The sequence below is a fragment of the Phyllostomus discolor genome, chromosome 1, assembly GCF_004126475.2.
Source record: "Phyllostomus discolor isolate MPI-MPIP mPhyDis1 chromosome 1, mPhyDis1.pri.v3, whole genome shotgun sequence".
NCBI lineage: Eukaryota > Metazoa > Chordata > Mammalia > Chiroptera > Phyllostomidae > Phyllostomus > Phyllostomus discolor.
In genome coordinates, this window is record NC_040903.2 from 143,232,929 (window position 1) to 143,372,435 (window position 139,507).

The 139,507-nt window shown below is 48.5% G+C and overlaps 6 protein-coding genes across 14 annotated transcripts in view; 4 read left to right on the forward strand and 2 right to left on the reverse strand.

The window, feature by feature from the left end:
• The first annotated feature begins 19,276 nt into the window (after positions 1 to 19,276).
• JPH4 (junctophilin 4) lies at positions 19,277 to 29,120 on the forward strand. Of its 2 annotated transcripts, none has more exons than XM_036030176.1 (6): positions 19,277 to 19,902; positions 20,455 to 21,004; positions 21,733 to 22,504; positions 25,550 to 25,668; positions 26,318 to 26,520; positions 27,472 to 29,120. In XM_036030176.1, exons 2-6 carry the CDS (start codon positions 20,626 to 20,628, stop codon positions 27,553 to 27,555), a joined length of 1,557 nt encoding a protein of 518 aa, XP_035886069.1. In that variant the 5' UTR covers positions 19,277 to 19,902; positions 20,455 to 20,625; the 3' UTR covers positions 27,556 to 29,120. The 2 variants fall into 2 exon arrangements, with proteins under 2 accessions (XP_035886069.1, XP_028364131.1); XM_028508330.2 differs by having other exon boundaries at positions 19,281 to 19,902; positions 25,988 to 26,520; positions 27,472 to 29,117.
• Positions 29,121 to 29,244: 124 nt separating this feature from the next.
• Positions 29,245 to 37,060, forward strand: AP1G2 (adaptor related protein complex 1 subunit gamma 2). Of its 3 annotated transcripts, XM_028506749.2 has the most exons (22): positions 29,245 to 29,444; positions 29,868 to 30,072; positions 30,490 to 30,614; positions 30,762 to 30,903; positions 31,006 to 31,102; positions 31,268 to 31,344; positions 31,463 to 31,558; positions 31,968 to 32,048; positions 32,333 to 32,431; positions 32,567 to 32,622; positions 32,791 to 32,904; positions 33,048 to 33,188; positions 33,271 to 33,325; positions 33,406 to 33,528; positions 34,212 to 34,301; positions 34,398 to 34,525; positions 34,780 to 34,884; positions 35,219 to 35,324; positions 35,403 to 35,538; positions 36,219 to 36,382; positions 36,586 to 36,684; positions 36,772 to 37,060. In XM_028506749.2, exons 2-22 carry the CDS (start codon positions 29,869 to 29,871, stop codon positions 36,871 to 36,873), a joined length of 2,340 nt encoding a protein of 779 aa, XP_028362550.1. In that variant the 5' UTR covers positions 29,245 to 29,444; position 29,868; the 3' UTR covers positions 36,874 to 37,060. The 3 variants fall into 3 exon arrangements, 2 of the variants coding, with proteins under 2 accessions (XP_028362550.1, XP_035886056.1); XR_004904115.1 differs by lacking the exons at positions 36,586 to 36,684; positions 36,772 to 37,060 and having other exon boundaries at positions 35,377 to 35,538; positions 36,219 to 36,357; XM_036030163.1 differs by lacking the exons at positions 29,245 to 29,444; positions 29,868 to 30,072; positions 30,490 to 30,614; ... (2 more) ...; positions 31,268 to 31,344; positions 31,463 to 31,558 and adding an exon at positions 31,589 to 31,713.
• Positions 37,057 to 40,682, reverse strand: THTPA (thiamine triphosphatase). 3 transcript variants are annotated; one of them, XM_028507811.2, is made up of 3 exons: positions 40,344 to 40,682; positions 39,378 to 39,929; positions 37,057 to 37,890 (listed from the first exon to the last, which is right to left on the reverse strand). In XM_028507811.2, the coding sequence occupies exons 2-3, from the start codon at positions 39,922 to 39,924 to the stop codon at positions 37,748 to 37,750; spliced, it is 690 nt and encodes a 229-aa protein (XP_028363612.1). In that variant the 5' UTR covers positions 39,925 to 39,929; positions 40,344 to 40,682; the 3' UTR covers positions 37,057 to 37,747. The 3 variants fall into 3 exon arrangements, with proteins under 3 accessions (XP_028363612.1, XP_035886088.1, XP_035886084.1); XM_036030195.1 differs by lacking the exon at positions 40,344 to 40,682 and adding an exon at positions 40,043 to 40,317; XM_036030191.1 differs by lacking the exon at positions 40,344 to 40,682 and adding an exon at positions 40,018 to 40,317.
• A 1,831-nt stretch (positions 40,683 to 42,513) lies between these two features.
• On the forward strand, positions 42,514 to 70,730 carry ZFHX2 (zinc finger homeobox 2). Of its 2 annotated transcripts, none has more exons than XM_028506665.2 (10): positions 42,514 to 43,236; positions 57,082 to 59,162; positions 59,363 to 59,880; positions 60,395 to 60,635; positions 61,940 to 62,014; positions 62,438 to 62,496; positions 64,146 to 64,346; positions 64,774 to 64,900; positions 65,069 to 68,566; positions 68,816 to 70,730. In XM_028506665.2, exons 2-10 carry the CDS (start codon positions 57,131 to 57,133, stop codon positions 69,793 to 69,795), a joined length of 7,731 nt encoding a protein of 2,576 aa, XP_028362466.1. In that variant the 5' UTR covers positions 42,514 to 43,236; positions 57,082 to 57,130; the 3' UTR covers positions 69,796 to 70,730. The 2 variants fall into 2 exon arrangements, with proteins under 2 accessions (XP_028362466.1, XP_035886035.1); XM_036030142.1 differs by having other exon boundaries at positions 65,072 to 68,566.
• A 38,343-nt stretch (positions 70,731 to 109,073) lies between these two features.
• On the reverse strand, positions 109,074 to 117,726 carry NGDN (neuroguidin). Of its 3 annotated transcripts, none has more exons than XM_028507885.2 (11): positions 117,661 to 117,725; positions 117,312 to 117,371; positions 116,618 to 116,689; positions 111,894 to 112,031; positions 111,560 to 111,644; positions 111,418 to 111,470; positions 111,062 to 111,182; positions 110,800 to 110,968; positions 109,893 to 110,049; positions 109,695 to 109,752; positions 109,074 to 109,244 (listed from the first exon to the last, which is right to left on the reverse strand). In XM_028507885.2, the coding sequence occupies exons 1-11, from the start codon at positions 117,679 to 117,681 to the stop codon at positions 109,225 to 109,227; spliced, it is 954 nt and encodes a 317-aa protein (XP_028363686.1). In that variant the 5' UTR covers positions 117,682 to 117,725; the 3' UTR covers positions 109,074 to 109,224. The 3 variants fall into 3 exon arrangements, with proteins under 3 accessions (XP_028363686.1, XP_035886096.1, XP_028363685.1); XM_036030203.1 differs by lacking the exon at positions 117,661 to 117,725 and adding an exon at positions 117,523 to 117,627; XM_028507884.2 differs by having other exon boundaries at positions 109,083 to 109,244; positions 117,670 to 117,726.
• A 19,461-nt stretch (positions 117,727 to 137,187) lies between these two features.
• Positions 137,188 to 139,507, forward strand: part of MYH7 (myosin heavy chain 7) — a 21,612-nt gene continuing 19,292 nt past the window's right edge. Inside the window, exons 1-3 of the mRNA XM_028505365.2 lie at positions 137,188 to 137,227; positions 138,562 to 138,613; positions 139,024 to 139,232. Coding sequence (XP_028361166.1) covers positions 139,032 to 139,232 — 201 coding nt within the window. The 5' untranslated portion in view covers positions 137,188 to 137,227; positions 138,562 to 138,613; positions 139,024 to 139,031. The remainder of the gene's footprint in view (positions 137,228 to 138,561; positions 138,614 to 139,023; positions 139,233 to 139,507) is intronic.

Below are 139,507 nucleotides of genomic sequence, written 5' to 3' on the forward strand. Positions count from 1 at the left end.
TGTTACAAAATCATACATGGATGAAAGATCCACTCAAAGTGCAAGATAGACCAAAAGAATTCTAATATAACAGAGCACAAAAAAGAATTACTGATATGGTTTCAGATTCTACAGTGCAACTTCATTTTAAGAAAGCACCATTTTGCAGGCATGCAAAGTACAGCATAGGGAATATAGTCAGCAATATTGTAACAGCTCTGTGTGGTGTCAGATGGGTACTAGACTTACTGGGGGCTCACTTTGTAAGTTATATTAACCACTGTGCTATACACAGGAAACTGCTCTAATATTGTATGTCAACTATAATTGAAAAAAATTTATTTTTTAAAGAAACTGCCCTTTTGCTTTGGCAGGGTAGCTCAGCTAGTTAGAGCACTGTTCTGATGTTCCAAGGGTGGGAGTTTGATCCCTGGTCAGGGCACATACAGGAATCAACCAATGATTACGTGGAGAAGTGGAACAACAAATCGATGTTTCCCTCTTTCTCTCTCTCTCCCTGCTAAAAATCAATAAATTAAAAAATGCTTTTTTAAAACAAAAAACTACCATTTTGTTGTCAAAAATATTCACAATCATCTGAAAAAGCTAATATTCCTCTATTTTCTAATTACATATCTGTACCAGGCCAGACATTCTTCCTATATATACTTCCATTCAAACAGCATATTATAACAGATTAAATGCAGAAGCATGCATGAGATTCCAGCTATCTTCCATTAAGCCTGACATTAAAGAGAATTTTTGAATATACAACAATGTCCCTTTTCTCATTAATATTTTTATTTTAGGAAATATGATTATTTTTATTTAAATGGTATTTATGTAGAAATGTAAACTGGTACAGCCACTATGAAAAACAGCATGGAGTTTCCTCAAGAAATTAAAAATAGAACTACCATATGATCCAGCAATTCCACTTCTGGTAAATATCTAAATGAAGCAAAACCATTATTTTGAAGAGATACCTGCTCTTCCAAGTTCATTGCAGCATTATTCACAATAGTTGAAATATGGAAATTACCTGAGTGTTAGTCAATGGATGAATGGATCAAGAAAATGAGATATAGCCCTGCATGGTATAGCTCAGTGGGTTGGGCATCTTCCCAGAAACCTAAAGGTCACCAGTTCGATTCCTGGTTAGGGCACATGCCTGGGTTTTGGGCTAGGTCCCCAGTTGAGGGTATGTGAGAGGCAACTAATTGATGTTTCTCTCCTTCTCTGTCTCCCTCCCTTCTTCTCTCTCTAAAAATAAATAAATAAATAAATAAATAAATAAAATTTTTAAAAAAGAAAAAGGGATATAAATGTGTATATGTGCTACATACACACAGAGACACACACACAATATTTCATCCTTAAAAAAGGCACTACTGTCATTTGCTACAACATGGGTAAACCAGGAGGGCAGTATGACAGATGAAATAAGGCAGACAGAGAAAGATAAATACTGTATGGTATCACTTATATGTGGAATCTAAAGGGGGAGAACATTGAACTCATAGACACAGAGAAGAAAAAAGGTGGTTTCCAGAGGCTGGGAGTGGGGGGTTGGAAATGGGGAGAGGTAGGTAAAAGGTACAAACTCTCAGTTATAAGGCAAACAAGTTCTGAGGGTCTAACATATGTAAAACAAGGTGACTGTAGCTGATAACACTGTATGGAATAATTGAAATTTGCTGAGAGAGTAAAACCTAGATGTTCTCACCAAGTAAGATTTAAAAAGTAAATATGTGAGATGATGAATATGTTAATAAACTCAATGAAAGGAATCCTTTCACAATGTATAAATATATCAAATCATCACCTTGTACACTTTAAATATCATACAATTCCACTTGTCAATTACACCTCAATAAAGTGGGAAAATGTTATTTATGTGAGCATATAATGGGTTTATTATTTTTAATAAGTAAATCATATTTTTTCATTTCTAGTTTTAATTTCTATTATAGTAAATATTGACAGATATAACTCCCATTTTAAAAAGAAAATCTCTTTGGAGTCTTCAATAACTTTTAGGAACCTGTGAGGCCCTGAGACAAGAAAGTTTGAGAATTTTTTTTTATTTAGCTGTCCCCCTATCAGTGGGCATTTAGATTATTCCTTTTTTCCTGATAAGCAATCCTGTAATAAGCATCTCTGTATGTATCTCTTTGTGCACAGTATAAGAAAATCTTTTTAACCAAAGGAAACATTCTAAATCGGGGGAGACAGTGGTTACCACAGATGGCTCTGATTCAGGATAAAGGACAAAGGACAGGGTGACAGCCCCTGACACTGGGTGCAGGCAAATCTGGAAATCCCTGGGTTTGTCACTTTCAGTAGAAAACCTGGTCAGAAAGGCTGTGCCAGACACACTATGGCAAGTCCTGCAGAATCAGACACAGAGATGCTGGCAGCACAAGCGAACAGAACACTTGACAGAATGAACACTCAGGCTCTCAGCAGTACATCAATTTCCTCTTCTGTCAAAAGGAGGCGATGACACCGCCCGGCATTATTGCAGGGCTCCAGTCAGGTAACATCCAGGAAGCACAAGCAAGCATGCCAGGTGCACACCAAGCGCTGATCAGAGGGCAACTCCCTTTCCCCTTTCTCTTCCCCTTCATCACATGGCAGGACGCTGCACTTCTGGAAACCCCACGCTGGAGCACAGAGAGAGCGCAGTCCCGGTCTCACCCCCTGGGCCACAGGGGATGCCGGGAAGATGCGGTCTCTTGCCCCCCAAAAGGTCAGGGAAGAGAATCTGGTGCCATTGCCCCAAACTGCTTGGAGGCCTTTGTAGGAAGGGGTTTCCTTTCCACTCAAGTTTTAAGCCCAGCCTGTATCTGTCTGAGAATTCCTGAAGCCACTCCCCACCGGCCTTCCTGCCCTCGGCCTCTCAGATCGGAGAAGCCCACTCTGCAACCTACAAGTCAGAGCAGTAAACTTTCGATGGCTCCAAAGGACAGCCAGGACAGATGGCCAGGCCCTTTGACACAGCTCCCCTCAGATTCCCATCACCCAGTTCCTGCCCCGGGGGAAATTACTCAAGAGAGCAATGCTCCCCACACAGCTACCACTTCTTGCCATCCCCACCAGGGGCGAAAAGCTCCGACTTTCTCCTCTAGCAATCCCTATCTACACCCAAGTCCTCCCGAGTTGAGTACAAGTCAGGCTCCTGGAAATTAGAAGTTGTTAATGGAAAGATTGAGGGCATGTCCTCCAAAGCTGCATACTGATCAGCCTGTACCCCCATCCTCCTCTTTCGTAAGCATACATTCTATTGATCCTAGATATTGACTCAACAAACTGTGGCTGAGTCATAAATTGTTTTTCTAGACACCAGAAAGGTGTGTATTTCACAATATAATATACAGTCATTCCCAGGACTCTGCTCACCCTCGATGCTCCCTCCCTCTCAGTATCCCTGGCTGCTTCCGGAGTTTCCAGGCCTGGGTGCAAGGATTAAGTTAGCCTGCCCCTGAACTTCACACATATACAAAAATTAACTCAAAATGGAGCACAGATTTAAAGGTAAAACATAAAATTATAAAACTTATAGAAGAAAACATTAAAGAATTTTTCTCAGTCTATTAATATGGTAAATTACACGGATTGAGTTTTTAATATTGAATGAGCCTTGACTCCTTGGTTGATGATGATAACAATTTTTATATATTGCTGAATTCTGTGAGAGGAGACCCCAAAAATCTGGAATCATCTTCTGGAGGGTGGGCCCCTTGTAATACAGGCCTCCCCACTTGGTGAGTGTTCTAGAAACCCGTCTGTATCAGTGTACCAGCTGGCATTGTTGTGAGAGGCTGCATTTGGCTTTAGTGAATTTTTTTTTAGGAGCATTCGCTCACTTCATGACGGGTGATTTACGAGCACACCTGCCCACACCACGCCGAGTGTTCAGCAGTTTTTGACCAAAAACAGCCTGACCCTTGTGCCCCACCTCCCTATTCACCCTCTCTTGCCCCCAGAGACTTTTTGTTTGTTTTCCCAATAAAAAAAAAAAGTACTCACAGGGAAAAGCTTTGCCCATAAGGAAGAGATGAAACAAAAAATGGAAGAAACACTAAAAGGCATCAAAATCAACAAGTTCAAAACCTGTTTTGAGCGGTGGGAAAAAGGTCTCAATAGATGTACGCCATCAAATGGAGAGTACTTTGAAGGTTACTGAAGTTTAGACATGTAAGAATAAATACAAATTTTTTTAAATAAATAAATTCTGGGTTTTGGGTCCCCCCTCATATTTGCTAATATTTTGTTAAGTTTTAAAAATATTTTTAAGATTTTATTTATTTCTAGAGAGAGGGGAAGGGAAACATCAACGTGTGGTTGCCTCTTGCACGTCCACAACCCAGGCATGTATCCTGACTGGGCATCGAACCAGCAACCCTCTGATTCACAGGCCCATGCTCAATACACTGAGCTACACCAGCCAGAATTTTGTTAAGTTTTTTGTGACTATATTTATGAAGCATATTGGGCAGTTGTGGATTCCTTTTTTATTTTCCTTTTTGTACTCTTTTTCTGTGTTTAGTATCAGGGAAATATTAGCTTCATAAGATGAATTGGAAAATTTCCCTCCTTTTCCTTTTTTTTTTAATAGGTTATGTAGAATTGGTCAAATCTACTTAGGATACTCCAGGGGGGACAGGTCTTGATTTCCTTTCTTCCCCTCTTTCCTTTCCTTTCCTTTTTTCCCTTCCCTTCCCTTCCCTTCCCTTCCTGCCTTCCTTTCACAATGGTTAATGATTAGGGAGGTAAACCACTTATCTAATGTAAAGTTCAATGTTGCCTTATTTGATTTTTTAATTTTTAAAAATTGATTTCAAAGAGAAAGAGAAACATCAATTTGTTCTTTCACATCATTCATTCATTGGTTGCTTCTTACATGTGCCCTGAATGAGGACTGAACCTGCAACCTTGGCGTACTGGGATGATACTCTAACCAACTGAAATACCGGGCCAGGGCTTTCCTACTTGTTTGTATATTTCTATAATACTAGTAATTACTTTTACTGTGTGCTATCAACTATTCTAAGCACTCTGTAAATGTTAATTCTTTTAATCCTATATGACCATTTTAGGTAAATGCTGTGTTTAGGCAAGAGGTAATGATGGCCCAACCCCAAGCAGTGCTTCTGGGAAGGGAAGGGAGGGAACAGTTGCAAAATCTTGCAAAGCAAGATTCGCTCTTTCTAATTGTTTTGATGTGGGAAGCCAGAAAGAGAGAGGGAGGTCAGTGCTGGGTTCCAGCCTATTCTTTGGGTGTCAGCAACCAAAATGGGGAACAGGAAGGAGTTTGAAAGGAAGTATAAATTCCACCTACTGGACATAGTGGTTTAGAGATGAAGGGAAAGAAGGCTTCTAATTGGACTTACCAGCAAGCAGTTAGAAATGCAAAACTGCAAAGTCCCACGTGGGGCTATGGATCTGGGTGTTGTCCACAGATGCAGATAGCATTGCTAAGGGTTGGGGTGGGACCCACAGGCAGAAGAGAAGACTGAAGTAAAATGCTTGAACATTGTGCTGTTATTTACCTATTGTCTCTTAGGGCCTTGGCCACACTGTTCTGTGATGCTGGGGTTGAAAGTCTGCAAACAACCTTTCCCAGATTCTTGCCAGCTGGCTTCTTATTAAATTCTACTAGTGAAAGGCACTGATGTGATTGGTAGGAAGTCAGGTAAAAGAAGAAACTGCCGTCCTGTTTATTGCTCCCGTCAATGTCCATCCAGGGTGGTTCTAGCCCAGGGCTCAGCAAACTATTTCTGTAAAGGGCCAGATATTAACTAGTTTAGGCTACAGACTATATGATCTCTGTTACAACTAATCAGCTCTGCCACTGTGGAACGAAAGCGGCCACAAATAATACACAAGGAACAAGTGTGACTGTGTGCCAATAAAACTTTATTTATAAACACTGAAGTCTGGATTTTTAAAAATAATTTTTATATGTCATAACATTTTTTTCAACCATTTAAAAATGTAAAAATAACATTGTTAGCTCACGGTCTATACAGAAGGCCAAGCTGGACATGGCCTTTGGGCTGCAGTTGGCCAGGCTCTGGTTCTTTAGGCTGGCCTTCCCCTCTTCGGAGACCCCAGCACCAGTCATACAGTGCCCACCCCAGAGGCCCCAGTACCAGCCACAGTGCACCCCCACACAGAGGTCTGAGCAGGAGCCATGGGAGGTTGCTCCTGAGCCCAGAGGCTCCGGTGACACTTTATTCCTCCAGGCTCGGGGTAGCAGTGTTTCATGCAGTTACCATATCTGGTGCCCTATTTCCTGCATGCACCCACTCTGTTTGGAATGCCTCACATTGACTCCTTCTGCTGCCTGGACCCAGACTGACAGGAAAATCCTTCCATTTTAAGGGTAAAAAGAGGGAAAGGAAACTGAAAGAAGAAGGCAGAGAGGTGGAAGGCAAACCAGGAACATCTTGAAACTGAAGGGGAAAGAGGTTGGAGAAGGAGCATGCGGTGAGCAGCAGTCGCTGCTGGGACAGGAGGCAGCCTGAGAAGAAGCTAAGGATTAGAGGGCCAGGAAGAACCCTGTGACCTTCCAGAGGCAGCCTCCAGGAATGGCGAGGTTAGGAGTGAGCTGGAGCCAGATGCAGCCTCCTCTTGCAAGAGTAGCTCATGGGTGGGCAGCTCATGGGTGGGGAGCTCATGGGCAGGGTCTGATATGGTGCCTCTTGGGCCCCTTACCCCAGTGGTGCCCATTCAGGACTGTTGATCACTTCCCCTATGGCAAATGCATGAAACAGCCACCTTCCCTCCTCCAATAACCCCACCTACACTGCATCCTCACAGCCCTGTCTCTGATGACAGAACACATCTGGGCATCCGGCTGAGGGTCCCTGCTCCTGCAGATAACCTCATGATGGACTCGACCCTCACAGGTAGGCAAGCACAAGAGGATTACTGCCAGAGGCCTCCTCAACCCCTGCAGAGGGCTGACCACAGCACACCAACCAGGGACACCTCTGCAAGGGCTGTCACTACAGGTGCAGAGGGCTGTAGGTGTTTTCAAAGTCTTCATGACTTTTAATTCAGCCAATGTTTATTCAACACCTTTTATGTGCCAGGCACTGCTCTAGGTGTTAGAGATACAGAAGTGAGTAAAACAAAAGTCTGTGCCTTCTAGGAACTTACCATACATTGCTGGGGGTTGGTGGTGGGGGGCAGGTAATCAATAAGGAACACATAAAAGGGCAGGTGCTGACAGGTGCTCCAAAGAAAAATACAGCCAGGTGAGGGGGCCAGGGAGTGTGTGATGGGGGCCCTGTTTCATACAAAGGGCCAGGTTAGAAAGGCAGAGAGGCCTGAAGAAAGTGGGGAAATGAAGAATGTTCCCGGAGGCGGGAAAAGTAAGGTAGGAGGCTGTTTAGTGTAGCTCAGACAACAGCAAGGAGGCCGGTGTAGCTAGAGTGGACAGACCAAGGGGGAAGGTAGGAACTGAGTAAGAGAGGGCCGGGCTCCCAGACCACGATGTGGACTTGAGCTGTTGCTCTGAGGATGGAGCAGAGAAGTGACACATTTGACTTTCACTATGAAAGGTTTACTGTGACTGCTGCATGAGGAAGAAACTGCAGAGGGGTCAAGGTGATCTTTCCATTCTTTGAACAATAGTGCTATAAATCGGGATGGAAGGTCAAACCCCACAAATACAGGCCGGTGTTCAACTGGCTGGGTACAAGAATTAAAGAAGAAAAGCTGTAGGTCAGTCAGCCACACCCTAAGCATGAATTACTAGTATAATGCCATGGGGCAAACCCAAAAGCCAGATAATCCTGGATCATGTGCATGTACAACTGACCCACAAAGACCAGAACACTGACTCTGTGCATATACGGGGCCTCCTGCCACCCAGCTGCCTGGGGTTTACAGAGCTTTCCACCTGCCCTGCCGCCAGGGCTGCACGTGGGCCTGTTCCCTGCACAGGTGCTTTCTCCCAGTGATTTCCCTTTTCCTCTGGCTGTGCCTTTTACGCTATCATTAGCTCAGCAACTACCATGTGTAAAACTTAATGAAGAATGCCATAGGAGAGAATCTGATAAAAACTTGAAGCTCGAATCTTTTGTTAATTTGCCAGGAGAGCTATGTCTGCTTTTGGCACAAATCTATCTTGTTAGGTCCTTCTGGTTTATCCTCTAGCTGAGGGCTTTTCTCCATCTCCCACAGAGAAACCCACCTCTCTTGGTGAGTTTCCTATATATGAAGCTCAATGGGACACATACCCCACCAGACAAAAGGTCTTCCCAATAGCCAAGAATCCCTGGATTCGCTCTGGCTCAGGACTGACAACCTAGTCTTGGTCTGCACAAGAGTACAGGCTATCAGGGCCAGAGTTGAGCAAAACTGTGCAGGGAGTCACGAGGTCTTCTTTAGCTCCTCCTCCATCACCTTCAAAAAACAAGCCCTTCTTTTTTTTCCAGCAATCTCAGTCCCTGCCTTGTCAAAGCCAGGACAAAGCTTGAGGGCCCCAGAGCACTCCCCGTGCCCCCTCTGTATGGCCCTGGGTCTAGAAAGAATGTAACCTTGAAGCAGGAGGCACTAGCTGGCTGAATCAAGACAGAGTCCTGAGCCAGTTCCTACCCTGCAGAGAGGCAGAAGCAGGTCCCTTCTCCCTCTTTCCAGTCTGGGAGATGTTAACCTTGAGCATTCCCAAGGAGTCTATGGCTCAGTGTCCAGCCTCCTGCTCGAGAGCCCCGGGGAGAAACCTGAGGACTAGATACAACCAGCCAAAGGCTGAGAGAGGCCACCGTGGCTAGGAACGAGGCCCCTGGCCCTGAAGCTATGGCAGACAGCCCCATGGAGCAACCTGACCTCTAACTACCTGGAGCTGGACAAAAGAGAGGAGGAGGAGGCCAGGCCCAAGAAGTAGCAGTCAAGTCCTGGTGGCACACACTCTGCCAGGTCCTTTCCCACTGTGCAGTTTCGTTCTCTTAACCTGTGAGGCATGACTACACCCAACTCCGCAGAAAAGAAAATGAGTCTCAGAGCGGTTACACAACTTTCCCAAAGACACACAAAGTGCAGGTTCCAGCCTGCTCAGACTGCTGGGAAAGGGGCCCCTGCAGCCTTGTCAGGACGAACTGGGGCCCACGTCCAATCTGTGGTGAGGAGAGGATGGTCACTGGAGAGTTGAATGTCAAATGACTTCACCCCCCACCTCTTCAGGGGCCCCAGACCTTCTGCCCTTCCCACCCTCAGGCCTATCAGATCCCAAACCCATCCGATAATGGTATCTATTAGCATGAATTTATTCCAAAGGGAGAGTGGGCCCAGCCCAGATGAGGCTACCAGAGGCCTCTTCCCCTCAACTGCTGGAGCCTCCAGGGCTTCCAGCGTCTTTGTCCTCCTCCCACCACGTTTCCTCCTCTTTCTGCACCTCTGGAGCCTGGCGTAAGGAACAGTCCTCAGCCCCCACCACAATTCTGCAGCGCCCCGCACACCACCTCCCCTCTCCCTGCCTGCCTCCTCCTCTCCAGGGTTGAGGTTTGGCTGGCATAGCTTAAGATTTTAATTTCAGAACAAATGCAGAAAACCAGGGCTCCAGTCACCCAGGGGGACCTGGAAAGGCACTGGCAGCCCCCAGGATCATGTGGCAGCCTTTGACTTCTTATTGCTCCCCGTCAGACTGTACCAGAGCTGCCCTAGGCCCTGCGTCCATGCGCTGCTCAAAAAGTGGCCCAGCAAATGGAGAGAATTTGTGGGTGGGGTGGTGGGGGGATGGTGTTCAACGAAGACAAGAGCTCAGAAATCAAATCCGAATTGAGGGCAAGGACCAGAGGACTTGGTGTGTCACCAGTCAAGGTGAAACTGTCAGTCTTTCCAAAGTTTTTCAGGCGTCCCCTGAATTGAGGCCTATCCCCCTGCCACCAGTCCCTAAAACCACCCTTCCTGTCAGCAGTCTGAGGTCACCACTATTACTGGTGTCTGAAGACCAGAAAGAAAAATGAGTGACTTGAATATTAGACAGAGGAAGGGACCACATAACGGGCTGAAGGTAGTTTATTCAGTAAACGGTATTGGGAAAATTGGACAGATACATGCTGAAAAAGGAAACTAGTCCACCTTCTTACACCACACACAGGAGTCAATTCAAAAAGATCAGAGACTGAAATGTTAGACCCCAAACCATAACAATTATAGAAGAAAACGTGGGCAGCAAAATCCCAGGCATTGCTCTTAGCAATATTTTATCAGATATTTCTCCCCAGGCAAGGGAAACAAAAGAAAAAATAAACAAATGGGACTACATCAAACTAAAAAGGTTTTGCACAGCAAAGGAAATCATCAACAAAATAAAAAGACAACCCATGGAATGGGTGAACATATTCACCGATACATCTAATAAGGGGTTAATATTCAAAAGTTAGAAAGAACTTACAAAACTCGACACCACAAAAACAAGCAACCCAATTAAAAAATGGGCAAAGGACCTGAATAGACACTTCTCCAAAGAGGACATACAGGTGGCCCATAGACATATGAAAAGATGCTCAACATCACTAATCGTCAGAGAAATGCAAATTAAAAACACAATGAGATACCATCTCACACCTGTCAGAATGGCTATCATCAATAATTACAAACAACTAGTGCTGGCGAGAATGTGAAGAAAGGGAAACCCTTTTGCACGGTTGGTGGGAATGCAGACTGGTACAGCCACTGTGGAAAGCAGTATGGAGTTACCTCAAAAAATTACAAAAGAATCTACCTTTTGACCCAGTGATCCTGCTTCCGGAAATATATCCGAAGGAACCCAAAACACTAATTTGAAAGAACATAAGCATCCCTATGTTTGTTGCAGCATTACTTACAATCATCAAGATACAGAAGCAGCCCAAGTGTCCATCACTAGATGAGTGGATAAAATAGCTATGGAACATTTACATGATGGAATACTACTCAGCTGTGAAGAAAAAGAAACTTTTACAGTATGGATGGACCTGGAGAACACTATGCTAGGTGAAATAAGCCAGTCAGAGAAAGACAAGTACTATATGATTTCACTCACATGTGGAATCTAATGGACAAACTAAAATAACAAGGAAAATGGGGACAGACTCATAGATGGAGAGCAGGATGACAGTTTGTTGGGGGGGATGGATTGAGCAAAAAGGAAAAGGACTCATGGACATGAACAACAGTGTGGTGATTGCTCCGGGAGGAGGGTATAAGGGGACTAAATGGTAATGGAAAAATATAATATAGATTAAATTTTTAAAAAATGAAGAAATTAGTCACTTGGCCTTCCAATATGCTTCATCTAATGCTTGAGTTATTACAGATGAAACAGTAGTCTTTTTGGTGGCACTGGAGGGACAATAGGAATGTGTCGTTCCTACACAGTGCTTTCTGCTGTACAACAGGATCACGCTGCCCCCAATCCCACCCCAAGACTTTGCTCTGGTGGGGAGGAGGCACTGGGATCACCACTAAATACTTATGCGATACAAGTCACCTTTTTCCTGCAGCCTACCAGCCCAGGGACCCAATGGAGACTGTGGTGAAGGGAAGCCTGTCTCCAAGGATGGGATTCTGACCTTAGACATATACCCTAGGAGATGAATGTCAGATGCGTGAACATGTCCAGGGCAGTTCCGGCCTTAGCATAACAGGGTGCTGCCCAAGCAGGCAGGGACCCACCAAAATTCCAGTGATCAGGAAATCAGCACAAGAGCGGTCTCTCCATAGGGAACCCCAGGGCAGGATTCTCAATCACTATTTGGTCAGGAGCACGAAGCCAAGGCCAGACCTGGAAGTGTGAAGGAGCCTCCCTCTTCCTCCTCCCCCAGCAACAGGATCACAGCAAGGCCAGCAGCCACACTGCCCTGAAGCCAAGCAAGGAAATGGCAGCCATTGCTCCTCCCACCCTCTAGGTAGGACCAGGACAGCTCCAGAATTGAGGGTGAAGGGGAAGTTGGAATGGTGTTGTTAGGAAGAGATCTCTGACGGGGTGACAGAGCCACAGGAAAAAGAGCTGGGAGGCTGGGACAAGTCTTTCCAGGTGAGGGGAAAGCTATGGGTGTGTTAGGGTGCACAGAGAGAGCTAGCTGCCCACCTCACCCAGTTCATCTTCTTCAAGGGCAGGGTTCAGGGAATCTCCACGGAAAAGTTTATATTGAGGCAATAGGTGCAGTGGTTTTAAAATTCAGGCTTTAGAAACCAAGGGGATTGCTCTAAAGGCATAACACTGCCCTTGGTAGCAGTATGGCCTCAGGCAGAGGTTCTCGAAGTGTAGTTCTTGGTCCAGCATCATCAGCCTTGCCTGGGAACTTACAGAAATGCAACTTCCTGGGCCCCCTCCCAGATTTCTAAGTCGCATTCTGAAGGTGAGGTCCTATACACTGTGCTGGATCAAGCTCTCCAGGTGCTTCTGCAGCATGCTAAAGTGTGAGAACCACTAATCTAGGACATAGTCACCAAACATTCCGGTGCACAGTGTTCTCATCTCTAAAATGCAGATGATGGTGCCTACCTCATAGGGTTATTGAGAGAATTAAAAGAGACACTGTGAATGTATATGTTAGCACAGGGCTTGGTGCACAGTAAGCCTTCAGTGTCAGTTATTATTAGTGTTAGCTCCCACCCAATCTGTAAAGCAAAAAGAATCCAGGGCCTAATGTTGCCCTCTTCCTGGGCCACCTAGTCAGTGTCATTTGTGAAGCGCTCCAGTGCTGACAGGGAAATAAGGGTATGCCACCCCCTGAGGAGGGGTTGGGAGGGGCAGAGGGTGGGGGGGGGGTTCTCTGTGTAGCCTGGGAGGGAGAGGTGCCAGGAGGTGGTTCAGGCCCCAGCTGGGAAGTATCAGCTGTGTGAAGGTGTTAGGTATGAAGCTTCCCTCTGCATCTCCCACACCACAAACAGAGACATGCTAGATGCTCAGTCTTCACTGAAAGAGGAAATCAACCTCAGGTTCTCTGTGTCTCACCACGACTACCTATTCTAGGGTTGGTGCAAAGATATGAATTGAATAACAGATTGGACGGGTAAATGTGCTTGTGCAGAGACTTGTGCAGACACAGAGCCCAGGAGGGTCTAACCTCATGCTGCGAAAGCCCGTCTTCCTCCACTTAACATTCTGCAGGAACACATTCTGGTCTCTATGGTTACCAGGAGCAGCCTTGCCCAGGAGGACGTGGAGCTTAAACAGCCGCGAGTCTGTGGTTGCCACATCCAGAAGGCGGCATTGCACAAGCCGGAGAGAAGAGAGGGTGGAGCACCTACCGGCTCCCTGGGGCACGTGGAGAAGCCTCTTTACCTGAAAATGAATTTCACAGATACAGAAACTCCCCTGCACTTATTCTTGGCACACAGAATTTTAAATAGTCATTCCCATTTTTCCTCAAGGATGTCACTTTTAAAGTATATTTTTAATTTTTCTATTTTCATCAGAGTCGACTTGTTAATGTCTTTAACACGTGCTAATTTCCCCTTTAATAAGGAAGTTCTGTGATAATTAGCAACTGCAGCTGCAAGAGGTGAAACTCCTACCTGGGAAACAAGATGGGTGAACTGCTACGTCCAAAGTGAGCATCAGAAATGAAGAAGCTTAAAGCCAAATGTCCTGTATTCACATACATCTAACAATTGTAGTTAACCACTAGGTCCCAGCAGCTGCCTCCTTCCCTTCACGAAGCTTCCAAACAGGGATGTGGGTGATGATCACAATTTGCTGTATCCTCAGGTTGTCATTTTTACAAATATAAACCATTATTATGGGATAAAACAGAACACTAGTGTGCCATTTAGAAATGATCAGGTTTCTTTCTTTATATCTGATGTTCCGGATGACTCTGGCCTTGACTCTCAGCCTCGTGCAGCTGGAACTCCATTTCTGCTGTCGGGCCAGCCTGCACTGCTGGGAGAATCTCCCGCCTCCCACCCACACGTGCACAGGGGCTATGACACAGAGCAAACTGTGATGCAGACTTAGAGCAGTGCCCTAGTCCAAAGTAACCTGGCTGGGGTCTCTACCTTTTGGGCATCTTACCCCTGCCTCCACCCATGGTCAGAGGTACATGCTCCCAGACCACTGGCCTGGGGTCAGCCTCTTTCCCCCGATCCCTTGATCTTCTGCTCCCTGTGCCAGGCGTGTTCGTCTCAGTGTGAGGCAGCGTGCCTCAGTGTGTACCCACATCTAGTGCAGCTGCATGACCGCCCAGGTGGTTAGAGCACTTCCTCGCCCCATCCTACCCCAAGGAACATCCAGGCTCTTTCTCTCAGCTGCACTGGACGATGCAGAAGGCCCAGAGCCTTAGTCTAACTCCCAAGTCCACCCCTGCTTCGATCACCAAGCAGCTCCCTTCACAGCCACCATAGGACACAAATGGGTTTAGGAGAGAGGAGGGGTATCAGAAGATGTTGGGAGAGGGGAGAAGATGCTGGACTTTAAGGGTCACGGATACCCCTTTCAGAATCTCACTAAAGCTATTGTCCTTTCCCCGGGGGGAGGGGAAGAGTGGACATCCATGCCCCGTTTTCAGAGGATTCATAGTCCCTAAGGCCCATCTTTGAGTCTCTTCAGAAAAGGGTGGTGATCATCAGGTAAGGGAGGATAGCCATACAGAACATTCTGGAACCATGATCTGAGAAGCAGAGGGAAGCTGTGTGTCCAGTTGGCAGTGGCCAGGCAGAGGAAATGCAGTGTCTGGCTGTTGGCCATTTTTACCTTCTCTCCCACCTTCTGGATCTCTGGCCCCATCCTGACACCTGGTGGCTGCCGGTGGGATGATATTCCCCTTCCTCCCTGCCCTGGGGGCAAGGAGAAGGTAGCTGGCCAATGCCAGCACTACAGGAAGGTGAATTCCCAACCCCACAGGACCCAGCTGGGGTCCCCCACCCCCGAAGTAGGAGTGTGTTTCCCAGGGGTCCTTCAGGAGGGTTCATTCCACCGCAGTCACCAGATGCCTTTTCAGTGTGAGTGTGGCAAGCAATCAAACACAGGTGCATAAAGAAAGCGCGTTTTCCCTGTCAGGTTGGCAAAGGTGTGTGTGTGTGTGTGTTCACAACTAAAGACCAATGCAGGCCAGGGTGATAAAAGTCACCAGGATGTGAAGTACAGCACAGGGGATGTAGTAAATAACACTGTAATAACTATGTGTGATGTCAGATGGGTACTAGACTTATGGGGGTATCACTTCATAAATTATATAAATATCTAACCACTGTGCTGCATACCTGAACTAATACTGTATGTCAACTGTAATTAATTTTTTTAAGTTTTAAATAAAAATTAAAAAGACAGGTCAGAGCACAATAAGACCAGACTTTCATGCACATTGTTGAGAATATAAATTTGTACAGCCATTCCAGAAGTGATTCCAGCAAAGTAAATCCAAACTCTTACAAAGTGTTTCTTTTTTTTAATATTTTACTTATTTACTTATTTTTAGAGAAAGGGGGAAAGGAGGGAGGGAGAGAGGGAGAGAAACATCAGTCGGTTGCCTCTCAAACACCTCCAAACAGGGACCCAGCCTGCAACCCAGGCATGTGCCCTGACTGGGGATCAAACCAGTGGCCCTTTGGTTTGCAGGCTGGCACTCAATCCACTGAGCCACAGCAGCCAGGGCACAAAGTGTTTCTATCCTCTGATCCAGTGATTCCACTGTTAAGAATCCAGCTTCACGAAATCGAAAGACTGAAAGAACATGATACTTGGAATTGACATAAATGGCAGAAGAGAAAAAAAGATTAGCTGAAAGCGATCATGGCTGAAGCTAGAGGATGGCAACATAGGAGTTCTCTGTTCTAGTGTTTTGTCTACTTTGGCATATGTTTGAAATTTCCATGATAAAACATTGTTAAAGAAAAGCATCAGAGAGGCAAAAATTTGTATAAAAGATACCAGTTTTTAATAGCAAGAACAGTGCGGGTGGCATGACAGTGCTGTGCTAGAATGGTAAACGAATCGTGCTGCTCAAACAGTAGAACACTGTGAAGTCATTACAAACGCACACATGTTTTAATGACATGGAAAAATGCGTACAGTGTAACGCAACATGAACCCATAGGATACAAAATTGTACATGCAACATTTAACTAATCATGTTAAATAAAAACTCATAAAAAGGAAGACTATATGAAAACACACTAGAGTGTTTGTTACACACCAAGACTTAGGGTGATTTTTATTTTTTTTTAAGATTTTATTTATTTATAGAGAGAGGGAAAGGGAGGAAGAGAAACATCAATAGTGGTTGCCTCTTGAGCGCCCCCCTACGGGGCACCTGACCCAAAACCCAGGCATGTGCCCTGACTGGGAATGGAACCGGCTATTCTTTGGTTCACAGGCCAGTGCTCAATCCACTGAGCCACACCAGCCAGGGCCTGATTTTTATTCTTGATATTGTGCTCTATCTCCCCAATTCCGCAGTGAGATTTTTACTTTCATAAATAGGCCCAATAAGTTGCATTTGTTAAAGTAATACTAACATGGGAATCTGATACATATCCGAAACCAATGGCTGCCATAGATTAGCTGTGCAACATTGAGCAAATTAATTAATTTCTTGGTCTCAGACTCCTCAACTCTAAAACTGGCATAATGCCATCCTATTTTTCAAGCCACCATTTACTGGACATTTACTATGAATGAGACAGGCACTATGCCAAGTGCCCCCCCGACACACACACATATTACCACACATACTACTCATACATGATCATTTCAGTATTCACAATAAGCTCTGGAGTAGGTTCTGGTATTCCCATCTTCAAGGTACACAAACTGCAGCTCCGAAAAGTTAGGGAATATGCTCAGGCTTACCTGGCTAGTCAGCAGTACAGTCAGGGTTCAGACATCGGTGAGGCCATGTTGGAAAGTCCAGCTCTTGGGCTGCGGCCTGGGCTGCTCACAGTCACAGCTCCGTGGCGAGGACTGAGCAGAGGAATGCAGGTGCAGTGCCACACACAGCGCCTGGCTCCGAGCACAGAGCTGCTCCCTTGAATGTTGCCTCCCTTTTCTGTGACCCCCAGACACTGGTAAATTGTGGCAAAACAAAGCTGTATACCCTCAGGAAAAAAGAGGATTCTGCCCCAAAAGAATAGATTATCTAGGACCTGTAGGAACAGACCAGAGGGATGCTGAAAGACTGCCTCACTCGGGGAGCCATGGCGGGGCCGGGACTGCACGCCCCACATGTCCTAACACAGTTCTGTCAGTGACTTCTTCAGGGCTTCATCAGGCCCCACACACCTTCTTCACGTGCAGCTGAGAATTCAATATAGAGACCCTCTACCAACAAGGTGTCACTCTCACCCTCCACTCACCTTGCCACCCTTCCTCCCTAAAGAACAGGGCACAGGGCTCACCAGGCCCATAGGCTGACTGGCGTTTGTTTTTTTTTTCTTAGAGAAAAGGAGAATATTAAGGCCTGAGCAGGGAAAGGCAATGTGTGGAGAAGGAAGGCTTGAATATCTAGAAGTGAACCATGCGATATAGCTGGGCCTGCCCCCAGAAAGCCCTTCTGGATTCATCTGAAATGCCTCTTGCCCCTGGGAGCCAGCCTAAGTTAGGTCCCATCCCTATCCCTGTTTCCACCCCGTGGACCTCTCAGAGCACTGAAGTGCTTGTTGGTTGTCTCTCTTCTCTGCTAGACAGTAAGCTCCCCGACAGCAGACACCGCAGTGTGCACCACTGTATCTCTGGCCCCTGGCAATGTGCCTAGTGCCCAGTAAACTATGTAAATGTTTGATGAAGGGAGGGAGGGAAGGAGGGAGGGAGGAAGGTCTTCACCACAGATCTTGTCCCAAATGGACCCACAGCTGCCCTGTTCCATACTAAGCACTGAAACGTGGTCCCTGCCCTAGAGGCTTCTCATGTTTCTACAACCTCATATCCACCTTCAGGAAATCAAAGTGCAAGGGAAAGTCCTATTGATTCCAAATCTCATGCTCTTTATTTCACCAAAGTATTCAAAATGGAGCTCCTGAATCTAAGGGAGGTTCTCAAGTACATGGAATCCTGGGAGGAATTACAGGGCTCAAAAGGACCGAGGTCTAGTGTTCCCATCCTAGCTCTGCCTCTTCTGTTGTGTGACCTCCAGGAGTGACTTCCCCTTTGGAGCCTCAGCTCTCATCTCTGTAAAATGATGGGGTGAACTAAACCTTGTATGAAAAGGAGAGAAATTGAGTGTACGTGATTATTTATGCCGTCGAAGGTAATTGGATAGTGTCTTCTTCCTAAATGCTTAGGGCAACACAGATGCAGCATGTAAGTCAGCTGAGGGGGCAGGGAAGATAGTATGTGCCTATTTCCAGCAGTAAACAGTAAGGCCCAGGATGTGCCACCTCTCTGGTAAGCAGCCCAGGGGGGTGGTAGGCTCCAGGGGAGCTTGCCTCAGTAAGGGCACATCCAAACATGCTTATGTGTCTTTGCCTCTAGGTTTGCAAAAGAGAAGACTCTGAAGCCCCAGGACCTTCAAGGCACCACCAAGCATGACCTCCTGCTTTGCTCCCAAAACAATACCCCCTCATACCAGAGGAACTACCCAGGGAAAAATAGTTGGTGGGGGGTGGAGGATGGCCAGGCCTGGAAAAGCACAGTTGGTGTCAGGCTTCCTGGCAGGGCCCCATTTCAAGTTTCCTCAGGGAAGTGCAGGTGGGGGAGCCTCCTGGGTCCCCTTGCAGTGGCTTCTTAGGGAGGACGGTGGACTAGGTGGACACAGATATCAAAGCTGTGTGCTGGTGGCCGGCAGGTTCATCCTTCCCCCCCAAAGCCCCACAAGCACCACTCCCAGCCCTCCAGCCTCTGTCTGGTCTCTTCCCGCCTGGATTTCTACGCCCATGTCTGCCCTTCCCCATGCAGAGCTTTCTTTCTCCCTTCACAAGCCTCTCTCTCTCCCTCTCTCTCCCTCTCCCTCTCTCTCTCTCCCTCTCTCTCTCTCTCTCTCTCCCTCTCTCTCCCTCCCTCTCTCTCTCTCTCCCCCCCATATGTGTATATATTTCTCCCTTTTTCTCCTCCTCCCCTGCTTCTCTCCTCCTTGCCATCCTTCACGAGTCTCAGAATGGGTCTCCCTCCCTTCCTCCCTGCCCGCCAGTATCTACCTCCTCCGCTCTCACCCCTGCACCTCTTTCTTTGTGTTCCTCTCGCCCTCTCCCGGCCTCGCCAGCATCTTTCTTCCTCCGCCTGGCTTTGGCCTCCCCCAGCCTCCCCATCTTCAGCTCAGTCTCCTCCCCTTACTCCTCTCCCCTCCCCTCAGCCTCACCCCACGCCTCAGCCTCACCCCACGCCCTGCCAGAAAATCCCAGGGGCTTTTTTTTTCTTCCACCGTGGGGGTCTCTGCACCTCTCATTTTCCCATCTACCTGCCTCCTCCCTCACGGCGGGATTATCAGGCATCCATCCTCTTCTGCCTGGGCACTGCCCCCACCACCGCTATCAACGCCACTGTCTCTTCTTCTGTCTCCTCTCCCCACCCTCTCTTCTCTCTTCTCCCTGCCCCTTTAAATCTGCCTGGCCCAGCCTACCCCGTGATGCTGGGATGGAGCAAACATTGATTTGTGCTGGGATGGAATCGGAATTTTGATATTTTTTTCTCTCCCAACCATAAGAAGAAAAAATATAATAAAAACACCCCCTCTTGGTAGTCCCCTCTCCCTTCCCACCCAGCTCCCTGCTCGTCTTCCCTCTCTCTAGCCAAGGCAGAATTTTTTCCCTACACTATTCTCATCTTCCCCCACCCCTGCCACTACCTCGCCCCCCCCCCCCACACCACCTGGTCCTCCAGCTGGGGCGAGGGGGGACTCTCTCCTGCAGCTCCCCCATCTTCGCTCTCTGGGTTGGAGCAGTCTCTCCGGAAGGGGAGGGGGCTTGGCTTGTCGAGGCGAGGTGGGAGTGGAGGTATCCTGCCATGGACGCCGTGCCTGGGAGGCAGCCTGCGCCCCAGCCCACATGGTGAGTAACCTACCCACTCCCTCCTGCCTGTCTGCCCATCCCTACCCTCGCGTTTGCCCTGCAGAGCCTCCCCGCATCCCCATCCTTTCCCCCACCAAACCCTCTGCCCACCTTGCTCAGATATCCCCGCTACATTTTCAAACCCGCCCCCCCCCCTTTGCCTGGGAAGCCAAAGAATCGGGACAGAGGGGTCCCGACAGCAGACAGCGGCCAGGGAAGCGGGTGGCCTAAGGCTCTGCCCAGCCCCCTCTCGCGATTCTGACCACCCCCCCCCGCCCCCAAAACTGCCATCTACACTCGACACTTTGGGGTTGGTTCTAGATTGGAGAAGTGGGACTCCCGCTTGGGGTTGGGAACCTCAAGTCATGGGAGGAGCCCTCAACAAGAATGGAGTGGAGGAGCCCCCGTGCCTCCAAAGCTTAGGAGCTGCTGTAAGATGCTGCCGAAGGTGGGGGGTTGGGGGCGGTGCTGATGCCCCGGAGCCACTGGGCCAAGGAGCCGCGGGCAAAGAGGAGGGGCCTCGCTCACCACTTCCCCCCTCTTTCTCCGCAGCCACTCAGGATGAGGGTCCGGCCCTGCCAGCCCGCGCTGGGGCCCCCCCGCCCGGCCCCGGTCTAACTGCCCCCGCCCCCAGGCCTCGCCGGGCTCCCAGGCCCCCAGCCGGCTCTCCAGCCCCAGGATGCGCTGAGCCGCCGGGGGGCTGAGGCCGCGCCAACTACATGCATGTCCCCCGGGGGCAAGTTCGACTTTGACGACGGGGGCTGCTACGTGGGGGGCTGGGAGGCGGGGCGGGCACATGGCTACGGCGTGTGCTCGGGGCCCGGCGCCCAGGGCGAGTACAGCGGCTGCTGGGCACACGGCTTCGAGTCACTGGGCGTCTTCACGGGGCCCGGCGGACACAGCTACCAGGGCCACTGGCAGCAGGGCAAGCGCGAAGGGCTGGGCGTGGAGCGCAAGAGCCGCTGGACGTATCGCGGCGAGTGGCTGGGCGGGCTGAAGGGGCGCAGCGGCGTGTGGGAGAGCGTGTCCGGCCTGCGCTACGCCGGGCTCTGGAAGGACGGCTTCCAGGACGGCTACGGCACCGAGACCTACTCCGACGGAGGTGCGGGGCCCGGCCCACTACTGTCTGTCTGCTCGTCCGCGTACGCCTCCCAGTCGGTCTGGCCCGCGTCTGCCTTTCCCCGCCATAGCCCACCCCCACCCCACGCCCCGCTCTCTTCCCTGACGCCATCCCCACCCGTAGCACCCCAAGCCCGTCTTTCTGCCCTCCCCTCCCACCATCGCACACGCCTTGCTCATTTGTCTGCCCCCCGCTGCTTTTACCTCTCCCCATCTACCTGCCTCTCACCGCCCCCCGCCCCGCCTGACGCTCCCACACCCCGTCTGCCAGCCCCCTGCACCCCTCCGCTCTGCTGGCCGCACACCCCTGCCCTGCCTGTCCCTAACGCCTCTCTGCCCTGCCTGTCCCCTCACATTTCCTCAGCCGGCTCGCCCCATCCTGGTCCTGCTTGTTTGTCACATGGCTGTCTTATACACCCCATCAGCCTGCCCCCCCCCCCCCAGCACCCTCCGGACTGTCTGTCCTCCGCACACCCCAGCCTGCCTGCCCCTCCCCTTTCTCTCGTCCACCTGCACTGCCCAAATCCACAGATCTCCTGCTACTTGGCTTTCTTCGCTCCGCTTTTCCACACCTTCCGACCCGCCCTGGCCTGTCGCCAGCCCTACTGCCCTTCCCCGACCTCCACGCTAAGGCTTCCAGGGGTGCTTGGAGCCTGGGGTGCGAGGAGCAGCAGGTCCTAACTCTTCCTCCCCCTCTTACCCTGTCCGCAGGCACCTACCAGGGCCAGTGGCAGGCGGGGAAGCGCCACGGCTACGGGGTGCGCCAGAGCGTGCCCTACCATCAGGCGGCGCTGCTCCGCTCTCCCCGCCGCACCTCTCTGGACTCCGGCCACAGCGACCCCCCAACGCCGCCCCCGCCCCTGCCCCTGCCGGGGGACGAAGGGGGCAGCCCGGCCTCTGGCTCGCGGGGAGGCTTCGTGCTGGCCGGGCCCGGAGACGCTGACGGGGCGTCCTCCCGCAAGCGCGCCCCCGCGGCCGGCGGCTTCTTTCGCCGTTCGCTGCTGCTTAGCGGGCTCCGCGCCGGCGGGCGCCGCAGCTCCTTGGGCAGCAAGCGGGGCTCCCTGCGTAGCGAGGTGAGCAGCGAGGTGGGCAGTACAGGGCCCCCGGGCTCCGAAGCCAGCGGGACCCCGGCCCCAGCGCCGCCCGCCCTCATCGAGGGCTCAGCCACTGAGGTGTATGCCGGCGAATGGCGCGCCGACCGGCGCAGCGGCTACGGTGTGAGCCAACGCTCCAACGGGCTTCGCTACGAGGGCGAGTGGCTGGGCAACCGGAGGCACGGCTACGGGCGCACCACCCGCCCCGACGGCTCCCGTGAAGAGGGCAAGTACAAGCGCAACAGGCTGGTGCACGGCGGGCGTGTGCGCAGCCTCCTGCCGCTGGCCCTTCGGCGGGGCAAAGTCAAGGAGAAGGTGGACAGGGCTGTCGAGGGCGCCCGTCGAGCAGTGAGCGCTGCCCGCCAGCGCCAGGAGATCGCCGCTGCCAGGTGGGCTTCGGGTGCAGGGGCCACAGCTGAGCTAAGGGGAGAAGGTACCCTCGAGACAGGGAAGGAGGTTGGTGCCTAAAAGAGCACCAGGACACACGGCCTAGGGCCTAGTGGGGAAGAGCAGGCCTAAGGCCAGGCAGTAGTAGCCTTGGGTGTATATCTGAGGCTACAGGTGAATATGGGTGTGACTGTGGGTGGACGGGTATTTGAGGGAAGCCATGTTAGATTTCAAGTGTGTCAGTGTCCTTTATGGGGACGTGTGTCATTGTAAGTGGGATTCAATGAGCACTGCCTTTTGCAGGCCCAGAAACCTCCTAGAACTCAGACATGTTCCTAGTCTTCCTCTTCTTGCAGCTGGTCCAGCCTCCAGGCCCCAGGCAGAGAGCAGCAGCCCTGGGGAGGGAGATGGAGTGTGTATTCCTAACGACAGCCCAGCCTGCCCACAGCCGGGCATCATTAAAACCTGGAGTCTTGGCGAGGTCTAGTTTGTACAGCTGACCTCTGCACCTAAAAAGAGAGCCCCCTCTTAGTTGTACCTCCTCTACCTCCTAGTCTTTACCCAATGATAAAGGTTTGTGGGGGAAGAGGTTTTGCCGGTAAATGAAAATTTTTTTTCTGTAAGTCAGATTACATTTCCATGCATCGGGAACCTTGTCATTTAAAGCAGGGCTGTCCAGTAGGAACATAATGTAAGCCAAATACATAATTTTAAATCTTCTAGTAGCCATAAAAAAATTAAAAGAAATAGATGAAATGAATTTAAATAATATATTTTATTTAAACCAATATATCCAAAATACTATCATTTCAACCTATAGTCAATATAAAATTATAAATGAGATCTTTTACACCCCCCCTTTTCACTAAGTCTTTGAAATCTAGTATATATTTTATACTCACAGCAGATGATTTCAATTCAGTCTAGCCACATCTTAAGTGATTAATAGCTACATATGGCTCATGACTACTGGAGTAGATCGCCCAAACCCAAAGAAAGCCAAAAGCCCATTTGTAATGGCATTCACAGGTCCCTGAGTTATGCAGTTCACCTATATCAAGTTTTATATATTAGATTTTATTTAGAGGGGAGGGCATAGTTCAAGGACTTTGTTTAATTTTAAGACTGTTTCAGAGGATAAGAGTTCAAGATATATCTAAATACGCTTCAGTGGGTTTGTATGATGGGTGACAAGGGGTGTGTGTGTGTGTGTGTGTGTGTGTCCATGTCACATCCAGAGTAGGTGCCTGAGCCAGAGGATGTCTATGTGTACACGTATCTGAGCGTCTGGAGGGTGAGAGTTCAGGGCCTTAGGCCAGGGATGGGGGAGGCAGAGCTCTAGGGAGCACTTTCCACTAGATGGAGAAGGGGGCATGTGCAGGAAAAACTGTTTTCAGTAGCTAGAGGATCAGGCAGTGGGAGGAGTCTGGTTAGTCTCCCCAGCAACAGGCCTGGCAAATCTGATTGGCTATGAGCTGCCATGGAAACAGCAGAGCCTCAGCAGCAGGTGCTTCTGCCAGGTAGCCTGAGCCCGGCCTGATGCCTAAGTACAGACTGGATCTACTGCCTAAGATTTGATCATCCATCCCCTCCCAGTTCAAAAACACAGGCTCTTGTCAGTGTTGCAATTTCTTTACCACCAATAGAACTCAATGTAACATGAGACTGTGATCTTCATCCCCTGCCCTAAACCAAGACCAGCTCAGTTTTAGGACAGAGTTAGTTGTGTTCATATAGAGTCTGAAAGCCCTAAGATGGAAGAGCAGCTTTATCTGAGGTTCCTCCAAGCAAGCTCTAGAGGTCCTTGACCCACCAAGTTTGATGGGAGGAGACTGATCCTATCTTTCAAGGTACATACAGAGCAGGTGGACCTGAGTCTGCAGTGGACGCTACCACTCTCCTCCCTACTACCCCCACACCCAGACTTCCTCCTAGGCCAGAGTAAACAGGTCTGGGGCCAGAGGAAGCCATGAATCTTGATCCATTCAATCCCATTGCAAGTATTTCGGTCAGGATTACAGACGTCATTTAATGATTACAGGGCATCTACCATTAACAGCAGGAGGTGAAAGGGAAGGGAACATTGAGAAAGTGCCTGGCCTCAGAGGGAGAACTTGGAAACAACAGCAGGGAAAGGATTGGATAATGCTTTGAGGTACCCTGTACCTAAGGAGCAGAGTAGAGTAGGAGGGGGCTGTAGAAGGGGATTAGGAGCTTACCCAACAGGTATAATCACAATGGTGAGAAAGCATGCAGGTTGGCAGGGGGGAGGAATAGATAATAGCAGAAAGGGGGGCCCACCCTTACTCCAGTTCCAGAGTTCAGAAGGATGAGGTGGGACCGGGGGGGCAGTCACAGTGAGGAAGGGAAGAGAATGGTGTAATAACAGAAGAGGTTAAGAAAAAGCAATATGTGAGATTCTCATGTCAGGAAATCTTCAGAGAGAGGCAGGATTCAATAACAGGTAGCAGTGGTGAGGGGAAGGGAGGCAAAGGCCCCTCGCATAGGGAGAGAGTGGCTAAGAGCAAGGGCAGGGGATGAAGCTGTTACAAAGGCAGGACTGAAGGTCAGGAAAACACCCAGGACCCCACAGACAGCTGTGTGACCCCAGGGAGCATGAGAGGAGTGGTTAATGACAGGAGGTGCCAATGGCAAAGAGGGCAGGCAGGCATAGCTTATAAGCACCAAGCAGGTATGTCTGCAGACAGCTGTGCTAAGAGAGTGAGGGCTCACTTGTCTGTGGGACAGGAGAAGGCAGGAACGGCATAACAGAGTTGACAGCAGCTGAGGAGGGCCTGGCCCTGTGGCTTAAAGAAGAGAAGTGTTACTGCACAGCGAGATGGTGGGAGGGTGTGAGAGGACTGGGAGGGTGTGATGACAACAGGCACAGGCCAAGTCTAGGAGAGGAAACTAGAGGCCAGCTGCCCTGCTGGGCTGGGGATGTGTTGTGTCGGGGCGGGAGGGGGGGGGCGGCGGCAGTGCAGATTGGCCAAGGGGCTGGAGCATCTGTGCAGGTCTGCTAAGTCCCTGTCTCTGGAACCTGACAGGGCAGCAGACGCCCTTCTAAAGGCAGTAGCAGCCAGCAGTGTTGCTGAGAAGGCTGTGGAGGCTGCTCGAATGGCCAAACTGATAGCCCAGGATCTGCAACCCATGTTAGAGGCCCCAGGTGAGGCATGGACAGCCTGGGGTGGGGATTGGGCCTGCTGGGGAGCTGGAGGGGAAGGGGGGAGGGAATCTCCACAGGAGGCTAGGGATGGGAAAGCCAAGGTATGACGGTCTGAGGGGACAGAGGGTGGCAGGGTAGGGAGCAGAACTGGGAATTGATAATAGGGTACTGAGGACAAGGGGCTAGGATCTTGCAGTGAGAGGCTATAAGCCTAGAAATACCAAAGTCCTGGGAGGTGCCCAGTCAGGGGGATAAAGCTGGAGCTTTTGCAGTCCCAGGCCAGTTAGGCCCCTCTGATTCTTAGCTATCCCTGCCCCAGGCCGCAGACCCAGGCAGGACTCAGAAGGTTCTGACACAGAGCCCTTGGATGAAGACAGCCCTGGGGTGTACGAAAATGGACTTACCCCCTCAGAGGGCTCTCCCGAACTGCCCAGCAGTCCTGCCTGCTCCCGCCAACCCTGGCAACCCCCTGCCTGCCGGAACCCACTGCCTCCTGGAGGGGACCGGGGTCCCTTCTCCAGCCCCAAAGCTTGGCCTGGGGAGTGGGGGTGCCCAGGTGAGCAGGCAGAGGAACTAGCTGGCTATGAGGCCGAGGATGAGGCTGGGATCCAGGGCCCAGGACCCAGAGATGGTTCCCCACTCCTTGGAGGCTGCAGTGACAGTTCCGGAAGTCTTCGAGAGGAGGAAGGGGAAGATGAAGAGCCCTCGTCCCCCATGAGGACCCCAGGGGCCTTGGCACCTGAGTCTGTGGCCGCACCAGTCCTAAGGGGCCCATCCTCAAGGGGTCCCGAAGCTGGGTGCCTGGTGGAAGAGCCTGAGGAGCCAGCTGCAACGGAGAGGCCCGCACAGCCGGTGAGACAGACACCTTCCATGTGCTTTGTGCCCTCTGAGTCTCAGCCCCTTCTGGCCCCTCCTCTCCTCAAAGCCTCGCCTCTCATCCTTTCCAGGCCTCTCTCTGATCCCCTGAGGGACTTTAATTTGGATTCCACTTTCTCTCTGTCTGCCCAGTCTTAATCCATATCCTACCTCATTTTAAAAAAAAAAAATTGAGAGCTGGAAGAAACCTTAAAGATCTTCATGTCCAACTCCCTCTCATGACAGAAAAGGAAGCTGAGGCCCAGAGCACCTAAAGTAACTTGCCCAAGGTTACAGACTAATAATGAACAATACGGCCAGAACTTTTTTTCCTGTTCTCCTTCCATATCATTTCTGGCTCCCAGTTTCCTACTCCACCCCCGCCCCCACCTCCACACTTTCTCTCTTTGGTGCCCAGAAATAAAAAAGGAAAAGCTTGTACCCTCCCTACTCTGACTCTCCCTCCCTCTCCTGGGAAGAAGAGAAATAGGAAAAAAAAAAAAAATAGTCAGAAAACCAGGAGGGGTGGAGTTTCCCCAAAACCCTCTATTTTGATTGGACTCCAGGCCTCTGTTTCCTAGCAACCACATCCTCACCCCTTCATCCCTTTCTGCTTTACTGCAGTACCGGCTGCTGCTGCCAATCAATGTATGCTACTAAGGCCAGGCACCTTCTGCCTGGGCCATGTGACATGCTGGTGGGAGTGGAGCGGAGTGGAGGGAGGAAGGGCTGTTTCTGATTTGAGGGAGCCAGAGGGAACATGCGGACCTGGCTGGGAAAAGAGGGGTATTTTTGCAACCCAAAACAAAGGCTGATGCTCTGCTCTGGCCTCTGAGGAGAGGTGCCTGGGACCCTCCAGCTTTGCCACTTTGGCCAGGGCAAGAAGATGGGATCTGTCGCTGGGCTTGGCCCTCAGGGACTGAGACTGCATTTCTCCTTCCTCTCTAGGGAGCTGCCAACCCCCTGGTGGTGGGAGCCGTGGCCCTCCTGGACCTCAGCCTGGCATTCCTGTTCTCCCAACTCCTTACCTAAGGCTCCTGCCTGGCCTAATTCTGGCTTTGGTTGCTGCCTCTTCACTCCTTTGACCTGCCTTTTTCTCTTTCCTCTTTCTGCTTGTTTTTTCTCCTTTCTTTCTCTTCTCCCTTTCCTTTCTGTCTCCCTTTGTTTTTATCTCTTGCTTTTTCTTCCTGCTCTCCTTTCAGATTCTGTCATTTATTCTGGATCTGTCTCTGTCTTCCTCACTCCATTCCCCAACCCAACCCCTCCTTTCTCTAGATTGTTTACATATGAAGGGCTTTTCTTGCTCAGAGTTGCTCTCTTCTCTGAGACACACAAATCTAAGTCAGACCATTGCTCCACACCCTCCCCACCTTTTCTTTAGACCTGAACTTGGATGAGGGTTGGGGTTTGGTATCCTGAGGAGTCTCCTGGAAGCTGTGTAGAAAGGAGGAAGAAAATGAGGAGTGACCATACTAGGCAAGGCACTGGTCGAGCTGCCGTGGCTCCCTAACCCAGGGACCTGGTGTCCCTCTGAGGCCTAGTAAAAAAGCTGGAGGAGGTACAGCCACCATCTCTGACTTTGGAGGATCGTATCTCCCCTCCAAGCACTGAGATAGGTTCTTGCCTAATTCCAACCTTCCCTGAAAAAGATATGAAAAGAAACGAAAGCTAGAATGACTCCCTAGCATCTCCCACTTTTTCCCCTCAACAGCCAGCCCCTCATCCAACCCCCTAGGGTGGCATGCCATGTTAAGAGCGATGTATAAAGGAAAAAAAAAACAGGCCAGGGCAGCCACGTCTACCCAGTGATCCCTCCCTCTCTTCCCTCTCCCCTCCAAGTTTATTTGGGTGGTCTGGACTCGCTTGTGGCCTTTGATTAAATTCTATGGGGCCTGAAGAAGATATTACTACTACAGAGGGTTCAAGGCACTTGAGCAAGGACCCCACTCCCCAACTCTGGCAGTTGTGGTAGGGGAGGCAGTTTTGGGGAATGGAACCAGACCAGTTAACAGGAACTCACAGGGCAGCAAAGTTGTGACAAGCTTGATCTCTATGAAGGTTATATTTTTTTCCCACATCATATCAGAATATTGTGAAATGGATAAACAGAAGGAGGGGATCACAGGAAGCCAATATATCACACACTTTCCAGGTAGGGCAGAGGTGGGAGTCAAAATGGGCTGTGAGGTGGGTGGAGAGGAGAGCCCTGTTTGAGGTTGTGGCTGATCCCTGGCACTAACTTCTCCCCTGGGGGCAGGAAGCCCTAGGAAGAGGGGACTGTAAGGTCCCCAGGGGATCTTTCCTCCCTCCCCTTGCATGAGGCAGAGGCAAGCTGCCTGTCAAACCCCTCCCTCAAGGAATGGCCTTGCCTGGGAATGCCCACCACACACACCCTCTTCTTTTTTCTAGTCAAACTCTGTTTACTCCTTGGACTGCCTCCCTCCCTCCTTCCTTCTCAACCTTTACTTGATTTCTATTTCATGGAATTTGGGACTGAAGTTAAACTACAACAGTGCCGCCAACACCAAGTCTTGCAGGAAAAAAATACAAAGAAATTTAACAAAAAAAATATATTAATAAAAAAGTTCTAAAAAGGGGGGGATTGTCATTTCCTGTGGGGTGCGATGGCTTCAAACCCAAGCTCTCTGAGGATGCACGGGTGGTGAGAAGGTACGAGAAGCCCTCTTGGAGAACCGCAGGCCTGTCAGGCAGTCTCAAGGCTCCTATGTAGTCCAAGAGTCTTTCAAAAGTCCAAAGCCGGAGGCCAGACGACTTAAGACGGCTCCGCTGGGAGGCCCAGGAGGGGCGGGGGTCCCGTGATGGGGGCGGGGAGAGGGAAGGACCAGACCAACACCAACCCCCGCCCCGCCAAGTACCAGGAAACGCCGGGGGGAGAGGAACGGAGTAGAGCCAGAAGCCAGGTGAGGCTGGCGTCATGTTGTGGGGGAGCTGGGGCGCCTAAAATGTGAGCCTGGAGAGGAAACCCGCGGAGGAACTAGCGAAGGGCCCTGAAAGGAAAGGAATGGCTGAGCCAGAGATGAAAAACCAGGTGGGGTGGAGAAGAGCAAATAGGCGGGGTCCCGGCGCAGGCTCAGTGGGAAAGGGTGCAGGGTTGGGCGGAGACGCATGCGTAGTGGGGATCGCCTCCAGCGGGGGAGAAGGGGGCGGAGCTTGGGGACACGCGGGGAAAGGTGAATGTGTGTTCAGTTCTAGGGTAGCCGTGAGACCCCGGCCTTCAGGATCTTGGTACAGGCCAAGCCTGGGCAGAAAGGCCAGACACTCCCGGCCAGAGAGGGTTAAAGTCCTCTCCATTCTCGGGCTCTATTCCCCGCCTCCCCGCTCAGGATGGTGGTGCCTTCGCTGAAGCTTCAAGATCTAATCGAAGAGATTCGTGGGGCCAAGACCCAGGCCCAGGAGCGAGAAGTCATCCAAAGGGAGTGTGCCCACATCCGGGCGTCATTCCGCGACGGGGACCCTCTGCAGAGGCACCGCCAGCTAGCCAAACTGCTCTATGTCCACATGTTGGGCTATCCTGCCCACTTTGGACAGGTATTGGTCTGGGATGCTTGCCTTCAGGGATGAGAAAGGCTAATGGGGCAGGGCCTTGGACCTGCTCACCTATGTGTGCTCCTGGTTTTTAATACTGCTATGTTCTGAGCCCTCACAGAATGCACTGCAGACCTCCTTTCCCATTACATTCCCTATTGGTCGGTGGCTGTACTGAGCCCTTCCTTCCCTGGCCAACCCCTCCCAGGCACCTCCTTCTCTCCTCTCGTATTCTCCTCAACTCCTATCACCTTGAAACTACCCACTAGCTCTGACTAAGCCTCTCCTTTTGTTGTATGGAAAGTGATGGGATATGGTGCCCCCACAAGTTACCCTGGTGTTAAGGAGGAAGATAGACAACAGATGTTAGTGTCTCTGGCTTCACTCCTCTCCCTTCCTGGTCTGCCCCTTCTCCTATAGATGGAGTGCCTGAAACTGATTGCCTCCCCCAGGTTCATAGACAAGAGGGTGGGCTACCTGGGTGCCATGCTTCTACTGGATGAGAGACAGGATGCCCATCTGCTTATTACCAACAGCATCAAGAAGTAAGAGGGTTCTGGGAAGCACTTGGAATCAGGGCAATGGGAGAGTGAGGAGCTGGGAAATCCCAGGGGACTGCCTGCTGTAGGCACTGAAAGGACTGAGAAATTCATCTCAGAGGCTTGACAGACTGTCCTCCCAAAACTGTGCAGTGATCTGAGCCAGGGCATCCAGGCAGTACAAGGCCTGGCCCTGTGCACTCTGAGTGCCATGGGCTCTGCTGAGATGTGCCGGGACCTGGCCACTGAGGTGGAGAGACTGCTCCTGGGTCCCAGCCCCTACGTGCGCAAGAAGGTGAGATGGTGAGACTGTAGGCACTTGCCCCTCCAGAAGCTGTCCCTTTGGCCACATGGCTGAGGTGGGGGGTGGTCCATCCTGAGCCCCTGACTTCTGCAGGCCGTTCTGACTGCAGTGCACATGATCCGAAAGGTCCCTGAGCTCTCTGACATCTTCCTCCCAGTTTGTGCCAAACTGCTTCACGAACGCCACCACGGTAAGGCCCCAGGGCTCCCCATTTCCTGCCTCAGCTCTGGCTATGGCCAAAGGTAGAAACTGGGACAGGAAACTTAGCTCACTGGAGAAGGATAGTATGTGCACACACACAGTGGAATCCCCTGTGCCCCTTGCCCACCATTCACTTCCCCTGCCCTGACCCCAGGCGTCCTGCTGGGCACCATCACGCTGATCACAGAGCTCTGCGAACGAAGCCCTGCAGCCCTCGAGCATTTTCGAAAGGTGGGCTGGTGAAGGGACAGACCCTGGGCCAGGAAAAAAGGGGCAGTGGTGTTGGGATGGGGCTGAAGGTTGAGGAGATGAGGAAGAGTGCCCAGATAAGGCTGTGACCTCCCTCCAGGTGGTGCCCCAGCTGGTACGGATCTTCCGGACTCTGGTGACAACGGGACATACCACAGAACACAGCATATCGGGAGTCAGTGACCCCTTCCTACAGGTGGGCTGATCCTTCTCTGCTGTATCCCTGGAACAAGAGCTTGGCTGTAAGCCCATGGCCAGTCATCACCTCCCAGAGAAGACTCTGACTCAGTGTCTTGGGCAGGGTGGCAGACACAGGACTGCCCAGGTCATCCCAGGACCAGTGCAGGGAAGGTATACCTGAAGGTCAGAAAATCCAGTGTAGTAACAATAAAAAAACAGCCTGACCCCCAGTCCCTAGCCTCACATACTCTGATCCCCTCCCAGGGCTCAAGGGACCTGTAGAGGGGAGGCAGAGGGGCAGGGAGGCTCTAGGAAACCAGCCAGACCCTTCCCAATGCTCTCCTCAATGTCAGATTTTTGTCTTCATCCCCATGACTCCGTACCCTAAGAACCCCTCTCCCTCTCAACCTTTAACCCAACCTCAGGTCCAGATACTTCGTCTGCTTCGGATTCTGGGCCGGAACCACGAGGAGAGCAGTGAAAGCATGAATGACTTGCTGGCCCAGGTGGGGAACTGGGGAGGGGTGCTGGTTGTGTGCTGCTCTGAGATCCCACCAGCCCTGAGCATCCCTAATGTGATAACCCACCATGAGAAGGCCATATAATCTGTTTCCCCTCTAGACTGTGATCTCCATGAGAACAGGGACACAGTCAGTATGGTAGATAGTGGGTGTGGGCTCAGGGAACTTAGTTAGGTGATTGAGTATTGAAGGACATTGTGGGGAACTTCCAGAGACCTAAGGAGAGGGCAGACCCCCATTTACATGCATCTTCTCTCGCATCCAATCAGGTGGCCACTAATACAGATACCAGCCGAAATTCAGGCAGTGCGGTCCTGTTTGAGACTGTGCTCACCATCATGGACATCCGCTCTGCAGCTGGCCTGCGGGTATCATATGCCTCTCCCACTGCGGCCCCACCCACCTACCCCAGCCAGGGAGACAGGTCCTGTGCCAGGCTGTCCCCACTCCTGAGTGAGCAGATTGCTCCTTCCCTAACTATCCCTGACCTCTGTCTCCCATAGGTTCTAGCTGTCAACATTCTTGGCCGCTTCCTGCTCAACAGTGACAAGAATATTAGGTATTATATTCCAGGTGTCTGTCTGGGCTGTGCCACTGAGTCCCTGGCCCTCTGCCCTCCTTCTTCCAGAGTCTCCCAATTCATGCCTTTCCCTGTACCCAGGGCAGAATGGTGCAGGGAGGGGGGCTGCTGGCTATGATGTGATGGGGCCTCTCCCATGCTGTCCAGGTACGTAGCCCTGACATCACTGCTGCGACTGGTGCAGTCTGATCACAGCGCTGTGCAGCGACACCGGCCCACTGTGGTGGAATGTCTTCGGGAGCCTGATGCCTCCCTGAGCAGGTGAGCAAGACAGAGGGCCCAGTTCCTGGTGGCCAAGACCCAAACCAGCTCTGCAGCTGGAGCAAGGGAACTAGGAGACAAATGCTTGGGGAAGGGCAGGGCCAGGCTACCCCATACAGACACACAGCTCCTTCTCCTGCTAGGCGGGCCCTGGAACTGAGCCTGGCTCTGGTGAACAATTCCAACGTGCGAGCCATGATACAAGAGCTTCAAGGCTTTCTGGAGTTCTGCCCCCTTGATTTACGGGCAGACTGTGCCTCAGGCATCCTGCTGGCAGCAGAGAGGTGAGGTGACAGGTGCCCAGGAGGCAAAAGATAGAATCTGGGGAGGGTCAGTGCCGGGGCTGAAATGCTATATGTCCCCTAGGTTTGCCCCAACCAAGCGATGGCACATAGACACCATCCTGCGAGTGCTGACAATGGTGAGGCTGGGGCTGGTTTGAGGCCCAGGTGGGAGTGGACAGGGCTCACCACACTGACTTGGCCATATACACTGCTCCAGGCAGGTGCCTACGTTCGTGATGACGCAGTGGCCAACCTGACCCAGCTGATAGGCGGGGCCCAGGAACTACACGCCTACTCTGTGCGCCGCCTCTACAGTGCCCTAGCACAGGACATCTCCCAGGTGATGTTCCCACCACCCAGGTTCAGGGTCACCCAACCCTCCCAGCCCTTCTTGGGCCCACCACTCCTTACACCTGGTTCCCAACAGTTTTCCCTCAAAGTCACAACTGTCTACTTAGTGGAGGAGACACTCAAGGACAGAGCCCTGTTTTTAGTGAGAACTCTTGGACTTCTGTCCTGATGTTGTTGCCTACTGGCTGCATAACCAGGTGTTTAAGTTAACTTTCTTTATGTTCAGCGCCTCCAGCTTTGTACCCTGCCCATTCCCTGGAGCTGTTTGGTGGATCAAATGAGATCAGTAAAAGCTCTTTCTGCATGTTTTAGACTTTATTATTACCTAAATGCTGAGTGAATTAACAAATGCAGCCAGTATCTATAGCCCCACTGTCCATGTTACTTAAGTAGAATGGGCAGAAACCATCCACCCGTTCTCAAGGGAGGGACCCTCATTTTATTCGCAGTGCACCCACTGTGGTTAGGACATAATAGTTCTGATGCTTGGCCACCAGAGGGCAGAGGAAGCCCAGGAGCCAGGACAGTGGGTGAACAAGTTATAACTGCTCCTTGTGCCAAGACCCTTCCCTTTCCCCACCTCTGCAAAACCCACCATCTCTGCACTGCCTAAAGGGATGTCACAGGGTCTGGAAGTGAGGAGGGGACCCAGCATGTTTCTTATCCATGCAGCAACCACTGGTGCAAGTGGCAGCCTGGTGCATTGGGGAGTATGGGGATCTTCTGCTGGAGGGGAGCTGTGAGGAAACTGAGCCGCTTCAGGTGAGATCTGCGTTGAGGGTAAACTGCAGAGGGATTTGTCAGGGGAGGCAGGACTGGCCCCAGGGTCACTACCTGTGCCCCCCACCCCCGGCAAAGGTGGAGGAAGAAGAGGTGTTGGCATTACTGGAAAGGGTGCTGCAGTCCCATATGTCCCTGCCAGCCACCCGAGGATACGCCCTCACAGCCCTCATGAAGCTTAGCACCCGACTGCGTGGGGACAACAAGTAAGAAGGGGTCCCAGCCCCTCTCACAGACCTTCTTCTTGGTGCCTTCAGTGAGAGATGTCTCTTCACTGTGGCCACCACTTCTGAGTTTCTCTCCAAGCACACACCCCAATACCCCAATGCTTAGGTTCTTCCTTTGAGCCAACTGTCATGGGTACCTCCCTGCTCTGTGGGGCCTCTTCCTTCTCTGCCACATCATGGAGGTGAAGGGCAAGGCAGACTGCCATTCCCACTCACACCATCCTGTGGCCCAGCCGCATCCGCCAGGTGGTGTCCATCTATGGGAGCTGCCTGGACGTAGAGCTGCAACAGCGGGCCGTGGAGTACAACACACTCTTCCAGAAGTACGACCACATGAGGTGCGGCTGGCACTCTGCCACAGCAGAGGCCCCAACCCCTGCCCTCTCCAAATGTGCTCTTCCCAAAGTCCCCTTCTGGGTATAAGGGTCTCAGCTTCACTTGTGCACTCCTCATCCAGTCAGATCCTCTCACCTACAGTTCATGGGAAGTTAAGCTGGCTTCCAGACCTTGATCATCTGAAAACCAGCAACAGGGTGCCATCTTAGCAATGAGAGGGCACTTCCAGCCCACCATGTGCTCAGGGCTCTCATGCTCTTACCCCTCCTCCCACATACCTCTTGTAAAAAGCACAGGCTTCACCCAGAGGGACACACCTACATTCCATCCTCTCAGGGCTGCCATCCTGGAAAAGATGCCTCTTGTGGAACGAGGTGGCCCTCAGGTTGATGAGGAAGCAAAGGAAAGCAAAGAGGCAGCCCCTGCCTCCACAGATCCCCAGGTAAGACCAGAAGCCCCTGGGGGGAGAGGACTCGGCAGGCTTCCATTCCTAGTCCTGGTCCTTCTGCCCTTTCTCCAGGCCTCAAAGCTCTTGGATCTGTTAGATCTCCTGGATGGCACCTCTGGGGATGCCCAGCAGCCTCCCCCTCTGGATCCCTCCCCAGAAGGCACTTTAATACACCTGCTGGACCTTCCCTGTGCACCCCCAGCACTGGGTAAGGCTCAGTAAAAGGGAGATGTCTTGGGGTGAGGGGTGCTTAGAAATGTGCTCCTTCTCCTTAGCCAAGGACTGAGGTTCAGGGACCCTCTTCCCTGCTATGTGCCTCTATCACATCCCCATCTAAATGGATAAAAGGCTTCATTAACTAGATCATGTAGTCCCTTCCTGGACACCCTTCAATGTCTTTGCTTTATTCTAGATGCCTTACCCTGGCCTGTGGGCCCTGCTTCCTCCCCAGCCCACCTCATATACTTTACTACTCACTCCATTGGCCCCCTCTTAGCTCCTCAGACCCTCTCACCTCAAGCCCTTGGCAATTCATTCTTTTTACATGGAACATTCTTTCCCAAGCACATCAGTTGGCTTATTCTGTCTGCAAGCCTCAGCTGAAATGTCAGAAGCCTCAGCTAAAATGTCAGATACTTCCCCTACCACTCCTATTTTAGTTAGTTCCTCCCAGCTATTCTGGCCTAGTTTATTTTCTTCTAGCACCAATTATGATTTGTCATTATCTTGCTTTCTTGTTTATTCTCTCCCCCAACTAGACTGTCAGCTCTAACTTCTTGTCCCCTTTGTCACCAACATCCCAAGTAGTGCTCATTTAGTTTTTGTTGGATAAATGAATGAACTCATCTTTGGCCCATACAGTGAGCTGTTTCTCTCTTCCTACTCTAGCTCCCATCCCAAATCTCAAAGTGTTTGAGCGTGAAGGACTACAGCTGAATCTGTCTTTTGTTAGACCTCCTGGAACCCCTGCTTTGCTCTTAATTACAGTCACCGCTACCAACGCCTCAGAGGGTGATGTCACCCACTTTGTTTGCCAGGCCGCTGTGCCCAAGGTTTGTAGAAGACCAGGATTCAGAGGTGGCCTAGATACTCCAGGAGAAAAGGCCACTGAGTAGAGGAGGTGGGTGGGAATGAGATGAGAAGGGAATGACGTGGAGATGAACACTTGGGGAGTTAATGGGAAGAGGGTTTGAAACCATTGGGTGTCCAGGGCTTGCCTGAACCCGGCTAGCTCTGCCCAACCTCTTGTGTTCAGAGCTTCCAGCTGCAGCTACAGGCCCCCAGTGGGGATACAGTTCCAGCTCAGGGTGGCCTTCCCATGACCCAGCTCCTCCGAATCCTCAATCCTAACAAGGTGAGCTCCAGGAGTCCCCTGTGGATAAGACTCAGGAAAGGGAGACGTCATCCTTGCTAACCCTGGTCTCCACTCTCCTATTCCTAGGCACCCTTGCGGTTAAAGCTGCGCCTCACCTACAACCACTTTGGCCAGTCGGTGCAGGAGATTTTTGAGGTGAACAACTTGCCTGTGGAGACATGGCAGTAACAGCCTCCACTCAGCCTGGAATTCTTTCAAATTCCAAACCCCTGGGCTCCCAGCTACTTGGACCCTACATCCAAGGCCTACCAGCAGATGGCACTCTGGTCCTGTGCTTGCCACTGTGAAACCGGGGGTGGAAGAGCTACCCGTCTCCCACAAATAACGCAAACCCAATAAAGCCTAAGAGGGGAGAGCCATATTTGTGTATATTTGAGGTAGAAAACATATATGAATAACAGCAGGGAAAAAGTCAACATGAAGTACATATCTTCCCTTGGCCTTAGGAACCTTTTTCAACAAAGGAGCATTTTCTTTCTGCCCCTCTCCACACCGGGGAATAAATTTTACCCCACAAGAGGCACTCTACCATCTGGGCTGGAGCAGGGCACAGTAGCAAGATCAAACCGGAATTCCTAGATTTCCAACAGGGAATCCCATCCATTTCCCAACCTACAGCTGTTCACCCCAAGGCAGGGAAATCCCTGCTGCCTCCCCTCGTCTCTAACTCAGCTGTAAGGTGGTTTAGGAGCCGCTGGCAGAATCAATGGCATCGACCAAGGGAGGGGGGTGGCAAGGGATTTTCCTGTGCTTAACTACTGATCACGGCTAAGTGGAAATCCTATAAACACGAGCGGAAATCAATGGAGGCTGCTTAGCGGCCAGGGGAGAGGGGCAGTCCACAGATTGCATTTGACGGATGAGGGAGAGGATGCAGCCTGGGAGGTCTCGACAAAAGATAGCTGAGGGTAGGGTGAAGGAACAAACAGGCCTGGTGAGAGAGAAGTCACTGTGGAAAGGGAAGCAGGCGAACAGGCACAGTGAGCAAAGGATTAAGTCCACTGGGCAGAGTTCTCTTCCTTGTTGTTGAGGAAGTAACACCCTAGCCCAGGCTCTTGTCAGCATCTTTAGTCCCCTGTGGCTTCTCTTTGGAGCTGTGTACTTCTAGCAGGTGATAGTCCTGAGGCCGGAAGCGCTGTAGGTACATGATCAGCTTGGCAGGCGCCCTCTCCTGTGCCAGCACACCTACAGGCAAAAGAAGAATAAGGAGAGAAAGACAGAGCTGCAAATGCTTTGAGTCTACTCCCTGTCCTTGCAGCCAGACCCCAAAGTTGTTTCCAAGGCAACACTGAGATACAATGCCATCCAACCAGCTTGTGTAACCCACCAGCCCACTCCCTGATTGGCCTGTGGAAGTAGGGCCTAAAAGGGCCACTTTGGGCAGGAATGGGGCTGGGAAGCCTATAGCATAAGAACTTCTCCAACAAGGAGAAATGGTGAAGAGGCACTCAGGAACCATGAAAACAGGTGCCTGAATATTGACTCATTTCTTTTAACTTTAAAAAAAAGTTTGTTTACTGATTTTATAGAGAGAGAAACATTGATTTTTGTTGTCCTACTTATTTATGCTTTCATTGGTTGATTCTTGTTATGTGCCCTGACTGGGGATCAAATCCACAACTTTGGCATATCAGAACAAACCTCTAACCAACTGAGCTACCCGGCTAGGGCTCAACTCATCTCAGTTATTGCTCCTGTCCCCCAATCAAAATCAAAGCCCATGTAGGCAGGCCAAAGCACACTGGCTTGTTAATGAAGTACATGCAGAGAAGCACATAGAGAAACCAAGGGATCAAAAAGTAGAGAAAGAAGTGTCCCAGGTTCGATTCCCAGCCAGGGCACATGCCTGGGTTGCAGGCCATGACCCCCAGCAACCACACATTGATGTTTCTCTCTCTATCTCTATCTCCCTCCCTTCCCTCTCTAAAAATAAATGAAAAAAAAAAAAAAAGTAGAGAAAGAAACCAAAGGACGCAGAAACAACGGGAGAGAAGCAGCTATAGCCATGGTGTGGGATTCACATCAAATTATAGCCTCTGTGGTGGAGCCATGATAAGCCAGTGTCTTATTGGTAGTACCTGAGAGCATGCTGGGCATGTAACAGGGAATTCAGTGTATGTTTGCTGAGGAGGTGAAAGCTGTTAAGGCCCCAGGGGATGCACAACCCCATACTTGTGTGGGTGAACTGTTTACAAGGGCACTAAGCCTAGGGGAAAAAAAAAAACCTGCCAATGCTTGCCCCGCTGTCTGTCCCACAAATACAACGTTATTACCTTTTACTCAAAGCTAACAGGACAAATTAAATGAAGATCTAGGTAGTTGTAAAAATGGATGGATAGGAGTTGGAGGAAGGAAGGGTATGTTGAAGGACTGAAGCAGAGAACTGACAAATGGAACTGAAGGACACCTGGAATAGCTACAGGTATGAGAACTAAATAAGATAGAATGACTGGGGTAGATTAGAGATGGTTGGAAGAATTAAATCCAGATTAGACAGCTACTGCAAAAGAGGAAACAGGACTTGATAGAGCCCTAAGCAAACTGGGTCTTGGAGAAGACTGCTAAAACAATTCCCATTAGAGAAATAACACCAAGGTCCTCCCCACTAACTGGCCCAGTGGGTACATCCAGAGGAGGAACAGGAAAAGCACAGAAGGGCCTGTCTCCCTCACCAAGCATGCTGCTGAGCTTGTCGATCTTCTCTAGAGCAGCTGGGACTTCAGCCTTCTCGTGTACCAGGGCCTCTATTTCACCCACAGCGTAGCCAAAATCAGCTGTATCCAGGTCCACCACAAGTGGAGGCTCCTCTTTATCAGCTCTGGATAACACCAGTTTCCAGGTACTGCGATTAGTCACAAAACTGGCTACTTCCTGCAGCCTCAGTGGGCCCAGCACAGCAGTCACCCCCTCAGCTCCCAAGACCTCAACCCCCAGCACCTCATAGAGCTGGGCCACGATTGCAGACTCAACTGTGAGTTCCCTGTACTCCGTGTGGAGTCCTGAGACACCTGCTGGTCCAGGACATTTGAGTTCCCATCCACTATTTTCTCGCTGTCGCAGCCAGTGGTCGGCCCGCATGAGGCTCAGCTCAGGGGTGTCATAGTAGTTGTCTCGGAAGGTGACCCGGTGCTCCAGGGTGCCACCCAACTCTTGCAGGCGCTTCTCTGTTTCTGGCCCAGGAATGAACTTTCGCTCCACCTCAATCAAGCCCTGGGCCATACTACCTGCAATCAATCAACAAACATTTGCTCAGCTCCCAAGGGTGCTAAGCCTTGCAGGGTGACAGCTCAGCAAAGAGTCCCCCACCCTTACCCCTGGAAAAACCTATGAGACACACACTGTCACAGAGTTCTCTGTTGGTGCTGCGGCCCTTTCTCCCTGCCTCTGTGATGGATGGCCCCCGTCTGATGTTTTAAGACTGCAGCAGAGACAGATCTTCAATAAGATCCCCTCCACCGCTGAAGATGTACTCCATCCAAAGAGCTCTCAGGAAAGCAGGCCGCGCGGCCGGTGTCCTTTCTACGCTCCTCTCTACACCTTGTTACTCTGGGAGGCAGGTGGCTCACTGCCGGGGATGACCCCGCCCGACCCAGCCCTTCCCAGCCAGAGCGCGGACGGAGCGGAGCCTCGGTTCTCACCTCAAAACCCGAGAGTCTCCCTCTCGCGGGACCTGGAGATGGGGGCCGAGAGCCCTCGCCACTCCCGCGAGGAATGCCGGGAACAGTCCCTGGCTCCGGACCTTGGCCCAGCTGTGCGCACCGGGCCAGTCCCACAGCGAGCGGCCATATTAGGTCCGATGTAATGGTGCACGTGCAGACCAGCCGGAGAGGCCTGCTAGGTTTTAAGGCGCCAGGACCTTCAAAGTGGTACTGGAGTAAGGCCGTCCCTCTGAGCTCAGCTCCTCAATCCCGCCCTTTCCCTGCTCCCAGGGGTCTGGCCCGGTCTCGGGCTTCAGGCAGTACCTGACACCCTGGGGCCTGGGCGCATGCTGGGAGATGTAGTTCCAAGAGGTGGCTTTGCTCCCTTCCCCCACCGTCGCTATGGTGACAGGAAAGCGGCGATTAGTGCCAGAGAGACTCTATCTAAAGTTGAACTGGGGCTGTGAGGAGAGTAGGGTGGGAGGAGCTGAAGCCGGGTAAGCAAATGGGCCCAGAATACAAGCCACTCATTCAGACACTGCCCAGCATATGCTTTATTGACTATTAGGGCGGCCCACTAAATGCAGGCCACTGGCGATGGACTGGAAGAAAAAGAAAAGAAAAAAGTATAACTAAGACCAGTTTAGTATTCTGAAGTCTTAGAGGGGGGTTAATACATCCTGGCATGATTGTTGAGGGTAAGGGTGGGTGGGAAACTTTCCGAGGAAGAAGTGATATTTTGGATGGGAACTAAAGATGTGATGGAATTTCAACAGCTGGAAACTCAGACGGAGACAGGAACAGCCTGAGCAAAGACCCAGAAGCTGGAGAGCACCTGGCCAGTGTGGAAGATGAAGCTGGAAATACACTTGGAAAAGGCCTTGAGTGCCCAGCTGATGAGTTTGTCACTGAATTTCCAATGGTCCCTGAGCAGGCTTTGTCAGAAAGAGGAGAAATACTCATGGTCATTTAAAATACAGGAAGACATGAGGGTGGTCCTTTGACTGCTTTGGGAGGCAAAGTCAGGAACCCTCCTTTTCCCTGGAGGAGTCAATGTACGTCTGTCCCTCTGGATGTGGTAGCTTGCTGAGGAGCAGTGGTTCTTACCAATTGCCGGACTCCTTTCTAAATGATTGGTGAGAAATGCCAGCTTCTCAACATCTGTCCTGACCTTAGAACATTTCTGAAAACAAATGACCCATGGTAAGTATTGTGAGGAGGACACTGGTTTACAGACGTGGTATTTTAAATTTGGGATGTCTTGGATGCACCGCCCCGCCCCATGCAATGACAAGGACCAATGGGCAGCGAGGGGAGGGACCCCACCCACTGGCTTGCTTTTCCATTTGTCTTTCGCTTTTCAGTTTTGTTGTCCAGGGGAAGAAGACGTAATCTCTTCACTGAATTATAAAACCCAATCCCAGTGGACAGAGGCAGCAGTTTAATGGAAAGGAAAGACCAGACTTCCGAGCCAGACAGATCTGGGATTAACTTCCAGCTTCACTTTTTGGTGTTTGGCTTTGGGCAAGCTACTCCACCTCCCTAAATCTCTATTTTCTATTTGGCAAAATGTGGACTGCCTCACAGTCTATGTGTGAGGATTCAATGACAAACTGTCACATAGAAGAGATTCCAAATGTTAGTTTCTCCTTTATTTTTACTTATGAACTCCAGGGTTTTTCTTTTCTTTTTTAAGAAAAGTAGGCTATAGCAGCAAATGTGAGCTCTGGAGCCAGACAATTGAAGTTTGAGTCCTGGCTCTGTCACATATTGATCCACCGTGTGACCTTGGGCCAGTTAATTAACTTGTTTGTGCCATAGTTTCCTCAACTGTAAAATGGGGACTGGTTGTAAGGATTAAATAAATTAATATATGTAATAGTGCTTGGAACTGTCCCTGTGCACTCCATAAATCTTAGCAGTTATTGTTATTATAATATAGTAGAATTTATGAGTTGATAAGCTGAAGATGAGCCCAAGAAGCCAGAATGCCCCCTCCCCCCAACTCTGGGCATTCTGTGTGTGACCGCGTGGAGGAGGGGAGAGTGCTCAGAGACTTCAGAGTAATTGCTGTAAAAGAGAAGGTTCTAGTACCCAGTTGGGAGGAAGGAGGACTAATAAGGCAGGAAGAAGGGAGTGGAAAAAACAGAGGTCTCGGGCGGCTCTGGGAAGCTGATAGAAGCCAGGGCTTGCTCTTCAGATGACTTAAAACACACATATGGTTTCTGTAGGCAGAAAGAAGTGGAGGAGCCTGTCTTCTTTGCAGTCACGTGCTTGGACCTGGCGACAGAGTCTGGATGGACGGCGGTGGGTTGGAGTGCAGCCCACGATTCAGCGAGGCTGTGGGATTCGGCGCGGGCTAGTGGGCGGGCGGTGGCGGACGGACTACAACTCCCGGCACTCACCACGGCAGGCGGGCCGCTGCACCTGCTCAGTGGGGCCGCCCCGGGCGCCTGGGTATTGATTATTCCATTGTGTGGGACGCCTCGGTTCCAGCCAGTGAAAGAGGCGGAGGAGTAAGGGCGAGGAGGAGTAGGAGAAGGAGGAGGAGGTGGGCGAGGAGGAGGAGAAGGAGGAGGAGGAGGCAGGGAGCGAGCGAGTGCCCTGGGTGAATCAATGGAAAGCCCCTCACGAAGCCGGGAAAACACTTCAGCCGCAGCCAAATAGCATTGATTATTTTCCTTCACTTCCCTCACCGCCGTGAATTTATTTATTTATTTTTTCCATCTCCGTCCCCGACGCCCCGGAGTGAGCGCTGGAGGGAGGGAGGAGGAGGGGGAAAAAAGGAATCAACACATCGGAGAAGTCCCTTCCAAGAGCCGCCCCCTCCCCTCCCCGCCTCGCGCTGCTCAGCGGCCGCGGTTCGACTCCCGTCCCTGCTTCCAGCTGAGGTGTAAGTGCATCGATTTCCGATGCTGCTGGGTTGTGTTTTTTTTTTTTTTTCTCCTCTCCCTCTCTTCTTCTTTTCCTTGCTCTTTGGAAGCTGGAGACGGAGGGGAGAGGAGGCGCGCCGAGACTGCCGCTGGAGGGCACGCAGAGGGACGGGAAGGGGCTGGGGGAGGGGACACGGACGGACCGACGGACACAGACCTGGAGCTTGTGAAGAAGGAGGGGCAGGGGTGGGGGAGGGAGAGGGCTTGCCAAGGGGATGGGGAAGAGAGGTGCAGGGTGGAGGAGAGACGGGAAAGGAAAGGTTTAGAGGCTGGACTGGGAGCCAGCCGGACAGACGGAGGGTAACGAGAGCCTAGACGGACCGCGCGGAGCTGTGTGGGGAGCAGGGATCCCGGAGGGAAGGGGAGGCTGGGTGAGTGTGAGGGCTCGGAGATGTCAGCCCGGAGGGGCCTGAGTCTCGGTGGCCCCCCGCCGGCCGCGGGATGGGGAGAAACCGCGGCTGGCGGGCAGGCTGATGGATGGGCTAGCGCGCTGTGGGTGGGGGTGGGTAGGAGGGGATGTGGATACCCTTAATCTTCGATCTTCATGTGTGTGTGTGTTTGGGAAAGGTGCGAGGTGAGGGGAGGCCACTGCTCCATTCAAGGTGAAGTGTGTCTCTCCTGGTCCCCTAAGTCTCCATTCGCTCTCTCTGCCCCTCTCTCTGAGTAGCCCTATCATTTTTGAGCACTTGACCTCGCGTGCCTGTAACCCAGCTGATCCCTACCCATGTGTCCCTGCCTCTCGATTTTGCCATTCTTCACCTCATTCATTCTCCCCACCCATTTCTCTCTGGGTCTCTATGTCAGTCTCCGCATGTGATTTTCCCCATCCAAGTGATCCTCTCTTCCTGTGTGTTCCTGTCACTTTATGTCATGCCTTGGCTGCCTGACTCTTCTTCCCGTCTAGGACTACATGCACTCTCCTTCAGGGTCTCCATGGATTTTTCTGGCCTTTACAGGCTACTTTGGAGTTTGCTTATCAGTCATGACTGTGGTGGTCTCTGGTCAGGGGCCTGGGAGAGTCAAGGGATGGAGCAGACATGTCCCCCGCAAGGACTCCAGTGTCCTTTCAGCACGGCCAGGACAGCCTCCAGTTCCACCTTCACTGGGAAGCTTTGGAACTTGCTAGCATTGTTGACTGTCCTCTCTGCCATGTGCTTCTCTCTCCCACCAGGACCTCACCTCTGGTCTCCTGTCATCTGCCTCTCCCAGAGCTCCCCACCACAGACCTCTTGCTGACTTGATTTTCCTCTCTGCCCTCACTTTATCATTGTTTATTTTTTCATTTCCCCATTTTGTTTTACCCCTTTTCTCCATCCCTGGCTCTCATGATCTCCCTTGTCTGTTCTCCACCTTTGTTCCCATAATTTGTGGTCTTTCTACCTTTCCTCTTTGGTTACCCTAAATTCCTTTGATCTCATCCTCTCACCCAGCATTTTAATTCCAGCTGCAGAAGGTACCAGAGAGGAAGGGTCTGGGAGAGGTTGGGAGTATGCTTTCTGAAGGCACATAAACAGGCCAAGAAATCAATTTAATGGGTTTCCGAGGGCGTATAACCCCTTTGCCAGTCGGTGCCATTATGTCTGTTAACTGTCAACTGTGATTTTGGAAGGGGGCATTCTCTAGGACTCTGGGCTCCACCCTGTTTGGTCGCCCCTTGGTCTTCAGTTTATTCTAGTGGCTTCTTCGCCTTCCAGTTCTTCAGCCTGCAGTCCTGGTATTATCATATTTGGGTTCAGCATGATTTCTTTGGGAGTCAGTTTTCATTAGCGTGACAAAAGCTATCTTATGCACGGGGCTAGATTCATTCAACCTAAAGAATGGGAAAGGTGGATAGAGAGCCTGGAAAGTTTACCTCATTTTAAGCCTGTCACTGTTTTTCCAGATATCCTGAGCTTGGAAGGGTAAAAGAGGGAGGTAGATATGGACAGAAGATGGAAGATTTCAGAGATGAATAGATTTACAGAAAGGAAGGAGAGGCTGGCTGCAATAGATGCGTGGGGTAGAGAAATGCATGCCATGAGGACCAGGCAAAGGAAAGGAAGAAATCCTTGCAGAATGAGAAGCAGGGGAGGAACCAAGGGATTATTAATGAAAAACTAGGAGAATGAAATTAAAAAATAATTTAATAGTGATACAGAAGGAAAGAGGGAGAGAAATAATAGAATATTCCTGAAGAGGAGTTAAACAGAAAAAGCAATATGAAATGAATACAATGGTAAAGTGGGGGAAGGGAGGAACTGGAGAATGAGTGTGGTACAAAGAAGGTAAACGGAAGGCAAACAAGGAGTGCTGGAGCAGATCAGAGCTATACAGAGGGGGAAAGAGGAGAGGGTGAGGTATCAAAGGAAACAAATGCCTCTGGTGTGAGGACACAGCACGGAGACAGTGCTGCAGGAGGGGTGATTTGGAAAGAAGGCAGAGCAGAAATACCACTGGGCTAAGCCCCAAAAGAGAGAGAGATGCCAAAGGAGAGGGAGAGAGAGCATACAGAGCTATCTGGTAAAGCGAAATGGAGAGAGAGCCTCACAAGCATTCATTCCTTTGGCCAAATCATTCAATATCCCACCAAAGGCCTTTGCATTTCATTCCCAAGCAAAGAGATGAAGAAGTAGAATTCCTATTTACTTTAGCTGACAGGAACTTGAATCTTTCTAGCCCCTTGAGAACCAAAGACCTCAAGCCTCTGATGTCATAAATTGTTAGCGTTGCCTTGGCAACCTGACAGGGTTCCTCCCTCCATGATGTCAGAGCAGTTGGTGTTACCTTGAAACCCACAGAGGAACAACTTGCTGCTTTGCTGGGGAGTTGTACATTAACTGGTCTGGGGCCTGAGTCAAATCTGTAGGATTTCTGGGTCTGGTAGCTTGACCTGCCTTCCTGGAGGTGTTCCAAGCTCAGAATGAGGTCTTGTTTGTGAGTGCCTGAGGTTTGCTAGGGTTTGCGGGAGCAAGGGGAAGGAACCTAGGGAGACAGGAACATGGAGAATGGGATGGTCGGACTGAAAGGCAGGCAAAGAAGAGAACTGAAAATGGCAGTTACCGTATGTGAAATAAAGGCTTTGTGAGCAGGGAGGAGACATACCAAAAATGTAAAATCCACTCTTTGGGTTTAGGAATGGAGACTGAAGCTGGATATAGAGAAGAGCAGGGATCAGAGCTAAGTGAGGTGTAAACTGAATAGAGAAGAGGGAAGGGTTCTGAATTGGGGGGGGGGGGGCATGGTGGAATTTGTAGGGAAAAAGGAAAAAAATGGGACTCTTGAGTCAGATGCACATAGCTGTCGGTGAGAGACCCCGGGTTAGTCCTGATGGCTATATGAGCAGGAGCTGCGTCTGGCTAGTTTCTGTTTTCCAGCACCTAGGGTGGTGTCTGTCACACAGAAGATGCCCAGTAAATGTCTGCTGATCAAATGTTGACTTGATAGGAAGAGAGGCTAAGGGAAAGTCTCTCGTCTTCCTCTCACCCCACCCTTCAGGCCTATGTCTGTGTAATGGGCAAGCTGGGAAATCAGAGACTGGAGGAAGGGGCTGGAGGAGAGTGAACTGAGCAACAGCGAGACTCGAGAGGGCCGGCTGGGTTCAGGGCACACTTGGAGGCAGCCAGGGTGGACTCTAAGCGCTGATCTGGGGAGTCATTGTAGGAATAATGGGAGAAAAACATGAATGAACAGTCTTAGGAGCCCAAGAGGAAGATGCTGAGGAGGGTAGAGAAAGGTGGTTTGCAGAAAAGATTGAGAGTTATTTCCAAAGACGGAGTCGGCAGATTTACATTCGGAGTTGCATCCCCACCCCACCCCACCCCCAGTCATGAAACCACAGTTGAATGGGTCATGCCCATGTTTATACATTGGTCACAAATAAAGGGTTCATAAATCACCACCAGGCCCATCCTAAACACCCTGCTCTAATTCAGGCAATTACAAGGAAGTCATTGTTGGCTTGGGCCGAAATACAGAAAGAAGCACAGACCTGGATGTAAGGAGCCCTGTGAGGGATGGGTTTGACCCAGACTGCCCGCTGCCGAATGAGTTCAGAGGTATCTAGAAGAGCGGAGGCAAAAAATGCAGAGCTCACCACAGCTGGGAGTGAAATCTGTACACCAAGGGGCAGTATAAATACACAGAAGCCCCAGAGAAGAGGAATGTAACTAGTCATTATAACCTGTCCTGTTCCTCTGGTGACCAGTGAAAAAGACCCTGAATGGGTTGAGAAGAGCAGGAAGGAGTGAGTGAGCTGGGAGCCCTAGGGGCTATGATAAGAAAGGCCCGTGAAGCTGGAGAAGGGGCCCATGGGCAGAGGACAGTGGCAGCTGGATGCACTGTCAGCGGCCGCCATGGACTTAAGCAACTCATATTTTGCAGCAGGCGACAGGCTGTCGACACGGCGGTCCTTTACCTCACCGTTAGAAACTCATTTCATTGATTTTTCCATCTTTCTTCTCTGGCTTCTCAGGCATCCCACCACTCACTTTCCCAGAGCCTCTCTGGGGAAAGTCCCAGGGGACACCTGCCCACCCCTCCTCCACCCCAGGCTGGTGAGACAGGGGTAAAAGATTTAGAGGTGCCTTCCAGCCCTCTGAGATAATCCCATTGGCTCTTAGTATCCCCCTCATGTAGGAACCAGTCCAGGAACTCTGTGTATAGTAATCTAGGGTACCCAGTTAAGGGTGACAGGGCAGAGGTTCACCTGCTTTCCTGTCACCAAGCTGTACCACTAGCATGTTAACTGCATACACTTGGAAGAAGACATCTTTTTTTAATTCCTCCTGAGACAGCACCTGTCAAAAATTTTTTTCAAATGAGAGCACAGGAGCTTGCCTCTAGTATTTGGGCAGGAATATGGGATTACATTAAAGCTACAGTTCCAGCCTTAAAATCACAGCAGGGCCACCCGCTGGAACAGTGCTCATTAGCAGGACATAAGTAGCGAGAGCTCTCTTTGGAGAGAAGAGGGTATAGGTATGCAGCATCTGGCCCTGTATTAAATTAGCATGTTGACATGTGGAGTCAGTGAGGCAGGGTGGGTGTGGGTCAGAAGTGTTTACTTCCTGTGTGGGCATTTCCCTAGTGCATCCAGTCACAGCCAAGGACCCTCAGCCTCTCCCTTTGGGGCTGGGATTGGGTTGAAGTTCAAGAGTCAATTGCCAGTCATTTGGCTTCTTAGTGAAGGAGGACAGGGGGTGGGACGGGAGTGTTAGACTGTTTCCCTGAGGAAACAATGGTGTAAATGCCATTTCCAGGCTCAAATTTTTCATTCCTTGTTTTGTTGGTGACCACCCCCCACCTCAGTCTCAAGCCCCGCTCTGTTCTTTTCCTCTGGTCTTGGGAAGCTGTTTCTCTGGAGCTCAGTGTGTGTTGGGTCTTGGATATGAGTCTGGATTCTGCTGCTTCCCCTGACATTGCAGTTGTCTTCCCTTCTATCCAGCTGCTTCCACGTTCTGTGTCACTCGCATACTGTGGTCATGCCTCCTTCCTCCCATCTCCAGCCTTTTCAGGCTATATGGTTTCTGAAACCTAGAGGTAAATCCTGGTGCTTTAGGGAAAGGAGTGCACTTGAGGTTGGGAAGAGGGAAGAAGGGGAAGTCCTAGAAAGAGGGTCAGGGTGGATGGGGCATAGAGGAGTGGGAGAAACCAGACAGGCAGAGGATGAGGAGCGGGAGTCTAAAGTAAAAACCATGTGACTTCCAGCCGTGAGAGCGCCAGAGAGAAGGCCACAATTTTAAATGAAAAAGGGAGAGGGTGGTAGGCTGTGAGGACTGCGAACAAACTGGAAGAGAGGAACCCGGGAGCAGGAGCCCCTGCAGGGAAATGAAGGCCAGGAGGAGGAGGAGGAGTTGTGTTTGTGGGAGAGGCCTAACACAGCATAGGCAGGCAATGGTCTCAGCCGCCTTGTCAGTCCTGAGTTCAAGCTGTGCTGGCTTTGACCCTTGTGGGAGGAACTGAAGTGGCGAATTAACGACAATAATGAAGTCACTGCACCTTGTTTGTCTTTCCTGGTTTCCCTCTTGAGATTTGTCCTTTGGCCAGACGGGGCAACTTGGGGGAGGGGAGGGAGAGCCGCAGAGAAAGGCAGGGGAGGGGCACAGGGTAAGAGAGGGGAAATGGAGACGGGGAGGACAGACAGACCTGCATAAGGAAGAGGGACCGGGGATGGAGGGGAGACACGGGAGATGGAGAAAGAGGAAGGAAGGGGAAAGAACAATGGGGAGCAGGAGAGGGAAGCCTGAAAGGAGAAGCAGAAGAACCGGGGGAAGAAGTGGACTGGGGAAGCTGCGAGCCGGAGGGACTGGACGTGGCCAGGGCTGAAAGCGCTGCAGCTGGTGGGGCCAGGGGGCGGGGCTTCATCTCCATCTCTAATGGCTGTGAAATGAGGTTAGCTCCATTAGAGGCGGTGAGAGTGTAACGAGATCACACTCATTAGAGCTGGGCCATCCCAGTAATTACCACCACCCCAAACACACCCGCACCAGCCGGGCTTTTGAGCACAAACAGGCACGCGGCAGCAAACCAACACTGGACACCCCAAGACACCCCGCGGCTCACCGGAAGCCCAGGGTCCATACTTGGGGCCTGAGAGCCAGCACCTTCCTAACACAGAAGAGGTACTAAGGACAGGGTACCCCCGGCCCTCAGCCACATGCACAATCAAAAAGCAATAAACATACACGTACACCCCAATTCAGGAAATAAGGCATGCGGTTGAATAATTACTGTTTTTATTTATTAATCACATACAAAGTGCCAATCTCAATAATGATCATCTCAGTGGACATAGCTCCATGAGGAACTGTTTCCCATTCTATATTTGGACTTTTAAAAAAAGATTTTATTTATTTTTAGAGAGAGGGGAAGGAAGGGAGAAAGAAAGGGAGAGAAACATTAATGTGCCAGAGACTCGATTGCCTCTTTCACATCCCCAACTGGGGACCTGGCCTCTAACCTGGGCATGTGCCCTCATGGGGAATGGAACCAGCAACCTTTTGGTTTGTAAGCTGGCGCTTTATCCACTGAGCCACACCAGCTAGGGCAAGAATTGGTCTTTAAGAAACCCACCTGGGGTCATTTTTAAGAAGTTTCATAAATGAATGCACATATCATCATCAGTCAAATAACTCAACCTTTGATAATCTGTCTAACCCCAACCCCAAACACACACAATGGCCATGGCCCCTGTATAGACTATGATGTGGGTGGTGCCCACTGGAGTTGTACAAAGCAGTGGGCTTGTTGGGCCCATCTTAAGAAACGGAGACAGCCATCTAACACTTTGAAGCTCAAAGAGTAGCATGACAGTACACTTATGCATAAGGGCAGTGTGACAAACTCAAAGTCTATTCAAAATGCACGCCAGCCAGAGTTTAGAAGCTAACACATTAACCCGAGAGCAGAGTGCAGGCTACCTGAGTCCAGTCTGGACTCTACTTCTTTCCAAGTGTGAGACCTTAAAACATTTTCAACCCATCTGAGTCTGTGTCCATGTTTGTAAAATGGGAATAAGTAGCTGTATCATTTCATCAGACAGTAGTGGAGGATTAGGTGATGTGATGCTTGCAGAGGGCTCAGCACAGTTCCTCACACGTCACAGAGTTCCCTTGTGCCTACTTGAAGCATCTTGCAAGGTGTAAGACAGAGCCTCTTTGCTCCATCCCTCTCACTGGAATACACAACTTGTCCAAATCTGATGTCAAGGCAGCTGGGGCTTCAATATTTACATATGCAGATCAGGATCCAGCACCCTTACCCCCAACCTCTCTACCTCATCCTCTCCCTTCTTCCTCCCTCTGCTCTGCCTTAGCTCTTTACCCTTTATGTCACTCCTTTTCCTGCCATTCTCATTTTCTCTCTTTTGGACAAAATTTATCTTACACAATGTAAGCACTCCCCAAATACTTGTGGGGGAGCGGGAGAGGTTAAATGGAGAGAGAGGTAGAATTAAAATGGAGGGATAAGAGTATCTTTTTTTAAAATATAGAAGGTAAGACTTAGAGACAGAGAAACTTACAGTTTTAAATGCAGGGAGAAGTCATACTAGTTTGGATTAATGCTTTGGATCCAAGCATTAGCTGCTTCTGCACCCAGACGAAGTGTGAGCCTGGGCAAAGCTTTCAATCCCTGCTCTGAGATAATGGGGCATCTCTAGCCCAGCAGTCAGGAGGACCAAATAAGAAATGAAGTCTACTGCTGGGTAGACTAGATTTTTATCCTGCCCACCTAAGGGTCTGCCCTCCAGTGATCTGGGCAGAGATTAGAGCATGAATGCTGGTCAAGAAGGGGCAAGGCAGAAGAACAGTTGTTAGCCAACCTGCAAACACTGTACTCCGCTCTGGGAGGAGACAGCCAGGACGGAAGGAAAAGCCCTGATCCAATTCAACACCCAGTGTATGCACTTGCACAGGTTATTTAGTCTAGTCTTCACCACAGCCAGCAAGGAAGGTATCATTATTCCCATTTTCCCAGATAAGGAAACTAAGATTCTTCTCCATTAGTAACTTACTCAGGTTATGCAGCTGGTGAGTGGGGGGAGTCGGGGTGAATCCAAAGCCCAGGTTCTTCCACTGTTTTGAAATACATAGCTCATCCAGTTAGAATGTGTTTGCTGTTTGTACCAAACTCTCCCCCCTACGCAGGGGGCACACACTCCACCTCTCCTGTTTCTCTTCCCCTCCTCCCCATGGCTGCTTCCCCTTGAAAGCAACAGGTTGAGTCAGAAAGGAGAGAGAGGCAGGGGCAAAGTGAGTGTGGGAGAGAGTGGTGCCTTAGGCAAGAATTTCAGAGTGGGAAGAGAAAAGGTCCTAAAAATTGGCTCTGAGTTAGGGAAGGAAGGTAGACTGAACAACTGGAAGAGTGAAAGGCAAAAATGTTTGGAAGGCTCTAATGTGGGAATCATATGCAAATTTTAAGCTAATGTGTTGGTGCCCTCTGGCAGGCTCTGCTGGGAAGGCCTTTGGCTTGTTGGGTTTGGAAAAATGGAAGGAGAGGGGTTTTTGGTTTTTGTTTTAAGGAGGGGAGCCCTGAGGAGAAAGCCAATCCATCTGTCCCTGTCAGTCCTGTATTCTCCTGAGTGATGTTCCCTCTGTAACCACTAGGGAGCAGTAGTGTTTCTTTTCCTCTCCCAGAGGTGAGAGGGGGCTCCAGAGGGCAGGCTCCTCCCTAGCTTTGCCTCTAGTTCTACCCACCAACCTGAACCCACACCCTGGCCTCCTCTTCGGTGAGGGGCAGAGTCTCTCCTTCCCAAGATCTCATGTTTTCCGTCGTTCCTCCGCATTTGCGCCTTTGGCTTCTATTAATTCGCTGGTTCTGAAGCCCCCCCTTAATCTCCCTGGCTTGTGTGGTCTCAGAGCCCATCTTTTCAGCTGCCCGCAAGTTCACATCAAGTGTTTCTGTCCATCTCATAACATCATCTCAGTAGCTTTCTGAGTCCCTACTGTCCATCATGGAGCCTCCTGGCTCCCTGGCTTCTTCCTGTTCTAAGTACTGTATCTACCCCTGAACAGGGAGCACATATCAAGAAATAGAAACTCTTGACCATCTACTTACTGGGTGCCTTTGTGCCCCCACTTCAGTGATTAGGCAACAGTTCCCTAGCTGAACTTTGAAAGTGGCCTCTTCCACCAGGTGGAAGAGGACAATACCAAAAGCAAGCAAAAACTTTTATTTCTCCATAGCTTTTTCCTCACCCTGTGAGGGCAGGAAGCATTAGAGAGGGACATGGACCGAAGGGACAGCAAGGGCGCTCTAGAGACTCAGGCCTTTTAGGGTAGGAGTTGGAGGGTCCATCCTGGGGGATGACGGCACCCTCAGAACTCCCCACTCTCCCTTGTTCCAGGCCTGCCTCCTCCCATCCCCCTCGGTGGCAGCAGCCTTGTAATTTAAAGCTCTCTCTGTCGCCTCTAATGTGATCCTCTCGTTTTATTGACTCTCTCTGCCGTCTGTGGCGCCCCTTCACATCAATCTCCGTTCTAATCACACCGCCGCCACTGCCTGCTCTGTCTCCCCTCACCCGCTCCTCAAGGGCCCCCCCAGGCTTGCCTTTACCCAGCTTTCCTTCAGACTGCCCGCCAACCTCTACCTTACACCCGATCCACCCTCTTCCTCCTTCCCTCCTCCAGAGGGAAGAATTCCAGAGGCAGGAATGCCAAGGTCTTTGAGGGATTCCCTATCCCTTTCCACTGCTACGATGTGCCCCCAAGGGAGAAAAGAGGCTCTTAAGGAAAGCCCAGAACTAAAGGAGGAATGGCACTGGTCTGAGGGAGAACAGGACTCTAGGTGGGGGGTGACTTTTAAGCTAGTCATCTGGCTCTGCATAATCCCCAGAATGATACTAAACTCAGTTCAAGGTAAAAAGGGCAAAGAACGGTGCATGGAGATTCAGAGAGGAAAGGAAGAAAAGAATGAGGAGGAGGGAAATGGAAGGAGGAAAACAAGTGAAAAAATAATTGCTGCAGTTAAAGGTTTGTAATAAATAGTGGGTGATAGGAGAAGCACTGAGAAGGAAGGGGGCGGGGGAGTTGGGGGGTGCACTGTGGCAGAAATAAATTTGCAATTGAAATTATTTCCTGAAGAGGAGGAGGGGCAGGTTGGGAGGTAGGGAAGAGATTTGCAAGTTTAAACAGCTTCTGACCTACCCCGGGTATTCTGGGTCTCCTACACAGGCTAGCCTAAAGCTAATAAGCTCCTTTGGTTTCTAGCTACGAATCAACTGGGTTCCCCTACCCCACCCCACCCAATCTTGGGAAACTGCAGCTTTGGAGAGAGGATTTGGGGCTTAGGTCTTCCTAGCCCTCTGAAGTTTGATCTACAGTTGTGAGTTGGGGGCCAGAGAGAGGGAGCTGATCGATGTGATAAAGGCAGGATGGGCCAGGGGAGGACAGCACCCACCCTACTCAACCCTCGGTGCCGGGGCCCAGGAGAGGCCCTTCTTGTCCGGCCTCGGTTCTTCCCTCCAGGCGGGGAAAATGGGCACTGGGCCCTGCTTCGAGGGTGGGGGACAGTGGAACGTTAGATCCACACTCACTCATCATCCCCACTCTCCCCCCTGCTCCCCTCACCCACCAAATTCCGTAGGAGGAATACCTTTCTCCCACAACTTCAGGGCTTTTTTTCTGGTCATTTAGGATAGACTCCCCTCCATCTAATTCCTTTACTTTCTTTTTGGTTCTCCCACCCTTTTCATCCACCCTTTGCCCAGGTGCTGATTTGCATTTTCATTACCATGTTGATCCAGTCCCACGTGGAGCCCCTAAAGGACTACTACTTCATGCCTGGCTAGCCCTGCCTCCTGCCCCCCACCTCCCCTCCCTGCTAAGGATGGGGAGAGAATGGGGAACAGGGCCTGAAGGCTGGGTGGGGCCAGAGCAAAACCCATGCCAAGTCCAGGAATCTGGAGGTGAGGGTTAGAGGTGGCCCAAGGAGGGAAGGGCCATACCCCTCATCTCTTCCTTAAAGCACTCTGGCCTGAGAGCGAAAGGTTAAGTCATTAGAGATCTGCTGATTCTAAGAACTGGAAAGGTCGTGGGCCACTTGGGATATTATAAGTATGCGGTGGTGAGGCATGGGATATTGGAGAGGTTGAGGGGACAGGTGTCAAGATAAAAAGGCTGGCACCAGCATGCTGAGGTTTGGGACTTCTTTCTAGTCAGTCAGCCAGAGGGAGCCCAGGAACCCTCATTTCTAGACCTCTGGAGGCTCGTTTTGCCTGTGCTGTGTCTGAGGGACAGTCCAACTGGATGGAGAAGCCCAGCCCACAGCTTTGGATACAGCTCTGCCCTGCCAGTCCTTTACTGGCTTCGCCACCCAGAGCTGAGTGACCATTAGCAGCCTACTGCACCTGTTTCTTGGCTGCCTCACTTGTCAAGTAAGGTTGTTGTGAGATTAAATGAGGTGATGTAAAGCATTTAGCACAGTGCCAGGACCAACCTTAATAGCTGTTGCTAATAGCTATTGTTGCTATTGCTACTATATTGTTACTATTAATACCTTTTGTATCTTTGGGGAAGCTAATCACATAAGAACAGTTATCTTTCAGCTGGCCAGGGGAACTCTCACCAATTCCGCACACTTGTGACCAGAGATAGGTCTGGCAGGTGTCTGCAAGCATCATGGTGCCTACAGGCCCATGGAAATTTCACTGTAGCCTCTCTGGAAAGAAGACCTTGACTGAGGGAAATGACCCCTTCAGTGCTTAGAAAATCTGAGGGTCTTTCCCAGAGCTCATTCATTCAGTAGACATGTATTGACTATGAGGCAGCCATCTTTCTCAGTGCTAGCGATAAGGGAGTGAATAAAGCAGACAGTTCCTGCTCTCATGGAACTTCCCTTCTAGGAGGGAGAAATCAGTAAAGCAGAAATACCAGGTGGTATAAAATTCCTAAGAAAGTAACCTCCCAAGGTTGTTTAGCTTCTGTAGAGAGGAAAAGCCTGTTGGCTATATTTGAGCAGAGACCTGAATGACAAGGAACCACCAGGCAGAGGTCAGGGAAGAGCATTCCAGGCAGAGGAAACAGCTTGGGCAAGGCTCTAAGGCAGACATGAACTCGGTGTGTTTGAGCAACAAGAACGCCAGTGGGCTAGGGATGGCCAGCCAAACGGCAGTGTGGAGAACATAGAAGCAGGCATCAGATCAGATAGACCCTTTTGCAAATACGGGGAAGGAGTCTAGATTTTATCCACAAGGCAGTGAGAAATCATTGATGGGTTTTAAGCAGAATATAGTATGATTTACATTTTATTTATTTATTTTTAAAGAGAGGGCAAGGGAGGAGAAAAGGGAAAGAAACACCGATGTGCAAGAGATACATCAATAGGGGACCTGCTCCGCAACACATGTGCCCTGACTAGGAATCGAACCAGTGACCTTTTGGTTCGCAGGCCAGCACTCAGTCCACTGAGCCACACCAGCCAGGGTCGATTTACATTTTAAAAGATGAATCTCTATGAAGTTTCCTTTAAAACCACACAGGAAAGAGGGGAAATTGGGTAAGGATATATACAAGACTGGCCATGAGTTGGTGACTATTGAGGCAGAGTGATGAGTACAAAAGTACTCTTTATATTTTTGGTTTATATATGTTTGACATTTTTAAAAATATTTTATTTATTTTTACAGAGAGGAAAGGAGGGAGAGAGGGAGGGAGAGAAACATCAGTGTGTGGTTGCCTCTCACAGGCCCCCTACTGGGGACCTGGCCAGCAACTCAGGCATGTGCCCTGACTGGGAATCAAACTAGTGACCCTTTGGTTGGCGGGTCGGCACTCAATCCACTGAGCTACACCAGCCAGGACTATGTTTGACATTTTTCATAACTGAGAATTAAATGAAAACTCATCCTGGTTGCTGGGTAGGAAGAAACTGGATTGGAGGGGCAGTGGTAGAAGTGGGGGCCAAGGGGCTATCCATTGCCATTAGTTCAGGAGAGAGATGAGAATGACTGGGGCTAGGATGGTGCTGGTGTAGACAAAGATAAATGGGGGAAGGGAGGTTCACATGTTTGAGAGGTTGCTGTCAAATTGCATATGGTGGGGCAAAAGAAAACTTTTAGTTTTTAGCCTAAGCAACCAGATAAATGGTGGCACCAAATTCTGAGATAGGAAAGATGGGGAAGAATAATTCAGGGAAGCAATAAAGAGTTCTGATTTTAGACATGTTAAGTTGTAAGACTGTTAGACACTAAGTGAAGCTTCAAGTTGGCAAAGGGGTACCTGAGCCCGGTGCTCAGAGAAGAGAGTGGGACTGGAGTAGCAGGAGAGCTAACTGCCTATGTCTCCCCTGCTACCTCTGACAGCACCGCCTTCTCTGTGTTTCCCCTACAGGGTACTGGCTGTCACGCTGAAATGAACCCCCAGCACTCCTCCGTCTGCCATGGCCACCCTTAGCGCATCCTCTACTGCTGGCACCACCCCACCCCCTGGGCACAATGCCCAGTCTCTGCCTCCAAACATCTCCGCCCCTGGCACCCCCCCTAATCCTGTCACCAAAGATCCCCCTGCTGCCTCTTCGACCTCTGAGAGCATGAGGCCCTCGGAGCCAGGGGGACAGCCCCTGGAGTCAGGTTGTGGCCTCGTCCCACCAAAGGAGATTGGGGAGCCCCAAGAAGAGCCTGGCTGTGATGGCTTCCCACCAAAGGACCTGGGGGTGGAAGAAGACCAGGAGCAGGAGGAGGGAGAAGGAGGGCTCCCTCCTGTGGACCTAAGTAACCATTTATTCTTCACAGCTGATGGTGAGGCCTGCCTAGTGGCCAAGTTGGCCCTGCCAGGTGGCAGTGAACTGCTGTTACCAAAGGGCTTCCCCTGGGGTGAGGCGGGCATCAAGGAAGAGCCCAGCCTACCCCACCCGCCCCCTGCACACCTCACTGCCCTTCACGTTCAACATGGCTTTGACCCAATCCAAGGCTTTATTTCTTCTGACCAAATTCTGTCCCATGATACCTCAGCGCCATCTCTGGTCGCCTGCGAGGGAAGGGATGGAGCCTTCAGGAGCTACCAGCTAGCTCCAAACCCACCTGGAGATCCCAAAGATGGCCCCATCGGGAGCAGGCGGGGAGACCACAGGGCACTGTTCTGGCTCTGCCTCCTGTGCCGCCTGGGTTTCAGCCGGCTCCAGGCCTTTATGGGTCATACGCAGTCTCATGGGGTGAAGTTAACCCCTGCTCAACACCAGGGCCTGCCGGGCAACCCAGCTGTGCTCCAGGAAGGGGACGAGGGTTGCATGGCCCTTCTAAGCTTTCTGGAACCAAAACCACCTGCTCCACCTTCAGAAATACCCCTGGACAACAGCGGCACAATGAACCTGGAGGCGATTGCAGTCCAGACAGAGGAAGGCCCCCCTGCGGCAGAAACCCAGGCCCTTGTACTCCCCGCAGAAGAAATGGCCCCCAGTCCACCCTCCCCATCCACAACCCCAGCCATCTGGGACCCCAGCCCAACCCAAGCCAAAGAATTGCCAATGGCAGCAGGTGAGGCAGGGCCAGATTGGTTCCCCGAGGGCCAAGAAGAGGATGGAGGGCTCTGCCCCCCACTCAACCAAAGCTCACCCACCTCCAAGGAGGGGGGCACTCTCCCCGCCCCAGTGGGCTCTCCCGAAGACCCCAGTGACCCACCCCAGCCATACCGCCTAGCTGATGACTACACCCCAGCCCCTGCAGCCTTCCAGGGCCTCAGCCTGTCTAGCCACATGTCTCTGCTACACTCACGCAACTCCTGCAAGACACTCAAGTGTCCCAAGTGCAACTGGCACTACAAGTACCAGCAGACCCTGGATGTGCACATGCGGGAAAAACACCCTGAGAGCAACAGTCACTGCAGCTACTGCAGTGCTGGGGGGGCCCACCCCCGCCTCGCACGGGGAGAGAGTTATAACTGTGGCTACAAGCCCTATCGCTGTGACATCTGCAACTATTCCACCACCACCAAGGGCAACCTCAGCATCCACATGCAGTCTGACAAGCACCTGGCCAACTTGCAGGGCTTCCAGGCTGGGCCTGGTGGGCAGGGAAGCCCCCCAGAGGCATCGCTCCCACCCTCCGCAGGAGATAAGGAACCCAAGACCAAATCATCCTGGCAGTGCAAGGTGTGCAGCTACGAGACCAACATCTCTCGAAACCTGCGCATCCACATGACCTCTGAGAAGCACATGCAGAATGTCCTCATGCTCCACCAGGGGCTGCCGCTGGGCCTGCCACCTGGGCTGGTGGGGCCAGGCCCTCCGCCCCCAGGAGGGGCTGCCCCTGCCACTCCCCCTGAACTCTTCCAGTACTTTGGGCCACAGGCCCTAGGGCAGCCCCAGGCTCCCTTACCTGGCCCTGGGCTGAGACCAGACAAACCCCTGGAAGCCCAGCTGCTTCTCAACGGCTTCCACCACCTTGGAGCGCCTGCCCGCAAGTTCCCCACACCTGGTAAGCTCCATAGGCTCTGCTTCTGTCCCCATTCCAGGGCCAAACTCCATTCCCTGCGCTCTTCCCAAGGGCCAGCCCCCCACTTAGGTAACCCCAGTGCCCTCAGCACTGTCCTCATTTACCCACCACCCACATTCCCACAGACCAAATGGACCCTGCTCCGCTCCTTCTCGGGCCACTAACCCATCTCTGTCCCCTAGCCCCTGGCAGCCTCTCCCCGGACACCCACCTGCCTCAAAGTCAGCTTCTGGGCTCCTTGTCCGATGGTCTGCCCACCTCGCCACCCCCAGACGACAGCCCATCCCTGAAGGTGTTCCGCTGCCTTGTGTGCCAGGCCTTCAGCACGGACAACCTGGAGCTGCTGCTCTACCACTGCAGTGTGGGCCGCAGTCTGCCAGAGGCTGAATGGAAGGAGGTGGCTGGGGACACCCACCGCTGCAAGCTCTGCTGCTATAGCACCCAGCTCAAGGCCAATTTCCAGCTCCACCTCAAGACTGACAAACACGCTCAGAAGTACCAGCTGGCAGCCCACCTGAGGGAGGGGGGTGGGGCCATGGGCACCCCTTCCCCCATGTCCCTGGGAGATGGAACTCCTTATGGGTCTGTGCTCCCCTTGCACCTGCGCTGTAACATCTGTGACTTTGAGTCCAACAGCAAGGAGAAGATGCAGCTGCACATCCGGGGTGCAGCCCATGAAGAAAACAGCCAGGTCTATAAGGTGAGGGGCAGGAGGGCCTGGGGTTTGAAGGGCAGAGCAGACAGCCCCCAGGGAGAGGGCAGAGGAGATGGGGATGAATAGGCAGAATGGGAAAGTGATGGAAAAAAAAACCCAGGTGGCAGAATTGGAGAAAAGGGTACATATGCACCAAGGCAATACACTAGTCAGGAAAAAAGATGCTGAGAAAAAGACCACAGATGATGGACTCAGATGAAGTGAATCCAGTACTTTATTCAGCTTTTTTGGTATTTGGGGCTCAAGGGTGGAATCTGCCTCTGCTCAGTCCATCTTATCACCAGAAGATTGAGAACAGAACCAGATTCCATTCACAAACTAGGAGAGACCCAGGATGAGTAGGAAGAAAAGAAGATTGGGGAGAAAAAGCTGTAATATTCCGATGGCCTTAGGAAAGAATAGAGGGGCTTGGAAGCTCCCTTGGGGAAGGCAAAGGAGTCCCCCAAGATTTGGAGGCATCTGTTCCTGCTGGGCCTGAGCAGTCTTTCTATTTTTCCAGTTTCTGCTGGAGATGGAGGGGGCAGCGGCAGGGGCAGAGCTGGGGCTGTTCCGCTGCCTGCTTTGTGCCTGGGAGACACCCTCCCGCCTGGCAGTGCTGCAGCACCTGCGAGCACCGGCCCACCGCGATGCCCAGGCTCAGCGGCGACTGCAGCTGCTACAGAGTGGCCCGGCAGCCGAGGAAGGGCTCTCAGCTCTTCAGAGCATCCTGAGCTTCAGCCATGGGCAGCTCCGGACTCCAGGTGAGAACCAGGAGACTGGAGGGGAAGGGCTGGGCAGGGAGAGCAGTTGGCACGGGAGCCAGGGGGCTGATGAGAAAGTTATACAAGGAAGGAGGCACCAATCTGAGGGCACTCAGTAGCAGGTGGAAAGTTGCTGTGAAGGAGTGACAAATCTGGATTTCGGGAACAGTGGGGTGGCCATAGTGAAGGGGGGAACAAGAGGTTGTTGGAGGGAGGAGGCAGAAAAGGGCAGGAAATTTGCTGGGTGGACAAAAGAGAACAGGAAGAGAGATGAAGAAGTCACCGGGTGATTCCAAGTAGTGACCAGTGTCCTAGCAAATCCATGTGGGAGGTGGGCGGGAGCTGCTCAGGAAGGACAGAGAGGCAGAAAGAAAAGAGTGGTCCAGGACATATTAGAAACTGATGGGAGCCGTGAGCCTGGACTGAAGGCAGCACAGATGGGAAGCCCTTGACAAGCTCCCCAGTCTTTCCTGTCTCCTCAGAGGTCTTCAGCCTGAAGTCTGGGCTCAGGGTCCCCCTTAGGCGGCTCAGGTTGTACCTGCAGAAACTGGGAAGGGCCCACCAGGCACCATTGATCAGAGGGTCCAGGAGAAGGGCCTGGGAGGAGCTGTCAGGGGTGGGCACAGGTATCTGGGCTTCACAGAGGCCAGTGGTAGGTGAGGGTGAGGGCACAGGCAGCAGAAACCAGGAACAGAAAGCATTGACTGGTGCTAATTGAATTGCCAATATGCTGGCTGGAGTTAAGTGCCAGAGGGGCCCAGATCAATAGCTAACGATCCTGGCGCAAGGCTGAATGGAGTTAAGGAACTTTAACACTTTAATTAGGCCGCCACCGAAAATAAATTCCTACACATCTGTCAATTCTTAGTTGAGTGGTAATCTCCTCTCACAGTTAAACCAGCCGCCTCCTGCTCTCCCCAGCTGCTTCCATCCGACCTCACCTTCCTTCTTCAGCGCCCCTCGCTCCACATTTCTGGGCTCCTGGCCTCCAGGATCAGTCAACACAAGGAGCCGAGTTTGGTCCTGTTTCTGTCACCTTCCACTGAGCCACTCCAACCAGGGCTGTTTGCTCATCTCTAAGTGACAGGGGCTGGACTGCCAGAGATAATTTCTTAGGCCCTACCAATTCTAACACTAATTTTTCCCCTTGTTCTCTGTATTTCTTTTTGTCTCCCCGGCCTGTTGATTCATCCATCCGTTTTCTTTCTCATTGACTGGCTGCTTGCACTGCTTTCTCTGCCCTGTCTCCTCCCATTCCTGATGCTTCATCCTTGTTAAGCTGACTCTCTCCTCATTCTACACAGGGAAGGTTCCTGTTACCCCCTCAGCTGAGCCACCCACCCCTGAGAAAGATGCCCAGAACAAGACAGAACAATTGGGTGAGTTGCTCATCTGGTTCATTTCCCTCCATCCCTTGCCCTCCACATCCCCAATCCTAATACATTCTGAGATGCTCATGGGACCTTGCAATAATCCAGACACCCAGCAAGGCCTGTGATAAAGGAACCGACGTGATCAAAAAAGGACACAGAGGAGAGGGAGAGCCACAGAAGCTGGGTGCTCCTGTTCTCTTTGAGGACCCTAACCTGGCCATCCCTCTAACCTGGGAACAGCCCTGCTGAGCCAGTCTCCCTCACTGTTCGGTGTAGTCCTGTACTTTCCTGCCCTTCCTCCCTTCTCCCAGAGCCCAACCCCCTACCCTGGAAGCTCTGTGCTACAAATCAGGTCATCTTAAGAGCTGGGGGTCTGTGAAAGGAAGAGGGAGGTCTGTACAGTCTCTCAGTCTCTCCTTTCATCTTCAGCTTCTGAAGAGGCAGAGAACAAGACTGGCCTCCCTGGAGACAGTGCCAGCCAGACCACGGTCAGAACTGGGGTAACTGGGAAGAGCTGGGGCGGGGGGTCTAGTTTTCCTGAGATCTGTTCATATTCTAAAGGCTGAAATTCTAATCAGCAGAGCTTTACAGAGATTTCAGACCAAACAAAGGCAGACCTAATTTTGTCATGCTTGTGACTTACTGCACTCAGAATACAACATTTAAGAAATTCCACCTAGGCCCAGTTATGGGTGTTTAGCACTGACAGGGGCCAGAGCTGGTCCCCAGGGGTGGAGTGCAGGGGAGATGACAGGAAGGGACTCTGAAAGTAAAGGTAAAGAGAGAAACTGTATTGAAGACAGGAAAGACTGCAGTGAAGAGAGGAGGAAAGAAGTGAAGACATGAAGAGGAAAGGCAAAAACAAAAAACTAGTTACTGCCCAGCTCTTTATTTGCTCTGAGCAGAAAGACAACTAGATGTGGATGTTCCTGTCCTCCAGAAAGCCCTGAGCCTGGGCAGAAGTGTCCTGGCACCTCCTCCCTGAGAGTAGAGGCACTGACCCTGATGATTCACCCAGACAGCTACCTCTGCAAATCTCTAAGTCTCCAGGACCCAGGCCTCTGCCTGACCTAGCCACACCCCAGGAGTTCAACTCTGTGTGTGGCCTGAAAATGTTGATTTTGAGGGGACTCCCAGACTTTGGTCTTGAGGTACCATCCTGTGCCTCACAGTTCTCCAAACTGGACTGCAATGTGCAGTATTTTTTATGTCTGTCTTCCTGCAAACTGCTGCAGTAATGGCTTATATGCTCAGCTTTCTACTTCCTAACTCCTGTTCCCACAGCAGACCTACTCCAGATGTCTGCTCCTAGGCCTAGGTGCACTGAGATAAGCATCCCCTTCCTGGCACGCAGGCCGGGACTGATGGCACAGGGGGCAGGAAAAGGGAATGAGCCAGGGAGACAAAGCAGGCTGGAGGTCAGGCAGTCAAGTGAGTAAGGCGGGAACAGAGCGTCTCCTTCAAGGCCCCACCCAGGCTCCCCAGTGCCACCCTCCAGAGGTGTGGGTGGGAATGCGCTAACAGAGCCAGGTCAAAATTTTTTAAACCACTGGGGGAGCTATGGTGGTTGTTTACATTAAGAAGGGAAGAAAAATGAAAGAAAGAAGGAAAAGAAAGTGGAAACTGCTGAGCCTCTGAGGAAGAATGAGCTGGCTCCTGAACAGAAAGGTAGGGAGGGACCCCACCTGAGGCACTAAGTTCAGGGACCTTGGGGAGGCACGGTGGGCCAGGATGAGGGAGACTCGGGCCAGGAAGTACCAGAGGGAACCAGAGCCATGTCAGGGAGAAGATACAGGCAGTGTGAAGGTGGATAAAGAAAGAAAACGAAATCCTGTGGGGGTAGATCCAGGGTCATACTGTCATCTGGAGAACTGAGGAGGGCAGCAAGGCCAAGGAAAGACAGACAGGCCAGGATGGAGGGGAGAGGGCCAGACAAAGAATGAAGGCAAGTGTCACAGTCCATGGGAAAGGAGGGAGGAGCCAGCTTTCGGGACTGGCTGGGCCCACAGTAGTGCCTTCCTCTTGAGCTCTCCTTTATTGGTAGTGGGGGATTATGCTGTGTCCAGAACCCCAAAGGTTGAGTGATGGTAGGTCCCACGCATCCCTGACACCCCCTCCACTGCCCATCTTCCCTTAGGTATACTGCTGTCCATACTGCAGCTTCCTTAGCCCGGAGTCGGACCAGGTACAGGCTCATGCACTCTCTCAGCATGCAGTGCAACCCACGTACAGGTGTCCACTGTGCCAGGAGCAGCTGGTGGGCCGGCCTGCTCTGCACTTCCACCTTTGCCACCTTCACAATGTGGTGCCTGAGTGTGTTGAGAAGCTACTGCTTGTGGTGAGTACAGGCTGGATAAGGACCCATCCAGGGGACCCTGTCAGGGCCAGGAAGGAGGGGCGAGAGGGGAGGCGGAGGCAGGGGTGTTAGGTGAGGGTGTTGGTGAAGGAAACAGCATTTCACAGATTCGAAGGTGGATTTTAGAGTTGGCGGGAACCTCAGAGTGGAGCTTATCTAGCTGCCTCTACTCGCCTGTGAGGAAGATCAGCATTTCCTTCACTTCCATTAGGTCCTGTAAGAGCTATTCAACAGCAGGCCCGGGCTGCCAGACAGGAGAGGTGCAGCCCAGGCCCTCTCCTTTGTGGGAAAAGCAGAAGTTAGTGGGAGGTTTGTCCAGAGAGGAGGCTGAGCTGTGGAAAGGGGCTGGGCACAGGCACAGGAGTAGCCAGAGGTGGGAGGGAAGTCATCAGGATTTCTTCCATTACAGGCCACAACTGTAGAGATGACATTTATGACCAAAGTGCTGCCTGGGCCCTCTCTCAGCCCTCTGGGGGATGTCCCAGAGCCCCTGGCTACTGGGCCAGAGCCCGCACCCAACAGAGACCAGGTAGCAGGTAAGGAAGAGGATGGCAAACCTCCCAAGGTGGCAGGAAAAGGGGACCTGGGTTCCACAGACCAAGAAGGTCTGAAGGCAACTAAGTCCAGGATAGTTGCTGTACATACTAAGTGGGTGGGGTCTGACTCAAAGTTCACTTCTCACTGCAACTCCTTCTCTCCCCTAGAAGGCCCTCACCTGACCCCAGAAGCCAATCCCAATCCTCTTCCTGAGCCTCCCCTGCCCTCAGCTGAGACCCCAGACAAGCCCACAGGAAGCCCTGACCAAGGCCCCTCTCCAGCCCCATCTCCAGCCCCATCTCCAGCCCCTCGACCTGATGCCCAAGCTGAAGAAATGGCTCCTCCACCCCCTACAGCTGAGGAGGAAGAGGGGACTGCTGGAGAGCCCCGCCCTACAGAAGTAGCTCCAGCTGACTCTCGCCACCCTTTGACCTATCGGAAGACCACTAACTTTGCCCTGGACAAGTTTCTCGACCCTGCCCGGCCCTATAAGTGCACTGTGTGTAAGGAATCCTTCACGCAGAAGAACATCCTCCTGGTCCATTATAACTCAGTCTCCCACCTGCACAAGATGAAGAAGGCTGCCATTGACCCCTCTGGCCCTGCCCGGGGAGAGGCTGGTATAGCGCCTGCCACCCCTGCTGCTACAGACAAGCCCTTTAAGTGCACAGTCTGCCGAGTCTCCTACAACCAGAGCTCTACCCTGGAGATCCACATGCGTTCAGTTCTGCACCAGACTCGCTCACGGGGAGCCAAGACTGATGCCAAGGCTGAGGGGTCAGAGCGTGGCCAGGAAGAGCCCAAAGAAGAGACTGAGGGGGAGGCGGGTACTGAGAAGAAGAGCCCCAATCCCAGTGGCTTCATATCTGGATTGCCCTTCCTGTCCCCTCCTCCCCCTCCCTTGGACCTGCACCGATTCCCAGCCCCACTCTTCACCCCACCAGTCCTGCCCCCCTTCCCTTTGGTGCCCGAATCACTGCTTAAGCTCCAGCAGCAGCAGCTGCTGCTTCCCTTTTACCTCCATGACCTCAAGGTGGGGCCCAAGCTGGCACTAGCTGGGCCTGCACCCCTGCTGTCCCTGCCAGCTGCCACCCCTCCTCCCCCACCCCTACCCCCAAAGGTTGAGCTGACTGAGCAGGAATGGGAGCACCCCTCTGTGGCTGAAGAGGGAACCGAAGCAGGGCCAGCCTCACCCCCACAACCAACACCCAGTGAGGCAGCCCGCACTGCAGCCAAAGCCCTTCTAGAAAACTTCGGCTTTGAGCTGGTGATCCAGTACAATGAAGGGAAACAAGCAGTACCCCCTCCTCCAACCCCACCCCCACCAGAGGCCCTCACGGGTGGGGACAAGCTGGCTTGTGGGGCCTGTGGGAAACTCTTCTCTAACATGCTCATCCTCAAGACACACGAGGAGCATGTCCACCGCCGCTTTCTGCCCTTTGAGGCCCTGAGCCGTTATGCTGCTCAGTTTCGAAAGAGCTATGATAGCCTATACCCGCCCCCTGCAGAGCCCCCCAAACTGCCTGATGGGTCTCTGGACTCACCTGCTCCCCAACTGGGTCCACCCTTCCTGGTGCCAGAGCCTGAGACAGGGGGAGCCCATGGCCCCGAGGAGCGAAGCCGGGCAGGAGGACGCTGGCCCCCAGAGGAGGAAGAACACTCCAGAGGGAATCTTCCTCTCCTAGTGCCTGCAGGCCGCCGATTCTCCAGAACCAAGTTCACTGAGTTCCAGACCCAGGCTCTGCAATCCTTCTTTGAGACCAGTGCCTACCCCAAGGATGGGGAGGTGGAGCGACTTGCAAGTCTCTTGGGCCTGGCTAGCCGTGTGGTGGTAGTGTGGTTCCAAAATGCCCGCCAGAAAGCACGAAAAAATGCCAGCGAGGGGGGGCCTGCACCAACTGCAGGAAGTACTGGGGGAGTCTCTGGCTGCAGGCGCTGCCACGCCACCTTCTCCTGTGTTTTTGAGTTGGTGCGACACCTTAAGAAATGCTATGATGACCAGTCCCCGGAAGAGGAAGAGGAAGAGGCAGAGAGAGGGGAAGAGGAGGAAGAGGTAGAAGAGGAAGATGCAGAGGAGGGACAGGGCCTGGAACCCCCAGCAGAGCCTGAGGGACCATCACCAGAACTTCCAGGCAGGGAAGAGCTGGGCCAAGCAGAAGCAACAAAGCCAGAAGGCAGAGAGCCCGAAGGGAGGGCTCCTCCCTCACCTTCCCCAGTCCACACCTGCGACCAGTGTACCATGTCGTTCCCCAACCAGGACCTCCTGACCAATCATCGCCGACTCCATTTCCTGCCACCAGTGCAGCCCAGCGCTGCCCCCCACCTCCTTGATCTGCCCTTGCTGGTGTTTGGGGAGCGAAACCCCCTGGTGGCAGGCACTCCACCAGTGCCAGGGCCACCCCTCAAACGCAAGCACGAGGATGGCAGTCTGTCCCCCACTGGCAGTGAAGCAGGGGGTGGAGGGGAGGGTGAGCCCCCCAGGGACAAGCGCCTGCGTACGACTATCCTGCCGGAGCAGCTGGAGATCCTGTACCGCTGGTATATGCAGGACTCCAACCCCACACGAAAGATGCTCGACTGCATCTCTGAGGAGGTGGGGCTAAAAAAGCGAGTGGTGCAGGTCTGGTTCCAGAATACTAGGGCCCGAGAAAGGAAAGGCCAATTTCGAAGCACCCCTGGGGGAGTGCCCAATCCTGCAGTCAAGCCCCCTGTCACACCCACTCCTGCACCCTTCTCCAAGTTCAACCTCTTGTTGGGCAAAGTGGATGATGGGACAGGGAGAGAGGCCCCAAAGAGAGAAGCACCTGCTTTTCCCTTCCCTACAGTCACCCCTACTGTGGGGTCCCTGCCTTTCCTTCCTCCTGGGAAAGAGGCTACCGCCCCAACACTAGAGCCACCTCTACCTCTCCCACCTCCTCCTCCCCCTCCTTTACCCCCCAGTGAGGATGAGGGCCCAGAGGAGCCTGCAAAAGCTTCTCCAGAGAGTGAGGCTTGCAGTCCATGTGCAGGGGACCTAAGTGATTCCTCTGCTTCCAGCCTGGCCGAACCAGAGTCCCCTGGGGCTGGAGGGACCAGTGGGGCACCCGGAGGTGGGGCCGGGCTTCCAGATGGAATGGGGCAGCGGCGCTACAGGACCCAGATGAGCAGCCTGCAGCTGAAGATCATGAAAGCCTGCTATGAAGCCTACCGCACCCCCACCATGCAGGAGTGTGAGGTGCTGGGGGAGGAGATTGGGTTGCCCAAAAGAGTCATCCAGGTCTGGTTCCAGAATGCTCGTGCCAAGGAAAAGAAGGCCAAACTGCAGGGGGCAGCAGCTGGTGGGGCTGGGGGCAGCAGTGAGGGCCCCTTGGGAGCCCAGCGCACCGACTGCCCCTACTGTGATGTCAAGTATGACTTCTATGTCTCTTGCCGAGGCCATCTCTTTTCCCGCCAGCACCTGGCCAAACTCAAGGAGGCAGTCCGAGTCCAGCTAAAGAGTGAAAACAAGTGCTACGACTTGGCCCCAGCACCTGAGGCATCCCAGGTTTCCAAGGCCCCACCTGCCAATACACCTGCCTCTATGCCCCTTGGGGCTGCCCCAGCCCTGCCTCGCCTGGCCCCAGTTCTCTTGTCCAGCCCAGCTCTGGCCCAGCCTCCACTGGGCAGCTTAGCTCCTTTTAATTCAGGTGAGTAGAAGGTTGGGAGGAGCTGGAATTCAGAGAACATTTCCCTCTAATGTCCCTTTTCCTTTTTGACTCTTCCCATCTCCAGTCTCCTGTGGCCTGCCTTTGTTCCAGGCTCTTGGGGGAAAGAAGGGAGGGGAGGGAGCACAGAGGCTAGATGGTGGGAATGGGTGAATGAGGCTGGAGGTGGCCTAGAGCAGGAAGGACGAGGGGCCAGGATGTGACTAATACATCATTCCTTTATCTTCCTAGGCCCTGCAGCCTCCTCAGGCCTCCTTGGCCTCGCCACTTCGGTCCTGCCTGCTACCGCAGTGGTCCAGACTGCTGGCCCAGGCTGCCCCTTACCTCAGAGACCTGTGCCCAACCAAACCAACACCTCCACAGCAGGCACCACTGACCCCACCCCGGGCCCACCTACTGAGCCCTCTGGGGACAAGGTCTCTGGTGAGCGAAAGCCAATTGCAGCCCCCACCAACTCTTCCACTGATGCCCTCAAGAACCTCAAAGCATTGAAGGCCACTGTCCCAGCCCTGCTGGGGGGCCAATTCCTGCCCTTTCCACTGCCCCCTACAGGAGGGGCCACACCACCGGCCGTCTTTGGCCCCCAGCTACAGGGGGCCTACTTCCAACAGCTTTATGGCATGAAGAAGGGGCTATTTCCTGTGAACCCCATGATACCTCAGACCCTCATCGGACTGCTCCCCAGTGCCCTCCTCCAGTCTCCGCCCCAGCCTCCCGAGCCCACAACCACAGCCCCTCCAAAGCCTCCTGAACTGCCCATTCCAGGGGAGGGGGAGGCCGGGGAGGCCGACGAGCTGCTCACTGGCAGCACTGGCATCTCCACCGTGGATGTGACCCACCGCTACCTGTGCCGCCAGTGCAAGATGACATTTGACGGGGAGGCCCAGGCCACGGCTCACCAGAGATCCTTCTGCTTCTTTGGGAGGAGCTCTGGGGGTTCCATGCCCCCACCTCTGCGGGTGCCCATCTGCACCTACCACTGCCTAGCATGTGAGGTGCTGCTGAGTGGGCGTGAAGCCCTGGCCTCCCACCTGCGCTCCTCGGCCCACAGGCGCAAGGCGGCCCCACCCCCAGGGGGCCCACCCATCACTGTCACCAACGCAGCCACTGCTGCCACGGCTGCCGTGGCTTTTGCCAAAGAGGAAGCAAGATTACCTCACACGGACTCCAACCCAAAAACTACTACTACCTCTACACTTCTAGCTTTATAAACAGATAAACCAAGATCCTGGGAGAGGGGAAGGCTTCGGGGCTCCTCTTACACCAAGGGGTGTTTGGTGGGAGCTTAGATCCCTCACCCCAACCTTCGGTTCCACCCACCTCATGGGAATCTCTCAATCCCACCCTCAGCGGGCTTCCCACACCCCACCTCCAGCAGAGTCCTGCCTTCCCCCACCAGACACCTCTCCTCCACAACCCCTTGCCCTATGTCTTCATAGACACATACCCTAATTTGTCATCTTGATCATTTATTCATGTCTGCCTTGCCCACTATACCCAGAATCTATCCTTGATCTTTCTACAACCTTTTCCCTGCTGAATTCCCAGTTCCCTCCAACTCCTATAAACAAACACACAAATACATGTGTCCTATGCTGTTCCACTGAAAAAACACCAAAAGAAAAAAGATAAAAGGAAAAAGAAAACCCAAGACAAAGAAGGAGGAAAGAAAGTAAACCACCATTCCCCCTTCTTCCTGCCCCCTTGTCTGAGCACCATATTGCTCAAAAACTTTCCAAATACCCAGTTGGCTCCCAAGGTTGGAGCCTGGGACGGGCAGGGAGCCCACAAAACTAACCAAACTTTAGGCTGGCAGTGGGGAGGAGTGCTCCCAGGTCACTCTCCTCACACCACCCCACCCCCTCCCCGTAACTTCCTTGCCTGACAGGGGAGCCCCTGTGGCCTGGACTCTAGGGGAAGCTGCCACCAGGAACCCCTCTGCCAACCCCACCCTGCACCCTGGGAACTGCAGTAACTTATTCTCAAAGGCTTTAAACACAGAGATCCTCTCAGCAGCCGTGGGCCTGCCCCTTGTCCCAGCCCTGCCATGTGGAGGTCCAGCCTCTGGGACTGGCGCTGCCCACCAACGGCAAATCCAAAGTTCTTAAAAAAAAAACAAAACTGAAACATACACACAACCAAAAAAGAGCACACACATGTGCATGGGAGCAAGAGATGGAGAGACCAGAAGAACGAACTAAAGAGAAACAAACTTGGAAAATACTAGGGGGAAAAAACCCCTGAAAACTCATCAAACAAGTGTTTTTTTCCTGTTTGTGTCACTTCCCATTTTAAGGGTTTCTTTAAAGCACCTCATCTTTGGAAGATCAAATGGCTTTAAGTCCTTGCATGGGTGCGGCGGCCCTGGAGACAGCAGTGCAGCCTTGCCCAGGTCATGTCCAGCCTCAAGTGGGAGCTGGTAATGAGAAGAGCCTGGAGACTGGGAAGATGCATCCTTGCCCCTGAATTGAGCATCAGGGGAGGTAACATCCATCCCCTCATTCCCAGCTGTGAGTTAGGAAAGCCAGTGCTGCCAAAAATATCTTGGCAGTGCCAGGAGGAAAGGGGCTGACAGGGCAGTTTGGTTTGTGGAGCTTGGGTGTGCTTTTTCATGTAGCTAGCCACCATTTCTTCTCATTCATCCCCTTCACAAGCCCCTCCCTAGCGGCCCCTTCACATTTTTGGTCACTTCTTAAACCTCCTTGCCTTTGGGGACCCTTGCTCCCTATCTGTGTACTTGCTCCTTGTCCTCTGCCCAGGCCCCTCTTCCCTTCAACCCAGCTCAGCCCTTCCAGTAAGCAGCAGCTACTGGGCGTACCCCCAAAGGAGTCGGGGCCCATTGTGAGACCCATGGGGGCCAGAACTGATGGTTGCAGGGGGATGGGTGGGCAAGGAGATGACTGAAGCACAAAGTGGATCTCTGAACCAACAGAAGAGGAATGAGCTGGGACAGGGCTCCCCACCTCTGTCCTAATGGTCTCTGTAAGCATCAGGTGGTACACGCAGCAACACCAAAGCCCAGCTACAGTGGCATAGGGTGGAGAAGCAGGTGATTTATTTTGGCGAAGAAAAGCCCACAAAGCTTTCTCAGTCCTCCAGATCGTATCCCCTCCTACCCTTGTCCCTAAGAACTGAGGGAGTCTGCTTTCAGACTGTCCGCCTTCAGGTATCTTCCACTCTCACTCTCCATTTCTCTCTCTCTCTCTCTCTCTCTCTCTCTCTCATACACACACTCACACTCAGGCAGCCTTGGATTTAGATTTCCCAGTCTCTGTCGCTCCACTTTGTGAACATGTTAACACCAAAGCAGTGGCTTATGTGCAGAAAAGACGGACAGGAAGAGGGGAAGGGAAAATGGCTTTCCCTAGTCCCATGTGTTCTGTGAATCTCACTTTAGGTCCTCTTCATTTCTAAAATTAAAAGCTCCAACTCTAGCAAACCAGGGTGGGGCGGAATTAGTTATTCTGATGGTGACAAAAATGCCAGTCACAACTGCAGGCAAGAGGAGAGAAACTCGTCCTGTTGTCCAGCTCTCGCTGCCACTGCCCCCCACTTCTCGACATCTCTTTCCCTACCTTCGTCCCTACCCTTTTTCTCCTGTTGAATTCTGTGTATAAAACTATTTTCTTAGTAGCATGTGTATGAGGAAAGAAGCTTTTTCACTCTGTGCTCTCTGGGAATGTGACTCGTGTATCAAAGTTGAAAACAAAACCCCCCAAAATTAGGAACAAGTAGGAGGAAAAAAAGGAAACCTTTTAAAGAAAACCTTGGCAAACACCTAGTATGGGATGATTAGAGGTATGGTGTCATGCATTTTAGGGGTTTACAGCCAGTGTAGCTTGGCTTTAGTTAGAGCCATTCTCTTACACCAGATACACTGGCCTGGAGACACCAGGTACATTTACAATAGTAGACAGGAGCAACTGTCCTTATCAGGAACCCTGTGGCTTAGGACACAAGAGCCTGGCTGACTCCTGACTCAGGTCAATCAACATGCTTCAGGAGGGTACACCATTCCAGATTCCCAGCAGCTGGAAGCATCCCCCACCCCCTTTCTGAGACCAGAAGTCAGCAGCAGCACTCCTGCTCCAGAGATGCACAGTGAGCTGTTCTGATGGACAGAAGGCTGAGTCAGCACAGCCCTTCGCAGACTGCTAGAGGTGAACTCCAAGTCACCTGGGTTAAATCGCATTGCTTCCCCTGTGGAGCAGTAAACCCAACTCAAGCTCCTGACACAGCAACACCTATTCTGTAGAACACTTCATAGCCGTAAAGTGAACCTGAACTGCCAATTCCTAAGGTTGGTCTTCCACGGCTTGGGGCAAAGGCCTAGGGTGACATACGTGGGTCCTACACCACCAAATTCTGGTCTGCCCTACTTATTGCCAGGGTCAGTATCAGAAGGGCAGGAGGTGCAAATGATCTTGGCTGTCTTTGCTCTAAACCATGGTCTGGGTGGGGATGGCTTAAGGTACCCAATTCTCAAGTAGGAATAAAAACCAAAGTCTATAGAATATGAGAAAATCTGAAGCCTTAGTGGCCAAACGGGGCAGAGTATGCAATAGGACCACAGAGAGAAACCTGTTCCCCTCACCCTCTAGCTCCTTGAGTGTACTTACAGAAGCATGCACAAGAACAACAAAAAAAGTCAGTTATTCCAGGCACAATAGCACTCACCTCCCTAATTCCTTGTATTTTTCTGTAACCACTTTCAGGGCTTAGAGATCACTGATTTCCCAAACTTTCACCACCCGGATCTGTTTTAAAAGTTTTAAAAGACATTCACCGAGGTAATCAATCATTCACCCCTGAGTAGGTATGTACACCCGAAGTACAGAGCTCTGTGTATATGACTGCACCAACAAAACAAGCAAGCACACCATCAGCCAGAAGCAAAACTGCATAGAGGGAGCTGCAGGGATACACATGAATGCCCACAGGCATAGGCCCCATGGGCATGCAGGCACTGGGACATGTCCCAGACCCAGCACCAACACTCCCCGAAGTAGAAACACTCCAATACATGGAAAAGCTTAAACACAAGGTAGTGTAAGCAGTGTCATAAAAGGTGACCAAATGCTGAACATTAATCCATGGGGAAAGGATCTCATATTCCTTTGGAGTGTGACACTAGGGCACTAGGGAGGGGAGGGAATGTGGAAGAGAAATCAGGAGGAAACTTGGGGGAAACATATGCAACATGGATAAACTGGGCTAGGACCCCGTGTTACAGGAAGGGCCAGGTACTAGAGAGGATTTCTCCCTGGGTTGTGGTGAGAAGCTCAAACTGCCATAGGGGAACAATAGTGAGAAACTTACAAGCCAGGAGGAACGCATTTCTAGAGGACTGAGTAGGGAAGAATGCCCCCCAATACCAAGGAAGCTCTGGCTACAACAAGGAGGGTACAGACCCAGCCTATGGGTCTACAGTCTACACTGAAAAGGTCAGATGAAAGAAAAGCCAAGGAGAGGACATGGGTGGAAGACCTAGACTATGACTCATCAAGTTTTTGGAAACATGGGAAGTGATCACCAGGGAACACCTCCCAGGGAGAGACTAACTTTATGGGGAGAACACAAGATTGGGTGAGTACCCACCCCCTCATTCTCCATATAGACGACTCAGACAGCCATCCACACAAGGACGGACAGTAGTCTGAGCCTGGTGTTTCTTGCAGCTTCCCAACCATGGAGAGGTTATCTGGCTAGAAGCTAAGTGGGGAAGCAAGTTGGTTATCCGTGGACCAGAAAGAAAGTGAGGGGGAAGGTGACCCGAGACCGACAAGTAATCAGCAGGAGCTTGGCACGGCCCACATCATCTACAGCCCCTCCCTGAGACCCAAACCTGCATCATGTTTTCTCAACTGGGAGGACCTGCACTGTGCTCACTCCTGGACAATCCACCAAGGGCTCAAATGACAGCATCTTCTGCAACTTGCTGAGTATCAGCAGTAGGCTAGGCACTGCACTCTGCTCACCTACTCTCAGGACTGGGACCCTGACCTGCCTCGAGAGAGAGGTGTAACTAGGATACATCCTGTATGGAGCCACAGAATCCACACCAATCTGACTGGACCACAGACAGCAACTTCCTGACAGTGGTTCTCAGTGGTGAGGCTTCAGAAACACAAAGTAGCCAACCATCATGTTACTGCCAACGGCAAGCATAGATCTAACTCACAAGTTAAATCTGTCTGATTTCACTTCACAACCACCCCTTCATGCTGCCCCACCTAAAACACATCCACACATCCCACAACACGTATCGCATGTGTGATGACATAAAGGCATGACTATGGCTGGGGAGGAGAAAGAAAGATTCAAGAGGCATGATCACTCCAGACTAGATCAACTGTCTACAAGGTGACTGACATCTCTTAGGACAGTTTCTCAAAGGTTCGTCCACCTGTGTCATGGTCACCTGAGCACTTCATAAAATGCACATTCCTGAGCCACACCCCAGACTCATTGAATCAGAAACTCCTGAAGTGATCCTGTGCTCTCTGGAGTGTGAGAACACTAATTTAATGTTCACTCAGCCCCACTTACATCTGCGATGTGCCCCCAACTCTCCAGCCCAGGGCCAGCCCTCACACCAGGGGCTGTCACACAGGGGCCTAGCATCACCTCAGATTGTCTCCATTACCCCAACATCCCCCACCCCCTCCAGTATTTTGGAAATCTGACTGTGCCTTCTGCTTATGTCGGTTGTCCTTGCATAGAAGAAAAGTTATAACCATTGTCCACTCACCCCCTTGGCTGGCTGAGCACACTGCTTTCTCCTCTGCTGTGGAAACCATCTTGTTCCTTCTTTTCCTTTTTTTTTTTTTCCCACCTTGCTTCTTCTGAAGCTTCATTCCAAGTCCTGAGATGCTGAAATCAGAACTCCCCCAGCTCCAAGTAGCTCAGCCCAGCACGGGCAATGGCTTCACTTCCCTCTGGGCAGGTCCTGTCCCCCAGGAGAGCTGCCCAGCCTCCCCCACCACCCAGAGCCAATTCTACCTGAATTGCTTCCTAGTCACTGCCCCACAGTCTTCAGCTACCCAGGAAGCAAGGAAAGCCCAATCTGCTAGAAGTTCTTCCAGGTGGAGGCTCGAGGTCCAGTTCTGCAGGACTGCCGATGGCACTGCCTCTGGAGGCACAGGTCTGATCTGTGTCAACGCAGATGCTGGGATTCTGCTCCTGGGGGCCTGCCTCTCTACCAGGGCTCACTGCTGATTCATGGTCTGCCTTCTGGGGTGGATTTCAAAACATAGAAATTTATCCAACTCTAACTGGAGTTCCATTGAGAAATTCCTAAACAAAAAATCTCCTTGAATAAAATTTCTGGAAGGACAAGTCCAAGGTGCCTTTGTCTTTCTAACATCTGCCTATCTCTAGACCTAGAGCACCTTTTCATCTTTCTAGGACAGTTACCAAATACGGGCTTTTTAAAAAGGGGGAAAGAAGTGGTTCATCTCAACCACAGGTCAGCCAATTACGAGGCACAGGGCAGAAAGAAATACATATAAGAACAAACCACCTCATCACCCAATAGCGGGGCCTGAGGGTCTCTCCTTCCTACTTTTTCCCTTCCAATCTCTTCTGGCACCATCTTTGGGACAACAGCTGGCTTGCCTCTCTCCAGGATCTCATTTCACCCTCCTAGGACTTTTTCTATCCTTGATGACCAAAGAGTACAGTGCACTGGCCTGGAGCCTTGGGTGTGGCTCTCACCTATGCCCTTTTTCCTCTGCGCTCCAGCTTCTGTTGAAATAGTTGTTTAAACTGAGTGTGGCACCATCTAAATCCCTTTCTTGGGGGTTGTAAGGGTTGGCGAGAGGTGGCTGTCCAGCTGAGAGGAAGGCAGAGCGGGGATGGGCCGGAAAGAACTGATTCAGCCCCGCTGATGGGGCACCCTCTGGTGCCAGTCTCCAGCACAGAGCTCCACCCAACGCCTGGCAGTGCTGCCCCTTCTCTCACTGCCGCCAAGTGGCGGTCATGAGCATGTTTGGCGGCTCTGGGTTTGCCGCAGTGCCAGGATCTGAGACACTGTTCATGTGCCAATGCAGCTCTGCCAAGCATGGCAGCATCTAGTTGGTTGGGTGCCAAGCAATAGGACCCAGGTGGTAGCAGAGAGATGAAAGAGGGGTGGAGTAGAGGAAGGGGGAGTAGAGAAAGGCCCCAGGGAGAAAATCAGATACCTCACTTGTTAGAGTGGAGAGTCCAAATGGGATCTGCAGAAAGGTACCCTTCCCATTCTAGACCCCAGTTCAGCAAGCAAGCCCTTCCCTCCCCACCACTCCCCCACAGCAACATGTACAGACCAGGCAAGAGGATTTGGCCACCTTCAGCAGGAAACTGGCTGGTGGCCAGGCAGGACTGCCAGCCTCTCCATCCTTCTTCCTTGGGATCTTGGCAATGGCGCGCTTCCTCCTTTGTGTTCTCATGCCTCTCTCCGTCTGTTGCTCCACTTCCCATGCCTAAGAGGGAACGGGAAGGAGGTCCTGGCAGAAAAAAAGTCTGTTCTCCCAAATAGTGCATGCATGCGCGTGCACACACACACACACACACACCATGTTGTCTCCTCCGTTCTCACTCCTGGCACAATCCTCTCAACCAGATTGGCAAGACACTGCCACCGTCCCCCATTCTTCACAATGCCAGAGCCTGTGCCCACCTGCCTCACATCCGGGTCCCCTTGCCTCTCCCTCAGTGCTCTGACAAAGGGCCGGACTGCCAGCCCCAGTGAGCTCTCCTTGGGGAGCAGTGGCACAGTCCCTCCTCCTGGCTCATAGAGGTTTCCTGGGCACTTCCCAGGCTACCCTCTCTACCTCTTTACTATCCCAGACTGGAAGGGGACTACCTCATAGTCCACCCGTTTCTTAGAGCTGAGCTCCAGAGGAACAGCAACATCAGCAACATATCCCTGCCCCTCCTCTCTACCTCCCGGGGCCCGTTTCCACTGCCCCAGCTCGAGGCACCAGCCTGACAGATGTGATGCCAATGGCTCCCAGGTACCAAGCCTTCCTCCCAGAGCACCAGGACTCCTGCCGATGCCCCCCTCCCCACTTGCCTCCTTCCATCTCTGCGGGCACAAGGGTGGCAGCTACAATGCCAATGCCTATAAGCAGGCAGCATGAAGCAACTCATGTACCCTCTTCTGCCCTCCCAGGCCCCAAACCTCTCCCCTCCTTCAACTCCATCCCTCTGTCCTTCTGGTTGGACACTAGGTTGGCAACCGCAGTGCCAACCCCCGCCCAAGCTCAGGAGGCTCACATACAGCACGCGCTTATGCGTACATGTACATGTGCGCACACACACGCACACACACACGGCCCCATGAGTGCCAGGCAGCAGTGGCAGACACACACAGCAATGCGTAGTGACTGGTATACCCGAGGAGTCAACCAGATTATTCGGCACCTGATCCAGCACCCATTTGGGATTGGGTGGGTAGGCGGGCGGGCAGGCGGGCGGAGGGGTGATGGAGGCAGAGATGGCCCTAGGTTGGCAGCCGATGGAGCTGGGAGAATGGAGGGAACAGATGCTCTTTGCCCAGCCTCCCTCCCTCTCTCTCCGAGATCAGTGCCAAGCTGGGGGGATGGGGAGAGGGAGGATGGGGGAAGGGTGGCATTTGGAAACCTGGCAGTGGGGGTTGGGTCCGCCCAGGCTGGGCAGTGCCGGCACTGGCTGCCGCCTCTCCACTCTGCCATCTGTCTCGCTTCTCTCCCCACCCCCCATTCTCTCTCTTTCTCTCTTTCTCCTTCATCCACAGCAAAACGAAAAGAGGAAAACAGGGTCCCCTTTCCGCCCACCCCCAACCTCTACCAGACCCCCTCTCCTCCTTCCCACAACTCACCACACCATACCACCACCAAGCCATCTGTGCTCTCGCTTCCTGGCTCAGTCACCGGTCACCTTCTTTCATTCGCCTTCGCCCTCACACCAAAACGGGTGCAATGTTTTTAAAATATATGTACATATATTTTAAAGAGCAACTTAAAAGAAAAACTCTTTTCTTTGGGAATGTCCTGTCCTTCTGATTCTGGGTCCTCGGTGCCAACGTGTATGGCAGGCAGAGGGAGGGACCCTGTCCTCAGCTGGTGCCCATGAATCCCATGCCAGGGAGGAGGGGTGGCTGGGGTGGGGTGGGGGTGGGGTGGGGTATCGGGAGAGCGCTCCTCTCTCTGCGCCTGTGGTGGCTTTTTTTCCCTCCTCTTCCACTTCCGGAGCAGATTCAAATAGATCTAGAGCCTTCCCCACCCCCAGTTCCCAGGGCCCCTGTGCCCTTCTCTCCCTGCTTTTGATTTTATTCCTCGATCACCCTTTCCTTTTTGTGTGTGTGTGTTATGTGTGCGTGCGTTTGCATCCATGGCGGTGGGCACCGTGCCAGCCACCGCACAGCCATCTGCGATGCCTTCTGCAGCCTCCGCTATTTCTCCCTGCCACCTCCAGCCCCCAACTCCCCTGCACCCCAGCTCCTCACCCCCTAGTCCCCAATCATTAATTAGCTACTGAATTAATTAAATCGAGAATGCTAATTAACATTCCTAAAGGGCAGGCTGCCAGGCTGGGGGGGGGGGGGTGCGACACATAGAAGGGGTATAAAGAAGAGATTGGGATGGGGGAGGAGGAAGGAGAGCCTGTCTGCTTAGGAGAAGAGGGAGGAGATGGAAAGAACCCAAGAGAATGAAGGAGAAAGAGGGCAAAGTGTTGGGACCGGAGCATGGAAAATGGGGTGTAAAAACCATCTGAGTCCAAGTGAGAGTAACCCAGCCTTTCCTGCCTGAATGAGACTCGGCCAATCCCTCATCCCCAAGCTCACCTTTCCTTCTGGCCCAGCCTAGAAAAGTATATTCCTAAAGTGGGGGGCTCTGGTAGCTTTTTTCCCCATCTCTTCTAGAAAACCAACCCCAAACCAGAGAGTCAACTGCTACTACCTGTCACAATCCAGGCACAATGACCCTAAGCCCAGGTGTCGACTTGCCCTTTTTGACCTTCTGGTCAAGGTAAAGGGGGCATTCTGTGAGCATCTGCTGCAGAGAAACGGAGAGGATCAACATGGGAAACCATGATGGGTATCGACTCAATAAGAATTCCATAACAATTAGCAGAAAAATCACTGGCGACACCTGCAAGGCTGCCCTAGGAAGACCAAGACAAAAGACTGTCTTTGGGATTCTAGAGTAGGAAAAGTGGACACTCCTACCCATCTGGAAGGCCAAGAATTTGGGGGAAAAGTGAGATGTAGTTTTCCAAGGAAAAGAGATGCCATGGAGTGAACTTGTTTCACTCTATGGGGGTGCTCTACAGAACACTAATCTGATGAGTACTTGTCAGAAAAATGGATCCATGATTGAATTAGTTTGGGAAAATACTGTATATTCCCCCTCTTAAAAGATTCAAAATTCGTATCGGTATGTTAAAGGTTCTGAGAAGTCTTGTTAAAAAAAAAAGGGAAAAAGAAACCCTTGAATATGTTTAACCCAATGATTCTCAAAGTCACTGGCCATGGAACCCTCATGTTTAAAATGTCTGATTTACTTAATTCTATTCCCACAGAAGCAGTGTTCCACTGTGGGGCAAGCTCTGTCTAGTGACTGGGGTGGTTATAGCCTAGAGGCTGGCAGACAGATGAGTTGGCCCCAGGTCAGCTGGATCTAACATTCCATATACTCAGGGACAGCACCCAGGCTCTGGTCTTCCAAATGTAATTCAGGAAATCACCACGCCAGCTCACAGTAGAGAAACTTCTCCACCCTTCAGAAACACAGACCTGTACTTGCAGAGCTGGGAAGAGACCGAAGCAACTATTAAAAGCCCAGTTTCTTAATTTTACAGTAGAAGCAACTAAGACTCAGGGAGGTGAAGTGACTCATCCACGATCACAAAGCCACTAGATGACAGCACTGACATTAGGACAGAGATCTCCTGAATCCAGGACAAAGCCAGCGTGGGATTTGCATTCGCTCTGGAGGAGCTTCATGAAGACCCTTTTACCTCCGCCAACTGAGGCCTGGGCCTGGTCTTTCCCACCCTGCCCTTTGCCTTCCCTCCTTTGGAAGCCTAAGGCATCTACCTGCCTCTGGAAGGCATTCTGTATTCCTGTGGACATGAAGATGGGGGCAGGAGTTTCACAAAATCTCCCCCAGTGTTCCTGATATCTGGATTCAGGGTTTCACCCTCTCTAGGATGACCCTGCCCCCACTTCACAGCATTGCAACCTAACCTTGTACTCCCATCACTGCCTCAACCCATTCTGTTCAGGAAACCCCAAATGTCTCCCGGGCCACCACCGGTTGTATTCCCAGCACTTTCCTCTTTCTATCTTCTCTTTGGCATCTGGAGTCCCTGAGGTCACTTAACTGCTCCATCGGAATCCTCTAGAGGACAATCTTGGAGGCACAAGCAACTCACTAAAGTTGAGGAGACAGGGGAGCCAGCCTCAGAACCCTTCCAGCGCCCACAGCTGGAGCCCACCTTTTCTCACAGGCCCTTTGGGCAGCTACAGAACTACAGAGATGGGTGGAGTCTAGCTCATTGCAAAGGCTGAAGAACATTATTATGTTTTTACTTTCTGGGTCTTGCGGTGTGAGCCTTCACTATTTCACACCCCACCCTCCAGCACACAAACTCCCACAGCCTCACAAGAAGGATGACTCACAAGATAACTGGCCATACCATTTTAAAGAGAGAGCTTTGAAATATATGTAATTATGATTTGCCAAAGAGCTCTACATCCAAATTTCCAGGAATGATGAGGTCCCTCAGAGTTCTGCAAGTCCATAAAAGCACCAGAACCCTATCTCTTCCTTCCTTCCCACATTCCTGACACACAGCCCTTTGGCATTGGGATGGCAGAGACATTTCAGAGTATGACCCACTGTCCACCCACTGACCACTTCTCTAGCTGAGGAACCATCTGATAAAGGGGGGTAAAGTGGAGTCAACTGCCCAACCAGAGACAGCGAGAGGGAAAACTGGGCTGATCTCACGGGACACATAAACAAAAGCATTCTAGGGCTGCTTTTGTCCTTGGGCAGCATCTTTGTTACATTATCCCCTCTTAGTGGTCAGTAAGAGAGGCCAAAGTCCAGCTCTTTGGGATCATGGATTCCAACCCAGTTCACATCCCTTTCGAGAGCCCCTTTCCTCTATCTGACATCTAGGCTTTGAGCTGTTGTCAGTAGCATAGGCACTCCAGAGCTGCAATACAAATGATGATTATTCCGTTATCAAATAACATTGCCAAGCCTGGCCAGCTCCCTACAATGGTGTCGGCAGAGGCGAGCTACAATATCCAATATTGATAAACTGTATATTGTCTTCTAGAAACATCACTCTGCTTGACAGCCACTCTCTAAGCCTCCCATCATTAGCAGCAAAGAGGGGGAGAGACTGGTTGGGGGGCATGACTAGGCAGAAGGAAAGCCAAAGGCAGCCAGGAACCCTGGGGGAAGATGAAACATCTTCACTGCCCACCACTTCCACACCCCACCCCCAACATGAACCAGAAGGCTGTGCCTTCGGGAGGGTTAATCTCAAACAAAACTGCCCAGAAAAATCTAACACTAGAGAGCAGGAAGGAAACTACAGTCTGGTCCCATCTCTGCCACACCTTCTGCATGGCACTTGACTTTCCTGCATTTCTGTTAAAAAAGGGAATGAGCCTAAGGTCCCTTCCAGTGCCAACCTTCTCTATTTCTTTTGCTTAGCACATCTTCTAAGGCTGCTGTCAGGTTTAAGGTCCTGAGCACTAGAAGAAGTACGGTCATGGTAGTAAATTTTAAAATTTATTTTTAGAGAGAGGGGAAAGAAGGAAGAAAGAGAGAGAGAGAAACATCAATGTGCAAGAGATACATCAATCAGTTGCCCCCAACTGGGGACCTAGCCTGCAACCCAGGCACATGCCCTGAGACCGGGAATCGAACCTTCCACCTTTTGGTTTGAGGGCCAGCACTCAATCCACTGAGCCACACCAGCCAGGGCATGGTAATAAATTTTCTAGGAAAATGATTTGAGGCCTTGAAGCCTATACTGAAGATACACCAGATCTGCTCCCCAGGCCAGGGCCTTTGTGCCATCTGTCCTCTGTGCAGGTGTGCATTTTGCCAGAGAGCAGCATGGCCAGTGCCCGGCCCTTCTCCTGCCCCTTCCTCAGGAGGCTTACCCAACCACCCTATTTAATGCTGATGCTGCCTCCACTCAGCCCCTTCACCCTGTTCTACTCTTTCTTTTTTCCATTGCATTTATTACCTACTAATATACTATATAATTGACTATATTTATTATGTTTACATTTTTAACATTTTGTTTATTTATTTTTAGAAAGAGAGGGAGAGAAACATCAATGTATGAAACATGAATCGGTTGCCTCTCACACCGGGGACCTGGCCTGCAACCCAGGCATGTGCGCTGACCAGGAATCAAGCCAGCAACCTTTTGCTCTGTGGGACAACACTCAATCCACTGAGGTACGCTGGTCAGGTCTATTGTGTTTATCATTTATTTTCTATTTCTCACCTCTGGCATGTAAGCTCTGCAAGGATAGAGATCTTTGCTTTGTTTGTGAGTGTGTCCCAAACACAAATAATAGTGCCTGACACATCGTAGGTGCTCAATAAATATTTGCCAAACGAATGAAGCTAAGGTTACAATCATACATGTTTTAGTCAGACCTGTCTCATTCCATCATTTGGGGCTGGGGACAGGGAGAGATGAGTCATCACTTCAGTAGTCTCTATTTTTTCTATCTCCATCACAGCCTTGGGGACGTGCTGGTCAGGAAAACCAGATGTTTAAGTGGGATGTTGAATTTCCCAAGCAGCTTCCTGACTTCCATTCAGTGAGAATGCTTAGCCAACTTCAGTCTGCTCCTGGAGGCTATTCAAGACTAAAAAACCAACCTCTAAAGCTGTTTTTCTCCAACTTAAGTAAGCATGAGAATCACCTGGTAAGCTTGTTTACAATGCTTATTCACAGGCCACCTTCCAGAGACTGATTCACTAGGACAGGGGATGGACCCAGAAATATGCCTTTTAACAACCCTCTCATTCCCCCAAGGTGGCTGTAATAACAAGTATTGGTCAGGTCACACCTTGAGGAACTTCAGTGCAGACACAAAGTTAGGTGACTTATTAAGTGAGCCTTATTGCTGTCTCTTCTCTGAATCTACCTATCCACTATGCGGCTCTGCCCAGGATTAGGAACAGAAGTGGACCTGTTCAGTTCGCTTGCCATTTTCTTTTCCACCAGAGGTGCAAAAAATGAAAACAGCACTTGGAGAAACAAGGAAAGAAAGGAAGTGGAGGACAGCAGGGTAGAGCCAAGATGAAGCATATCTCATATATAAGACCATATTCCAAAGTGTCTTAATGTTCTATCTTATATTTTTGACAGCCTCTTTAGAAATTAAGTTTAAATATGACATCTTGAGTCCTGGCTGGTGTAGCTCAGTGGATTGAGCGCCAGCCTGCAAACCAAAGGTCGCAGGTTCAATTCCCTGACAGCACATGCTGGATTGTGGGCCAGGTCCATAGTTGGGGGCATGTGAGAGGCAACTGATTGATGTTTCTCTGGCACATCAATGTTTCTATCCCTCTTTCTCCCTCCCTTCTCCCCTTCTAAAAATAAATAAATAAAATATTTAAAATAAATAAATAGATGTCATCTTGAAATATAAACATACAAAAATGATCATGTCTAGAATAATGGAATCTGCCTGTTTTACATGGAGAAATTCAGCACATTTCAGGCGGGTGGCCTGGGACTGAGCTGAGCCAGAGTGCCTCCAAGTGCCAGGCCCAATCCAGACTCTTGCTCTGACAGAACTGAAAGGGACTCACCGTTACAACTATGGAGGCACTACCCGGTGGGGCAACTCTGCCTGTCCAGAAAAGACGACTTCCAAGCAGATGTTCTCAAAGGGATGATACAATGACCATCAATTGAACTCCAGCATGGAAACCCCTGGGTCCTCTAAGATAGAGGCCAAGGAAAATGGAAACGAACCATGAGCAAGAAGGGAATTCATGGCTGTCCCAGGGTCCTAAGAGCTGTGCGAAGGCTCTGGGAGCCTAGGGAGAAAGGCATCTAGGAAGAGGGTACAAGCAGGGTGGGTGACACCCATTAGGTGTCCTTTCACATCTGACCCCTCTCTTCTTTGGTTCTTCTTCTCTTCAGAAACTTGCCAGAGGCAAGCATTATTCCTGCCCATTCCACAGATAGGAAAGAGTGAGTCACTTTTAATTTCCCAGGTCAGATCCCAGGACTAGGGATTAAAAAGGAACCCTGGGTTCTCTCTACCTCCACTAGGTTAACCTCATAATCATCTGTACCTGGAGGTCTCCTAAGGCCTACTATATTTTCTGTAACAACAATAATAATAGTAACCAACATTAATTCCTCTATATCAAGAACTATATTGACTCACCTCACTTAACAACTGTGCGAGCTAGGGACTATCATTAAACCCATTTTATAGATGGAGAAACTGAGGCAAGGAGGGATTAACTGTTGAGAAGAACAGCTGGAGTTACAACCAAGCAGCCTGGGCCCTAGAGCCCATCCTATTAACTGCCTTGTTCACCCAGTAATTCTGGGCCTAGAGTTGGGATGAGAGTTACTCCAAGTGACAGATTCAAAACTAGGCCTAAATGTCCTGAATTCCAAGGTACTCGAGTCCCTTACCACAAAACCAAGAGCAAAAAAGAACTTTATAAAGTCATTAAAGTTCACACAAACTCTCAAGGGAGTTTTTAGACTCTGAGTTGGTTTCCTAGTATCCTATTCTGGAAGCTCAGAACCTGGAATACTTCTGATCCAGTGGCTCTCACATTTGTATATTTCACTATCATTCAACCAATTCTATGCCAGGAACTGTGTGCTTTACCCGCAAAAGAATGACAATGAGCATGAGGAACCATAAGCAGATTGCTGCTGTGCAGCATAAAGTAAAAGTCAGAGATATACAGGCAACAAATCGGGAAGGGCCTTCTGTGTGTAACACATGGAGAAATGTGAACAGGTTTTAAGGAAGATGGAGGCATAGGTAAACATACTTTGCCTCCACGCACAACTACAGCTAAAATTACAACTACACTACAAAACATATATCAACCACATTCGTCAGAAAATTGAGCTGTATGGAATTCCAACAACCAAGGATTGGTTGGATATGGAATCCATATCCATATCCATATCCAAGGAATATGGATAAAGAATCCATATTCGTCCACACAGGTAAGAGGGGCAGAGACACAGACTGGCACAGACATGGAGTGGCGCGGAGACACAGCAGGAAGGGGCAGTCCCACATTCCCGTGTGGTGGATAAAAATCACGTGTGGTGGACACCTCAAGAATAAGCAATCCCAGCCCCACACTAGACCACCCAGCCCAGGGTTCCAGCACCAGGAAGATAAGTCCCCATAACTTCTGGCTATAAAAACCAATGGGGATTGAGGCAGCACAATAAACTGTGGGATTCTCAAGAGACTCCTCTTGCCCTGGCTGGTGTAGCTCAGTGGATTGAGCGCGGGCTGAGAACCAAAGTGTCCCAGGTTCGATTCCCAGTCAGGGTACATGCCTGGGTTGCAGGCCATGACCCCCAGCAACCGCACATTGATGTTTCTCTCTCTATCTCCCTCCCTTCCCTCTCTAAAAATAAATAAATAAAATCTTAAAAAAAAAAAAAAAAAGAGAGAGAGACTCCTCTTAAAGGGCCCTAAAGAGACTTAGGACTCAGGTTGACCCACCCTCCCTGGGATTCAGCACCAGGGAAACAGCTGGAAGGGCAAAAGTGGCATGTGGGGACAAGGGGAGAGAGTGAGGTGATTGGCAGCAGGATGAGTGCTAGGAGACAGCTTCTTCCTGGGAAATCTCCAGAGGCCAGGCAGCAGCATTGTCCCCTCTCTGAGTCCTCCCCTGCCCAGAGCCACAAAAGGATGAAATGGGTTGACCTTCCCTGGAAATTACCTAAAGCTCCACCCCACACAATTTACAGGTGCCTTTTCTATAATAGGCCACACTACTAATGCAGAGTATCTGAACAGCTCTACCTGATACACAGAAACAAACACAGGGAGGCTGCCAAATTGAGGAGACAAAGAAATATGACCCAAATGAAAGAACAGAAAAAAACTCCAGGAAAAGAACTAAATGAAATGGAGATAAGCAACATATCAGATGCAGAGTTCAAAACCCTGGTCATCAGGAGGCTCAAAGAAATCATTGGGTACTGCAACAGCATTAAAAAAGAGAGAAAAATCTACAGGGAATTAACAGTGGAGGGGATGAAGCCTAGAATAAAATCAATGGTTTGGAACATAAGGGGAAAAAAAGCATTCAATTAGAAGTTCGAGAATTAAAAAGAATTTTAAAAAAATGACAATAGACTAAGGAGCTTCTGGGTCATCTCCAAACATACCAACATCCAAATCATAGGGGTACCAGAGGAGAAGAGGAAGAACAAGGAATTGAAAACTTATTTGAAAAAATAATGAAAGAAAACTTCTTTAATTTGGTGAAGGAAATAGATATACAAGTCCAGTAAGCCTGGAGAGTCCCAAACAAGTTGGACCCAAAGAGGACCCCACCAAGGCACATCATAATTAAAATGCCAAAAGGTTAAAGATAAAGTGAGAATCTTAAAAGCAGCAAGAGAAAAGCAGAAAGCTACCTACAAAGGAGTTCCCTTAAGACTGACAGCTGATTTCTCAAAACGTACTTTGCAGACTAGAAGGGACTGATAAGAAGTATTCAAAGTGATGAAAAGCAAGGACCTACAACCTAGATTACTCTATGCAGTAAAGCTATCATTTAGAATGGGAGGGCAGATAAAGTGCTTCCCAGAAAAAGTAAAGTTCAAGGAGTTCATCATCACCAAGACCTTATAATATGAAATGTTAAAGGAAACCATAGAAGAAAAAAGTCAAAACTATGAATCTTAAAATGGCAAAAAATCTGCAACTATCAACAACTGGATCTAAAAAAACTAAACAAGCAAATAAGCAGAACAGGAACAGAATCATAGATATAGAGGTCATTTGGAGGGCTATCAGCTGGGAGGGGAAAGGGGGAAAATGTGCAGAGATTAAGAAGTACAAATTGGGCCCTGACTGGTATAGCTCAGTGGATTGAGCATGGACTGCAAACCAAAGGGTCACCAGTTCAATTCCCAGTCAGGGCACATGCCTGGGTTGCAGGTCAGGTCCCCAGTGTGGGCCACATGAGAGGCAACCCCACATTGTTATTTCTCTCCCTCTCTTTCTCCCTCCTTTCCTCTCTCTCTAAAAAGAAAGAAAGAGAAAAGGAAAACAAAAAGAGAGAGAAAGAGAGAAGGAAAAAGGAAGGAAGGAAGGAAGGAAGGAAGGAAGGAAGGAAGGAAGGAAGGAAGGAATTGGTAGGTACAAAATAGATAGGGTCATGTTAAGAACAGTATAGGAAATGGAGAAGCCAAAGAACTTATATGTATGACCCATGGACATGAACTAAGGGAGGGGATTACTGGAGGGCATGGGTATACCAGGTGGAGGAAGGCAAAGGGGGAAAAATTGGGACAACTGTAAGAACACAATCAATAAAATATATTTTTTTAAAAAGGAATGATGGTAAGATTCATGCTTCAGAAAGAGTATTTTGGTGGTTAACTGGAGGCTAGATTTGAATGGAGATGAAACCAGAGGCAGGAATAACAGGAGGTTGGGGCTAGTTGAGGTTAGAGACAATTAGAAACTGAACAAAAACAACAGTAACAGGAAAAGGAAGTAATATCAGCTTTCCTCAACTGATGGTATATAAGGGTGAATGGAGAAAAAAATCCAGAATAATGCTCAGTTTTGGTACTTGGAAAATCAGGAGGATATTGGAACCATCTACTGGGAAAGTGAATAAAAGAAGTACATGTGATGAGAAAATGATGGCATTTGGTTTAGATATGTTACACTAAAGTTTGTTAGATTATCCAGGTGAAGTACCACCCATCAAGCGGATACATATAGGAGTTGGAAGCTCAAGGAAGAAATCTGAGCTGGAGGTAGAGATTTAGGAATTATTAGGAAACTGGTGGAGTTGACATCTTGGGAATGAATGGTGTTACTCAGGAAGAAAATGCCAAGTAAAAATGAACACTAAAGGGGTGGGAAAGGTGTTCAAGCCAAAAGACACCAAGAAGGAACAGAGAGATTCAAAGACAAATGGGAGAGGGTGGGTCAGAGAAGCCAAGGGAGAAAAGAGACAAGAAGGAGAGAAATCAGCAGGTCAAATGCTGGGTCCACTGGGTTTGAGCAAAGTCAGATAGCTTGGGTACACCCTAATCTATCTCATCCGGATTGTTGGCACAGAACACTGCTTAGGTCTGCTCTGTTTCATGATCATCACTTCAATGCTACTGAAAAACAAAAACAACTTTTGATTCATCTTGAAGCTTAGTAAAGACTTGTGTCAGAACAAGTAGTAGTGCTCCAAGGGAGACCCAGGGCAGGGTCACCTGGAAGTCTCTTGATAGCCAAGACCCTGAAGAAGGAGCTCATGTATTAGACCTAGGACCCTGGAAAAGTTACTGATTCTGAGGACAAATCCTCCTGAGCCTCAGTACCCTCATCTTTAAAATGGCTGTGAAATGGTCCAAGTGGTTGTAAAGATTAAAGGAGCTAATTTTCCTAATGAAAACGTCTTATACTGTGGCTGGCACTTAGGAGTTACTTAGTAAATGCTAATAAATATTCATTCCCTTCCTTCCTTTATGGATTTCAAAGACTTTTAAACCTATGATTTCACAGGAGTCTTAGAACCTAGAGAAAAACAGGGAAAACCAGCTTTAAAGAAGTTAAGTGCCTTACCAATAATTACCCAGAAAATTAACTGCAAAACCAGGATTGTAACCCAGGACTGCTAAGTCTTAGTCTTCCAGATTTTGTTGTCTAGAGTACATAAACATCCAGCATCTTTGTATAAGTGAATAACCTGAAGTCTTAATATAGTAGCCTTAGTCATAACTGGACAAACCTACAGAATTTCCTCTAGGGAACCCAAGCACTCAGAACCCTCTTGGCATCCCCCAGCATGACAGAACCCAGGACCAAGTGCAAGAGCAAAGGAACCCAAGAGTTTTATTTCTCAGATCTCTTCTTCCAAACATTATCTACTTTGTCTGCATTATCTTTGACATAGAAGCTGAATCCAGCTAAGCAGACTTCTAAGATTCTTTTACTTAACAGAATCCTTTCTCAGCCAGAAGACAAGGCCAAAGACCCACAATGTCCAGGGCTTGCCCTAATCGCTATACTTCATTCCTCTGCTTCTGAAATGCCAGCCTAAAATGTACCATAAGGCAGCGTTCAGTAGGTAAGCCATCTCTAAGTATATGTATGTTAAATGGTGATAATGCTATGGAGAAAAATTAAGCAGGGGAGATAAGGGTGTGTGTAGAATGGCAAGGGGCAATTTTAAATGGGGTGGTTATAGAGAAGATGACATTTAAGTAAAGATCTTTCTCTGAAACAAAGATAAGATCAGCTCAAAACATAATCTGCATGTCATTTAGCCTTTCTAGGCCTTAGTTCCTTCATCCTGTCCCATTATGAGACATGAGCTGCCTATGGCTTCAGCCAGGGGTAGAGAAAATTATCCTGCACCATGACCTGGGTTCCATTCCCAATTCCACCACTTACCAGTTGAGTGAATTTGGGAAGAGTCAGCCTCATCTCATCCAAAAAGAGGGAATGATATCTACCCTACATTACTATATAAATATGTTGTAAAATGGGACAGGGGCTTCCCAATGGCATGGGCCAGACCAATGATGGCATTCTGCATTAGTTCACCATCTCCCTCCAAGGATCCTAACACACTATATATTTACACACACTTACGAGCTGAGGGAGTTTTCTTTTACTTCTTCAAGCAATTCAATACCACTTTACTAAGGCCCTCAGAAATGGCTTTCCTTTCATTGATAACTCTTAGTCAGTCAAGTATTTATCAAGGGCTTTACTAAGTAGCTAGCTCCAAGCAAAGAGGTGCAGAGTACCTATTTAAAAAAAAAGATGTAATTATTGGTAGCTCAATTCCTGCCATTGTTTTAATAGAAATTTCTAAATTGCTTATCCTTCCTACTTTTTGGCCCTACAAGCCTGGCCCTGAACCTTGACCTTGGGCTTTTGGGATCAGGAAAGGAGTCTCTGTGCCTGATTCCCGTACTTTCCTTGCTGGTGGTTGGTGCTCAACAAAGTTATGGATTAACTAATTCAGCTTTAGGTCAGAGAAGTCTATAAAAGCTTGTGATGACTGTCCCTACCCCTAGGTGTGACTGAATAATGCTATCAAGGCTTCTGCTCTACCAAAAATCTCCTCTTAGATACAACTGTGTGTTGGTTCCAATAAAAACTCTCGAGAGTCCTGACTCCACCATAGTATCAGGTTCCCATAAGATCCTGAGTCTACAGACAACTAAAGTGTGTATGCCCCCCACCACTACCACCAAGGCCTGAACTGAGGCCCTGAAATATCCCTGACATGTCCAGTGGATTTGCTCAGTTGATATTACATCAAGACCTTACACAAATGTTGCGCCCAGAGCACACCCCATTTATAACGACTATTTGAACATGCCTGACTCCTTTCCAAACTGTGAGTCCCTCCATAAGAGGCTCATGTCTTATCCTAGCACCTAGCACAGTGTTCAGAGTTAGTGCATGCCTAACAAATGCGACCTGTTGCAGATACCACACTGCCCAAATTACCCATGCCCAGAACTGCTTCTCTTACCTAGGTGAAGATATTATCTGGGAAAGATACCATGAGAAATCAAACTAATTAGCAGTAATTAGCTGATTTCATTCATTCACTGTCTCTTGACAGAAATAAGGTCTTTTGGGAATGGAAGTAGGAAAAGATCAAATATGGTCAAGAGAGGCAGGTAAAGGTCCAGAGCACAGGGTACTACAGTGATAGGTTCTAGCAGCTATGCTATTTATTTTTAATTTTTAAAAAAATCCTCACCAGAGGATATGTGTATTAATTTTCAAAACAGAGGAAGAAAGAGAGAGAAACATCAATGTGAGAGAGAAACACTGAACAGTTGCCTCCCGCAGGGGCCCTAACAGGTAATCAAACCTACAACCTTTTGGTGTATGGGATGACACTCCAACCAAGTGAACCACCCGGCCAGGGCAGCAGCCATGCTATTTAGCACAGGATGCAAAAGTCCCCAACAAGCCCTGGCTGGCGTAGCTCAGTGGATTGAGCTTGGGCTGGGAACCAAAGTGTCCTAGGTTCGATTCCCAGCCAGGGGTTGCAGGCCATAACCCCCAGCAACCACACATTGATGTTTCTCTCTCTCTCTCTCTCTCTCTCTCTCTCTCTCTCTATCTCCCTCCCTTCTCTCCCTAAAAATAAATAAAATCTTTAAAAAAAAAAGTCCCCAACAAAGCTCAAAAAGGAGTGGATAAGTGTTGTGAATTTCATCCATCCATGGAAATCTGCAAAGGATTTAACAATAAGGGAGCCAAGAATCCCCAGATATTTGCATCTCTTTGTTCAGGCCAGATTCTCAGCCTTGGACCTTCCAGTTTCACCTCCTCCTCCCTTCTTCCCCCTGCAGATCGCAGAAAAATTCCAAAGGCCAACCAGCCATTTTCTCCTCAGTCGCTCTTGGTTAGGAGGAAATAGATTTGGCTAATAGGATACTGGCTCAAATCAGCCTCATCCATTTGGAAGTCCTGGCCAACCAGAGCCTTTGAGCACAGTAGGAATAAGGGGGAGGGAGCGGAGTTCCAAACACATTCCTTACTGTTCATAGCCAGAGCTAGACCCAGGATCACTGGTTTACTGCCAGCTTGGCAAGACCTTTTGATAAGTTGGTCAGTTAAGACTCTCCAACTGAATGCTTCCTCCTCTCCCATACCTCTATAGGGCTCCTGGCTCAATTCTCTCTATATACACAGAAAAGAACAAAAAAGAATGTGTATGGGTGTGGGGGAAGGATTGGAAGGGTTGTGGCAGCATAATTTTTCTTATCTTTTTAAAATAAAGAATGAAAAACAACTACATTGTGAAGCAGTAGAAAGAAAACTTGGCTAAAAGTCAAGAAATCTAAATCCAAGCCCTGGCTCTATTACTCACAAGCCAGTGAACTTGGGCTGCCCACTTCACTCCCCTAAGCAGGTTTCCTTGTGCAAATTAGGATGCTGGCCCATGTGTTAACCACATGTACTAAGTGCCTTCTATATGCTATACACTATGAGAAATGCTTTAAATTTTTTATTTATTGATTGTTTTTTTTTTTTGAGAGGGAGAGGGCTAGAGAAAGAGAGACATCAATTTATTGTTCCACTAATTTATGAATTCACTGGTTGATTCTTTTATGTGCCCTAACCAGGGACTGAACCCATAACCTTGGTGTATACGGACAATGCTCTAACCAACTGAGCCATCTGGCCAGGGTTAGAAATGCTTTATATATTATTTGTCATAAAAATCCTATGAAGTAGTTATTATATTCATTTTGCAAATGAAGTAACCAAGGCTCAGAGAGGATGGGTGACTGGCCAAAAGCCCTATAGCTAGAAAGTGGTTGAATTTCAAGGTCAGTTTTTTTCAGATTCCAAAACCCATTAAGCCACATGCCATTGTTAAACAACTTCAAACCTCCCTTTCATCTCTAATGCTCTGGAATTTCTTGAATGACCCCTCACTGTCACTTTTTTTAAGTTTTTATTTATTTATTTTTAGAGAGAGGGGGAGGGAGGGAGAAAGAGAACATCAATGTGTGGTTGCCTCTCGAGCGCCCCCTACTGGGGACTTGGCCCACAGCCCAGGCAAGTGCCCTGATTGAGACTGGAACCAGCAATACTTTGGTTCTCAGGCCACTGCTCAATATACTGAGCCACATAAGCCAGGGCCTCATTGTCACTTTTTATCTCCTTCATCAGTTCATGGCATCAAGATCTGGAAGCTAAATTACCCAACTTCACTTTCCATGGCCATGGAGGCAAACAGTCCAAATTATTCAAGGATTCCAGATCCCAGGGCTGAAAGAGGCCTCTTACACATTTACCCTTCTATTACTCACCCAGGAGAAAAATCAAGGAAGGCCTTAAGGAATAGAAGGCTTCCCAAATTAGTCTATCTCCTTTCTTTTTTCTCGAATGGCTATTAAGGCAACTGAACCTGTTAATGTAGCAAACGATGTTTATTTCTTCTAATACTTTAATGTTAGTATTATTTACTTATTTTTCTTTGTTGTTTACCTATTCCTATGTATGTGATCCAAAAGTCAGTAGCGCTTGAAGTTGCTCGTGCTCCTTCACACAGGCAGGCTCGTTTTCACTGTGGGTGTAAGCAATGCTGCCCTGCCATCAGAGGCCTCCTGATGATGTCACCCTTGAGTGGCTTTCACTCAAGGTAGCCTGACACACCTTCTAAACAGACAGCAAAAAGGGAAAACTAATAGCTACTAAACAAAGTATTAAAACAGAAAATAAGCAATTTTTTAAAACAAAGTGTTATATAATCCTTCAACTTGCCTCTCCTTGTGCCAAAAAATAATTGAGAGACGCCGTTCCGGCTATAAGCAGGGTTATGCCTAAACCATTCCTGGCACATGAGCCACTGCAAAAGGGAGACACAAACAGCATGAGGATGTGCCAGAAGAGACACAAGATTAGACAATCAGACTCTTAAAAAAAAAGTCTTATGTATCTCAGAGAATAGGTCTAGGACAGAGGTCAGAAATAATAGGGGAGAAGTTACCCTAGAGTTTAATCAAAAGAGGTCTGTCAATATTTGGCTTCTTCTGCAAGAGACCATCCAGAAGAAGCAATTAACATAAAACAAATTCATGGGAAGAGCTGCGCTGTGACTGTGCTGGTGAGGGAAATGGCACTGTCTCACTCGGCCAGGAAAGCACAAACCGGGTTCAACTTGTGGAGGGCAACCTCAGGCTCCATGAACATTCCAAAATTCTATCTAGAAGTTCCATTCTAGGCATTTATGAAAAAAGATAATTCAACATTCTTTACAATAGCAGTGTTTATAATAATTCCCATCCTGGGGGAAGTAGTTACATAAACCATACACACAGAGCCATTAAAAAATTGAGAAAGATCTTTAGGTAGAGACATGGCAAGATTTTCAAATTAAGATAAAAGAGCAAGTTCCAAATCCCTATATATAGTATGCTCCCATTATTGTAAAATAAAACTACAAACACTCACAAAACCGTATGTTTCTGTAAATCCCTAAATGCACGAGAAAGGGTCCAGAAGGTGTACAATTGATACAGTGGTAACAGTGGTTGTAAGAACTGAGGGAGTAAGGACCAAGGGGGTTTCTCCTATCTTTACTGTTTGGAATTTGTTTTATAAATGTATTCCTGTGCAGTGAATAATGACAAAAAATACCCCCCAACCATAAAAGTGAACTAAAATATAAAGACTACCTTTATATGTGAAATGAAAGATGTCCAAGATACGTTTTTAGTGAAAAAAGCAAGATGCCAGATACCAGGCATAGTATAATCTCACAATGAGGGTGAGAGGAAGAAGGGAATGAAGCCAGCCTGGAGAAGAGGCCTGAGTTATAGTCTTCATTCTGTCACCTCACGGTCCCTTGTCCGTGGGCTAGCAGCTTAATCTTTCCAAAGCCTTGGTTTAAGAATTAACTAGTGTATAGGGTGCTATTGGGTTTAAGTGAGAATGTATAAAGTACTTTCCATGCAACCTGGCAGAGATTAACACTCAGTAAATGGTAGCCATGATTTGTATTAATAACAATAAATTAAGCATCAAAAATTAGGTCCCTGAGATCATTTCAAAGAGAATCTTTGATACCTGATTATGATTTAGTCTCAACACTAATCATTATGATTTTTAAAATTACTAATTCTGAGTTTTGGTCATTAAATTTTAGACCTGGAAAGGATCCTAAGAATTCATCTAACTTGGTGCTTCCCAAATCTGGCTGCACAGTAGAATTAGCAAGGAAGCTTTAGAGGGTAAAAAAAAAAAAGGCTTTCCAAGGCTCCACTCAGACTGGATTATAATTTCTGAAAGGTGGGGATAGAATGAGCTCTATTTTTTACAAGCCTGCCATATCTCTGCATGGCCTTATACAGGCACAGAACATCTCTGGGGAGGGGAAATGAGGGATAAAAGTGGAAGGAAATCTTATTGTATCCCTTTTGTAATGTTTAAACTTTTCAGCTATTCAAAAATAAACTCTTTTAAGAAATTAGATTTCTGGCAAAATGGAGGCATAGGTGGACGCACCATACCTTCACGCACAACCAAGATTAGGACAACAACAATTTAGAGGCAGAATAACACCCAGAACTGATAGAGCATTTATCTGAATGGAAGTCGGACAGCCAAGAAGTTGAAGTAGACCCGTTCATCCAGACCAGTAGGAGGGGCAGAGAGGAGTAGCTGGGCACGGGTCAAGGCGCGCAGAGATCGGGGAGAACTGGACACATAAGGCAACTGGGAGCGTGTAAGGCATCCGGGGAATGCAAGATTGCAGCGGGTGGACCCTGAGTACGCAAGTGGCAGCTGGCATACCCAGTGAGGCAGTGATTGTGGACGAGGGCAGAGCATGCAACCAAGGATCCCAGGGAAGGGACTGAGGTCCCAGGAAAACGGAGCTACTGCCATTGTTCCCCCCCACCCCCACATACAACATCACAATCTGGCAACTGGGGTGCCTAGCCCCGGTGAAAACCTAAGGCTCCGCCCCTCACTGTAACAAGAGCAACCAGACCCCCCCCCCAAAAAAAAAGAGAGAGAGAGAGAGACATGTCTCAAACAGAAAAACAGATCAATGCCCCAGGACTCATCCTTTTGAGCGACTAAGAGATAGCCAATCTATCAGATGCACAGTTCAAAACACTGGTGATCAGGAAGCTCACAGAATTGGTTGATTTTGGGCACAAATTACATGAAAAAATGCAGGTTACCATAAAAGAGATGAAGGAAAATGCACAGAGAACCAATAGTGATGGGAAGGAAACTGGGACTCAAAACAATAGAGTGGACCAGAAGGAAGATAAAAACAACCAATCAGGAAAGAATGGAGAAATAAGAATTCAAAAAAACAAGAAGCTTAGGAACCTCCAGGACATCTTTAAACGTTCCAACATCCGAATTATGGGGGTACCAGAAGGGGAAGAGGAAAAGCAACAGATTGAACACATATTTGAACAAATAATAAAGGAGAACTTCCCCATTCTGGCAAAGGAAATAGACTTCCAGGAAATCCAGGAAGCTCAGAGAGCCCCAAAGAAGTTGGACCCAAAAAGAAACACACCAAGGCACATCATAATTACATTAGCCAAAGTAAAAATGAAGGAGAGAATCCTAGAAGCAGCAAGAGATAAGGGGACAGTAACCTACAAAGGAGTTCCCATCAGACTGTCAGCTGATTTCTCAAAAGAGACCTTACAGGCAAGAAGGGGCTGGAAAGAAATATTCCAAGTCATGAAAGACAAGGACCTATATCCCAAATTACTCTATCCAGCAAAGCTTTCATTTAGAATGGAAGGACAGATAAAGTGCTTCTCAGATAAGGTCAAGTTAAAGGAGTTCATCATCACCAAGCCCTTATTTTATGAAATGCTAAAGGGACTTATCTAAGAAAAGAAGATAAAAAAAAAACATGTATAGTAAAAGGACAGCAAACTCACAAATATTAACAACCACACCTAAAGCAAAACCAAAAGAAACTAAGCAAACAACTAGAACAGGAACAGAACCACAGAAATGAAGATCACGTGGAGGTTTAGCAACAGGGGATTGGGAGGAGGAGAGAGGGGTAAAAGGTACAGAGAATAAGTAGCATAGATTGTAGGTTGAAAGTAGATAGGGGGAGGGTAAGGATAGTATGGGAAATGTAGAAGCTAAAGAACTTATAAGTATGACACATGGACATGAACTAAAGGGGGGAATGTGGGTGGGAGAGGGTATACAGGGTGGAGGGGAGTGAAGGGGGAAATGGGACAACTGTAATAGCATAATCAAGAAAATATATTAAAAAAATAAATTAAATAATAGTAAGCTCCTTTAGGTAGATCTAATATAGTCAATCCATAGACCAGAATGGGGGATCCTCATCCTTTGCTCCAGAAATTCCACTTCAGAAAATTACAAAGATTTCTGTATAAAGATGTAGGTAACCATCATAGAAGAAAAAACCGCAACAAAAAGCCTGGTAACATCTTAAATGTCTAGCAAAAAAATGGTTTTATAAATTATGGTATATCCATAATGAAATATCACGTTCACTTTTTTATTTTTAATTTATTTTTTGAGTGAGAGAACAGGTGGGAGAAAAAAAGGGAGAGAAGCATCGTTGTGCAGGAGAGACACATCAATCAGTTGCCTCTCGCATGTCCCCAATGGGGCACCTGGCCTGCAACCCAGGCATGTACCCTGACTGAGAAGTGAACTGGTGAACTTTCTGTTCACAGGACTGTACTCAATCCACTGACTCACACCAGCCAGGGTTCACATGTTCATTATTTTTTTATCTGATTTTTTAATATCATAGGAAAATGTGACACAATGTTAAGTGAACAAAACAGGACATGAATGTAATAATGGCTTAATCATAATTCTGGAGTGCGAAGATAGTGGAAAATGGCTACAAAAAAGTGAAAGGAGCCTTGGCAGGTATGGCTCAGTAGGTTGGGTGTTGTCCCTCAGGTGAAGGTCCCTGGTTCAATTCCTGGTCAGGTGCATGCCTGAGTTGTGGGTTCAGTCCCTGGTCCCCTGGTCAGGGCATGTACTAGAGGCCACCAATCAATGTTTCTGTCTCACATCAACGTTTCTCTCCTTCTCCTTCTCCCTCCCTTTCCCTCTCTCTAAAAATATAAATAAATTTAAAAAGTGAAAGGAGCCCTGGTTGGTGTGGCTCAGTGGACTGAATGCCAGCCTGTGAACCAAAGGGTCATTGGTTCAATTCCCAGTCAAGGCACATGCCTGGGTTGTGAGCCAGGTCCCCAGTTGGGGTTGCGTGAGAGCAACCACACACTGATGTGTCTCTCCCTCTCTTCCCCTCTTTCTACAAATAAATAAAATCTTAAAATAAATAAAAACATGAAAGGAAATACAGTATATTTAAAACAAGCCTGTGACCTTTTCTCTGCACTCCACTCCCTCTCCTCAGACTTGGCCCCTCTTTAGGAACTGGCGTCAAATCCCACTAAGGAGCCTAAGCACCATTATCCTGTCTAGTGACCCACCTCGCTCATCATATAATTATCTTGCGCTCCATCATGCTTGTTGTAACTTTAAAAAATAGAAGCTCCCTTCAGAGGACAAATATTTGCCATAACTAGGAATGTCACAGATTCTAAAGCAACATTTATTCCCTGATATATGGCTGTATATTAGTCAACACAGTTGAATAGTTGCAAGCACCTAAAGCTTTGGGCTAGTGAAATACATAACTCACCCTAAAGACATGGTTTCTACCTTTAACGACCTACAATCCCTGTGGACAGACAGGCCACAGACATAAGAAAGAGTAAGTAATAATGTAAGGACACGAAAGCAGCACAGGCAGTAGGTGCTAAAGAAGTTCATGCACATTTGCACACATACACACAGTTACCGCACTTTATTGAATACATCTTTTCTGCCCTGAATCAAAATATAAACCCCTTAGATGAAGTTCTCTTATTCTTATTTTTGTATCTAAACCTAATGAATGCCTAGTATGCCCAACAGATAGTAGGTACTTCATAAATGTTCTTTAATTAATCATACTCTATGCTCTGCACAGTTAAATGCAATTACTTTTTGAGTGAATTAATATTTCAGTATGAATAATAGCAGAGAATGCCATCTAAGTGAACAGTGGTTAGGGGTATAGACAAGACGGTACTTGCTCCCAGTGTATTTCAGACTGATAAAGGCTGGGAAATGCTGGTGTGGCTGCCATCAAGAGGCTCTGCTAACCTAACAGACTCCTCCCAGATTTCAGTTCTTAGCGGGGGACTAGACGGGGAGAATCTAGATTTGTGCTGAATGCAGTCTTTTCTTTTCAGAGGAGAAAAGCAATGACAAGCAAGCTGTCCCTCTTTTTTTCAGTGACCTTGATGAAAAAGGTGGTGCCAGCATTACCCTTGTCAAATCACACCCCAACTTCCCTTCTGCTCCCTATATAACTCCAACCGTTCTCTGGTCGCTTCACCCCCTAGTCAAGGACAGAAGCCATGCCAGCCATCAGAAAGGCACCTTTCTCAAGTCCTGGCTGGGACTCAGTGCTCCAAACCTCCCGGGACAGTAATTATCTAATTTGAGAAGATTCATCCCCCCAAACTTGGCAGGACCACAAAGCAAACTCAAAGTTCACCCTGCATGAAATAAGTAAAGGGAATGGAAAAGGAATCCTGAGTTTTCCCATCCTAGATTTTCTTGGTTCTCCAGGACATAGTACACACTTAAGGATTAATATTTGTCTATTTAGGAAAAAAAAAAAAAACACTTCAAAGTTCATCACTTCCCCTAGCTTTGGGCAAACTTTAACCATTCTAGACAGATAAGAATTTATCTCTCAAAGAGTTCCTCCGGTAGAGCATGCCATGGCCTTGCTAGGAGGAAGTTCTCCTTCAATTCTAACCTAAGGCACTGCTATTAAAATTGAGATTTATTTCTTTAGAAGACATTTAAGGCAGCAAATTAGCATCCTCTGTATCATTATTTCTCAGGTTATTCATGCATGCTAATGTTGGAGAGACCCACAGCTCTACCTCTAATCTGTAGAGGCTCAATGCCACTTTCATTTCTCCAATGTTAATGTCTAATTATTTTCCTTTTTAATAGATTCCACTCTCCATGACTTCCATTCTGTCTCTTCATGCCTCTCTCAGGTTTCTTTCCACTCTTACAGTGCCCCTTCCTCATCAACCTTTTATTTCTCTTTCCTCTACATTCCCATCCCTAAATCTCCTATTTTAAATGGACAGAAGCCTTGCTTTACCACTCCCTACTTTTCTGACCTCGTATTCTTCCCTGTAGGAATGTTTAATTAGCATGTGGGATTTAATTAATTCAGCAGCTAATTAAAAATGGGAGAGGAAGGGTAGAAGAGGAGGAGGGTGGGAGAGCTCGCTCGCCTCAGTGCAGAAGGCACCACAGATGGTTCTGGGTTGGCTGGCACCATGCCACCGCCCTCCAACCCCCCTCCACCCAACAGCACACACAGCGAGGGGGAGGGGCAAAAGTGAGGGGCATAGACTGGCAGAGCCACTAGACAGACTCATTCAGTCCTGCCGCTGCTTTGTACTAGGAAGAGACAGAAGGAGAGGGCAAACGAGAGAAAGGGAGGGAGAAACATGACAGACACACACTCAGGAGGAGCAAAAGAAGCGGGCGTTGGAACCGAATGACACCTCTCCTCTTCAACACTGGAAGAAGTGAAGAGCATCTTCATCCCAAAGCAAGCCAACATCTTGGCGTTCCCTGGCTCCTAAGGACCACTGAAAACAAGATGGGAAAACATAGCCACTGATCCTCTGGAAAAAAAGTAATAGCTTACTCTGACCACCAGGGACCCACTCTGCAGCCATTCTTCCCATACCATGCTGCTTCCTCAGCATGAGCAGGAAACAGCGCTACTGAAAATGAAAGATGGGGAGTGGCAGGAGTGGGCACAGATGGGCGACGGTGAGCAAGTGGACAAGAGGAGACTTAAAGGAAGAGGAATGAAGGGAGTACATGAGAAGGGAAGGGAGCAGTGGGAGAAGGTAAAGGAGAAGAAATAAATAATGGAGAAGGAAGAGGAGAAGTCAGGGGCAGAGCCATGCTTTTTGTTTGCCAAGATGGATAAAGAGGGCCGGAGTGTCTGTGCAGAGGACTTCCACAGACTGACCCCGCCCAGCCTAGGCCAGGCAGAAGGGGAATGGCAGCACTGCAGGGAGGGGGCAGGAGCAGATCCTTCTGAGGGTCAACCAAAGTGCCGGAGACAGGGAATATCCTGCAGCACCTTCCTAAATACTGGATTTTTCTGCCAAACCAGGAATTTACCAAAAGCAATGGAGAAAAACTTCCAAATGAAACAGAAAAGGAGGCTAGGATGACAGGAGGCTGCAGAATCCGCTTCCAGGAGCTCCAGCAGGGAGATGGGTGAGGAATGGGATTTTCAGCAGCACCCAGCTGGCACTGTAAGGGTGTCAGCTGATACTGAGGGAAATACTCCATGAGGGCAATGATTGATTTGATTGAGGATCTGAGGGATGAGAAAGAGAGGAAAAACTGGGTTTCAGAAAGCACCCCTTGGGTGGGAGGCATCTAGGAAGCTTTGGATCTTACAGCCTTGGGAGGGAATAAAGGAGGGCAAAAAGGAAGTCTACCATCAGCAATAGATTATATAAGACTCGACTGAAAGAAACTGAAGAGGGTGTGAAGCCAGATGAAGCTTTTCTGGTGTTAACTGCCATAGAGCTGAATGCAATGGCAGATAAGGGTCATCGTAGCAAAGAGACTGGGTTTTCCTGGCTAGGAATTCTGATTTGATCTCTTTACCACCTAGGGCTTCCTGCAAGAGCTAGCAGTTGAGTGAATCAAAACTGGGAGAGAGGAAGTGGAAACTCAGTGGCTTTTTATTCTCCAGAGCTCACCTATGGGGCTAAAGCCAAGGCTGGCAGATGAGACAAAGCAGTTCTCAGAGTAAGTTGCTACAGACTCAGTCAGAGTGGAAATATATGAATGCTTTCTGAGTTCATTTTCTAATCTAGGTTTCAATTAACAATAAAAACTATAAGAACATTTATTAATATAGCCACAACGATGGCTTTACACTAGAAATTCTGTAAGATTTAGGATTATCAGCGCTAGTAGGAGGAAATAGGTGGTCCAGAGAGCCTTTGTTAATTTTAGTGGTCCTAAAGACTGGAGTTAGTTGCAAATGAGCAGAGTCCAGCATCCAGCCCAAGATATTTTTGAGGGGAAAAAGCTTGGTGGAAGGGGTATATTAGTTAGCAGTAAGGTCAAATCAAATCTGAAACAGAAAATAGAAGCCAGGGCTTTGGAAATCCCCTACCTTGGCACTGTCTCGGCAGCTTCAGCAGGCTGGACTGTATGATACCCAACGGGAATGCCAACCCCTTTTTCTTGAGCCCAGTACCTCACCTGGCCACACACCCCCTCTCCCATCTTGGATGCTCTCTCTCAGCAGCCATGCCGAGGCTGGCTTAGACACACCACCTGACCTGGGGGTGAAATGGGAACATTGGTTTCCAGGGGATTGTTAACAAAAAGTCTAGATGTCCAAGAGGATATAGATTCTAATGCCTGCTTTGCTAATGGTTTATCTGTATAGTTTTGGATAAATCACTCCCCTCATAGGGCCTAAGTGGAAAAAAAACCAAAATCAACCAATTTTAGCTATAGCACCATAGCACCCAACAAAGAAATAGTTACAACTTAATTTGTACATTTTTTCTGTAGAAAAGTACTAAAGCTGGAAAGCCCTACCACTCACTGCAACAAATATTTATTGAGCCTTAATTTTAAGAGAGGGACCTTAACAGGGACCACTGTCTGTGTCACATGAGTCCATGACCCTAACTAGAGTGGCCTGAATAGGACAAGAGAGGTCTCTAAACAAAGAGGCCATTGGCCCACATGCCTCCCAATGTACATGCCTTAGGAAGGCAGGAGAGGCAGACAAAAGAGAGGGTTCTATAGGCACCCCCAAGGCTCAGATAATAAAGTGAAGGGTGTGATGTTCTAGTCCATTTTTCCTTGTGGCTCTTTCAGGGGCTCTGCTGGGCAGGCCAATTCTGCCTCTCCTCACAATCCAGAAGGCAGCCTTGGCACACGCATGCCGGGGAGACAGAAACCAGACATTAAGCTAAGGAAAACCTCCTCATACCAGGGAATGAGGAAGGAGGCCACATTGTCCATGTTGCAGGTAATTCCAAGGCAAAGACTCAGCACTATTACCCAGGGAGTTACTATGACACTATTATTAATCCATAAGAATAAGTCAATAAGAGAAATTAGCCATCCTAGAAGTTGATAACTTTACAGACAACAACACTGCTCTGAGTTAGCTGAGGGGTCGTACTGGTCACTTAATGAGTAATCTCCAGATAAAATTAAGCAAGGTGGGGCCAGAGCTAGGGTAATACCTGATGAGTATGGGCTACATTTTGAAAAGACAAAACAGTAAAGGGAGCTATGGCTGAGTGGGACAACCATGTAAACTTGGCCGAGATAAAGGATGGAACAGAGTAACAGGAGGAGGCAGGCTACAAGCACTAAGATCCTGTGGCCAATATTGTGCTCAGCAGTGTCCAGAGAGCCAGGGTGCCCATCACATGCCCTAGCTGCCCTAGCAAGAACCTTCTGAGGACTCGAGAGATCAGTAGCAGGACATTTCATGAGAAACCACAGAACAGCTTTCAGAATATGGTTTTCCTACAGAGTCTTCGAAATACAGGATAACAAAAGCAGAGCAATCCTTAGCAATTGAAACCAAAGTTTTTGGATGAAGCCCTTATTATCTCAATTCTTGTGATTCCCTACCTCCCATTTCCCCAGCACATGGAATGAAATTCTATAAATCCAGATAACACAGTGTCCCTTGGCAGCTGAACTCTCACTATCCAAATCCAGGAACTGAATAGATTTGAAGAGCAAAGGATTCCTTTACTTCCCCTTACTCCACTCATTTCCCTCACATGCTCCTGAACTAACCCTCAACACTGACCCCCAAGTTCCCCTCACCCTGTTCTCTTCTAGCCCACTCCCATCTACAGCCCCTTCTCATTAGGAGAGTCACCTGTAAGATGCCAAAGGTAGAAGAGATAAAGAAAAACAGTAGGAAAGAGTGTAGATTTTAGGCTGGGCTGTAAGATGGAAATCCTGCAGAGAGAGAGAGAGAGGGAGAGAGAGAAAGAAATAGAGACAGAGAAAGCAACAGAGCTGGAACAGGGGGGAGGGGAAGAAGATGGCACTGCGGAAAAAAGAGCGCCACAAAATTAATTTGAGGAAGGGAACAGTAGAGAAGACGTTGGTGGAATAACAATCAGGCAGTAGAGGGCTGGGGAAAGCGGGTGGGCGCTAGGGGCTGGGGAGGAATGGTGTTGGAGAGGAGGACCCTGCACGCAGAGCAGCAGCAGCACCACCTATGGGCATGGTGAAGGGTTACAGACAGCAACAAAAGAGGCCCCCTCCTGGGCATGGGAGTCTGGGTGTAGGTGGGGAGGGAGAAGCCACGGCTTGTGCCCTTCAAACTCCTCAGTAACACAATACACAGGCTAGAAAAATAAATTCTATATGGTTCTCCTGGGAGTAGACGGACTTAACAAGATGAGGGAGGGAGGACGGAGAACTCCTGGCTTTTTCCATTCCAAAGGGTTTTCCCTCTCAGAATTCAGGCAGCAGAAAGAAAAAGGGTATGAAAGGGGAGAAATGCCAGGTTCAGAAAGGAATATGTGCACCTGCTTCTCCTTTCATTAGCTTGAGAAAGGATTTCATCTTTATTTCCAAGTGATTTCCTTTCCCCACTGGATGTGGGAGTACAGCTCCCTCTCTGGAGCATGGATGCCCCTCATTCAGCTGCTTCCTCCCAGCATAGCCTTGCAACTCCCAACCATCATTAGAAACCCCCAGGGAGCCACCAAGCTCCAAGAAGGAAAGGGAAGGGTCCCCGCACCCATCAAACAGACCTGGGGGTGGGAGGAGTAGGGTGGAAAGAATGAGAGAATGCAAACTGCTCTGTGGAAGGGAGGGGAGAGAGAAATGTGATCAGTGGTATTTGTTGTGCTTCCAAGGAGGAAGGATCCTTCACATTTTTAATAATAATAAATACATGAGGACAGATTTGCCAGCATTGCTCTGGCTCCTTGGGAAGTGTGGGGGAGGGGAGCCAATGCAGCTGCAGCACAGACCAGTATCTCCCCTCCCCCACTAGATTGGCTCAGTACTGCAGCAACCTTCTCCTCCCCCCCTCCCCGCAGTCCTCCCCATCACAGCCCACCCCTTCCATGATCCCTTCACACAGCTCTGCCTCCCCCCCCGCTCCACTTCTCCCCCTCTCTCTGCTCCTCCCAACCTTAGACTCATTTGTTTCAGCACTGGTGCTCATTTAATACAGTTTTATCCTAACTCTCAGAAGCCCTAGCACCCACACACTACTCCCTCAATCCTGAGGCCCCTCCCTCTTTCCTACCACACCCTTCTCAGCTTACAGCAATCTCCCCACTCCAATACCCTCACAGAAGTGATCCAGTACCCATCAGCATTTCCTGAATTCCAACAAAAAGGATTGCATTCCCCCCATTTTTACCTCAGCCTCCTTTCTCACAACCTTAAATATAACGGCCATCAAATGTGCTTGTGTTCAGGGGGTGCCAGGGCCTCGGGACTAGGTGACTACTGCCACCTATTGACCCAAATTTGTTCAAGATAGACCTTTAATACACTTCTTACACAGTGACGCTGTTATTTCAAAAGCATCAATAGCTTAAACATGCAAAGGCATGGCTCTTGGGGTTTCTCTGAGACCCTCTGAACAATGAGATCAAAGAAATACAAAAGCAAGACTGGGCAGAGAGCCAGCACAATGATGCCTCTCTCCATGCAGAGGCAGAAAAAGAGGCTGAGCCCAAGGAATGAAAAAGCAACTTTAAGTCTTCTCAAGGGTCTGTAACCAAAGAAGAGTAGGAGACAGTTTTTCTCAATGGCTGTTAAAACCCTGTGCATCACAATATGAGTGATGTTACCAATAGAGCAGAAGGCAGGATTTCCCTTATTTGCCTCTGTTAAGTTGGCCGAACCATTGGGTAAGTCTACACATGAATCTGAGGTTTATACACTTAACAGATCCCAGGAAGAATGGGGACACTCGGGACTACTGTTTACACTCACTCAAATCTGTACCAATAAGAACTGGAGCCTGGATAGCTAAACTGAGCTCTGCAAAAGGGCAGGTCTATACACACAGCTCTACACATTAGTTTAGCTGTGAACTTTCACCAACCCAAAACGAGGAATGAGCTTGAACTCTCCATGGTGCTGAAAAAGGACATAATCAGGCCATGCTTTCTTTATATGCAAAACATATTTTTCTAATAAGGTATCCATGAGAACTACGTGAACTCCTGACAGACATTTCTCCAAGCCTTCATAAAATCGTAACAAAAGCTTTAGAGGCAAAAACAGGTGTTGGTCAAACCCTCTTCCTTAAAATACCAAGGCAAGAGATGATAACTTACTTGTCCAGAACAAGCCAAGACTCTTTATTATCACATAAAAAAACTGAACAGGTGTTCATGTGCACTAATGATAGACATTCCTTCGTGAGCACTGGGAAGGAATGATCTGTTGTTAGCACTGCACTGAGAAAATCTGACATTCATGTGGTCTGAACAATCAGAACTGAATTTATGAGCAGGACTGAAAAAAAAAAAGAAAACAATGGCCATAAGGAAACCCTCAAATCCTAAGTCTCAGGTCCCTTGCTCTACTACAGTGGTTTTCAAACTACATTCTATGGTGTTCTAAAGGCTCCTTGGAGCTCCTCAGAAATCTCAGGGAAAGAGGGCCATGAGAACATGGAGCTGCAGGACCCCTCATTCCCACTTTAACAAAAGTAACCTTCTGTATGCCTGTTTCACACATTGAAAATCCATGTAAAACTTTTATCAACAATGTACTCTAAACATTGATGACCCTGGGGCAAATATTCTCAGATATTATTCAATTTTTTGTTGGAAACCTCTTTCAAATAATGCCTGTCATCTATGACGGCAGGAACAACAAGATGTCCTGGGATTAAAATACTGAATTGAATTAACAGAAGATCCACGAAAGGAGGGAGGAATTTTTGTCTGTTCAGTTTACTGCTACACCAAGAGGCCAAAACAGTGTATGGGACTTGTGGTTTCCTTTTAGGCAAGTTGTGGAATAGAAATGAGCAGCAGGGAGGGGAGAGCTTGAGGTTATAAACTACACACCAATATGTTTTTTTTTTTAATTCTGAAGACTTTCACAACTCAGGACACTTGAGGTCCTCCATCCTCCACGTTCCACAAGCACTGGTTGTAACTTTGGCCAAATAACCTAAGTGTCTCAGTTTCCTCATTAGTAATATAGAGATGACATGTATTTTGTAAGGATTAAGTAAAGGATTGTTCAGTTAATTCAGCCAGAAAGGGAAAAGAATCTTTAAATCTGTTCTTGTGCCTCTTTGCTTAGTTTCATTCAAGGACATAGAAGTATGAGGGCCTGGGCATGTCAGGCTCTCTGAGAACACAGAGCTGCCAGGGACTAAGAGAGGACCCAGAAGTAAACACATCTTGGTGTCATCCATGAGAAACAGCTTTAGGCTCTTTGGTTTGGAGGGAATCTCAGAGATTGTATAACACATATATTTTTTAGCTGAGGAAAATTAAAAACCAGAGATCTTAAGTGATTTGCCAAAGATCACAGTTAACAGAAAATATTACTAGGCTGTCTTCTAACTACTTTCTACCAGGATGCTGCTGACTGAAAACAGACCCCCACCCAATCAAGCAGACCAATAGAAATCCAAATTCATAGGTACCAGAACCAACAAGGTTTTAGTGAAGCAATGACCCAAATTATAACCCTCTTCATGACACTATGCAGGATGGTCAATTTCAAAATCAGGTGTTTATGAGACACCAAGCCCTTAAACTCCAATGAATTAACTCTACAGATCCCTCAGCTTCTCTCTTCCCATCCCTCTTTTTACTTTCTGTATTATCCAAGGCCTGAGGGATCTCTCACTAACAGGCCATTCTCTGAAGAGAACAGAAGATCTCAGGTATGTAACTCCCACCAGTCTCCAGACTTGGGAAGACATTTTTGTGAGAATTTCACTCTTTTGGTCTTTAAGCTAGGAACTTGCTTTCTGCCTGCTTGCTGGAATTCTTTTGCAAGTTGTTTGTAAAAGAGGTGGCCTCTACTGACTGGTAAACTGAGGCCTTAGTTGAAAGAGGGTCAAAAAGGCTAAAAAACACAAGATTAGACTGACTCTTCACACTCCAGTCTTCTCATTCACTCTACTACTCTCTTCAGATAAACTCTAACTCTCAATAGGTAATCAGTCCTGTGTTCATGCTATTTTAGAAAGAAAAAAAAAAATTCAGAGAAGTGGTGACAAGAGTTAACTCTCACTGATGAGAGAAGGTTCTAGGTTGCTTTTGATTAGGCAAGCACCAATTGAACTTTTCTGAACCACTAATGCCATCTGGTGGCCAGCAAGATTATAAAATTTAAAATCCATGTATTTCAGATTATCTGTATTATAACAAATCATATAGGCATTTGGGACAATGTGAGTTGGAAGAGTTGATTATGCTACCCTAATCTCTCACTTTTTTGTTAAATAACCAATTTCTAGTTTCTATTATCAAAGAAAACTATATAGAGCCAAACTTGTCCCACTCCCCCCAAAAATCTCACCTTTCCCTTTTATCGCCCTCTCACTTAAAACACTCCCCACAAAGCAACTGAGTCACACATGTGCAAAAGGGCTTCAATTCGTAAGTACAATCAATTTTATTAATAAAGGTCTTTCCACACATCCAGAGCAAACAATTAATAAATTCCAAGGAAAAAAATGCATACAGTGAAACTAGAAGTATCCCAGGATGACAAAACAATATATACACATGTACACCCATAATCACCGCCGCCTCCGAAAACCTGAAAGGAAGGGAAACCGAGAATGAGGCAAAGGACAGATGGGGACACTGAAGGGACAGAACAAAAAGACATCTAGAAAGAAGGGCTAAGCAGGGGTGGGTCCCCTACATTCTACTCTGTATCGTCCCAGGACAAAAGACCAGAGGTAGGAAGAAACTGAAATGGGATAATAGTTCCTTCAAGTGACACTTTTATAGCTCTACTTAAGGAAGCCTTAAGAGGAGTTATGGGACCTTAGAGAAAGAATCCAAAAATCTCCTTTGTGAATGATGCTGATTTTGATCTTGGGAAAAAAGAAAAATAAAAGCCCACCTCTAAAGAGGTTAATGCCCAGCATGGAAGAGATATTATAGTGGTTGGTAAGACCCAGGATGGCAAATCCGAAGCTGACATCCCAATTCATACTCTCTACCCTGCACTTGACCACCTAAGTCCGAGGCATCTACTGACCTTTTTTCTTCCGACCTTTCTTAGGTACCTTCTTCCGCTTCTTAACAGGATTCTGATCCTGGAGACAGATGGAGAAGTGAAGGAATAGCAGTGTGCTTGCATGCTAGTACCCCTTCCCAAGTTCCCGTGGTAAGAAGGCCGATGTACTCTGGGCTAAAATCATGGAGGTCACCCCCCACCACTGTATCACAACCTCACCTCATCAAGATGAGGGGTTCCTCCTGTCAAAGCACTGATGTCACTGAAGTGTGTGAGGGAGTGAAGTTGTGAGCTCATGACACTTGCTCGTTTTCTCCGTCCTTTCTCGCGCTTACTGACACTTAAACGCACCATCATGCTCTCCTCATAGTTAATCCTGCCAAAGAAAGAGACACTATTTCCAGCATGCTCAGTGCATAAGACACAAAGCTGAAGCCCAGAACCTGGGCCTAGACATTTACTCACCCCTTACTCAGACAGTACTCAAGAAATTTCATAGCATGGCACTACAGTATCTAGTAAGGACATACCCAACACTCACTACTGAGCTTCCTCAAGGAAATATCCTTTGTGCTAGAACTTCCCTCCTCCCTAGAGATGACAGCCCAACCATAGAAATATTTAAACTATTATATCAGAAAATTCTTATATTTCAGATCCATTAACAACATTAGCTACATGGGTCCTTTCACTCAAACCTGTCAACTGGGCAAAGTCAATGAGTTTGTATTCAAGTTACAATCACTTTTCTACTCCTCTTTCTTGAACTTATCTAGCATTCTTGATGCCATTATAAAAAAACCTGCTTTTATTGCCTTCAGAACAAAAGTGAGAGCTGTGACAATGAAATACAGAATGTTAAAGCCCTATGAGGTGGAACTCCACATATTTCTCTTCACATAGCATTTGCTCAACCTAAACAGTTGGGATGGGGGGTGGATTTTTTTCCCTAGTTCTTATTCTGTCCTTCAAACCCCTAATTCTTAGAAACTGCTCTCCCAAGCTTTCCACTCCATTTTCTATATAATATGGGCTCTCCTGGTACCAGACCCAGTCATATTCATCCAAAGCACAAGGACAGGTCTTTACAGCCTAGAAAACAATGTCTGATTGCAAGGACTCAGACCTGTGTTGATCTTCCTGACTCTGGCGAGTAACATGAGGATGCCGGGCATCACGGATTTCCTCTGGAGCATCTGAGTACTGCTCCTTAAGTTCACGAATGACAGAACTGCTCAATGCTCGCTTCTTGGCTCGTTCTAGACGCTTCTTTTCCCGCTCAGCCTCTGTTTCATCTATGTGATAAGAATTAGCAAGGGTTATCCCAGAACAGAGAAAAGGAGAAGAGAAACACAATTCACAGAGTAAGTAGTAGCCACAGTTCATACCATAATGTACTGGAACCAAGCGTGGTGGAACATATTTCTTAACTGCTCCATTTGCAGATTTCTTCCCTGAAGCCCCAGACTGGCCTTTCTCTGCTTCATCTTCCTCATCCTCAGAGCTCAACTACAAAAAGAATATAATGTCTACAAACTTAGAAAGTGTTAGTTGGATGAATGATTAGAAAATCCAAAGCTGGTGTAACCTGGGGAGGCAGGCAAAAGGGAGATGGGGGATTCTCACAGTCAACACTCTAAGGCTGGGATCAACAATAATAAGGGAATCCCAAGAGCAGCAGGATCACCACAAGGCTCATTCAGGCTTAGATTACTCAGGAAAGTCAGGGCAACGTGCCCCTTACCTTGCTCATCATACTGCTGGGATGAGGCTTAAAACGGAGTGGGTCATTCTCACCTGAAACATTAAAAAAAAAAATGAAATTTTTTACAAGATTTGGGACTTTATGATAGACCCAACATAACCTTACAGCTTCCCCCACTTACTGAGGCTGCCTGTCACTGCAGTCTTGATCAGTTTGTCAATTTGATACTTCAGTTTTTGGTCCAAGGGACGAAGTTTTTCCAAAACCTGTAACATAGTTAAAAAGGATCACACTCCCTTCCCAAAGTTAAGCACATACCAGAGTCCCTATATTAAGTTGCCAAATAAAGCACTTAAAATATGCACAAACTAGAACAAATGAAGGGAAAAAAATACTCTTTTTCATTTGGTTTCCTCACTTAAACATAGTATCCACTTAAACGACAGCTATCATGTTCTAGTCCTGGAATTCAGGATTTGGGAATCTAGAACTCTAAGATGACAAATACTTCACACCGTACGCATCTCCACCAGTCTCAGAACTGCAGCATGTCTCTGAAGAGACCCTCCCGAGGCTTTGTTCAGGATGAGATGGCTCAAATCCATAAGGTACATGAGCAGCAGCTGGTCTTTCACTTCCAAGAGGCTGAGACCCTGAGTTGAATAAAACAGTAAAAGATGCAAAGTCAGTTTTAGCCAGAGAATTGGGGGAAGAGCCTAGAACAAAGAGGGTAAGTTTTTCCAAGTTCAGGTTCTTCCCAGTCAATTCATATAAGGTATCTGGAGAAGTCTTAAGACAGTGGCTGTACCTAAAATAGCCACAGAGAAATTATACTAACATGAGAGAAGCAAACCTCAGAGCACTACTGAAACACAACAAGCACAAGAAAATCAATAAAGCATCCCCCCAAATGACCATTGACAGACTTCTCGACCTCAGAACTATTAATATTTGGGGAAACATAATTTGTGGAGCGCTGTCCAGGCACTAGATGATGTTCAGCAGTATCACTGGCCTCTCTTCACTGATGCCCCCTCAAGTTGTGACAATCAAAAATGTCTTTGGAGTCCCGGTGTGACTTGTACTGGCCACAGAAGCCACTGGGACAATGCCGGGGTATCTCATAAGCCAGGAAATGGTTTAGTGTCCACATTTACCTATTAGCTGGCAAGAATCTGAAGCCCACCCAGGACCATTCCATGGACCAGAATCTAGTGTTAGGTACAAGGGCGGGCCCACTGTGCCCCACCAGCTCCTTGCCTTGCATCAGGTGAATGTGGTGAACTCCCAGAAGACAGTTTATTTTAAAGATCACTGACTAGCACCTGGAGATGTTGTTTATTGGAAACGACATCTAATAAAAAGCACACTCGGACCTCGCTGAAAAGGATCTCTTCAAGTACCCAACCATGAATGGACATTTACTCCTGTCTGTGGATGTCAAAGACTCTTCGAAGATAAGGAGCCACTGACACCAAAGGCAGACAGCTATCCCAAAACACTGACAAGGCCTGTATATCTACAGATTGATAATGAACTCAGAAACCATTTTCTTTGATTGTCTTTATCTGTCCATTAATGATATTAGTCATAATAATAGTGAGACTTGTTCTTTGGGTTTTTCCATATAGCACAACTGTTTGATTACTGAACACGTATGAGATATCTGTTAATACTCTTTTTGGCTCATGTAAATGTTACACCAAATGCCAAATATAGAAAGATGAGAAGGCAAAACTCGGATAATGATACTTCACAGGATAGAAATGATCCAGAGAGTTTTTTCACAATAAAGACCATAAGACCTCACTGCCTTCCCTTTACCTGCCTCACCTTTCCCTTTTCTGGGAAAAATTCCCCCTCGATCCAGATCCTGTAATTACAGTACTGACCCACCCCCAGTGGTCAACAAGATGTTAATACTGACACTTCCTAGCAATGAGCCTTCCCAGTGCTTTGAGACCATGCTACTAAGCCAAAAAGTTGATCATCAATGCACCCTTCAGACTGGTTTATGACCAAAAGGAAGAATTGTGGAGAAAAAGAGGTTCTATTAAAAGGAACCTCACAGGGTGATCTGATCATAAATTCCTAACTGGGCGGGTCATGGGGTGGGGGAGTGTCACAACCTAGGCCTGTAACTTTTTTAGTGAAAGGTTTTAAGGCAGCCCTGCCCACTGTTCTTATGCATTAAGGTTAACACTCCTTTGAAATGTGAGAACTGGGACATTAACCCTCAAGAAAGCACATAATCTTGTTAACTGTCATAACACAATCCCTGCCTCACTTTCTCCAATCTTCCTTATATCCTCTCCTTAATTTCAAATGCATAGAAGACACTACAAAACTGTTACTCTTGGGAGCATCTGAGATCTTATGCCATAGCTTATGTCATTAGTTTGGCTCAAATAAATTCTTATAAAAATTGTTTTAAATGTCTCCATATACTGCTGAATTCTAAGCTAATTTAATCAAAATAATTATTGATTTTATCCCCATACAATGGAATTATATGATATAGGTAAAAACAATGACTTATACATATTGACATAATGCCTATCGTACTAACTTAATTCCATGTCAACACACCCTCTACACTATGTAGAAAGTGTGTATAATAGCATTTCAACTAATGATGGAGGGTATGATGTATATACATTTTATATGTATCGAACTATGTCTAGAAAATAAAACCCAATTAACAACTGCTATCCCTGGAAATCACAATGAGAAAAAGGAATAAATGGAGTGCTTGTACCATGAAGCTCTTTTTCCATCAAACATATATTACTTTTATAATCAAAGAAATTTTCAAATAATGCACACTAGTGGTTATCTCAGAACAGTGATTATATTAGTTTTTAATTTTTTTCGTGTTTTTACATATCTTCCAAACTTCCTAAAATTAAAAAAGAAAAAAAACCTTGCTAAAATTAAGTTTATTATATTTACAGGCATAAAAATAAGCAAATATTATGTAAGTTTATTCTTTTTTAAAAATATTTAATTTATTTATTTTTAGAGAGGGAAGGGAGGGGGATAGAGAGAGAGAGAGAAACATCAATGTGCGGTTGCTGGGGGTTATGGCCTGCAACCCAGGAATGTACCCTGGCTGGGAATCGAACCTGGGACACTTTGGTTCCCAGCCCGCGCTCAATCCACTGAGCTACGCCAGCCAGGGGTAAGTTTATTCTTTTAAATAAAAAAAAGTAATATGTATGAGCACTGACATGTGTGTGTATGTGTGTGTGTGTGTGTGTGTGTGTGTATTTTTTTTTAAAGGACTCACTGTTGCACAAAATGAAACTGAGAAAGTCCACAGATCTGGGAAGACCCATGTCAGACAAGCTGAATACTCTGCCTGAGATTATACAGTAGTAAGAGTAGAACTGGGATTCAAACTCAGGCTTACACCTTAGGTATCAGACTCTAATACCTACGCCTCAGATATCTTTAAACCAACAAGATAGCTGTTAAGATCACTACTAGTATAGAACAAGAGAATAAGCAAAGGAATTAAAAACAGACAAGCTAAGTTTTGAATTAGGTATTTAGTCACATATTGGGTAAGTTACTTAACCTTCTAACATCAGTCTCCCCATCTGTATTACAAACAGTATCTCCTTCCCATGTCAAAGAGGAATTATGAGGCCCAAACTAAGATAATATGAAAGCACTTTGTAACCTACAAAACACCTAGGTAAAAGCTAGTGAATATCTGTTCAATGAAGAAACAAATATATAATGAACTAAGACACATGCCGGCAGCCTCTCTCAAAAAGACATTACAATGGAGCAAAGCATGGTACCTAGAATAAAGACAGCCAAGAATTGGAGAAGTAGGCTCTTCTGACATGCTTGGGCACTGTCAAGTACAAACTGGGTTACAAGCCCATGAGAGAAACACAAAGAAGGAAGAAAAATCAAAGACTGGAAAAAAAATCAGAAAATATAAAAATAGACAGGAACAAAGTTTTATGATGAGAAAGAAAAGGCAAAGAGAATATATTAAAAATGCTATTAGCTCTCTTTCTAAAGCCCGAAACTGCTTTCTAAAGCATAAATCCCATGATTAAAAATCCTTCAATGATTCTTATTATCCCAATGTCATGATTTTGATACTTTTGTTGACCTATGGAATGTTTTGCTTAAATAACATCTTAGGACAAAAGCTCAATATATAAAACAGATAACACCAGATTTTCCAGTTCAAGCAAGTAGAAGGGATCCAGAATCCTCTGTCTGTACTGACCATACTCAATGATGCCTGAGATGATGCCTAAGGTTCTACAAAACCTTAATGATGCCTAAGGTTCTACAAAACCTTAATTTATAAAAACTACTATATCTCAACTTTACGATGCACATTGTCATATTTTCACATCTTTGAAATCAGGATGCATCTTTTAATCAATAGTATCTTAGCGTTATGTCACAGATTAACAGGCAGCATTTTTTTCTTAGTACTGTATGTAGAAAATGAATGGTATGTCCTCGGTTAAGACCATCTCACATTAGATAAAATACAACAGTTAACTCCTCAGTTGATAAGACTTTTCAGACTTTTCCATCTTTTTAATTTTAAAAACTTTTATTTATTTTTAAAGATTTTATTTATTTATTTTTAGAGAGGGAAGGGAGGCGGGGAGAGAGAGAGAAACATCAGTGTGTGGTTGCTGGGGGTTATGGCCTGCAAGCCAGGCATGTACCCTGGCTGGGAATCAAACCTCTGACACTTTGGTTCGCAGCCCGCACTCAATCCACTGAGCTACGCCAGCCAGGGCCAGACTTTTCCATCTTATTTCCTACCCTTAACACACGTGCACACACACATACAATGTAGATCCAACCACAGTAAAGGACTTACCTCCTTTCCCAGAACATCACCATGCTTTCAGGCCTTTGTGCCTTCACACATCTGTTTCTTTCTGTACCTCTGATGCCTATTTATTCCACACAATCATGTTACCTCTTCTGAGAAGTCTTCCCTGATTTCCTCTGCTTCTTTGACAATTATTTAATTTCCCTCTTTGGCTTGTACAGTACAGTGACATGGCTGCTACTGCTTATACCTACTTCTTTGATCTGTCTTACCCACTAGACTTCAGTGCAAAAACTGGATTTTTTTTCGTCCTTAAAGCTTCAACACTTAGGCCATACAGACACTCAATAAACCAATCATGAAAGAGCTGTTGAGAACATCAAGTCAGAGGATAGTTACTCTTTATCTATGTCTTACCTTCTCTGTAGGATAGGCTCTAGCTTGAACTTTTTTTGTCAGAGCTTGAATGTGTGCAGTTACAGCCATTACCTGAAATTAGTCCAAATAAAACACCTGACTAGAATACATCATGATCTCTGTGAGCTGTGAAGGGCAAAAGCTAAACAATGCCACCTAAAAATTATCTTAAACATCGTCCAACATACAATTCTATCTTCTTTCCAGTTTTGGGAAATAATATAAGAGATGGTTTCCAATACTTCTTCAAAAGGTAGAAAAGACTTCCATCTCTTCTTAAAGCTAAAGAAACCACCTTAGCAAACCCATGGGGAGGTGGCAATGGGGACTGGGACAGTGGTGATGGTTGTAACTCCATCTGTACTGGTTGAACTTACAATGCATAGAACTATATAAACATCAATTGGCTGGGCATGCAAAGGGCAAATCACATCACCTTTCCCAGCGTCAGCTTCCTTAGCTTTAAATATAAAGAAAATTGATTCAGATAATTTTTCTTGAGTCTTCTGCATTCCTTTGGATGCAAAAATCAACTACTTTTCATTGTAATCTGAAAAGGTCTTCATCAAATCATTTTGCTCTTAATGGTATTGGGCAGCATTCAACTATATGCCCCCAAATCAGCAAAGTTTGGAGGTGTGGCACACAACGTCAACCCGTGATTAATCTATTCCAAAGAGGTGACACTACTCACCTGCTCCTGGAGGTTTTTCAAAAGCGCCATGGCACTTGACAGGTCTGACTCCAGCACTTCCTACAGGTGGGAGAGTAAAGAAAAAACATTCCTTCCTCAAGATTATGAGGTGGAAAATTCCCCGCTTTCCTTCAGACACCCTGACTTCCGGCCTTCCACTCCTGTTCACAAGCATCCTCGCCTCCTAGTAGGCCAGCCCCTCAAAGGATACTGAAGAGCAGCGGTAACTCCAGTCCCGTCTCCCTACTGCTGCTTTTCCCCGCGCTGTGCCAGGGAGGTTCACGCCAATAATTTGCCTGAGCCACTTAGGTTAAAGGAAACGTCCACAATAGCAACTCGAGAAAGATACCGCACTCACCGGAGCCGCCATTTTCACAAAGCCCGCCTCTTCCGGAACCGTACTTCCCTGTTGAAAGACTGATGAACAGCCGGAGCTTCAAATCTAAGCCAATAAGAATAGGGGATCTTTCACTTCCGTCTCGAACAGGATGTACAAGAAGAGGGACCAGGTCTAGCCAATGGAATAGAACAACTGGTTAAATCCGTCAGATTTAGGCAGAGACCTAAATGACGTAAAGATGCTCTGGGAAAGAAGTTTGCGATTAGTAAATTTAGTAGAATGATTGAAGCTGAACCAATAAAAACTGGGAAAAAGATTGATTGACATGTACAGAGGCCCAATGGAGAAAAGGAGTTAGCAGAGGTAACTGAGAGCGTATTGGCTCCCGGATGCCGCAACCCAGAGTCTTTTCACGAGGCTTCCCAAGCGGGGCCTGAACCGGCCTGTAGGTGGCAGGCCTCCGCGTAACTTTGAGGAAGTAGCCACGTTGTGTAGCTGCCTTCGGGGGCTGGTACTCCACCTCAGGCTGTGCGAGATTGCTCGTAGACTCCAAGGCCCTTTGATGCAATTTTGTGACCACAGAGAAGTCAGTCAATGAGCTTTGTTAATCTGCAAATAAGAGAATTGAGCCAGAGAAGCCCAGGGTTTAAACATACAAAACCAGGACCCTCGCCCTCATCGAGCACACAGAGGGGCGCTACGGAAAAAAACCCAGATGCTGCCCCAACGCTCCACACTTCTACCAGTTTGGGGACTTGAAAGCGTGTACATTTTACAAATAAGGAAGCCCATTCAGATTTACGTGACTTGCCCCTGGTCATAGAGGTTGGCAGCAGAACTTGGTTCAAACCCAGCCTGTGCATATTCCATTATGCCCTTCGAATTTTCTCAATGCTCTCAAATGTGGCAGTCCACTCCTACTTCTCAGAGGTAAAGTAAGTTGAATGGGTGTTAATTGTTCCTCTCATCTGCCTTAGGAAAAAAGCACTGCAAGGGCAAATGATGGTCTTGAATTCATCTCGAATCTGCACAGTGGACCTAGGACAAGAAATGAGCTCTTCTGATTTGGAGCAGCTTTCTGGAATTAAGGAAGGACTAACCTCCATATCAGCAACCAGGATGAGGAAATCCTGGTTTCTATATCTTTTGCTGAACTCAGGAAGAAGAAGGCAAGGGGTATCCAATCCTCATGCCTCTGCTTCTAACATTTGCTGCCTCAAGCCCAGCATGCAGGGTCAGGGTGCTTTAACAGTCAACGTTTTTGTACCATTTGTCAGGATTTGTATTAGGAAAAATTTCCATTTCAACATAAATTCTCTAATTAGGTCACAAATAGTCTTTTCTTTTCCTTGGAACTTGAAATTTTGTTTGTATCCATTATATCAATGACAAAACTAATTACACTGCCTTGTTTTGTTTTTGATTATTAAATACTTGCCAGCCATTTTGTTACAAGAAAATCTTGGAGTTAACAATACAATAAGTCTTTGTAAAACTCTTCTAGGACCAATCAACAAATGTTGGCAAAGAAAACAAGGTCATAAATTGGCAGTCATTCATAACACTTGCACACATTGGGCTGGCCAAAAAGTCCATATGGTTTTTCCGTAAAATAAAAGACACATTTTTCATTTTCACCAATAACTCTATTGATTTGGATATTTAGAGTATGTCGGCTATCTCTACATGGTATAACATTGATTGTTCTCAATTAATGTCTCTATTTGATCACTATCAACTTCAACTCATCTGCCTGACCAACCGTGGAAGGAGCATTTGTCCAGTGAGAGAAATCATCTCCAGGACAAAACTTCACAAACCACTTTTTTTTATTTATAAATTTTAGAGAGGAGGAAAGGAGGAAGAAGGAGAGGGAGAGAAGCATCCCCACTGAGGACCAAACCCTCACCCCAGGCATGTACCCTGACTGGGAATCAAACTCACAACCTTTTGGTTTGCAGGATGATGCCTAACCGACTGAGCCATACCAGCCTGGGCTTGCAAACCACTTTTGACACGTTCAATCAATCACAGCACCTCCTCCATACACTACATAAATCTTTTTTGTGTTTCACTTGCGTTTTTACCTTTCTTGAAATAATAAAGCATCATATGCCAAAAATGTTGCCTATTTTCTTTCATCTCCACTATTAAAATGGCTACACAAAAATTCACCAATTTGGTAAGCTTTTTTTCAATGCATGCTAATATGACAGCTGTCACAATACAATCTAACAAAATTGTTTTGAATCAAGTTAAAGACAAGTAAGTGCTACTCACACCATCTTATGAAAAAAAACCAAATGAACTTTTTGGCCAACCCAATACATACTGAGTAAATTTTTTAACAGCTTTATTGAAATGTAATACACACACCGTATAATTCACCCATTTAAAGCATATAATTCAATAATTTTAGTATATTCACTGAGTTGTACAGATATCACAATTTTTAGAACAGTTTTATTATTCCCTAAAAGAATGTGCTCAGCCCTGGCTGGCGTAGCTCAATGGATTGAGCACGAGCTGTGAACCAAAGTGTCACAGGTTCGATTCCCAGCCAGGGTACATGCCTGGGTTGCAGGCCATAACCCCCAGCAACCGCACATTGATATTTCTCTCCCCCTTTTTCTCCCTCCCTTCCCTCTATAAAAATAAATAAATAAATCTTAAAAAAAAAAGAATGTGCTCAACAGCAGTTACCCCCCCCGCTTATCCCCCACTCCTAGTCCTATCCAACCACTAATCATTGTGGTCCTATAGATTTGCTTATTCTAGGAATTTAATAAAAATGGCATGATACAATATATGGCTTTTTGTGACTGGCGCTTTCACTTAGCATAATGTGGGTTGTTGTTTTTTTTTAATTTAGAAGATTTTATTTATTTATTTTTAGAGAAAAGGGAAAGGAAGGAGAAAGAGAGGGAGAGAAACGTGCAATCTCAATTGGTTGCCTCACACATGCCCCCAACTGGTGACCTGGCCCGTAACACAGGCATGTGCCCTGACTGAGAATTGAACCAGGGACATTCCAGTTTGCAGACTAGTACTCAATCCACTAAGCCACACTAGCCAGGGCAACATGATGTTTTCAAGGTTCATCTATGCCATATCATAACACTATCTCTTCTGATTGCTGAATAATATTTCATTGTGTGGATATGCCACATTTTATTTATGCAATCATCAGTTAATGGACATTTGGGCTGTTTTCACTTTTTGGCTGTTGTAAATAGTTCTATGAATATTTTATACAAGTTTTTGTGGATAGATATGTTTTTATTTCTCTTGGGTATATATACCTAGAAGTGTAGTTGCTGGGTCATGTTTTAACTCTGTTTAATCATTTGAGGAACTTGTGGACTGTTTTCCAAAGAGGTTGTACCATTCTACATATCTACCAGCAATGAATGAGTGTTCTAATTTCTGTACATCCTTGCCAACACTTACTTTAATCTGCCTTCTTAATTGTAGCCAACCTAGTGAATATGATGTTGTATCTCATTATGATGTTGATTTGCAATTCCCTAGTGGCTAATGGTGTTGAGCAGCTTCTCATGTGCTCATGGGCCATTCGTATATCTTCTTGGAAGAAATATCTATTCACATCATTTGTCCAATTTTAAGTGGGTTATTTGTCTTTTCATTATTGGTTGAAAGAATTCTTTGTGTATTCTGGATACAAGTCCTTTATCAAATACATGATTTGAAAATATTTTCTCCCATTCTGTGTATTGTCTTTTAACTTCCTGGATGTGTATCATTTGTACCACTTGAAGCAAAAACATTTTTAATTTTGATAAAGTCCAATTTATCTATTTTTTCTTTGGTTGCTTTTCTTTGGTCATAGATGAGAAGCCATTATTTTTTCAAGATTATGAAGACTTATGTTCATGTTTTATACTAAGAGTTTAGCTTTTACATTTAGGTCTTTGATCCATGTTGAGTTAAGTTTTGTGTATGGTGTGATATAGGGGTCCACCTTCATTCTTTTTCATTTTAATATCCAATTGTCCCTGCACCATTTGTTGTAAAAACTATTCTTTTCCCCCATTGAATTGTCTCATACCCTTTTTGAAAATCAATTGACCATAAATGTACAGATTTATTTCTGGACTTTTAATTCTATTTCATTGATCTATCTATATGTCTATCCTTATACCAGTACCATACTATATCAATTACTGTACCTTTGTAATAAGTTTTGAAATTGGGAAATGTACACCCTGGCCAAGTATCTCAGTTGGTTAGAGCATTGTCCTGAAACACCAAGGTTGCAGGTTTGATCCCCAGCTGGAGTACATACAAGAATAACCAATGAATGCATAAATAAGTATAACAACAATTTTTTCTCTCTCTCTCTCTCCCTCCCTCCTTCCCCACTCCATCCCTTCACCTCCCTTTCTCTCTCTAAAATCAATCAATCAGTAAAAATTTTACAACATGAAATTGGGAAGTGTAGGTCCTCCAAGATTGTTTGGCTGTTCTGTGTCCCTTGCATTTTCATATGAATTTTAGGATAAGTTTGTAAATTTCTGCAAAAAAAGCCAGCTGGAATTTTGATAGGGATTGTGTTGAATCTGCCGATTAATTTGAAGAGTATTGCCATGTTACCAAAATTAAGCTTTCTGATTCAAGAGCATGAGATGTCTTTCTATTTGTTTAAGTCTTTTAAAATGTCTTTTAATAATACTTTCTAGTCTTCAGAGAGTAAGTGTTGTACTTCTCTTAAGAGTTTTTTGTTTTTATTTTATATTGATTTCCAATGGCTGTTTTTACAAATTACCACAAACTTGGTGCCTTAAAGCAGCAGAAATTTATTCTCTCACTGCTCAGAAGACCAGAAGTCTGAGATCATTTTCACTGGTCTGAAATCAAGGTGTTGGATGGGCCATATACTCCGTCTGGAAGCTCAAGGGGATAATCCATTCCTTGCCTCTTCCAAGCTGGTAACTCTAACACCTGCCTCCTTGGTCACATTGCCTCTTCTCTGTGTGTCAAATATCCTTTCTCTGCTTCTGTTTTATGAGGACACTTGTTCTGGGGCCTTGCCTAGTAAATTTAAGGAGAGAATGGAAAAGAAGGGAGGAGACAGGATATGTTGAAGGTGAAATCTACAGAATAGTAGAAGTAATGTTTGGTCCCTTTCTCCTGAAACTCTTCCTACTTTTCATCTCTAATTCTCAGCTTCTATAGGCATTTCTCTTCATTTCCTATCCATGACAACAAATCTAGAATCCCCTATAGAAATAAATCAGCAAACTTAAGGTCACTTTTTACTACCTAGTCTATAAAATCACTTACATCGCTTTCCCCTCTCAAAACATATTAACAGAGCCCTGGTCAGAATAGCTCAGTTGTTACAGCGTCATTCATCCCAATATATCAAGCTTGTGGGTTTGATCCCCACTCAGGGCACATATAAGAACCAACCAATGAATGCATAAATAATGGAACTATAAATTGATGTCTCTCTCACTTGCTCTCTCTACCCCCCCACACTTCCTCTCTCTAAAAAAAAAAAAAATCCATGAAAAAAACCCACATTAATGGCTGCCCAGTTCATGTAAATTAAAGTCTAAGCTCTCTTAATTCGGTTCATAAGGTCCTTTGTGACCAGCACTTACCTGCCTTACAGGCTCTTCTCTTGCCATACTTCCATGATTACTCCCATTCTGCAGTCACACTGAATTCATTTCAATTCCTCTCAGGCCCTCAGACATGCTGATCTCTCTACCCAGCTCTTCTTTCCTTTACCCACTCCAGCTCATCCTGCAAGTCTCACCTTAAAAATCATTTTCCTCCAGAGAGCCTTCTCTGACCTCCAGTCCAAATTAGGTAGCCTTACTTTGTGCTCCAGGACCTCTTCCATCATATTACCTGGTATTTCTTCCATTATTGTGCTTGTCATACTATACTGTTACTGTATGTTGCTTGTCTGCCCTTTGTGGTAATCTGTGAGGTCCTGAAGCCAGGACAGTTCCTGCCACAAAGCTGGTGCTTGATCAGTATTGGTGGAATGAATGTTCATTCCTGGGCTGTGGTGAGGCGTGCTCCCATTAACATTGTCATGCCCATGAACATGAGCTGCACAGTCAAACTGGAAGGAGCTGGGATCTGGAAGTATTATGCAGGGCACACTGACATGGGAAAGACCCCAGAGAACGTTGTTACTAGATGGAAGTCCAGACTAGCCTGACATCAGATAAAAGTAGTTAGTCCATTAAAGCACTCAGAATCAGGAAGATGTTCTAATAAGAGGGCACTGGGACAGATTTGGAAAGCTAAGCAGGCAAATGGTAGTAATAGATACCACTGATTGAGTAGTCACTATTTGTTGGGAGCTGTATCTATAACTTCATTTTTCCTATCTTTATTGAGGTACATTTGATAAATAAAAATTATATGTATTTAAGATGTACAGCATGATGTTTTGATATATGTATACATTGTGCAATGATCACTACAATCAAGGTAATTAATATATCTATCATCTCATATCTTTTTCTTTTCTGGTTTTTTTTTCCTTTCTTTTGGTGAGAACAATTATGATCTACTGTCTTAGCAAATCTGGAGTATCCAACACAGTACTGTTAACTCTAGTCACCACCATCTTGTATTGTACATTAGATCACCAGAACTTATTCATCCTTCATGTCAAACTTTATACCCTTTGAGCAACATTTTCCTCATCTTCCACTGACTGAGAACCATCATTCTACTCTCTGCTTCTAAGAGTATGACTTTTTTAGGTTCCATGTATGAGTGAAATCATGCAGTATTTGTCTTTCTGTGTCTGGCTTATTTCACTTAGCATAATATCCTTCAGGTTCATCCATGTTGTCACAAATGACAAGTTTTCCTTTTTTTAAGGCTAATGTTCATATATACATTTCACATTTTCTTTTTTAAAGCTTTTATTTCTTTATTTTTAGAGAGGGAAGAAGGGAGGGAGAAAGAGAAATATAAATGTGTAGTTGCCTCTCGTGTACCCCCAACTGGGGACCTGGCCCACAACCCAGGCATGTGCCCTGACTGGGAATCGAACAAGTGACGCTTTGGTTCATAGGTTGGCACTCAGTCCACTGAGCCACACCAGCCAGGGCTATATCACATTTTCTTTATCCCTTTATATTTCAATGGACATTTAGGTTGTTTCCATTTTTTGACTATTATAAACAATTCTGCAATGAACATGACATGCAGATATCTCTTTGAGATAGTGAGTTCATTTCCTTGAGATATATACCTAGAAATGAGATTGCTAGATTGTATGTTAGCTTAATTTTCAATTTTTTGATGAATCTTCATCCTGTTTTCCATATTGGCTATACCACTTAACTTTATACACATACTCCTAAAGCCAAGTATATGTGGTAGGTATTACCATTCACATTTGACAGGTAAGATTCAGTTTTAATGCTGCGATTCAAAGCATTAGTTCCAAAGCCTGTGCTCTTTCTTCTACATTAGTGCTTCTTAAAATTTAATGTGCATTAAATCACCAAGGAGAGAGGGTCTTGTTAAAATGCAGATTCTGTTTCCATAGGTCTGGGTTGATGCCTGAGATTCTACAATTCTAAAAAGCCCCCACTGGGGGCTTGTGGATGTGGATGGATCCATGTATTAGTTCATGGGTCACACTTTGAGTCATAACACTCTGCATAATACTTTACTTTTTCTCAAAGAGGTCAATAGTGGAGCCAGGGTTTTTGAACACAGGTCTATCTGATGTTAAAACTTACTCTAATTCATTAAGATATGCTGTTTCCTTCTATTGGCAGGAAACAGGGCCCCCAGCTTTCAGTCTGGGGCTTAAGGGGAAAATCTAATCTCTGATAAGTAGACAGGGGCCAGAAAAATTAAGAATGTTACCAAGACAGGGTCTTCTAGCAAAAAAAACAGGACCAGGCCTCAGTTGCCAGATTGAGGCACAGGGTGGGACCCAAGTCTTAGGAACAATATAGAAGCTAAGTTTCTAGATCTAGGTTACAGCAGCAAGGATGACTTGATGTTGACACTCAAGTGTGGACAACAACTCATTCTATCCCTCTTCCCTGGGGCCTGAAGTGAGGCCAGATGCAGGGGCAAGACTGATTCTACAGGTGTGATGAGACACAGGAGAGGAGAGAGAGGACAAAGGATGAGTGCCAGGCTACGTTTCCCCGCCTTCCTCTCTAGGATCCTTGGCTAGGCTTTGGGGCTGTAGACCATATTCCCTGGGTTCTCTTTTCCCACCCTCTATCTCCTGATCTCAAGCCTTCTTCCCACTTTAGTCCTCCACAAATGCACTCCCTGTTTGCATGACAAGATAGTTCCATATCTCAGGCTCTTATCCTACTCACCTTGCTCTGTCAGGATCTATAACAATTGCCTTTGATTGTTCTTTCCTTATTTTTCCATTCTGACTATTCCCTTTGATTGTCAGGGCATAGGTCTCTGGGACACAGCAGAAACCAGAAGTGCTAGCACTGACTCAGTCTGTGGTCTGCAGTGGGGAGTGGCGGGCCCATGGGAGCAGCACAGAGCAGGAGAAGAGGTTGGAGCAGGGTGTTTCAGATGCTTCTGGGCTTATGCTTTTGCATCAGGAATCTAGCCATCCACAGTACACCAGCTGTCAGCTCAAGGGCTGCATCAAAGTCACCAACTATATTAGGATCTTGGCCAGAACTTTTGATTGACTTTTGGCTAAAGGCCACTTCAGAGCTACCACAACAAAGGAGAGGTACAAATGTGATCTAAAAGATAAGTTACAGAGTCCAAAACAAAAACAACCAGATAAATTTCCAAGCATGAAAAATGGGACAATTCAGAATTGGCTTTGCAAAAGAAATGATCAGGTATCATGTCAGTGTTACTGTTGTGAAAAGAAAATTGTTTTTCACAGCAGAGACAGGTAATTGCCTCTGCTATCTTAGAACAATTTCTCATGACCCTGGAGCCCACCACGTGCCTCCTGTCATTTCTGCTCCCAGTCAGAGTGTCTCTGTCAAGTGACCCCATTCTCTAAGAGGATGTCCAGGGGCAAAGAAGAGGCAGAAAGGGAATGTTTGCAGGCCTCCTCTTACAGATTCTTCCTCTCTGATTCATTTTTAATTTGTTTTTTTTTAAGATCTTATCTATTTATTTTTGTAGAGAAGGGGAGGGAGTGAGAAAGAGAGGGAGAGAAGCATCGATGCCCAAGAGAAACATAGATTGGTTGCCTCTTGCACATGCCTAGACCAGGGACTGAACTGCCACCAAGGCATGTGCTATAACCGGGAATGAAACCTTTTGCTTTGCTGAACGACACCCAACCAACTGAAGCACACCAGTCAGGGCTTTTTTGGTTCACTTTTGATAGCAGATTAGTGTGTAGCCTCTGGAGACTCTGATAATTATCCGCATACACATTACTGGAGGAAGGAAACCTGGGAATCCATGACTTGAAGCCTCCAAAAACTACAAACATGTCGTTTTTGTGTATCCCAGTTAGAAAAAACCTGGCATATATTTTGTACATACAGAAAGAAGAGTCCGGACAGATACACTCCAACTACTGATCATGGGTATCTTTGTGGAGTGGGACTGTGAGTAGTGGATGGTGATCCACCTCTTTTGCTTTATAGAGGATTCATTGTTTGAATTTTTAAAGCAATGAGAATTACCTTTTACAAATTCATTTTTAATGATGTTGGCATACAATATTATATTAGTTTCAGGTGTGTGACCATGATTCGATATTTATATAACTTACAAAATGGCCACCACGACAAGTCCAGCAACCATCTGCCAGGGTACAGAGCTAGTATATTATTGATTCTATTTCCTGTGCTGTACATCCCTTCTCTGTGAGCATTACTTTTATAATTGGGGGAAAATAAAAGGATGAGGGAGAAGAGAGGAAGGAGAAAGAGATTTGAGAGAGAGAAGAAAAGACAGAAAGATAAAAAAAAAAAAGCAAGCAGCTAGAGGAAGGGAAGGTGGGAGGGAGCGGGAGAGAGGCACAGCCTCCACCCCATCCCTGAATAAGACCCAGGGAATCTCATCTATGTCCCTTATCCTGCTGGAGCAACTGGAACCCTCACAGGAATAGCGGACTGCAGCTGTTCACCCTCACTGGTACATTATTCATCATGTATTTTAGTTAGATTTATCCAAGTTGAGAGAGCTCGAGATAAAAATACACATAATAACTTTTGACCATTTAAAACATCAAAATAATGAATATTATTAAGGAAACTAGAGGCAAGAGGGAGGGCAAGAGGAAAAAAAAACATATTGGATAAGAAAAAAACAGCAGTTTCAAGTTAACAGCAACAAACCCCAGTCTACTTAAAACCCATGGGGCAGCTTCACTTCGTCTGTGCTATGACAACCTTGCTTCCTAGAGATTGTGCCAGAAAGGTGGACACAGCCGCCCTCATCGCCCTTATTTCCTCCAGAAAACTGACAGCATTGACTAGGGCCATGCATATGGTTGCTGAAGACCCAGCCCTTTCAGGGACCACCTCCAGCTCAGCCAGCCCATAAACCTCCCCAGTTGCCCTCTCCCCTCACTGCTCTGCCCTTACTGACACTTCCGCATTCCTATATATCTAGAAGTGAGATTGCTTTCAGTTATTTTGCACATGTTAACTTGTTACTCTGGACCTGTGATCACGTTGGCCCTATATTCATTGATCTGAAAACTTTTTGAGGACTAACAGGCTTCTGACCTGCCGCTTTACCCCTTTTGGTGTCTGGGTGTTGCCTGCTCCACAGAGGGTGGGCAGTGACTTTCCTGTCCTCTCCAGTCACCTCTCCATGTTCTTCTCCAGTGACATTGCCAGAAGCCATAAGGACCGTGGTTAGCAGATGACCACATAGGCACGTCTGCCTAATTCTAGCCAAGGGCATGGGGGAAAGGACAATGCCCAGGGACCTGTGGCCTCTCCTATGAGAGGACGCAGGGCTAATAATAGGAGGGGAGATTAGGGAGGGATTTGAGCTGCGTTGTTATCTGACTGGAACGGTGTTTGAGAGCCTTTCTTCCCAGCCCTTCCAAGAGCTGCACCACCACTCCCTCCTCTGTCCTCTGTCTGTGGAGGAGTGCTCACAGTCTTTCACCACCTCCTTCTCTCCTTTCTTCTGCTCTCCTCTGCCAATGCCCATCTATTTCCCCCTCCTCCGTCTGTCCCCCTCCCCGCCTTCCTCTCCGGCCATCCTAATACCTCATCCTTTTTCTTTCCATGTTCCTGTCTCCTGCACCTATTCTCCCTACTTCTCTGCCTTGCTCTGCTTCCTCCCACCACCTCCTAAAAGCCCTTCCCACTTGTCCTTCTTCCCACTTCCAGCGCCCTTCTAGCCACTTGGCCCCACTCTCTCTCCTCCCAGGATCCTCACTCTCTTCAGCTTTAGGAGCCAGATTTATTTTTCAGACCACTGGCCTTCGTCTCCCTTTCCTAACATATTTAAACCAGTTTCCTGCCCACTCCGCCCTCTGCCCCATTGCTAGGCCCTCCCTCAAAGCTGAGCTGGACAAGCACAGTAACAGAGGCCAGGGTGAGCTGACAACCTCCACCCCCTTACAACTGGCAGTCATCACCCCAGACAGCAGGCATAGGGACACCTCTGAGAACAAGACCCAGGATGTGCAGGCCATAGTAGACACCTCCCCAAGCCCAGCCAGAGCTATTCTTAGGAACGCAGTACCACAAAAGGGCCTTTTGCTTTGTTTTACACCACCCCTGTGGAGCTGCTTTTGGCAGCCGGGGCTGTAATCTCAGAGACAAGGGTCCCAGGCACGGGTAAGCCAGGCTGGAATCTGTGCCCCTAGCCTTGAATTCTCAGAGCCATGAGACTCTGCCCTTGGGGAAAGGTCATTAACACCCCCCCCCCCCCCCATGACACACAGAGACACTCAGCTGCACAGCTGTGCCCCTTTCTGCAGTCTTGGCCTATTCACTGCACAGCTAAATTCCATTCTGCCAGCCCTATCCTAACTGGTATGCCCCTCTCTCCAGCTCCCCACAGACCCTTTCCTGGCTCTCCCCCACCCCCAGCAAACCAACTACTTCATCATCTTGCTCCCTTTCCACTCTTCCTACTCAGAATGGGCAGGCTCTTTTTATCGATTAAGTCCAAGGCCCTTTGATAAAGGCTGTTTTTGCTTTGCTGCAGGTAAGGAAGCTAAAACCCCAGCTCTGCTCCCTGGTCTGGCCCATGGTTCCTAGGTGTCACGAATCTGGCAATCAAGCTGCCTGCTGCTCCTGCAAAGCTCCCTCGAGAGAAAATAGCAGCCAATTTCCCAGGCTCCTCCATTCCAAAGCAAACCCAGGGAAGTCACTCACCACCCTCCCCAATGGCTGGAAGGACCTGCATGATGTGTGCAGTTCTGTATGTTCTTAATCAGTTTCTAATATTTGGGCAGAACTTTGGAGCATGTGTAGCAAAAGACTGGAATTAAAGTCTGGCATAAACCCAGGTTCCCACTTCCAGCAGCAGGAATGCTACAGGGTTCTGCAGCATAGGAACATCAGAGAAGGATCAACCTCTCTTCCACCTTCCATCTTCTTGGAATACCAGCGAGAGCCCAGCTCTCCAAGACAGCAATTGTTCCACAACTAGGTTATGGGTTGGGGCAGGTAGATGCAACCATACCATCAAACAAGAAACATCTTTCCAGGTAAAATCAAAATGCTGAGGCATAAGCAAGGAGAGGAAACTGAGTCACAGGTGCTAATTGTGTTTCCTGATGACTCTCTAGGGTTACTCCCTGCCCTCCAGCCCTACATTAGTCCTCATACCCTGGAACACAGGAGGCCAAGACTTTCCTAAGGCCAGTTGGTGAGGGCCCAAGGATAAGGGCCACAGTTTCCCCAGGCTCTGCTCTGAACTCCCTATGTTTGTATCTGGAGATGCAGAGAGAGCTGGCTAAGCCTCACATTTGCAAGCCCCTCTATGGTGGTAAGCATCTCAACTCTCCAGGTATTTCCATACCACCTCTTAGGCTTCCAAAACGAAAGATGGGAATAAGAAAACAGAACCAGGGCATGTAAAAGAGAATGGGGAAAAAAAATAACGGCATCTTTTATCACCCCCTCTTCATGTGTTCGGATTGCCTGGTCTTAAAAGCAAAACAGTGTTACTTGGCCCTCTTCCCCTTTTACTTGCTGTTTAATCTCTTTCATTTCGCTGCCAAGTTCCTCAGATGCATAATTTACAAACACTGCCTCCGCTTCCTGTTCATTCATCCTTTTCTTAGTACCTCATTGCAGCCTGGCTCTGCCCTGTGACTCTACAGAAGGCACTTACTCCAAGATCATTCAAGTTCCTCTTCTCCGTCTCTCTGACACCAAGTCTTTCCTTGGCATCTGACACTAAGTCTTTCCTTGGCATCTGACACTACAGCCACCTGTTCCTCTTGAAACACTTCTGACTTCTAGGAAACTGCCCTTTTCTCATATTCCCTGGCTCTCTTTGGTCACCTTCTCCATTCTCTGCAAGCTTCTCTTCCTGCTTCCACCTTAATACCGTGGATATCTCCTAGTGCTTTTCCTCTTCCCGCCAATCTTATGGCTTCTTGCACTGTTCCTCAGGCACAGCCTCATTCAGCAGCCTGCCTATCAGTCCCATACTTCCAACTTCCTACAGGGATGCAAAGTATCTTCCATAGATGCCCCACTGTTACTGCTAACCACCCCAGCTAAACAGCCCTTCCTCCTGTCTGCTTAAGAGCTGGTTCCCTTTTGCTGCTCTCCCTGCCCTTGCCAAACATCATGCAGTTATGAGTCTTCCTTCTTCATATCCCGTGTCAAGTCTGTCAGCAAGACGTTCTTTTCATCTTTAGAAATCCTTCCAGTTTTGCCCTTTTCTCTTCATGTTTGCTAGCCACACCCTCTCCTGACCTTGACTGCTACTCTGTCCTCTTCTTGAGTCTCCCTGCCTCTAGCCTCTTTATCTTAAAAGCACCCAATAATACTCCTGTGAGGCCCCTCAAACTCTACTGTCACAACGTCACAGTGATTTTCATAGTAGTGTCAGCAGAAAGCACCTTGGAGCAAGACAGACCTGGGTTTGAATCCCAGCACCACACTTACTGCTTGATCTTGAAAAAACATCCTAGCCTCCCTGGACCCTGTTGTCAACCATAAAATCCAATTTAATTGATGGGCAGATGTGAGCATTAAGGGCAATAATATGTGTGGTACCTAGCACAGGCAGGCTCTCCATGCACGACAGCACTTTCCCCTCTTCTACAATGTGGCCCCACCTGAAATCTCCAGACCCCCATAGTCCAACCAGGAATATGCCCCTTGGGTGCTTACTGCCTCAGCATGCCATTCCCTGCCATGCCTTTGGTCATGCTTTGACTCTGACCACCTAGACCACATTCCCATTCCCAGTGCTTCTGAAAGCCCTACCCTCCTCCCGTCAAGCCCCAGTTCAGGTGCCCACCTAGAAACCTTTGACTGTCTCAGCCCACACTGAAAAAGAGCTTCTCTGCCTTTGGGTTGTTCTGGATGTGGACTATACTGAGTAGCCCTGAACCACCTTCCTTTGTTTTCCAGTATGGTACTTGTGGCTTTCTGAGCTGATGGAAAGGTCTATGAACCAGAGGCCATGGGATCCTCCTGTGGCCCCCACAGAGCTAGTCATACAGAAGGGTCAGCAAAGCCTCTGAGTGGCTGACTGGGACACAGCTGGGTGGTAGAAGGAAGAATGAGATAGGCTGGACACTAGGAGGGGGGCACTCCTAGCAAGTTCGTCAAGCACCAATGCTCTGTCTTAAAACTAGTACAGAAGATAGTGGATACTGTGTGTTATAGGTCTTTGTGCAGAGATGTATACATATGCACACGTGCATACATGTGCAGGCATGTGCACTTGTGTGTGCTCACTGCATTTATGGTGGGGGTAGAGGCAGGGAGACCAGTGATGGCCCCAGGGAAGCCTACTTAAGGAAGTGGGCTTCTAAAGAAAGGAATGAAGTATGGAATTTCTTCTCTCCTTGGGAAGGGTGCTGCTGATTACTCCACCTCTTGGCTCCACACTGAGCAATTATCACTCACTCCTAGTAAATCCCATGCTGTCTCCCCAGCCTGGGCTGCTCCAGGCCCAGCAACCACGGTGATGCCTGTGACCAGGCCCTGGGGTGGAGGAACAGGGGCTTGTGCTGGATCCCCAACCAGAGCCCAACAGACACAGCAGTGTACAGGGCTCCAGCAAATGACTCCGGGATGCTGTTTTTCAGTTTGTCCAATTATTTCACATCACAATACCCTGGCAATACCCAGAAGTTGCTAGCCCCTCTGCATCCTAAGTCCAGCTCCAGCCGGGGGTGCTTCCCGTCTCTGAGGGCCTCAGTTTAATCTTTTTCTCCCTCCCTACCCAACCACCACTTCCTAAGGCCAGCCCAGCTCTCCCAGGCAACTCCACTCAGAATCCCTAAGATCTTTAGCTAGGACTTAGACAAAAATCTAGCTGATGGTTGGCTCTAATCATCAAGCAGCCTTTACCTTGGGGCCTCTGCTTCTGTCAGATGTCCTTGGCCAATGGTCACCACTTGTCCTTGGTCACCACTTAGCCTGGACTTAACCCTGGGTGGGCCTCTGCTCAGCACACTGGCCTGTCCTAAGGGCTAGCCCACAGCCCGCACGCAGACAGTGCTGCCTCTCCCGGCCTCAGGGCTGGGCTGTGGGCTTAGACTGAGCCTGGGAGAGCCTGAAGACTTGGCCTCCTGGCCATGATATTCCCAAGAGCAGCCACAATCTGGGAGCAAGAGACCAGGATTGCTGAATCTCTCCTCTGCCCTGGCCCGAACCATCCCATTTAGTGGAGCTGAGGGAGATGTGGGGCAGAGAACTGACGGCTGTGTAACTGCCCTTCCCACCTACAGTGAGGGCTGTGTTCCTGACAATAAAAGCTGCCACTGAGTGAGGGCCTCCTGTGTGTCTGGGCTGTGCTGGACCCTCTGCCTATATAAACTCTAGAGGTCTTTATAGCCCTAGAAGGGAAATATGACTGTCCCCATGTTACAGATGACAAAACTGATGCAGGGAGGTTCTGTGACTGACCTCCACCTCACAGCTGGAAAATGGAGTGAATCTTTGTGACTGACCCCAAAGTCCTCTGAGGCCTCCAGCCCTGGATCCAGACTGGCCAAGTCCACAAAGCCTCCTTTTGGGTACGTTCTGCTCAACCAAACACTCTCTAATGGTAAGACTCATCTTCCCAAACACTCCAAACAAAACTAAGCCAGGCCCAGGCCCTACCCCCACCTTTCCAGCTGTCCACTGTCTATCGGAAAGCAGAGACTCTGGACTAGGGAGTGAGGGCGGGGTGCAGAAGGGTACAAAAGACTGTGGAGCCAGCAGGAAGACAAAGGAATGACAAGAAGGAGCAGCTGTTTGTAAAGGGAAACCTGAGACAAGCACAAAGCTCAAGCCCTAATCTCAGGTTCAGTGGAGCCAGGGTTGAGATCTCCCCAAGGTCAGGGATCCTGGGAGCAGGCGGATAGGAGTGCCCAGCCCACTCCTGGGTGGGTCCCTTCTCCTGTGTGCACAGACAGCTGGTGCCTCATTTCTCTTCTCGGTCCAGGCCCCTGCTTCTTTCTACCCATCTCCTATTCCCATCCCTTTGAATTTGGGGGCTTCTTTCCATTCTGGGGTCTCCTCTAATTTGCCTTACTGCACTTCTCCTCCCCCCATTCCTGGTAGTAATTTTAGCAACTTTTCCTCTGAACTTCCACTGGCATGTTCACAGCAAATGGCCCCTGCTTGGGCCTGACACTTGATCGGGGTGGTGACAGAGCCCAGACAAAGCAGGCACAATGCCGGGGAGAGGAGGGGAGGGAAAGGGGGAGAGGCGAGGGGAGAAGAGGGAGGGGTGGGGGAGGCAGATCACCTTCCTTCCACTCAAGGCCTTATTTGGTCTACCTTGGTGAGGGAGCCTTCCTCCAGTCCCTCTTTATTTATAGCATTTTGCTCTGCTCTCCTTTGTCTTGTCTGCTATCACTCTGCAGTACACTCTGTGAGATCCCCACCCACCCTCACCCAGTGGGGCCCCTGGCCCCTCATTCCTCCGACCAGGCATGTGCTGTGAGCAAAGGCACTAGCTGTAAGCTCAGGCTTGGATTTCAATTCTGTAAACAGTTAGGTAACTAGAGCTGCCTAGAAGAAGGGTCTTTATTTGGTCAGTATTCGATTCTCATTGCCTAGAACAATGCCTGGCACATAGTAGGCACTCAATAAATACTGACTGAATGAAGGAATCAGCAAAGCTTCTCAGTTCATATAATAGTGAGCAGAAGGAAGAGAATCATGATGGAGCCAAAAGCAGGTGCCAGAGGGTTGCGGGATGAGTGGGGATGTTTAAGGACATCAGACACTCCACTCTCTCCAGACTGGAGATCTGAGGCAGAGAGCCTCGAGGCAGGGAAGCCAAGTTCTATTCTGCAATGGGGTGTGGAGAATAGTAATACTGTAATACCAGTAGCCAGTGCCCCCAAGCCCATCAGGAGGAAAACAAAGCACAGTTGATTTACTAAACACAGGAAAGGTTTCCCAGCTCCATGGCCATGGAGGCTGGCCCATGGTGAAGACACTGGCTTTGAAATGGCTCGGCCATGCCTCAAGTATACTCGGTGCATCTCAATTGCCGGCCTCTGTGCCTGAGCCCTGGAAAATCAGAGAAGGGTGGCAGCTTTGATCTTGGAAACCTGGAATGGGTGAATGAAAAGAGATTTTGCTGAAGCATTTCTTCCTGATTAGACTGTAGATGTAGGCTTTACAATATAATTCAACAATAAAAAAGTAATTAACCTCTAAAAATAAAGATTTTGCCCTTCATTGCCAACCCCTGGGGTCCCTACCAGTGGGCTTAATTCCCATCATCGGCAGGGCCTCATTGGGCCCCAGAGTTTGTTCTGCTGGACCTGTTAGCAGTCAGCCCATGGGCCCCGTGCCAGCAGCTGTGTAGCTGCGGCTGCACTGAGCAAGACCCTTGCATTCATGGTCTACCCCCACTTGCCCGCCCCCTTTCCCTACAGCTGCTCAATGACCCCAAGCTGTTCTTTGGTTACCAAGCAACCCCGACTCAAGCCCCCCACCTAGATTTCCCCTTCCCTGCTGTTCCCACCCCACCTTCAAAGTGTGCCTACTCTGCCTCCATCCCTGAAGCCTGCTGTCCTTCCAAGCTGTCAGCTAATCAGATGGGTTAACCCGCATGTGCTGAAGAGCTGTGGCTGGAAAACAGGGGGATTCGAAACCAAACTAGGCAGCGGTTGCCTGGACATGGAGCCAGCGAAGCTTGCGAACTCAGCTCCCTCTCCCCTCATTGCTGGAAGAGCTTGGCATTGGCTGTGTCCTGTGCTCACAGGCTGAGCCCCAGCTCCTTTTCCTCGCTGACTCTGTGACTGCTCCTAAGGCCTGCAGGAAAGGGAGAGATCTTTGCTGTCTCTGTGCCCCACTTGCCAGAGCACCAGTCTTACCAGGTCTGGATAGAGACCGTCCCACGGAACATAAGAAGTTGGGTGGGCCAAGCAATGACTGTCTTGGTTAAGGGTCTCCTGCTGCAGGAGCTGTGTTATCTCTGGTTCCAGAGTGTCTGGCTCTGGGCTAAGCATTAAGTACCTGTGGGCAGAGCTAAGAAAAGGAGTCAGGCAAAGGCTCCATCTGGCAGGACCATCTGATAGCCAGACCCTGCCTTCTGCACACATTGGGTCTTTGTGTCGTTAGACTCCTAGCCCTCTTTCCCAGCCTGCCTCCACAGGCTGGGCTCTCCTCCCACTTGCTGAGTTTTCTTCCCACCCTTAAATCTTGCTGCCTTGACTGGCTGCTTGACCTTAAAGAAGGTACTTCCCCTCTGCATAAAATAAAGGGCTTGGACCCATCACTAATTCCTATCTGGCTCTGAGGCTCAGTGACCTCAATATCACCTGGTTGGTCCAAGGAAATTAGTACCCGAGCCAGAGTCCTCATCTCTAAGTTTTCTGGTCATTGTTCTTGTCACTTGGCCAGGAAACCTTCAGCTGCCTCGGTCTAGCCCCCACCTTAGGGGCAGGCCCCCAGCTCTACCCTACCCTCTGCTGCTGACACTCAGCCCCCTCCCATTGCAAAGTTGGATGCAAGACCCAAGCCAGTGAGCAGGGAGGACATTGTGCAAGGGGCCAGGCCAGCGCTTGGGGCAGGGGGCTGAGGAGCAGCAGTGTTAGGGTCCAGGGGAGCCCTGGGGGAGGGTCAGAGCCCTGCCTGCCTGAGGTCACGGGTGGTCGGTTGTGGTCAGTTCCCTCTCCTGCCAGCTGTGGAATGTGAGGCCTGAGAGATATTTGGCTGCACTTAGAGCCATCCCCGCCCCATGGAACTCAGACCCTGCACACTCCATGCCATAACAATGACGACCACTTCCAATTGTTTCCTCGCTGGAAAGGAGGAGGGGAGTGCTGTTAGAAAGGGGAGGGCTGGGGGAAATGCTTCTAGTGACAACAGTCCTTTCTAAATCCGGCTGGGGACTGGGCGCAGGTGGGGGTGGGGGCGCCCTGCTGCCCCATATATACAGCCCCTAACCAGGTCAGGCTCCACAGCTCTGTCCGGCACTCCGTCCTTTCTGCTCTCAGGTAGGAGCGCGGAGCTGGAAGCCTTCCTCTGGGATAAGAGGCCCCAGGTTTAGAAAAGGGCTTCTCTAGGAATAGCAAGCTGCAAGCAGGGCTTCATGCAGAATACTGGGTCTGGTAACTGAGCACACATGTTTAGGTCTAAATGTGTGCACATGCCATGGGGGGAGTAGGGGGTTCATGTATTACTGGGGGATGTCTGTATCCATGCAGATGAGACCAGAATGCAATAGAGGGGTGTGCATGTGTATGTGGTGTGTGTACAATCATGCATGGTCTGACACATGGTGAGGGAGAGTATATACCTTACTACCTAAGATACAAAAATACCAAGCAGGAGACAGGTGTTTATGATCATGCCTGAGGACAAGTGGCCTCATTCTGCGGTAGGCACAGGGGAAGAGGATGGCAGAGAACAATCACTTAGGAAATGTGAGGTTTCCAATGTGTAACTACCCATGTCCACGCACATGGAGACACTTGTGTGCACATCCAGGAGTCACAACTGCTGCAGTGTGTGTACACCCTGCAAAAGGAGTTTGCTGGCAGGTAGTGCGGCTGTTCCAGGTCTCTGTATACTTGACAGTGTACAGCGTGTGAGCCTATTTATGCTGTGCATATATTTAAGGGCACATCTATTGCTGAGGCATAAGGGCACACTGGAAGGGGGTGTGTGCCAAGGTGTGTGAAGGAAAGTAGTGTGTCTGGGTGAGACGTGAGCGGCGGGCACACGTGTTTATTAAAGGATGTGTGGAACAAGTTTGGCTGTGTGATAGGTGTGTCTATGAGAGGATGCCCACAGGGACTCCCCTCTGAAAATGTCCACAAAGACTGACAGGGTGGAAGAGAACCCGCTTTTGAGTCATAAGACTAGGGTTCAAATCCTGGCTCCACCACTTATTGCTATGTATTCTTAGACAAGCAAACCCCATAATCTTGATCTCCCCGTCTGTAGAATGGGGTGAGGATTGACTAAGAGAATGTGCATAAAATGCTTTGGAGGCTATACAGCTCTGAACAAATGTGAGCATTTGTTGTTCATCAGGTGCCTCAAGGAAAGCAAGTTTCGGTAGATGGGTATAGGCCAGAGTGGGACCACCTCCCAGGAGCAGGAAGGGGGACCAGGGCTCAGGGCTGAGTTGATGTCGGGAAATCAGAATTAGTGCTCAGGGGATAAGAGGAACAGTGTGCTTGGAAAGCAAGAGAGGACAGGACCAGGGAAGCTGACTACCTCTTCCTACCTATTTGCATCCCTAGGGGAGGAGTGGGTAGGTGCTGAAGGGCAGAGCCAGGGAGCAGCAGGGAGGTGGCCCCAATACAGCCTTCACTCTCTCCAGGTCCCCTGCAGTTTTGAGACACTTTCCTCTCAGACATTTTTGAGAAGTCAAGGTAAGGAAAGCTGCAGATGGGGTGTGGGGGTGGATCGGGGGAGATGAGGAACTCTAGTTTCTGCATGGCCTTGGGGAGAATGTCTTGGTGAGCAGGAGTCCTTACCTGTGACTAGTGAGAGGGCTGGGGGAGGACAAGGGTCAGAGATGGATGTAGTCAAATTCTTGCTCCCACAAGAAGCCTAGGACACTCCTCCCTTTTCCAGGAGAGCCCCAGGCTGAACAAAAGTCAGCCTCCCCTTCTGCCCAGACAAATTTTTGAGGCAGTCTCAGGTTAACGGATAAGTTCAAGGGACAAGGGACTTGCCAGTGACCCCTCCTGACTCCTCAGCATGGTGCTAGACACTGGGGCTTCCAGTGTACAGGAGAGCAGAGGGGAGGAGAACCAGCTCCTTCTCTCGCCCACTGCAGGCGCAGCCATGGGCGATGCAGAGATGGCAGCGTTTGGGGCTGCTGCCCCCTTCCTGCGCAAGTCAGAGAAGGAGCGGCTGGAAGCCCAGACCAGGCCCTTTGACCTCAAGAAGGATGTCTTCGTGCCTGATGACAAGGAAGAGTTTGTCAAGGCCAAGATTGTGTCTCGAGAGGGTGGCAAAGTCACTGCTGAGACCGAGAATGGCAAGGTGGGTGGCAGGGCTAGCACAAGAGGCCACCCTGGACAAACCCCATACCTTGTGTGGACAGAGATGTGTGCCACCAGGGTCCACCCCACACAGACCTAAGGAAGGTCTAATTCCTCCTTCCTCTAGGTAGGGATCCAGATCCTCCAAGTAGACCTTCTCATTCCCAATATCTAGTGTATCTTCTCTGTGATCCTGGGTCCTTCTCCCTCGAACACCATTGTCCTGTCACTCTCCCGCCTCCTATCCCTGCTGAGGGAGGGCTGACAGTGGCTCTG

What these genes read in the sequence shown, in the direction of transcription:
- AP1G2 (XM_028506749.2), top strand. Translation starts at nt 29,869, where the DNA reads ATGGTGGTGCCTTCGCTGAAGCTTCAAGATCTAATCGAAGAGATTCGT. An exon ending in ATTACCAACAGCATCAAGAA is followed by an intron (nt 30,615 to 30,761) that starts GTAAGAGGGTTC and finishes AAAACTGTGCAG; the next exon opens with TGATCTGAGCCAGGGCATCC. An exon ending in GCTTCACGAACGCCACCACG is followed by an intron (nt 31,103 to 31,267) that starts GTAAGGCCCCAG and finishes CCCTGACCCCAG; the next exon opens with GCGTCCTGCTGGGCACCATC.
- JPH4 (XM_028508330.2), top strand. Translation starts at nt 20,626, where the DNA reads ATGTCCCCCGGGGGCAAGTTCGACTTTGACGACGGGGGCTGCTACGTG. An exon ending in CGAGACCTACTCCGACGGAG is followed by an intron (nt 21,005 to 21,732) that starts GTGCGGGGCCCG and finishes CCCTGTCCGCAG; the next exon opens with GCACCTACCAGGGCCAGTGG. An exon ending in CAGGAGATCGCCGCTGCCAG is followed by an intron (nt 22,505 to 25,549) that starts GTGGGCTTCGGG and finishes GGAACCTGACAG; the next exon opens with GGCAGCAGACGCCCTTCTAA.
- THTPA (XM_028507811.2), bottom strand. Translation starts at nt 39,924, where the DNA reads ATGGCCCAGGGCTTGATTGAGGTGGAGCGAAAGTTCATTCCTGGGCCA. An exon ending in CAAGCTCAGCAGCATGCTTG is followed by an intron (nt 37,891 to 39,377) that starts GTGAGGGAGACA and finishes TTTTGCCTGTAG; the next exon opens with GTGTGCTGGCACAGGAGAGG.
- NGDN (XM_028507885.2), bottom strand. Translation starts at nt 117,681, where the DNA reads ATGGCGGCTCCGGTGAGTGCG. An exon ending in TGAAAAACCTCCAGGAGCAG is followed by an intron (nt 116,690 to 117,311) that starts GTGAGTAGTGTC and finishes GACTAATTTCAG; the next exon opens with GTAATGGCTGTAACTGCACA. An exon ending in CTTGGTTCCAGTACATTATG is followed by an intron (nt 110,969 to 111,061) that starts GTATGAACTGTG and finishes CTTATCACATAG; the next exon opens with ATGAAACAGAGGCTGAGCGG.
- ZFHX2 (XM_028506665.2), top strand. Translation starts at nt 57,131, where the DNA reads ATGGCCACCCTTAGCGCATCCTCTACTGCTGGCACCACCCCACCCCCT. An exon ending in CCGCAAGTTCCCCACACCTG is followed by an intron (nt 59,163 to 59,362) that starts GTAAGCTCCATA and finishes TCTGTCCCCTAG; the next exon opens with CCCCTGGCAGCCTCTCCCCG. An exon ending in TGGGCAGCTCCGGACTCCAG is followed by an intron (nt 60,636 to 61,939) that starts GTGAGAACCAGG and finishes CATTCTACACAG; the next exon opens with GGAAGGTTCCTGTTACCCCC.